The sequence below is a fragment of the Podarcis muralis genome, chromosome 5 (genome assembly GCF_964188315.1).
Source record: "Podarcis muralis chromosome 5, rPodMur119.hap1.1, whole genome shotgun sequence".
Classification (NCBI taxonomy): domain Eukaryota; kingdom Metazoa; phylum Chordata; class Lepidosauria; order Squamata; family Lacertidae; genus Podarcis; species Podarcis muralis.
This window is the reverse complement of record NC_135659.1, coordinates 78,981,873-79,126,051: the sequence shown is the minus strand read 5'-3', so window position 1 is coordinate 79,126,051 and position 144,179 is coordinate 78,981,873. Positions and strand designations below refer to the sequence as shown.

The window sequence follows — 144,179 nt, the reverse complement described above, 5'->3', positions numbered from 1 at the left end:
TATATATACTCTTGCATTTGGTAACTATGAGCCTCTGACCTACAGTAGTTCAATCTGGAATTGGGCAGTTATTACTGAGTGCAATGAGTACAGGCTCAGGAAAGGGGAAATCCTACGTGCTTCTTGGAGCAGGAATTGGCTGCTTTCTGGATGTGCTACCTCCCAAATCTTCCTGGTCATGGTCAGAGTGATTCACTCAGGCAATGGAGGCCAATGTTAGCACAGCCTTCCTTCCTGTAAACAACTTTCATGGGGGGTAATATGGATTGAGAAGTCATCTGAAACCTCATTCAACCTTCTGCGTGGTTTGCATAATGTGCAAATTAGGCTACCTAAATTTGGGGGACAGAAACCAGGCAACCCTAAGCCAGAAACTATAAGCTTTTAATTGAGAAATGTTTTTGGATGTATAGTCATCACTTAAAATGGGTGTGTGCGTGCCAGCCTGCTGCCTATGAAGACCTTCATTGGCACTCACAGACTCTGAGCTCCCATTTTTTAATGGGGAGTAAAGTTATGAACCAAAATGTGCTGGCACCCTTCTAAGCTTTCTGTGAAGTGACCTAGCCTAGATGTTTCCTCCTGCCCATGTTTTTAGCCAATGAGTGAATGCAGAGCTATGACAAGTGGATGTCCTAAAGAACATCTGTTCTCCTTTCCTCTTTAGTTCACTTTCCCTGCTTCCCCCTCATTTTATAGTAGTACCTGCAATCTGTGTAGTTTGCCACCACAGAGCCTAGGACTTGCCGATCAGAAGGTCGGCGGTTCAAATCCCCACAACAGGGTGAGCTCCCGTTGCTCGGTCCCTGCTCCTGCCAACCTAGCAGTTCGAAAGCACGTCAAAGTGCAAGTAGATAAATAGGTATCACTCTGGCGGGAAGGTAAACGGTGTTTCTGTGCGCTGCTCTGGTTCGCCAGAAGTGGCTTAGTCTTGCTGGCCACATGACCCAGAAGCTGTATGCCGGCTCCCTGGGCCAATAAAGCGAGATGAGCGCTGCAACCCCAGAGTCGGTCACGACTGGACTTAATGGTCAGGGGTCCCTTTACCTTTACTTTCCCTCGCAACCAGGATGGATCTTTCATGTGGTGGATTGGTCTGAGATCAGGTACTCTCAAGAAGCTATTTTCTGCAATGAACGCTACACAACAAGTGGGTACAGAATAGTAGCTTAGTCTTTGGTTTTGAGATTGGGACAGGGGAAATCAGGATTCTTGTGTCTTTAACAACTGTACCTCCACAATCAGAATTAGCAGGACATAGTTGACTTTCCATTGTAAGCATGAGATAGTCCGGGGGTTGGGGAGCAGCAAGGACTGTGTTCTCTTTAATTTTATGTTATGTCATGCCTCACATGGTAGTCACTTTGTGACTGGCGCCCGCCCTACTCCCTCAAAATTTGATATGGTCTACTCTTGAGTGACATAACCTTGGTATTCTCTTGCAAAGAAAAGCTACTTCCCAATACCTGCTGTTATCAAAACTCAAAAAACTGTTTCTCAGAGCACTTGCAGAAAGGTGGTGACACCTCCCTTCTTTGGATATTCATCCAGGAACATAAGAAGCTGCCTTATAATTAGTCTTCTCATTACTCCACCTGACCTAATATTACTGACCTCACTGACAACGACTTTCCAGAGTATCAGGAAGAAGACTTTTACCACCGAGACCATATAACACCGGTCTTGAAAGATCTTCATTGGCTCCCAGTACGTTTCCGAGCACAATTCAAAGTGTTGGTGCTGACCTTTAAAGCCCTAAATGGCCTTGGCCCAGTATACCTGAAAGAGCATCTCCACCCCCATCGTTCTGCCCAGGCACTGAGGTCCAGCGCTGTGGGCCTTCTGGTGGTTCCCTTGCTGTGAAAAGCGAGGTTACAGGGAACCAGGAAGAAGGCCTTCTCAGTAGTGGCACCTGCCCTGTGGAACGCCCTCCCAGAAATAAACAACTATTTTACTTTTACAGGACAACTGAAGGCGGCCCTGTTTAGGGAAGTTTTTTTATGTCTGATGCTGTCTTGTTTTTAATATTCAGTTGGAAGCCACCCAGAGTGGCTGGGGAAACCCAGCCAGATGGGTGGGGTATAAATAATAAATTATTATTATTATTAGCAGTATATACCAGCCTGCATCCAGACAGGAGCACCTGGTGTTCTCAGGCACCTGCCACAGTCCAAACCTTGGCCTTCCCACTTGCCTGATCCCTAGCTGTGGGCTAATTTGGTGTCTGCGGCTAGGTCTGGGAAGCTGCCCACCATTTCAAATTTCCCACAATGCCTCGGGATGTCTGATGTAACATCCCTTCAGGTGGCTTTTCAGAACCAGCCAGTCTCTCCAGGTATACAAGGAATTTAACAAGGTTTTATTGTGCCCTCCCCCCTTGACTGAGGTTGAATGGACTTTATTTAAAATTATCTTAGGATTGGACCAGGAGTGTGAGGGAGTAATGCAGAGCAAGAAGAATGAACGGATGCTGAATAGATCTGGCAAGAGGCCAAATTTTGGGGGGAAAGATTGTGTCTTTAACTGTGTGCTGATCAAGAACTCCAGAGTGGAATTTTAATGGCAAAGATTGTACATGTACCCTGTGAGTTATTTATGGCCGCAGCCTGTATGCTAGTTGGTGAACAGCGGAAGGAATGGAATATGACCTAGTACCAGCCAGATAAACACTGCAAAGAACTGAACAATGGAAGATAGTAATTAATTCTCCCAGCACACCAGGTCTGAAACAACAATGTATATGGATTTTATATTTATAAGATGTAACAGAGGCGCTGTTTGTAAGGGGGGTGGGGAGGATGTCAGCTGCAAGAATGACCGCTCCCCACATTAAATGGGGGGCGCCCTTTGCGTGGTCGCGTGCAGCCCCCTGGACCCTATGCGGTACCATTAGCACAGGCTTGGCTTCACCTCCCCCAGGTGGGATACCTGGAGGTCTCCGCCTACCTCAGTCAGTTGCCCAATCCTACCTGGGGAGGCGTTGCCAAGGTGTTCAAGCCAGGTGGGGGGAGGAACTACCTGCCCACACAATAGGAGGAGGATCTTACCTGGGAATCCTCAGTTGGCTCCAAGTGATGGATCAACTGGACATTAAATAAGAGTTGATGCGGCTACAGGAGGAAATGACTGACATATGTTTGCAACAGGAGTGGGAAACCTGTTTTTTATCAAAATTGTATTAAATTAAAGTAATTTGGTTTGATGGGGGGGGGGGGGGAAATGAAAGAATGCTGCACCTGCCCTTTGAAGGTTCTTGCCTCATTCAGATCCCATGATACCAAAAGTAGTTGTTGTGGTACCTTCCATCTGTTGCTGGACTCCAGCTCTCAACAGCCCCAGCTAATGGTATAGCTAATGGACAGGGATGATGGGAGTTGTGGTTCAGCAACATCTAGAACAGGGGTCAGCAACCTTTTTCAGCAGGGGGCCGGTCCACTGGCCCTCAGACCATGTGGTGGGCCGGACTATATTTTGAAAAAAATAATGAACGAATTCCTATGCCCCACAAATACCCCAGAGATGCATTTTAAATAAAAGCACACATTCTACCCATGTAAAAACAACAGGCAGGCCCCACAAATAACCCAGAGATGCATTTTAAATAAAAGGACACATTCTACTCATGTAAAAACACACTGATTCCCAGACCGTCTGCGGGCCAGATTGAGAAGGCGATTGGGCCGCATCCGGCCCACAGGCCTTAGGTTGCCTACCCCTGATCTAGAAGGTACCACATTTGCTTCCCCTACGTTACTCAATGAAACATTTTGCCATTTCAAAACTGCTGGATTTCAATCCAAAACCAAAATGGTAAAGCATTTCAAAGGCATCCCTAGCAAAAGGCAAAAAATTAGAAGCTGCAGTAGCTTTCACTCAGCCCTATCCAGGGTATTTGACTTGTGTTGCTTATCCAAATCAGCCTCCCCCAACCTGGTTCCCCTCAAATGTTTGAGACTCTGGTGAAGCTTTAGTCCCATCATTGGTAATGAGTTGGCAAGTGCTGTTCTATATGGGACATCAGCAGCAGTTTATCTGAAGAGTTAGCTTGACAGGAGATGTGAAGCTGAAGACATGAATGGAGAATTTATTATTTTCCTTTCCAAATCACAACCATCACATACTTAAGAGACCACGTCTTCAAACACTGAGCACTTCTTCCTGATTTACTACTTCCAAAGAGAAAATCGATGAATCATTCAGCTGGATTTTCCTTCTATACTTGACGGCTGACTTTTAACCTCAGGAATGACTATGGGTGAAACAGCTTAATTCACGCTGGTGCTGGGTTCTGAGAAAGAGAAAGAAAGATCTACTGAATTAAATACACCCATCACAAACTATAGCTATAGCATGAATGTTATTCACATTCTGAATGTTCAATGTTGATTAACAATTCTGATGCCACATCTGAAGGCTATAGAAGAATAATTGTTGGCCCTGGCTGTCCTAGTGCACATGATAACTCTAATTCTTGTGACATGTTATAGCTCTGATGGAAGACTCAGGACCTAATGGACACTGAAAGCCCGGCAATAATTCAATAGGTTCTAGATATAGAACTAGGTTGTGGTTATTCAGGATTGGATTTACAGTAATATACAACTGCAATATAACTTGTTATGTACCATGAATAATAATGGATTGCCTGTAAGAAGAAGGTGACCCTATCATGTCTGGTATTATTTACAATAAGACTTGATTCTTCTCCTAAACATCAGCATTTACTTTGCATATCTAGCATATCTAATGTGTTTACTTGCTTTCGTTTGCCTCTTCTGCTTAGCCAACAGTCCCAACAAAAATTGTCCTGGTTCTTTCTTTGATATGGGATTGCTTTTACCGGCACTGAAATGTCGAAATAAGATCAGGTTCCAAATCTAAGTATAGCTGCATATGCATAAAGTAAGGAGACATAGCAATATGCTAAAGTACTAAAACGCTTGGATTGTCAGTGTCAATTGCCTGGGCACTGCTGCTGGTATTGTTCTCATTCCAGGTCATTTCCCTTTACTCTGCTGATCATGGTAGGGCAGTGTTAAGGAACCACTTCTTTAACAAATAATAATAATAATAATAATAATAATAATAATAATAAATTTTATTTATACCCCGCCCTCCCCAGCCAAAGCTGGGCTCAGGGCGGCTAACAACAATCAAAATAATCCAAGGGCTGGATTAGAACGTGGCAAACCCTCCACTGGCCATGCTCCAATGCAAAAAGGGACTACTTTGGGCAAGCATCGTCCACCTGTCCATCACCTGATGTCATTTGTCAGGAGTGCAATGCAACAATTGGAAATGCCCTCTAAGTGGTGTTTGCCAAGTACAATACTATGCTTCTTCTTGGAAGGCTAGCCCAACCTTCAGAATTTTGGGGGGCATCCCAGAACACAAGCAGCAATGTTTCCTGTTTCTGAAATCACTTTCCTTGGAGGAATAGTCCCTATCACTTCCCAGCTGTTAAATGGAACAAACATGACCCGCCTCCTATTAGTGTTGTTTACAGTGCCAAAAATTGCCGGGTAGCAGTCTCTGCCACATATCCCCTCACAACACTTCTTATTATTAGGGCAGTCATAGTCAACATCACATTTATTAGGGGGGTCCAGCATGAAGCAATTATGACTGGACAGCTTCCAGGCTTCTCTCCTACAGAGAAATAAAGTGTAGTATGAAAGATAAATTCAGAAAAGCAATGTTTCCATCTCTGATTGCAGCTCACCACATTCTTTATTCTCTTCTAGCCTGAAAACATCCCTAAAGAATATTCCCAGATATTACAGCATTGTGTGAAATGTAGTCAAATTATTGACTACCAGTCATATAGTGTGGAAGAGGCAGGGGACCCTGAATCCAATGCTGAGATCTTCTTGAGGAGCCCTCTGGGATGACACCTGCTGACTAACTCCTGGAGCTGTCAGAAGAGAAGGTTGGGCAATCCCCCAGTCCTCCAGAGCACCAGCAACCAAAAATTTGAGCCCAAGTTCATAGAGTTGGAAGGGACCACTAGGGTCATCTAGCTCACCCCCTGCAATGCAGGAATCTTTTGCCCAATGTGGGGCTCAAATCCATTACTCTGAGAGTGAGAATCTCAGGTTCTACCAACTCAGCTTTATTAAAGCGATGGGAATTGGGCACCTTCTGCTCTGGACCTTGGATTGCTTCCTGACCTTGTTTCTAGATCATGCATGTATTTAGCCTGATTCTTGAGAGCATGGTGCACCTTGAACTTTGCACTCTTGGGTAGGTGCTTTAGTAAAAGGCTTTGCCCTCTGTGGTCTGAGCTTAACTGGGCCACCCTGGCCAGTCCCTGTCTCTCAACCTGACCTACCCCACAGGGTTGTCATGAGGATCAAATGGGAGAACAATGTGCACAACCTTCACCTCCTTGGAGGAAATAGAATAAATGAATAAAACATAATACAACAACTTGCTATTTATTGTACCGAAAAGTGGTTGGAAGCAGTCTCTCCCGCAAGGCCCTACACAGCACTTCAAATTGCTAGGGCAGTCATTGTCAAAAATGCATTTGTTAGGGGGATTCACCATTAAGCATCTCATGAGAAACAGTGGACAGACACCAGGTTTTCCTGAAACAGAAACAGTAACATAATGAGTGGTTCTGAGTCAAATTCAAGTTATTAGTGAGAATTTTAAAAGCCCTGCAAGAACTAAGAGAAAGCACACCTGAGCTGGCCAATGTGGAAAGGTATCTTACATGGCAACTAGAGTTGGGATTACACTCCATTTCTAGAGCACCCTTCCTTCAGGTGTGTGATAGGTGCCAACACTTGACTCTTTTTGGCACTGACTGAGCCCTTTCAAATTCTTTAATTCTATTCACTTAGTGGAAGACAGGCGTGCCTGGCGTGCTCTAGTCCATGGGGTCAAGAAGAGTCGGACACGGCTAAACGACTAAACAACAACAACAAATTGTTGCTTGTTCCGCTGATGCAGAGATTGTCCTCTTAAATACGTTTTAGTGATCTCACTGCATCAGTGGCGTAGCGTGGGTTGTCAGCACCCGGGGCAAGGCAAGTAATTTGTGCCCCCTAACCCGTGGATTTGCGCCCCCTAACCCGTGGATTTGCGCCCCCTAACCTGTGGATTTGCCCTAACCCCAGATGTTGTGCCCGGTGCGGCCGGCCCCCCCTGCACCCCCCACGCTACGCCACTGCACTGCATCCTTAAAAGTTTTATTATTGCATTTTTATGTTTTGTGGTTTTTATAGATGTAACACCCTGGCAATCGTTTTTATGAACAGCAGGCTAAAAATGTTTCACATAAAAACAAATGCATAAAGAAAATATTGTGTGGCAAACAGTTCTGAAGTGGGAGCAGGTCCAGAACAGCATTGCAAAATGATTAGCTGGGACTGGGTATTTTGTCCATATGCATTTGCTTGTCACATACTCTCCACTTTTGGGCCCAATTTCAAAGCCCCCTCTGTCTTGGAACCAGGTTACCTGCAAGAGTGCCTTCCTTATGTCTATCCCAACCTTAATCATCATTTCAGACGGGGCACCCTGACCAAATGGAAGGAGGCAGATAACCACTAGGAAATGGGCCTTTTCAATAGTAGCACCCCAGTTATGGAAAAGCCTTCAGAAAGGGGTTCATCTGGCACAGTCTTTATGGTTCATGGTCAGGGAAGATGGAGCTCATTGGGTGACCCAATGCAAAAATCCTGAGGATCCATGTGGATCCGTGCTTTGTAACCATGTTTTTGCGCCATTGCGGCCCCACGAAACAGTGGGTGTGTGATTTTTTTTGGTGCAGGCTGTAGCCATGGACATGCTATGTGATCTGATGGTGAATTTGGGGTCACCCGGTGCAAAAATCCTGAAGATCCATGGGCTTTTACCTCCCCCCTCCCAGGCAGCCTCCGCTAGCCTCCCTTATCTCTCTTCCGATCCCACCTATCAGCTGTTTCCTTTCAACACTCCCTTCCCTCTTGTTTGCCTTAGTGTCTTTTCCTTAGCTGGAGCAGTTTCTTGCTCCTCCTTTTCTTCTAATTTCTCTCCTTATTGCTTTAGTCTTCCTGTTTCCCCCCTTTGCAAGTTTGCTGTCTTTACCTCCCCCCTCCCAGGCAGCCTCCTTTATCTCTAGCATCCTTTATCTCTCTCCCCAATCGGCAAACGATCAGCGGCTTTGTTTCAACACCCACTTCCCTCTTTCAAAAAAAAAGGGGGGGGGAGCATGACCTGCTTTTTGCCCCTGGGCAATTCAGCTCCAGGGACCATGCATTCGCTCCATTAGACGCACAGACATTTCCCCTTACTTTTTAGGAAGAAAAAAGTGTGTCTTATGGAGCGAAAAATACTGTATATGGAGGGCCACAGGTCCCCCACCTAAGACAATACCCATCCTTAGCAGAAGCAAAAGGATCTTTCTCACCTGTATCTCTGTATCTCTGGATACCATTTGCTCCAGAAGGTGCCTTTGGAACTTACCTCTGAAGAATATTGTACCCGATACGGACATCCCTGACCAAAGGACTAGGAGACCCACAAGCAAGAAAGCACTCAGTGTCTTCATGGTGCTGGCAGGAACCAAATATGGATGCCTAGGACCAAAACAGGCAGATATTTATACTGGCAGAGCTGGGCTAAGAGATGATAGTATCTTTTCACATCCTCATACTTAGCATAATTTCTCTTTACTGAGAATATTTTACCAGCATTTTCAGCCCACTATAAAAAAAACCTGATGTTAATTTACAGTACGTACTTAACCTTCTCTCTTCTGTTATGCTTGTGAAATCAGTTGATGCTGGGATATGGCCATTTACCCCACAGATTACTCTGTCCCACTGCCAGCCACTAAGGGAAGGGTGTAAGCCTTTGATACCCCAGATGATGTTGGAGTTCATCCCCAGCTGGCATGGCCAATACTCTGAGATGGTGGGTGTTGTGGTCCGGCCACATTTGAAGGACCACAGATTCCCCATCCTTGGTTTACACAGGGCTGTTCCAGATGTTCTTATGATTATAGAATCATGATTACACAATCCCATTTTCAATACTGTTTGTGACTGCTATGATGTCAGATCAGACATACTGGGTAATACCCAATTATTGGTTTTCAACAGTAGCACCATAAATAACATAACATAAAAACAAAAACACGCACAGAGTACACATTATTGGGTTGTCAGTTACAAAAAGTAACTGTAAGGTACATACTGCCCAATCCTCTTTTAAAACCATCTGTTCAGATGACCATCACCGCCTCCTCATTGCCAAGAATGAACACAGATGAAGCTACACACAACAAAGTTTAAAATATACAATATATGAATCAACCAATCAACATTAACAAGAATTGATCACTGAACATCAACACTTGTTAGACGGATAGCCTCAAGCACACTCATCCTTTGCACCCTGATATTCAATCTGTTGAAGAACACTGATCTAGAACACTATAATGAATGATAATCTCTTGTCTGTTGTTTTGTTAATGATGCTCAGGGACAATGGCTCTTTAATTCTTTCATATATGGCAGCCCTCACCATGTGGTGCCTCCAGGGATTTTGGACCACAACTCTCAACTAACATGCCCAGTGGTCAAGGCTGATGGGAAATGTAGTCCAAAGCATATGGAAAGCATTGGGGAAGGGTTAGCCTAAAAGATGTCAAATGGGGGACCAAGGAAATGAAGGAGAAGGAAAGAGAGAAAGGCATTTGCTTAAATAGTAAAATCCTAGCAGAGAGCTACAGAGGTCATTTAACAATTGACTTCACGGTATTTACAAAGAAGGAAGTAGATTTCCCCAATACCACAAGCTGACCTGTGGGTCAGTGCAGACAGGAGAAATCTGAGAAATGCATATTATTCTAGTCTTGTGATGTATGTACAGTGGTACCTCGGGTTAAGTACTTAATTCATTCCGGAGGTCCGTTCTTAACCTGAAACTGTTCTTAACCTGAAGCGCCACTTTAGCTAATGGGGCCTCCTGCTGCCGCCACACCGCTGGAGCACGTACATTTCTGTTCTCATCCTGAAGCAAAGTTCTTAACCCGAAGTACTATTTCTGGGTTAGCGGAGTCTGTAACCTGAAGCATATGTAACCTGAAGCATATGTAACCTGAGGTACCACTGTACTTCATTTGCCTATAGATACCTGCACACATCTCTCTGCAAACAAATGTTTGGTTCAGTCAAACCCTTCTGTTGGTCAACCTTCCCAAGGTGAGCAGTTTTAGTGAGGTTCTGGGAAAGAGTAGTACCTACTCTACAAGACCCCTGACAGCACCTCTGTAGGACAAGTTCCAACAGCTCCCACTTGGGGAGAATTTTTATTCTGTCTGCATTTTAATTTTGTGATGCAAGTGTACAGTCAAAAATGAGTACAAAATGGGGGGTGTTTTCACAAAAATGCGCATGGTGATAATAGCATACAAAACTGCATTACATTGAGGGAAATTGCTTGCAAAAAATATGTATATTAGGCAAAATTGAATACAAAAAATGGGTAAGTTTGGTGAAATATAATCGAAACTGCTTAAATGCCTTTACAGTGGTACCTCAGGTTAAGTACTTAATTCATTCCGGAGGTCCGCTCTTAACCTGAAACTGTTCTTAACCTGAAGCACCACTTTAGCTAATGGGGCCTCCTGCTGCCGCCGCGCCGCCGAAGCACGATTTCTGTTCTCATCCTGAAGCATAGTTCTTAACCTGAAGCACTATTTCTGGGTTAGCGGAGTCTGTAACCTGAAGCGTATGTAACCTGAGGTACCACTGTATCTTCCACAATCTCAAGGTGGTGTACATGGTTCTCCTCCTCCCCATTTCATCCTCACAACAACCCTGTGAGGTAGGTTAGGCCAAGAGATGGTGACTGGCCCAAGGTCACCGCATGAGCTTCATGGCTGAGTGGGGATTATGAACCCTGGTGCCCCAGGCCCTAGCTCAGCACTGTAAGTCTAACCATTACACCACACTGAATTTAATATTGGAAAAATGAGAAAGTGAGGGAAACTGAAAACTTCAAGCTGTTTTACAAATGTTTTTGGACTCAAAAAAGGTAAAAGGTAAAGGACCCCGGACAGTTAAGTCCAGTCAAAGGTGACTATGGGGTTGCGGTGCTCATCTCACTTTTCAGGCTGAGGGAACCGGCATTTGTCCGCAGACAGCTTTCCGGGTCATGTGGCCAGCATAACTAAACCGCTTCTGGTGCAACAGAACACCGTGACGGAAATTAGAGTGCACGGAAATGCCATTTACCTTTCCGCCACAGCGGTACCTATTTATCTGCTTGCACGGGCATGCTTTCAAACTGCTAGGTTGGCAGGAGCTGGGACAGAGCCATGGGAGCTCACTCCGTCATGGGGATTTGAACTGCCAACCTATTGATTGGGCAAGCCCAAGAGGCTCAGTGGTTTAGACCACAGTGCCACCCACATCCTGTGTTTTTGGACTACAGCTTGCTTAATCAGGAATTTTGGAGTCACATGTTAATGAAGTGCCCATAATCTCTAACTACTCCCTTGTTGCATGTAAAATTTATGCACCTCTGACCTCAGGCATTGTTTGTGTAGCTTCATCTGTGTTCTTTCCTGCCAATGCTAGACTATAATGAAATGTTGGCAACTGTCATATTAGACAGGCAGACATATATGGTTTTGAAATGTTGGTCTGAGTGGAAACTTTGAACACAAAGACTTCTGCACTGTTGTCATGCACCTGCAGAGCTGCATTTTCTTGTTTATCACATTTCTCAATCAAGAGCATTCGTGTGGCCAATAGCAGAGCATCCAATTTGACTTGGCTGGTTGCCACAAAACAAATATTACTGAATAGCTAAGATTAGCAGATATCAAGTTCCGGGTTCAGAAGTAATTGCTTCTGACTTTGGCAAACAAATCTTGTTAGAGCAACAACGAGGCTTGAGGCATCTTAAAGACAAATAGATTTATTAAGGTTTATTGCAGCACAAGCTTTCATGGACTAAAGCCTACTTCACTGGATGCATGAAGTGAATTCTTAGTTGGCAGGTATTTAAGGGAGAAAGATATAAAGCAAAAACTGAATGGTAATGAGATACAATCAGAGTAGTAATTAGAATGTATATGTAAGTTAAATAGGCACACCCTTTACAGCTGCAGTTTGATGATAACTGACTCATCGGTTTTGAGATGACTCTATCAACACACACAGTGAGGCAGGGAACCATTCGTAAGAAAGCCATTGATGGCACAGATATCCTGGCATTGATTGGTAATTTGATTTTTAAAAATACGCTGCTCTATCACCATAATAAAGTGCTTTATTAAAATCCTTTCTCTTCATTTGACCCACAAGTGATGGCAATGAACTTCTTGACAAATTGTAACTCAGTTGTTTCACATTGTATTTATTCGTTCGAAGTCCCTTTGTTGTGAAATATGTACGTTGAGGTCAGTTACAGAGAGTCTTGGGAGGCCGAAATGTTCTGCTACTGGTTTGGGGGTATTGCCATTGTGAGGTCAGGTTTGTATCCATATATTTTTCAGGTGTAGAGACTGGCCTGTCAATTCTATGTTGAATACAGAAGGATATTTTGGGCAGGTGATGGTAGAAATCAAAGTGGAAAATGGGCAGGGGGATGCACCCCTGTGGGAGACAGTATTAGGTCCTGTTCTAGTGTTGCTAGACATGGAGACTGAGTTGGCATCTGGCACTGCCATAAGGTATAGTCCCTGTGCCCCTTACTCTATCATGTGGGTTGTTGCTGCTCATAAGTAACTGTTTTAGGTGGAGGCCAGTGGAGGCTGTTTGTAAGTAGGCACAAGTCTGCCATCCAACACCACAGAATAGAGATAGAAAGGTACAGAGTTAATTCTTCCTGGGGCTATGGTTGAATATGTTGCTCCTAAGGGCATAACATATTAGGCACCAGAAGTGCATGCTATCACGTCCGCACATAATTTCAGTGAAGACTTGTGCAATTCAAAATGAACGAGACTTTTGAGAGCAACTCCAATAAGAGGCAAAAAAGAGGGAAGCTGTTATTATGAAAGGCCAACATGAAAAGCAGAAAGCAGCTTCAGCTCAGTTCTGTCTCGGATATTACTGTTTGTCTACAGTAAATCAGAAGAATGATATCTTAAGAGTTAGCTTTGCAACGAATGGGCCTTTCTTTGGGAGCTGAAGACATAAATGGAGAGATTATCATTTCCCTCTCCAAATCAAGGGCTTCAAATACTTTAGAGACCCAAAGATCCAAATCAATGAATCATTCAGCTAAATTTTCCTCCTGCAAATGAGGCAAGTAGTTGGCTGGTGACTACCAATCAGAATAATGTCCATGGATGGAACAGGTGTTTTTGTTGCAATGTTGTAGTTGTAGTTGTAGTTGGTGGTGGTGGTGTTGCTGTTGCTGTTGCTGTTGTTGTTGTTGTTGCTGCTGCTGCTGGGTGTCCATCAGTGAAACAAGAATTTATGCTACAGGAAAGAGGAGAGGAAGATCTATTTGATTAAATTCTACCATCACAGATAGTTGCAGTGTGATAATGACTCACATTCTGCATGGATTAGTGCAGGTTACACAATTCTCATGCCCTGTCTGAACTATATGAAGGAGGAGTTGTTGACCTTGGCTTCTCTAGTACACATAATATCTTCTCTTGCTGTAACATGACATATGTCTGACGAAAGTCTCTGAATCTAATAAGCACCAAGAGCCTAAATACTTCAGTAATTTATATTTAGATTTATAATTAGGTTATGATTATCCACGATTGGATCTGCAACAATATAGAGCTGCAGTGTAATATGCATGAGTCATGAATAATAATTGGACTAGATCAGCCTCAGGGTCCCTTCCAACTCTACAATTTTATGATTCTGTAATGAATTGCCCTGTAAGAATAAGAGAAAGGAGACCAGGACAATATCAGGATGCTCCCTCCATCTATTCCACCTGGGATTACATTCTCCCATACCAAAACCAACAGTTATACTACAGTTAGAAGAGAGTTAAGATGCCACCATCATGCCTGATGTCACTTCCAGTGAAGGGGAACACAGATTTTGCATATCATGGGTTGCTTCTAATGTTGGCCACACTCAGAGTTGACCTATTGGAATTAATGGACATAACTAACACAGGCCCGTTATTCCCAACGGATAAATTCTCAGTGTCCTTCCACTCTCGATCTCCAGCAACTGTTGGATCCAGGTAGCAAAAATGTCACTGGGCACAAACAGAGTGGCTTTGGAGAAAAGTCACTCTGATCCATAGAGATGCCCTGCAGTTGGTGAAGGAGGGTAGGGAGCCCTTCTGCATTGCTGAGAGATCTCAGTCTTCACTTAAAATGAAAAGAACCCCACCTTTCTCCACCATTGCTGCATCCCGTCAGGGGTGGTGCTTCCAGTCTCGCCACTTGAGGAAAGGGGAAAGTGCCACCTTGCCACGCCACTGCTGCTGCTACCACCACTACCTGTCTGCTCCTTCCACCGCCACCTGCTTAGCCATGCGCCCTGCTGCATCTGCCAATGGCGCAGAAGCAGCACCACCATTTGTGCCAATTTCCAACAAGATCATACCAATTTTGGGTGAGACCACTCCACCACTGGTGAAGGGGATGGAGCAGGTGGCGTAGCTGCAGAGATGCTGCCTGGGGGTCTTCTACTGCCTGAGGCAGCAGCCTCAGCTTGCCTAATGGGTGAGCCAGATCTGCATCCCATAATACAGACGTAGCCAATGTGGTGTCCTTTGAACATTGTGAACTGCATCCTCCACCATCCCTAACCATTGGCCATGCTAGTTAGGGCTGATGGGTTTTGTAGTTGGATAAATCTGGAATGCACCATGTTGGCTAGCCCTGCCATAATAGAATGCTAAGCCTCTTCTTCTCCAGCCATCCATGCTTGGGACATTTTCACCATCCTTCCTGAGATGCAAGCAATACAACTTTCAATTTCCCGATTTGTTCTCCTCAAAGGAATCATAACCCATATTACCACCCACAAGGGAAATGCTAAAATCGTTGGCAAAAAACTTGAATCAACACAATACAATTATCTTGTTGCATACAGTACCAAATACTGGGTCGATGCAGTCTTTTCCACATATCCCTTGGCAACACTTCATGGACCCTGTACAGTCAAAGTCATTATTGCAATGGTTGGGGGGATTCATCATCCGACATCTTACAGTAACCACTGGGCACTGTCCTGGTTTCTCTGCAACAGAAAGAGCAAACGTGGAATGAAAGAAAAGGGCAGAATTGTTATGCTTCTTGGACTTGCCAGATAATTACTCTTAAGGACATAAGACGGGCCTGCTGGATCAGGCCAGTGACCCATCTAGTCCAGAATCCTGTTCTCACAGTGGCCAACCAGATGCCTGTGGGAAACCCCCAGACATGACCCAAGGGCTCTCTCCCCTCCTGTAGTTTCCAGCAACTGGTATTCAGAAGAATTATTGCCTCTAGCCATGGAGGCAGAACATAGCCAATGTGACTAGTATCCATTTATAGACTTATCCTTTCAGAAGAAAAGTTCCATAGGTTAAGTCTGATTCCAGATTGAAAGAACAGGGGAGAATTCCTCAGCAATCTTTATGGAAACTGGTTTCCCTGCTCTGAGAAAAGCAGGAGGAGTTTGCTAGACAAGACGAGCTACAGAAGACTGCAGGAGGGCTATCCTGAAACATTGCCAGTATTAAAAGCATGCTCCTCAGCATAGCTAGAATTGCTATTTGTCAAGTGTTTGCCTGCTCATCCATTATTCTGCCCTTGACTTCAATATCAGATATGCTATTGAACACGCAAAGTAATTGAAACGGAGACAGCAAGTAGTTGGTTTGTTTTTTAATCTTTCTACTCTGGCACCAGTTAGACACACCCCATTCCCACTCCAGGACCTGCCAAAGTCTCAGGCTGCCCCCTCTCCATAACCACCAGTCCCCACCCTCTCACCTGCCAGAACCACACCAGGCTCTACCATGGACCAGCCCATAGTTGAATGGATGTTTGGCTTAGTGGGTCACCAACAGCGCAAGCATCCCTTAAGATCAATGTTACTAGCATGATGTCCTCCAGACATTGTTAGATTCCAACTGTCTTGATCTCTGTTCATTGGCTATGCTGGCATATGGGAGTTGGAGCCCACCAACATTCAAAGGGTACCATGTTGGCTAACCCTGCACTGATCTGATTTCAAAGGATGAAATGGTGGCAGGGGGGAAATGCCCATCTTTATCAGAAGCAAAAATACCCCTTATAGCATATGGTTGTCTTGGGACTTACCTTTTGGTCTTCCTGCACCAGATGCAGGTGGCATCTGTGAAGAAAGGACTAGGATGCTGAGAAGGAGGAAGGCACCTAAAGTCTTCATGATGTTAGTCAGATATCAATGCCCAAGACTGAGCTAAGTCAGTATTTATATTGGTAGGGGTGGGTCAGGAGATGATGCCATCTTTTCACGCCCTCATTCTTAGCTGGTGCATCTTGCTAATTCTGTTGGGTTGTATATAGTTTCCATCTATGTCACACCTTGCAACAGTAGACATTGGAATTAACAGATTATAATCTGCAATGAGCTTCCCCAGCTTGGTGCTGTCCAGATGTTTGGAGTGACAACTCCCATCATCCCCAGCCAATACAATGAATGGAGCTGGTGGGAATTGTCGTCCAAAACATCTGGACAGCACCAAGTTAAGAAAGGTTGGTCTACCATGTGTCAAAAGTTGCCAATAATTAACCTTTTCTGCCATTCCATGCAACTTGGTTCTTTTGAAAGGTGTAATCAAGCAGCTCAGTTGAACTGGAACTCTGTGCATGCCCCAAGACTATGCAGTAAGTAAATACAGTAAAGTTTCATTGTACTTGTACCCAAGACTATGTGTGTAATTTCACTGATTTCAATTAGCAAAGAATCCGGTGACTGTACTTGAGATCAGAGGAAGCTCAAATCAAGTATCGTTTTGTTAAGCAGTTTCATCCAAAATTCTTCACCAGGGTGGCTGCTATTTGCAAGGAATTCCCTGCAGTGACCTAGAAATGGACTTCCCCTTGGATCACAACAGTTAGTGCATGTCTAATTTATCCCACCAGAATTGGTGACACAGCTAATGCAGCCAGCATCTGTAATGTGGCCCTTAATTATCCCTTGCAAGTCATGGATTTCCTCCCAGCAAGCATATTCCACCCTGATTAAACACATTTGTTTCCATTCCCTGTGTAGCACAAGCTTAATCCTTGGAGTGTACACACTGATACCTATTAAATAAAGCATGCTCTGATTGATTAAGAGACACCCTTTGAGACTGTGCTGCATGGGAAAAATTAAGTCCTATAAGTAATGACAGATTACCTGTCCTTTGTCATGGAATGTCCACCCTACCAAGCCCTGTTCTTCACAAGATAATCCTCTGCATCAGAGCCCAGCCTTCTGTATAATCGAGAACACCTTAATACTCAGTTTGTTTGTTCTCGTGGGACTGACACTTGAGAGGCTACTACACATTGCTCTTTCCTCCATTTTGCTCTGACTCTGGATTGCTCCAGGAACAAGGCCTTTTCTTTTGTCAGCTAGACCTCCTTGGCCTCTTCTCTCATCCCATTGCTTCTAAATCATGTTTGTGGTTGTTTTCCTTGTAGGAAAGGATCCTCATGGGAAAGCACAAGCCACTGCCTCACCACAAATAAGCTTTCCCCATTAAGGGATATTATTGGAATTAGACATGACTGCTCAGGCCTGAGTGCTCACTGGCAGGACAGATCCTGAAGCTGAGACTCCAATACTTTGGCCACCTCATGAGAAGAGAAGACTCCCTGGAAAAGACCCTGATGCTGGGAAAGATGGAGGGCACAAGGAGAAGGGGACAACAGAGGATGAGATGGTTGGACAGTGTTCTCGAAGCTACCAGCATGAGTTTGACAAAACTGTGGGAGGCAGTGGAAGACAGGAGTGCCTGGCGTGCACTGGTCCATGGGGTCACGAAGAGTCGGACACGACTAAACAACAACAAAGCTCAGACCTGAGCCTTGTCAGGGCGTGGACCAATTGGAGGTTCTTGAGGAGTGCGACTAACTGACTCTCTGTTCTGAAAGGACTCCATTCCCTCTCCAAATCCACAGCCAAGTCTCTTTGGAGATCCCCAAGTCCACCCACCAGCAGGCCAAGGTGAAATCGCAAGGAACCAGCATTGTCCCTGCTCATTCATCCACGGGACAGGTAACCATTGTGTGTCACCTCTCACATTTCTCTACCATTCGTGTTCCACAGGTCTCACCCACCTACAGTTTATGCACGACCCAAACTCCACATTTTGCATGTGAAAACATCCTGGTCTGTTTATTTACTTAGTCCCCTTGGACAACCTTCTGCAGGCTGCATGCCAAAGGTAGATGGTCCAAAGCAGAAAAGCAAGTGAGGCAAGGGATGTGATTCTGACATTTGTAAGAAGCTGCAGTAGCTACATTCCAGGCGACATTCCAGCAAAATAAGGTCAGAGGTTTCTGCAGAGATGTTGCTGCTCTTTACCAAGAGCGGGAAGGGAAAGGCAGCGGGGAGCTTGGCTTGGCATAGAATCAGGAACATCAGGTTGGCTCCATCACTATGCTCAGACAGTGCTGTTCTCGCCGCTGCCTTGCTTATTCTCTGTCTGTCTTTTATTACCTAGCAGCAATCTGCAGTGTCAGGACTTGAAAGAGCCCTGCTAGCCACTGCTACCGGTAAGTGGACTGTTTGACCCAACCAAACAAATGTATTTCCCCCGCTCAGAACAACCTATCGGCAAGAATTGCTGCTTGCAATTTCACAGCCTTGGTGACTGAACTGTCAATTGCTACCTTGCAGAGATGTTATGAAGATGGGGGGGGGGGGGAGACGACAACAATCTCTTGAGCTCTAGTGGGGGGAGGAAGAGAAGCAAGACACAAATATGTAAGAAGCAGGAAATGTTCGGTTTCCCCAACTCTAAGCAAAACACACACACACACAACGTTTTGCCAACCTTGAATATCCTTGTGTTAAAATGCAGTCTATAGGAATTTTAACTTTCTGCTGCTGTGAAATGTTTTGATGGTTTTATTTCCTGATTCATTTTGTATCTTGCTTTTATGGTTGCTGTATATTGCTGTATATCAGCCCAGTGATGGCAAGCATGCCAGGAACAGCTGTGCAGGGAAAACAGAAAATCAGAAAGAGGGAGTGCAATGTGACTTTTCTTCTCAGTAGGAAGGAAGCATCATTTCTTTCAAGAGAGCTACTTTTGTGTAAAACATACCTGATCCAGCCAATTGTGTTTTATCCTGCAAAGAACACTTGGTGAGTGGATTAAATAATGTGGACTTGGAGTAAAGTGTTCAAACAAATGCACCTGTGTAAAGTACCCAGGCAGGTTAACCTCCTGCTCCTTCAGCCCCAGCAGCAACAACAAGGTTCTCCTATTTTTTCTGCTGCTCTGGGAGGCCCAAGTCCAGAGTAGGGCTGCTCAGCTGGCCAAAGGTAATGAGCCCCTATAAGTGCATATGTCAATTACTCTGCTCTACTCTCCCCCATTCCTCATTAATTCCCACATCATTCACTTTGCATCTCATTGCAAGCTGTTTTTGTTGGAGGAGAGTGAATCTCTTCAGCAGGAAAGATACTGGAAATGCCTCATTTAATTATCTTCTGATTGCTTAGCAATTGTAATTAAGTGATTAACTGTCTTTACAGTGTTGTTGCCTGCTGCAGCCTTAGAATGTTGCCTCCACAGTTTGCTTTCTAACTTACTTTGAAAAGAAAGAAAGAAAAAGAAAGAAAGAAAGAAAGAAAATAGTGTGTGTCCACACCACCACCACCACTAATTCTGGAGAAGAAAGCAACATTTACCTTTGCATTGGGGCACTGAGACATCACCACCACCCTTCAGATCTCTTATTCCTGTTTGTCTTCCAAGAAAACCCTACATGTTCCTAATTCCTCCTGTTGTTCTGTGTAACATTAATGCCCCAGACTCAGAAATTGTTCTCAGTCTGCTCCAGTCACTCCCTAGAAGAAAATACTAAATGCCTTACAGGCTTCTCCAGCTGTACATTAACCTAGAAGTCACCATATGCTCTGGATAGTCTTTTAACTGCTTACATGTTGTGCAACTACGACTAATCCAGAATGCGACAGCTAGACTGGTGACTGGGAATGACCACCAAGACCATATCACACCGGTCCTGAGAGACCTGCATTGGCTCCCAGTACATTTTCGAGCACAATTCAAAGTGTTGGTGTTGACCTTAAAAGCCCTAAACGGCCTTGGCCCAGTATACCTGAAGGTGCAGCTCCACTCCCATTGTTCTGTCCAGACAGTGAGCTCTAGTGCTGAGGGCCTTCTGGCGGTTCCCTCATTGCAAGAAGCAAAGTTACAGGAAACCAGGCAGAGGGCCTTCTTGGTAGTGGCGCCCATCCTGTGGAATGCCCTCCCATCAGATGTCAAGGAAATAAACATCTATCTGGCTTTTAGAAGACTTCTGAAGGCAACCCTGTTTGGGGAAGTTTTTAATGTTTATCGTGTTTTTAATATTCTGTTGGGAGCCGCCCAGAGTGGCTGAGGAAACCCAACCAGATGGGCGGGGTATAAGTAAAAAATTCTTCTTCTTCTTCTTCTTCTTCTTCTTCTTCTTCTTCTTCTTCTTCTTCTTCTTCTTCTTCTTCTTCTCATCATCATCATCATCATCATCATCATCTAAACATTCTCAGTGATCAGGCTGGGATAGAAGAGCTCAGTCAGTTGTTTACTTATTATTCCATCTATATCCTACCTAAGCTTCTAAGAAGCTTATTGGGTGAGGATTCGAAACCTGGTCTCCCAACTCCTAGTCGGACACTTTAACTTCTAAACCCATACTGCCTCTCCTTTAGACTGTAAACCTACAGAGATGAGCAGCAGCAGCACATGCAATTCAAGAAAAAGAAAAGAGAGAATCATCACAAGTGACCAAGCTTTCTTTTTTTTAATGTTTATTAGCAGGGAAATAGAAAAAATGATGAAAAAGAAGCCCGGTTCCCACTCAAGCATTTTGCTTCTCTCCCAATCTTCATAAGCATGATGAGCCGCCAACACCTGTGGTCTTCAGCCATCTTAGGATGAAGGGGAAACATCCTGGAAGGAAATCAAAACATTGAGAACGTTACTTTCTAGCAGTTGTTAGGACACAAGAGATCTGGTTTGCAAAGAGCCCTTCTTGGCCACTAATGTGAATTTTGTTGCAGAGTACGTTTCTCTCTCACAAAGTGGAAGACAGACACGGCTATAATATGTAAACTGGCTCCTTACGTAGAATCACCAGTCATTACTTGTTACTGCAGAAGCAAGGAAGAAGGTGGAAAGAGAAACTCAACGCACAGTCCAGGAAGGCCACTTTGATCTCTGAGCCAAGATACATTAACTGTTTAGTGGCTTTTCACTCTCATTGTAGTGGTGCTAATTAAAGACCGTTGTCAGAGGAGGAGGTGTTAGCTGGGAAGAGTCCTACGGGTCAGACAGAGAGACCTGGGTCTCCCCATCCCTGGTGTACATCTCTCTCTCTCTCTCTCTCTCTCTCTCTCTCTCTCTCTCTCTCCTCTGTGTGTGTGTATGTGTGTGTTTAACTTACTTACATACTTATTTATTTATAATAGAAAGGGCAAACGGCTGATTGTTCAGACTCAGGATGTTTTGTTTTTAAATAGGTGAGCTGGTCCTGCCTGGAGTTTGCACAAGGGCAAGTTTGTTATGGGGTGCACATGAAGTGCAGAGCAAAGATATTGCACAATGTCAACATAAATGGGTTTGGAATGAGAGAAACTGTTACATAAGGTAAACATGAATCAATCAATCAATCAACAATAACCTGATTCAAATAACAATTATTCCTGAACAATAGGCTTAGTCACACACCTCGCCTTTGCAGGTGGCTATTTAATCTGCAAAGCACACAGTGAAAGGTCATCATTGTTTGTAGTGATGGTTAAATCTAGAATATCTGGCAATGAATTCCAAATCAGTGGCACCATGTCCTTTATCTGTCCTCTCCCTTGAATCCCTATGTACTGTACATAGAAACTAAAGTGATTCCTCTAAGACTGCTTACACACAGTACATTTAAAGCGGACATGTTGTTTACACTTACACACACACACACACACACACACACACACACAGTCACAACTCCAGCAACCGTAAACTACAGTTCGGAAGCCATGTACTATATGTACTATATATCCATGAGTGCTAGTTAGTGCATGAAGGGGTTAAGATCAGAGAATTCTCTTCCTAGAATTCTCAGCTGGATCACCCTCTTCTCCATGAGGGAAGAAGTAAAGCTGCTTCTCTTCCAGTTCCCTCTCTCTCCACTCCATGCAACTGATCATGGATGCCATATCTAAGCTTTGCTCCAAGCTTAGAACATGTGTTTGAAGCTATCTTCCTGTATTTTCTACCCAATAGTATTCTGCCTGTGCACTCATTGCTGCTGCTTGGATAAATGCATTAATCTGACCTTTAGAATATTCTGTAAGCGGTGTGTTTATTGCAAGAGGGGTGGAAAGAAAGGAGCACTGTTTACAAGCAGACTAAATGGGATAGAAAGGTCTAACAGCCTATATTCCTAACACTATACTGCTGCCTGACCTTTGGGTGTTTAAACTCTACTGCTGGAGAGTGTGCAAGGCCCAGTGTTTTGAATCCAGGCATCCAGTGAATTCTTTTATTAATTACCCCCCCCCACACACACACACACAGACATTGGCAACAGGGATTCCTATTTTCCTCCCATACTTTGAGTTAGACATAATTTATTAAACCACCCATCCCCAAAGGTGTGTAGATTAATTTCCAATGTGAGTGGCCTGAAAAGGCTGTTTTGGACCTGGTGTGTGTGTGCATGTGTGTGTGCCTCTCTTCTCCTCTGCAAAGCTATATGGGAGACAGCAACTGCCCCTACCGAGCTGAATAGATGAATGGTGAGGGGAAGGTGATGCTCAGACTGCCTCAACAGTTTGAAAAGGAAGCAGAGAGAGCAAGAGAGAATATAGGGACTGAATCTACTGTATTCACTTGAAACAAATTATTATTATTTTATATCCCACCCATCTGGCTGGGTTTTCCCAGAAACAAAGGACATAGAGGCATAGGACTGTGCTGATGAATATTCGAAGGGGAGAAAGAGGTAAAATGGGGCATCAGAATTACACCCACAGACTCAGGAATCCACAGTCCCACTTACATTCCACATTCCGGAATTCTGGATCCACACAGCGCATGGCGCAACAGGAATAGCAACACTTTTTCCGTCCTAGGCAAATATAGTCATCTCTGCACTCATCAGGTTGAGGGCCAGTGCATCTGCAACGATCTATCGGGCAGATTCCAGGTTTGCCTGCAGCAGGAAAAGGTCAGAGCACAGCCCCATGCAAGGTAGTCACACAAGCAGATATTTGGAAGTCTTTTGAATCAGCACAGTAGGTTTTGTATCTTGGTGCATTATTTAAACATTTGTGCTCCAGCTCATTGTTCAAGGCAACTTACAAAACCATAAGCAAACTACAAGATGTATTGTTGAACTACCAAAGACCGCTTTCAAATACAACCAGTGAACTAATCTTATCCAATTTAAGGTGCTTTGTAAGCACACCCAACAAGAAGACATGGGGCTTCCTTTAGACTTCAGAAATACTGTTGCGGGCCCCACCAATCTTTGAGTGGTACACGATTCAGTGGGGCTTGCTCCCAAGTCAATGGATATAGGATTGCTGCCTACCTCCTAACAACACCTGGCTTTCCTGTTTCCTGCTCCAGCTGATTATGCCGGATTCAGAACTCCTTCCATTAACTGACCACGTGGAAGGAAGTGCTTTAGCTACTTTCAGTGGGTTTTCCCTATCTAATTCCCTTTCCAAGCAGCAGCTGGTTTTATGCCTCACCTTTTGGAGTCTTCTGACAAGCTGTGAAAGGTAGCCAAAGGGCTAGAAGTCCCACAAGGGCAAAAGTCACCAGTGTCTTCATGGCTCTCTCAGCAATCAAGCACTACTGCTCAGAACTGAGCAAGGCTGGTATTTAAGGAGTTGCAAGGCTACAGTTGAGTTGGGAAATCAGATTTGCTAATCTTCCTTTAGCGACACCTGCCTTGCAGGAAAAGTGAAAAAGAAAAGCAACAACAGAAAACTCTAAGCAATTTCTTTGCATCGTCACCACATACTGTTAACAACTCCTAATATTCCAGTACAATCTGGACAACAAAGAGCAAGCCAATCTGGAATTTGCTGGCACTCTTAATGCTGACAGTTGTTAAGCAAAGACAAAATGGTTGGGGCGACACAGAGAGAGAACTTGCTGGATGTTGCAGCCACAAAGTCTGCATTTGATTGCTGTGACAGAAATGGATGATGCCCCCAGGAGGATACCACCATGTTTGTGAAGTTAATGGCCAATTGGCTTTAGTCATTGCTGATTGACGCATCAGAAGGTGCCTTAGTATAAGTCAGATGACTGATTCGTATAGCTCAATATGTCTGCACCAGCCTTTCTCAACCTTGGGTCCCCAGATGTTGTTGGACTACAACTCCCATCATCCCTAAGCTAGCAGTGAGCAGGGGTGATGGGAGTTGTAGTCCAACAACAACATGTGTGGACCCACGATTGGGAGAGGTATTCCCATAATATTCCGGGGCTTGCTGGTTGGAACTCTGAACAGGAGCATTCCAGTTACAAGGTAAGAATACATTGTAACCTTTGGTTTCAGAATCTTCTTGACATGTTTGAATAAAAACCAATGAACATATGCCTATCTCACAAGAACTATACCCGGGATAAAATTCTTTCAAGGTCTGGACCCAGCCAGGACACTAAAACATAATCAAAGTAGCCAAAAGGCTCTGTCATGTGTATCCTTGCAGAAACCAACTTCAGACCTTGCCATATTGAAAAGTAGACAGCACTACTCTAGTAGGAGGAAGTGAAAAAAGTCAGACACAAATCAGTACCTTCTAATAGAGGAGCTTCTTCAATAAAGTTGGACCCATGGCTCGTCATGCTCTAATGAGGTATATTAGAATATAGGTAAACAAGGGTTCATTTTAGTCACTTTTTCTTGAAAAGTATCTTGCAGTCAATTTCTGGCTATTATTTTTTATGACTATTTTGGAAAATTGCTTAGCAGGACCACCCTATAAGAAATCGGAATGAATGCTCAATAAACAGGTTGTCTGGAAGAGACCTTTAACAGTCATAGAGAGCTGAAGGTTTGGTTTTTTTAAAAGAGAATTGGGTAACTTTCACAAATCTAGCCAATAGTTCCTGTCTGCCCTCTGGTGGTGGTAATTATGGACTGAAGTTTTATCCACACTTCCTTTTGTGCTTTGTTTTCTTCCGCTTGTCAAGATGCAGATTAGTTTTGTCCTGGGCCATCCACAAATTTTTCCCAGGACTCTAGGTCCTCATGCCAAACCTTAGTGCTCACTGTTTCAAGGAGGCATCCCTGAAAACATGGGATACTCTGTCCATCGCTTCTGTTTTTCTTCCTTCTTGCCCTACCCTTTCTCTGCTCCCTCTGCTCCCTCACACAACTGTGGAGCTGCACATGTTCTCCTTTTCTCTTACTCTTTTTCGGGGGTTCTTGTGGTCCATTGTGGTCCTGCACACAAGCACACAATGTCACGTTGTCGCTTCTCCAGACTCGCCCCTTCCCAAGGTCAAACAGGCACAGGTTAAAAACGGACCGTGATTTAATTGCCATTAAAGGACGCGGGTGGCGCTGTGGGTAAAACCTCAGTGCCTACGACTTGCCGATCGTATGGTCGGTGGTTCGAATCCCCGCGGCGGGGTGCGCTCCCGTTGCTCGGTCCCAGCACCTGCCAACCTAGCAGTTCGAAAGCACCCTCGGGTGCAAGTAGATAAATAGGGACCGCTTACTAGCGGGAAGGTAAACGGCGTTTCCGTGTGCGGCTCTGGCTTGCCAGAGTAGCTTTGTCACGCTGGCCATGTGACCCGGAAGTGTCTCCGGACAGCGCTGGCCCCCGGCCTCTTGAGTGAGATGGGCGCACAACCCTAGAGTCTGTCAAGACTGGCCCGTACGGGCAGGGGTACCTTTACCTTTACCTTTTTAAAGGAAGGCCATCCACACAGCCCAGAATGTAGAATTTTTGAGGTGGCTGCAGCATGAGCACCTTAAAGTCAAAAGCGAGGATGCCTGCTGAATGAGGGTTTCATAGAGTTCATAAAATCATACCATTGGAAGGGACCACGAGGGCCATCTTGTTCAACTCCCTGCAAGGCAGGAATCTTTTGCCCAATGTGGGACCCATGCTCTACCAACTTGTTTCAAAGTATGCGACCAACAACACTAAATGCCTGGCTTCTGGTAGAGGCCATGTGGCCCTTTGTAACACAGGGGACAACTAACAGAGCTCATCCAGGTCAGTTCTGTGCCCAGGGCAGCTGTCTACCAGCTCCATCTGGCACACAGGCTGATACTCTACCTTCCAGCAGACTGCCTTGCCAGAGTGGTGCATGCTCTAGTTATCTCACACTTGGGCTACTGCAATGCACTTTACATGGAGCTATCTTTGAAGGTGACCTGGAAACTTCAACTAATCCAGAATGTGACAGCTAGACTGGTGACTGGGAGTGACCGCCAAGACCATATCACACCGGTCCTGAGAGACCTGCATTAGCTCCCAGTATGTTTCCGAGCACAATTCAATTGGTATTGACCTTAAAAGCCCCAAATGGCCTTGACCCAGTATACCTGAAGGAGCATTTCCACCCCCAATATTCTGCCCAGACACTGAGCTCTAGCGCCGAGGGCCTTCTGACAGATCCCTTACTGCGAGAAGCGAAGTTACAGGAAACCTGGCAGAAGGACTTCTCGGTAGTGGCGCCCACCCTGTGGAATGGCCTCCATCAGATGTCAAGGAAATAAACATCTATCTGGCTTTTAGAAGACATCTGAAGGCAACCCTGTTTGGGGAAGTTTTTAATGTTTATCGTGTTTTTAATATTCTGTTGGGAGCCGCCCAGAGTGGCTAGGGAAACCCAGCCAGATGGGCGGGGTATGAGTAAAAAAGTATTATTATTATTATTATTATTATTATTATTATTATTATTATTATTATTATTATTTTCCAAACAATCTCAGTGATCAGGATGGGATAGAAGAGCTTAGTCAGTTGTTTACTTATTATTCCATCTATAGCCTACCTAAGCTTCTGAGAAGCTTATTGGGTGAGGATTCGAAACCTGGTCTCCCAACTCCTAGTCGGACACTTTAACTTCTAAACCCGTGTTGCCTCTCCTTTGGACTGTAAACCTACAGGGAGCAGCAGCAGCACGTGCAATTCAAGAAAAAGAAAAGAGAGAATCATCACAAGTGACCAAGCTTTCTTTTTTTTTAATGTTTATTAGCAGGGAAATAGAAAAAATAATGAAAAAGAAGCCCGGTTCCCACTCAAGCATTTTGCTTCTCTCCCAATCTTCATAAGCATGATGAGCCGCCAACACCTGTGGTCTTCAGCCATTTTAGGATAAAGGGGAAACATCCTGGGAAGAAATCAAAACATTGGGAACATTACTTTCTAGCAGTTGTTAGAACACAGGCAATCTGGTATTCAAAGAACCCTTCTTGGCCACTAATGTGAATTTTGTTGCAGAGTACGTTTCTCTCTCACTAAGTGGAAGACAGACACGGCTATAATATGTAAACTGGCTCCTTACGTAGAATCACCAGTCATTACTTGTTACTGCAGAAGCAAGGAGGAGGGTGGAAAGAGAAACTCAATGTATGGTCCAGGAAAGCCACCTTGATTTCTGGACCGAGATACATTAACTGTTCAGTGGCTTTTCCCTCTCATTGCTGTGCTGCTAATTAAAGACTGTTGTCAGAGGCGGTGGTGTTAGCTGGGGAGAGTCCTACGGGTCAGACAGAGAGACCTGGCTCTCCCCATCCCTTTTGTACATATTTGCAGCAACTCTCTCTCTCTCTCTCTCTCTCTCTCTCTCTCTCTCTCTGTGTGTGTGTGTGTGTGTGTGTGCCTGTCTTCTCTTCTTCAGAGCTATATGGGAGACAGCAGTTGCCCCTACCCAGCAAACAGATGAATGGTGAGGGGAAGGTGATGCTCAAACTGCCTCAACAGTTTAAAAAGGAAGCAGAGAGCACAAGAGAGAATATAGGGACTGGATCTACTATATTTGCAGAAACAAAATTATTATTATTATTATTATTATTCCCTGGATCTACTATATTCACTAGAAACAAATTATTATTATTTTATATCCCACCCATCTGGCTGGGTTTTCCCAGAAACAAAGGACATAGAGGCATACGACTGTGCTGATGAATATTCGAAGGGGAGAAAGAGGTAAAATGGGGCATCAGAATTACACCCACAGTCTCAGGAATCCACAGTCCCACTTACATTCCACATTCCGGAATCTTGGATCCACACAGCGCATTGCGCAGCAGGAATAGCAACACTTTTCCCGTCCTAGGCAAGTATAGTCATCTATGCACTCATCTGGTTGAGGGCCAGTGCATAAGCAAGGAGTTGGCGGGCAGGTTCCAGGTTTGCCTGCAATAGGAAAAGGTTGGAAATCTTTTGAATCAGCACAGTAGGTTTTGTATCTTGGTGCATTATTTTAATATTTGTGCCCCAGCTCATTGTTCAAGGCAAGTGACAAAACCATAAGCAAACTACAAAATATATTGTTGAACTACCAAAGACTGCTTTCAAATACAACCAGTGGACTTATCCAATTTAAGAGGCTTTGTGAGCACACCCAGCAAGAAGAAATGGGGCTTCCTTTAAACTTCAAATATATAGTTGTGGGCCCCACCAATCTTTGAGTGGTACAAGATTCAGTGGGGCTTGCTCCCAAGTCAATGGATATAGGATTGCTGCTGGTTTTATGCCTCACCTTTTGGAGTCTTCTGACAAGCTGTGAAAGGTAGCCAAAGGGCTAGAAGTCCCACAAGGGCAAAAGTCACCAGTGTCTTCATGGTTCTTCCAGCAATCAAGCACTACTGCTCTGAACCGAGCAAGGCTGGTATCTAAGGAGTTGCAAGGCTACAGTTGAGTTGGGAAATCAGATTTGCTAATCTTCCTCTAGCGTAACCTGCTTTGCAGGAAAATTAATAAAGAAAAGCAACAACAGAAAACTGTAAGCAATTTCTTTGCAAAGTCATCACAGACCGCAACAACTGCACGTACTGGAACCAGTGTGTGTTAACAACTCTTAATATTCCAGTATAATCTGGACAATAAAAAGCAAGCAAATCTGGAATTCGGTGGCACTCTTAATGCTGATGGAGGTTCAGGAAAGACAAAAGGGTTGGGGCGACAGAGAGAGAGAACTTGCTGGATGTTGTAACCACAAAGTCTGCATTTGATTGCTGTGACAGAAATGGATAGAATCATAGAATCATAGAGTTAGAAGAGACCACAAGGGCCATCGAGTCCAACCCCCTGCCAAGCAGGAAACACCATCAGAGCACTCCTGACATATGGTTGTCAAGCCTCTGCTTAAAGACCTCCAAAGAGGGAGACTCCACCACACTCCTTGGCAGCAAATTCCACTGTTGAACAGCTCTTACTGTCAGGAAGTTCTTCCTAATGTTTAGGTGGAATCTTCATTCTTGTAGTTTGGATCCATTGCTCCGTGTCCGCTTCTCTGGAGCAGCAGAAAACAACCTTTCTCCCTCCTCTATGTGACATCCTTTTATATATTTGAACATGGCTATCATATCACCCCTTAACCTCCTCTTCTCCAGGCTAAACATGCCCAGCTCCCTTAGCCGTTCCTCATAGGGCATCGTTTCCAGGCCTTTGACCATTTTGGTTGCCCTCCTCTGGACACGTTCCAGTTTGTCAGTGTCCTTCTTGAACTGTGGTGCCCAGAACTGGACACAGTACTCCAGGTGAGGTCTGACCAGAGCAGAATACAGTGGCACTATTACTTCCCTTGATCTAGATGCTATACTCCTATTGATGCAGCCCAGAACTGCATTGGCTTTTTTAGCTGCCGCATCACACTGTTGGCTCATGTCAAGTTTGTGGTCAACCAAGACTCCTAGATCCTTTTCACATGTACTGCTCTCAAGCCAGATGTCCCCCATCTTGTATTTCTGCCTCTCATTTTTTTTGCCCAAGTGCAATGCTTTACATTTCTCCCTGTTAAAATTCATCTTGTTTGTTTTGGCCCAGTTCTCTAATCTGTCAAGGTCGTTTTGAAGTGTGATCCTGTCCTCTGGGGTGTTAGCCACCCCTCCCAGTTTGGTGTCATCTGCAAATTTGATCAGGATGCCCTTGAGTCCATCATCCAAGTCGTTGATAAAGATGTTGAGTAAGACCGGGCCCAAGACAGAACCCTGTGGCACCCCACTAGTCACTCTTCTCCAGGATGAAGAGGAACCATTGATGAGCACCCTTTGGGATGATGCCCCCAGGAGGAGACCACCATATTTCCTGCTTGGCAGGGGGTTGGACTCGATGGCCCTTGTGGTCTCTTCCAACTCTATGATTCTATGATTCTATGATTCTATGATTCTATGTTTGTGAAGTTAATGGCCAATAGGATTTAGTCATTGCTGATTGAAGCATCAGAAGGTGCCTTATACTGAGTCAGATGACTGATTCACATAGCTCAATATGTCTGCACCAGCCTTTCTCAACCTTGGGTCCCCAGATGTTGTTGGACTACAACTCCCATCATCCCTAAGCTAGCAGTGACCAGGGATGATGGGAGTTGTGGTCCAACAACATGTGTGGACCCATGATTGGGAGAAGTATTCCCATAATATTCTGGGGCTGGCTGGTTGGAACCCTGAACAGGAGCATTCCAGTTACAAGGTAAGAACACATTGCAACATTTTGTTTCAGATTCCATCTCAGAAGAACTATACCCGGGATAAAATTCTTTCAAGGTCTGGACCCAGCCAGGACACTAAAATATAATCAAAGAAGCCAAAAGGGTCTTTCATGTGTATCTTTGCACAAACCAACTTCAGATCTTGCCATGTTGAAAAGTAGACAGCACTACTATAATAGGAGGAAATGAAAAAAGTCAGACACAAACCAGGGCCTTCTAATAGAGGAGTTTCTTCAATAAAGTTGGACGCATGGCTCCCTATAGAGCCTTGTCATGCTCTAATGAGGTATATTAGAATATAGGTAAACAAGGGTTCATTTTAGTCACTTTTTCTTGAAAAGTATCTTGAAATCAATTTCTGGCTAATATTTTTGATGGTTATTTTGTTTAAAGGGTAAAAAAAAAAAAAATCTAAATCTGGCTCTGTAGTTTGTTCTGTTTTTCCAGAAATCAGTTCCATGTTTGCCAAATAAAGCAGGGGAGAGGAGACCAACTCAGTACAGTGGTACCTCGGGTTAAGTACTAAATTTGTTCCGAAGGTCTGTACTTAACCTGAAACTGTTCTTAACCTGAAGCACCACTTTAGCTAATGGGGCCTCCTGCTGCCGCCGTGCTATTGTTTTTTTTTTTAACAATATTTTTATTGGTTTTTCCAGATACAAGTTATAGAAAAAGGAAAAAAAGAAAAGAAAAAGAAGATAACAGAAGAAAAAAGAAGCCAACTTTCCAAAATATTTTTCTCAAAACCAACTGGACTTCCCCACATCTCCCTCACCCTGCATTCTTTACAATAAAGATATCAGCAAATTATTACCTTGTTTCATGCATTCCTTTGTACTTTCCAATAAGTATACTCTATGTTTAAAACTTATTATCTAATTACATTACCTTCAAAAATCATGTTACTTTAAACATTGGTCCTTTCATAATTATAAACTTAATTTCCATATCACCGAATCTTATTACTGAAGCTAAATTTTCTGAATCATGCAAACTCTTAACATTCATATAACTTAAAGTATTTTTGTAAATAGTCTTTAAATTTTCTCCAATCCTCTTCAATTGTTTCTTCTCCCAAATCTCGGATTCTGCCAGTCATTTCGGCCAGTTGCATGTAGTCCATCAATTGCGTCTGCCACTCTTCCAGTGTGGGCAAATCTTGTGTCTTCCAATATTTTGCAATTAATATTCTTGCTGCTGTTGTTGCATACATATAAAAGGTTCTGTCGTTCTTTAACACCTTCTGGCCGTCAATGCCCAGAAGAAAGGCCTCTGGTTTCTTAGGAAAGGTGTATTTAAGCACCTTTTTTAGCTCGTTATGAATCATTTCCCAGAAGACCTTCACTTTTGGGCAAGTCCACCAGAGGTGAAAGAATGTCCCTTCAGCCTCCTTACATTTCCAACATTTATTATCAGACAGATGATATATCTTAGCAAGTTTGACTGGGGTCATGTACCACCTGTATATCATTTTCATAATGTTCTCCTTCAAGGCATTACATGCCGTGAATTTCATACCAGTGGTCCATAACCTTTCCCAGTCTTCAAACATAATGTTATACCCAATGTCCTGAGCCCATTTTATCATTGCTGATTTGACTGTCTCATCCTGAGTGTTCCATTTAAGCAGCAAGTTATACATTCTCGAAAGTACTTTAGTCTTTGGTTCTAACAATTCAGTTTCTAATTTCGATTTTTCCACCTGGAAGCCTACTTTTTTATCCAATTTAAAAACCTCTTGTATTTGGGCATAATGGAACCAATTTTGCACCTTATTTTTTAATTTTTCATAGCTCTGCAACCTCCAATTTTCTCCAACTTTTTCTAAAATTTCCCCATATTTCGGCCAACCGACCTCCATATTAGGTTTTTTCCAGGCTTTGGCCTCTGCTGGTGATAGCCACCTCGGGGTCTTATCTTCTAGCAAGTCCTTGTATTTTGTCCAGACCATGAATATTGCTTTTCTGACAATATGATTTTTAAACATTTTATGAGCCTTTACCTTGTCGTACCACAAATATGCATGCCAACCAAAAGCGTTATCAAACCCTTCCAGATCCAGAACATCAGTGTTCTCAAGAAGTAACCAATCTTTCATCCAGCAGAAGGCTGCAGCTTCATAATACAACCTTAAGTCTGATGCTGCCGCCGTGCTATTGAAGCACTATTTCTGTTCTCATCCTGAAGCAAAGTTCTTAACCCGAGGTACTATTTCTGGGTTAACGGAGTCTGTAACCTGAAGCGTATGTAACCTGAAGCGACTGTAACCTGAGGTACCACTGTACTGGAATTGGTTGTACTGTCCTGACTGTACTCACACAAATGGTGGGATTTAAACTCCTCCTGGCAAATGCAGGTTGAACAGTTAAAGTGGATTTGGCAGGGGGGGAAACCCACTTTCAACAAAAATCCGACTGTTTGTAGAGAGGTAGGTGATGGAGAAATGTGCAGGAAAATTGCTTAGCAGGACCACCCTATAAGAAATCGGAATGATTTAGAAGAGTGACTAGTGGGGTGCCACAGGGTTCTGTCTTGGGCCCGGTCTTATTCAACATCTTTATCAACGACTTGGATGATGGACTCAAGAGCATCCTGATCAAATTTGCAGATGACACCAAACTGGGAGGGGTGGCTAACACCCCAGAGGACAGGATCACACTTCAAAACGACCTTGACAGATTAGAGAACTGGGCCAAAACAAACAAGATGAACTTTAACAGGGAGAAATGTAAAGTATTGCACTTGGGCAAAAAAAAAAAAAAATGAGAGGCAGAAATACAAGATGGGGGACACCTGGCTTGAGAGCAGTACATGTGAAAAGGATCTAGGAGTCTTGGTTGACCACAAACTTGACATGAGCCAACAGTGTGACGCGGCAGCTAAAAAAGCCTATGCAATTCTGGGCTGCATCAATAGGAGTATAGCATCTAGATCAAGGGAAGTAATAGTGCCACTGTATTCTGCTCTGGTCAGACCTCACCTGGTGTACTGTGTCCAGTTCTGGGCACCACAGTTCAAGAAGCAACACTGACAAACTGGAACGTGTCCAGAGGAGGGCAACCAAAATGGTCAAAGGCCTGGAAACGATGCCTTATGAGGAACGGCTAAGGGAGCTGGGCATGTTTAGCCTGGAGAAGAGGAGGTTAAGGGGTGATATGATAGCCATGTTCAAATATATAAAAGGATGCCACATAGAGGAGGGAGAAAGGTTGTTTTCTGCTGCTCCAGAGAAGCGGACACGGAGCAATGGATCCAAACTACAAGAAAGAAGATTCCACCTAAACATTAGGAAGAACTTCCTGACAGTAAGAGCTGTTCAACAGTGGAATTTGCTGCCAAGGAGTGTGGTGGAGTCTCCTTCTTTGGAGGTCTTTAAGCAGAGGCTTGACAACCATATGTCAGGAGTGCTCTGATGGTGTTACCTGCTTGGCAGGGGGTTGGACTCGATGGCCCTTGTGGTCTATTCCAACTCTATGATTCTATGATTCTATTCTATGATTCTATGAATGCTCAATAAACAGGTTGTCTGGAAGAGACCTTTAAACAGTCATAGAGAGCTGAAGGTTGTTTAGTTTGTTGTTTTTTAAGAGAATTGGGTAACTTCCACAAATCTAGCCAATAGTTCCTGTCTGCCCTCTGGTGGTGGTAATTATGGACTGAAGTTTTATCCACACTTCCATTTGTGCTTTGTTTTCTTCCGCTTGTGAAGCTGCAGATTAGTTTTATCCTGGGCCGTTTTGTCCTGGGCCATCCACAAATTTTGTCCAGGACTCTAGGTCCTCATGTCACACCTTAGTGCTCACTATTTCAAGGAGGCATCCCTGAAAACATGGGATACTCTGTCCATCACTTCTGTTTTTCTTCCTTCTTGCCCTACCCTTCCTCTGCTCTCTCTGTTTTCGCTCCTCCGGATTCCGCCCCCCCCCCCCCAAGGTCAAACAGGCACAGGTTAAAAATGGACCATGATTTAATTGCCATTAAAGGAAGACCATCCACACAGCCCAGAATATATAATTTTTGAGGTGGCAGAGGCATGAGCTGCTGACCACCCCAATTCAAACACAGGCGTCTCCCAAAAACCCACCCCAAAATTCCCATGGTGATCAGCAAATGGAAACAGGGGCAGGACTGTGAACTCTGGAAGCCCCTAGTCATGAACCGGCACATGGGCGGTGGATACAGATTCAGTGGCTCTGACTCAAGGAATGAGGCAGTTGAGCAGCTCGGCAGCTATATCCATGACTGAGCAGTCCTATTTAGGATCCACTCTCCTCACCCTGAAAAGGGGGAGGGGCTAGAAAAGGTGCCCTAAGCATAGTCTGCCTCCCTTTCCCCCTGACTGGATTACCATGCCCAGTGGGGCCACCACCCAGCGGTCGTAAAAGACATTGAACTTTGCAACATGGAATATATAAACATTGACAACTGGGAAACACTGGCCTGCGAGCGCTCAAGTTGGAGAACAGCCTTTACCAAAGGTGTTGTGGGCTTTGAAGACACTCAAACTCCGGACGAAAGAGAGAAATGTGCTAAAAGAAAGGCAGGGTTGGCAAACCCTCACTGTGATCAACTCCTGCCCAGAAACCTATGTCCCCACTGTGGAAGGACGTGTGGATCCAGAATTGGTCTCCACAGTCACTTACAGACTCACTTTTAAGACCCTGTTCATGAAAGACAATCTTACTCGGCTACGAGTGATCAGAGGAGGAGGAGGAGGAGGAGGAGGAGGAGGAGAAGAAGAAGGAGGAGGAGGAGGAGGAGGAGGAGGAGGAGGAGGAGGAAGAAGCCAAGGAAGGGGGGCAATCTGGATGGTGTACGTTCCCCAGTCTTTCCCAACTTTTGCATTGTGGTCACACAGCTGACACACATTGGCACTGGAAAGGAAAACTGCTTATGCTCACATATATGTAGTTGTTTGCAGTTCCCATAAGAGTGCAAGAGGTGGACACATTTTTAAAATAAAGAAAATAGTGTTGGGTCGAGACCAGCACAGCTCCAGGCTTCAGAGACAACTGGTAAAAAAAGGATCAGATCAGGAGGGGAACAAATTTCTATTTGGGTTTTAAGGAGTTTTTCATTTGTTGTGATACAGTGGTTTTTTCTATTTCTGTGTCACGATATACAGTAATAACTCCGCAAACGTCGGCCCGTTGACTGTCCATTTCTGCCAACGTCCGTGGCAACCCCGATGTACTGGAATGGGTTACTTCCAGGTTTGCCGCTTGCACATGCACAGAAGCACAAACCGCTCCGCCTGTGTGCGTAGAGTGGCGCTTTGTTGAGCGTCCCTTTCGTTGAGCGTCCAGGGCTCCAGAACAGATCTCAGATTCAAAACAAGGTACCACTGTAAATAAAACTTTCGGGCCAGTGCTATTGATCTGATGCAAATCCTAGGGAAGTGAAAGTGAATGAAAGTGTGTACAGGCAGAAATGAAATCCATTGAGATCTAGCAACTTGCAAGGTCAGGCTACCTGGAATTTTCACCTTTCAGAACTGGTTGTGTAGTTCCCGTTCTGCAACAGATGTGCTGCTATTTTGGGGAAATCTCCAATTGAAATGGAGCAATATAAAATAATATAGACTGCAGCTCTTCCACACTGGAATAACAATTTGCATATACAATTTGAACCATATACATTTATTTCTTTTGCAAGTGTAATTGTATGACTTTTTCATTTATAGTTTCAAAGAGAGAGAGAGAGATAAATGAGTCCTGGATCCACAGGAGGAAAGCTTCCTATTTTGTGATGACGGTGTTTGTAAATGCTGGTGTTGCAAGGTAATTTCTTGTTGCATAAACATTTCCCAGATTGATGCAGGAACTGGAAAGAAGCTGTCAGAGTTATAACCACATGGAGTTTCTCACCCACTGGGATGAATCTGGAAGCTTGCTCTGTGTTACAAGTTGTATATTCAATTTAAATAACCAATAGCCCATAACCTACTATGTAACACATTTTGCTGCAGATTATGACTCCTTCACCGTCAATCACAAGAGCAAGGTCTATTTTTTTAGTCCAATAGATGAATGTACAGAAATGCTCCTGTTTCATCTGAGCTTCTTGGTCAATATGTGGCCCATTCAAGAAAATCTCTAAGGAGACGTTATAGCTGACCACCAATATTTTAAGTAACGAGTAAAAACATGTTCCTTCACTTCTGTTCTCCTTCCACATGATGTCCTGAGACTCAGATGAGAAATGCCAACAACGAAAACAAAAGACTATTGGTGGTATCCAACTAAGTCATACTCAGAACGGCCCCACAAAAATAATTTGATTTACAAACAAAAGTCAATTGGTTTCAATGGATCTACTCTGGCTCAGTCAGATAAACCCTTTATTTGCATTCAGTTGGGTAGAAAGTGGTTTCCTTGCATGATGAAAAGATGAATAATTGGGAGAATTTCAGGCACAGGTGTTGCATTTCAGGCGCGCCAACAGGATGTTATTCTGGATGGGAAAAGGAGACGGAAAACAACAAGGTTGGTGACAGAGAACAAAATAATCCTAGTCAATTGTACCTCCTCACTCCCAGCCTTGGAGAAAATTCCTAAAATGTTCCCGCCTGTTGTTGTCCTTACCTCCCTGGAAGAGAGAACTCAGAGTAGGTCCCTCCTTCTAAATCCTTATAATTGGGAATCTTAGCATTTTGAATATCTTACCATGTTATGTCCTCATTTGTCAGACATATAAATGTCCCTTTAAAGCACAGAGCTTAGCCCTTTCTGGTGTCCTAGAGAGAAGTGCCCTGCACTGGCGCTCAGTAGCCAAATTCTGATAAATTTGTCAGGTCAAAATAAAATCCAAACTGACAGGGCGATATCTCTTGAGTGGACCAATTACTGTTGGTATATAGGGATAACCCGTGGCTCCCAGCTTCCCCGATTGCACCAGGCCCATCATAAGACTTTGAACACAGGAAAAGACAAAGAGCCTGCGGGATCAGGACAGCGGCCCATCTAGTTCTGCATCCTGCTCTCACGGTGGCCACCCAGATGCCTGTGGGGAACCAACAAGCAAGGCTAGAGCATCTACCGTATTTTTCGCTCCATAAGGCGCACCTGACCATAAGGCACACCTACTTTTTTTGGGGGGGGGAATTCAAGAAAGAAATATTCTTTAAAGGGAGCACTGAGCAGAGCCTCTCTGCATCCCAGACTCTGCTCAGCGCTCCCTTTCATGAGCCACGTGGAGCGTGTGTGCGGCGCTTGCAGGCTTTTCCCCGAGGAAACAGACATGCTGCCCTTCTCCCTCCTCGGGGAAAAGCCCCCAAGAGCCACACACACACTCCGCGCAGCTCTTTAAAGGGAGTGCGGCTCTTGGGGGCTTTTGTGGGAGGTGGGGGAAGTGAGAGAGCCTAGCTTTGTCCCTTCCTCCATCTCCCGCAAAAGCCAGGGATAGCCGCGCGAAGCCTCCCCAGGGCAGCAGGATGAAGGCTCCCCGCTGCCCTGTGGAGGCTTCACAGGCTACCCCAGAGCTGTTCAGGAGCTTGTTGGGGCTGGGGGGGAGCCCGGGCCCCCCCCCAGCCCCAAAAAGCAGCTCAGGAAGCTGCTCCCAGAGCTTGTCAGGGCTGGCGGGGGAAGCCCGGGTTTCCTCCCCCCCCAGCCCCAGGGACCACACATTCACTCCATAAGACGCACAGACATTTCCCCTTAGATTTTAAGAGGAAAAAAGTGTGTGTTATGGAGCAAAAAATATGGTATCTTATTCAGGCTCTCTCTCCCTCTCCTGTGGTTTCCAGCAACTTGCATTCAGAAGCATACTGCCTCTGTGGAGACAGAGCATTGCCCTCCATGAATTTGCCCACTCCTCTTTCAAAGCCAACCAAGTTGGCAGAGGTGCCAGCTTGCGGGGGCATCATTGGGCCCAGCGTTGTCCACGTGATGCCAGGACGTCGGGAGGAGCCAGGGGCAGAGCTGAATGCAGTGGCCGTGTTGCTTCAATGGCCAGCGGCGGCTGCTCCTCCTGGCACAGCCACAGGTGGGAGGCTGCTTTGACCCTCCTTCCCCCCACAGCAGGGGAGAAAGGGAAACAGCCGGCCACTGGAGCTGTGCCATGCTTGGACCCACACTCGACCTCCTCTGCCCCCTCAACATTGGGAGCCCTCCGGCCCCTTCCCAAGAGATTTTGAGGGGCCCCAAAACAGGTCGGCCCCCAGGAACTGGCACCCCTGCAAGTTGGTGGCCATCGCTGCCCCTTGTGGGAGTGGGTTGCATAGTTCAACAATTCACTGCTTTTAACTGTCCCAAATCTTCCAATATTCAGCTTTTATGGATGTGAAAAAAGTTCTCATGTTGTTAGAAAGGGAGAAAATCTTTCTCCATGCCGTGCAGAATTTTATAAACTTCTACCGTGTTGCCTCTTACTGATCTTTTCTCTAAACTAAAACGTTCCAAATGCTGGAACCGCTCCTCAGGTGCTCCATCCCCTTGGTCATTTGGCCTGCCTGCATCTATCAAGATGATGTCCAAGGGATGTTCTTAGCCCTCGATGGGGATACCTTATCTGCAGGACCTGGCACAATTGTAGTAGCAACACCTTTGTCTTCCTGGGCAGTCATAGTCAGTTCTGCAACGATCAATTCCTGGGACAGTGCACCTAAATGGATTGCGTGGGCAATACCAAGATATCACTGGGGGAAAGAACAAAAGGAGCATCGTTAACCAATGTTCAGACACTAATGAATGCATTCTAGTATTTCTTTTGACTATTGTGCAGCCCTATTGGCGGTACCAAAAGCCACATTTGAATGAGTAATCAGCGAGTTCGCAGCCTGAGCCTGCAAGACCTGACAATCTGGTTCAGCTTTCTATGTATACTTTACAGACTCAGCGTCTCTCCAAATATGAGGTAGTACCATTGCTCTGAAGCGAACCAGAGTCAGAGCAGTAATGCACCTCCACCTCTGGGTGGGCAGATGGGTGGGGGAAATGGTGGCTGTTCTTCTTTTGTACTTCCTTGAAATGGCCATCCAGTTGCCATCCTACAAATGTGTTATGTACTGAGTTGAATAGGATCCAAAATGCAGCAGTCTGATTGGTCCTAGAACAATAGGATCCAAAATGCAGCAGTCTGATTGGTCCTAGAACAATAGGATCCAAAATGCAGCAGTCTGATTGGTCTGCAGGAGCCACCCAATCAAGCTCCAGTTGGAAGTGAATCCACAACCTGATTGGCCTACAGGAGAATTCTGGAAATAGCCAATCACGTGCAGCCCATTGTGTAAATAATATATATAAAGCAGATACTCTGGGGGAACTTTCATTCCTCCTCCCACTATGAGCTCAATAAAGAGCATGAAATCCACTCTCGATTCCGAGTATATTTCAAAATGGGTGGTGAAATATTGACTGTCCATCTAGGCACAAGTGTCCACAGGAAAATCAAGAGGTAAGAGATGACTGGTGCTGCCTATCTCCTTGCTCTTATCATTGCATGCATGGTAAGAGAGGGCATCTGTTTGAGTGAGCAGCGAGGAGCTGCCCGAGTGGCAGCGACAGTAAGGAGTAGGGGGAGCAGAGTAAGGGGTCTCCAGGGGTTGGCAATGTGCCCCCTGCAAGGGGTGGGCGTTGGCAGGTGCCCAGCAATGCCAGCTCCAGCATTACACATCTCTCAGAGGGCTAAAAGGAAGGTGAATTGATGCAGTTCATTACTGAAAAGACACACACAGCTTGTTCCTATTCACAGCCAAACACATCTGCTTCACAGAGAGGACTCTGAGTAGGTCCCTCCCGCCTGGCCCATAGAAAAGGGCTGGATGCAGAGGAATGGTGGGAGGCATCAGCTGGGGAACTCCCCGAGGAAGAAGGTTCAGAGCCAGGGGATTGATGGTGGAACGCCGATATGTGGTCAGAGGGACAAGGAGCAGGCTGGGAGGATGGGGTATTGGGAGCAGAAGAGGGAACATGCCTTAGTGAGCAGGAAGAGGGTGGGGCAGAGAGCAGTCTAGACTGAGAGGCGGGAGAGGAGGGGGGCCAGGAGACAGAGATGAGAAGGCTGCTGAAGAAGCCCAGGGCTTTCTTAAGCATATGCAGCACGGGGGGCAAAGATCCGCCCAGAGCTGCCCCCCTCCCAGGTTGTCCAGTCCCAGGCGCACAGGAGGTCAGAGCCAGCCAGTTGCCTCAGCGTCTTGCTGGCTCAGTCGCAGAAGAGCCCACTGCGGCGCTCCGACCGATGGGCAGGCTCTTTCTCAGATTCAACTCTCGGGCCCCAGACTCTCAGCCTGGCGCCCCTGAGAGCCCGACTCCCAGGTGCCCCGCACCCCTAGCGCCTATAGGTAAGACGGCCCTGAAGAAGCCACAGAGTTTTCCCCTTCTGCTACGACCAGCTCCCCTTCCTCCTAGTCTCCCAGAACACCCAGAGGAATGAAGAAGGCAGAACAGAGACAAGGCGAAGGCTTAGGCTGCTGGGGAAGGAACTGGGGGAGGAATCTTAGAGAGGAGTGGGGCGGCAGGGACCTCCAGTCCTTGCAACTGCCTCCTTGGGGAAAGACCTACTGGGAAGAGTTCCTGCAATCACTAGGCCTGTTTGGGTTTCTTTGAATAAAGAGTCAACTTCACTGACACTGGATGTTTTATTACTGACCCACTCCTGGCACCGGTTCATATTTTATGGAATATATTGTTGAACCTATATATATATATATATACACCCATTAATATCCTTTCGAATGGCAGAGCTTAGCCACTTAGGCTGCCCCAGAGAATAAGGTGTGCAATGGCGGCACATCTTGCACAAACTGGTTTCCCCCTTCCCTGTTTCCAATAATATGCATGCTCTAAGAATTTGTACCTTGAAATGTCAGTCATTGATGAATATACCTGGTGCTGGAGCTCTGCAGACCCTGGCACATCTGTAGTTGCAGCACTGGAGGTTACGTGGGCAGTCATAGTTACTCCTGCAACGACTAATTCCTGGCATGGAGCACCGAAATGGATTTCCTGGGCACATCCCTGAAATATTATTATTATTATTATTATTATTATTATTATTATTATTATTATTATTACTACTGCTACTACTACTACCCACCTTTTTCTCTGACAGGGAAAAGCATGGGAGAGGGGAAGCAGTCATTAAAAACAGTTAAACATTAATAGAATTACAATTTTATATGTGTTTGTGTGTATGAATATGATCCATCAAAACATACTAATAATTACAATAAAAAGAGCACAAAAATAAAAAAGAACAGCATCTGAACATCGAAATATGAACTTTTACACATTTTTAAATTCTGTTGACTATAGTGCAGCCATGTTGTCCGTAGCAAAATTTGCATTTGAATTTATAATCATGAAGCTCACATTTTAGACATGCAAGGGCCCACTATCCTGCATTCTTTCCACATGTATTTTATAGGTTCCCCATCTATCCAAATCTTATGTAGGCCAGAAACCCTGGGAAATACTGCTAAATGATAACTTTCCAGTGGAATTTTCCAACACGTTTCTTCCCTCCATTTTTTGCTGTTAGAAAAGTGATGGGACGCCAGCCAAATAATAAACAGCACGTCTGAAAGTGCCCAATTTCTCAGAGTCTGTAACTAACTCTGTAAGACAGGGGAATCTTTCAACTCACTATGATTTTGTGAAGATAAATGAGACACACAAAGGAATTTACAATTTAAGTAAACCATTGAATGGTTCGTTTTAAGATGTTTCCAGCTAAACATTTCATTTGTAAGAAAAGGAAATTACAGTTGTCATTGTGATCACCTGATTCTCCCAAGATGTGAGAATCAAAAAATTGTTGCCTATCTCTAAAGATGAAAAGTTGCCAGCAGGCATGGTAAGCTATGGTAGAAAGAAAGAAAGAAAGAAAGAAAGAAAGAAAGAAAGAAAGAAAGAAAGAAAGAAAGAAAGAAAGAAAGAAAGATGATGATAGATAGATAGATAGATAGATAGATGATAGATAGATAGATAGATGATAGATAGATAGATAGATAGATAGATAGATAGATAGATAGATAGATAGATGATAGATAGATAGATGATAGATAGATGATAGATAGATAGATGATAGATGATAGATAGATAGATAGATAGATAGATAGATAGATAGATGATAGTTGATAGATAGATAGATAGATAGATAGATAGATAGATAGATAGATAGATAGATAGATAGATGATAGAGATATTGATACTGTATGTGGTTTGTTCAGCACTTCTATTTGTTTAAAGCATATGTCAAAGCAGTCTAAAAATACTAAAATTAAAAAATATAAAAATAAACAACATAAACAATTATTTCACATTAAAAAACAATCCATCACTTTTGGTGACTTGAGTCTTTGTCACATGTGCTCTGCTACACTGCTACCTTTTTCACAACATTCCAATCTGTATTGTATACTTAAATAAATGGAATTCAATCATGTCCTCACAAAAAAACAACAACAACAAAAAACAGTATAGCTTTGGAAAGAATTAAGAATTGCTCTTGGCTTTCTGTATCCCTTATGCAAACTACAAAACTCTGTCCATGCCCACTGGCAACCTTCTCCAGAGTGCCTAAGAGTGACCCCCATACCACCAGCTCTGTTTAATTGAAGGCAGCCTGAATTTATTTATTTATATTATTAGTAGTAGTATTAATACTATTAGTATTATCAGTATTGCAATGCTGTCCTATATACATACTTGCTCTTACTCCCACTATGCTCAATGCAACTTACTACTCAGGCTACAATTTTTCACACTCTCTCTTGGGAATTAGTCTCATTCAACTCAGCTTCTGGGTATAGACAAACATATGTTTGCCCTAAAAAGGCTGCAGCTCTATGCACATTTACTACCTGGAAATAAGTCCCATTGAACTCACAGAGTTCAGGAACATATAGCTGCAAAGCAAACATGTGAAGAATTATACCAGGGGCTGCTGTCTCTGTTAATGTTGCCTGCCATTCCTGCTCTGCTTGCTCATGCTGCAGCTCACATTGCCCCCTACTGGCAGCCACACAAACTACAGCGTGACAACTTTTTCCCTTACAAAAATATTATATAGCAAGACAACGTGAATTCCGTTTCTCTCTGCTGCAGGACAAAGTCCTGTTTATCTCAGGACAAAATTGCTTGCCCTGAAATGGCTTTGTGGATATAAGTACCGATAACCCAGCTTTAGCTACTCCAAATGTTTTTCCCCCTGTCCTGTATTCCAGAATCGCCTTTCAACTTTTCCGCATCTTACCTACCTATTCTGTAACAAGTTGTAGAGGGTAATTCTGTCCAAAGGGCCAGAAGCCCGACAAGGAGAAGGACAGTCAGTGTCTTCATGGTGCCTTCAGGAATCGGGTGTGAACGCTTAGAATAGAACAAGACTTGTATTTAAACAGATGCGTGGGTAGGGTTAAGATTATATGTCTCCCCATCTACCTCATACTTAATATCAGCAGCATCAAACTTTTCAGGCCCTCAAAAATAATTGCATTGCACCATCTTTATAGATTGCATGTGTTGTTGTAGCCGGGCTTGAAACCTGTGGGTGTTGACACCTGTAATGCACCTGTATAAACACCCAAACTTCAAAGAATTCTCCTGAGTCACACCCTGATTATAGCTCCTTCCAGCACGTGAGGAAAACTCACTCACCCCTGAGAATGGTACCAGGGCAGGGCTCATGTTGTAAAAGAACCAGGACTTCCTATATTCAAGTTAATACCTGGTGATTGTGATGTTTTCAAAAAGACAGAGAGTGAGTGAGAGAGAGAGAACTAAACAGCCATAAGCTGGGATAGGCTATAGCTCAATAGCACAGCACATGCCTTTTTTCCCCCTGAAGAAGCATGTGAATCACTACATGGCATGTCTAATTAAAATGATCCTCAGATATAGAGTGAAATGGTCAGCTCATTGCTACGTGGTGCACAGTGTTCATTGGGGTTTGCTGAGAGACCCCTTGGGAGTCCAAGGCCCTCAGACCTGAAGAAAAGCCCTGTTTGTGTTCTAAAAGTGGATAGTGGGAGTGAGTGGTTGTCTGAATACTGTAGTGTGTTTTATTTTGTACATTCTGCTGCATTGCAATGCTCTTTGCCTTCCTGGTGGTATTGTCAATATGAATATTGCTTATGTATCTTTAATTTTTTTAATGTAAATTATTTGACATTGGTTTTATTTTATTTTGTGTGTGTGTGTGTGTGTGTGTGTGTCATCATCATCAATAATATTTATATACTGTTCAAAATCCATAAGCAATTTACATAAAACATGGTAAGATAATTTAATTTTAAAAAGTAAAAAATGCATACACAACATTTAAAACCAAAAAAATCAAAGAAACATATCAGCAAAACCACAGAAGCCATAAATAAAAAGTCAGTTAAGTACCAATAAATAATAAAACAGAACGATGTGGTGAATCTTAGGAGGCTGGGAATGCCTGCTTACAGGAGTGCCAACTTGAATAAGATATGGGGGGGGGGGAGGTGAGCCCTGCCCCATATAATCAATCACATGACATGGCACACGCACAGGCACACCATTTGAATGGCAATGCCCATCAACTCTGGGGGGGGGGCATGCTCCCCTCAAATATTGTATTGGGGAGACCAAAGGGACCTTGGCCCTTACAAGTTGGCTCCTATGCCTGCTTAAATAAAGGGGTTTGGTGTTTAAAGCTTGTTTCTGCCTCATGAACAGCATATGGAAGGGTGTTTGACACTGGCCATGTTGACGGAGGCAGATGAGAGTCCAACAATAGCTGGCCACAGGTTCCTCATCCTTGTGGGGGGCCAGACTATATTTTGAAGAAGAAAAAGAACGAATTCCTATGCCCCACAAATAACCCAGAGATGCATTTTAAATAAAAGTACAAATTCGAATCATATAAAAACAAGCTGCTTCCTGGACCGTCCGCAGGCCAGATTTAGAAGGCAAGTGGGCTGGATCCGGCCCCCGGACCTTAATTTGCCTACCCATGATACACACACACTCTACTGTAAAGTGCTTTGAGATCTACAGATAGTAAGCTATCTATAAATGGAATTCATAAGAACAACAATTGCAGGACCATCACACACCCACCCACCCAACACAAAATCCACTTGCAGTGTCCTGGGTTTCTTTGAAGACAGGCTTCTATAGTCCCTAGTCATGTGGTCTTGCCAGGAATGTCTGCATGCTGGAATCCTTTCTTCATTGAGTGCTGCAGTACTGCAAGTGCAAGCAGGATGCTGTAAACCTGCCTTAAAAGGATGAGTGGAGTCCCACAGTCACCTCATTACTTACATCAGGTAGTCACAAGCACATGCACATTGGCCCCTCAAAAATTCTCTTGAAAAATATTTACTTTGTTCCCAACCTTTCTCAAACGGTCCAAAGGAAGACCATTTGAAAGTTGAAACAGTGAGAATTTGTTGGAAAAGATGGACCACATGGTCTTTTCAGGGTCCACCAAGAAATTTCCACTCAGCCCCCATGAAGGGCCACCAGCCATAGCCTCCACCACTAACTCAAGGTGGTAGAGCACGTGACTACACTGAGGGAAATAAGGCCAGTTCCAGGTGGTAGAAGCCCCATCTCCCTGCAAACCATCCCAGCTGAAGACTCAATACATTCCCTCTTCACATTCCATCCAAATGTGGGAAGCAAATTCCTCCTCATTTGTGCCAGTAGCCATGGGGCTTGAGCAAACAGCCCTCTGGACCAAGCGCTGATTACCTATTCCCAGGGATACTGATGGTGTAGATGCCTACACAGTTTGAGGCAGAACAATAGCAGCCTAGAATCTTCATGACCCAAGGAATCAGGCAGTCCCTGAGCACCAATCACATGCCACTGCTACTATAATGCCCCCATATTTGCTGCACTCTTTCAGTATTGTTAGGGGCAGGCACCAGGCCGGTGGGCCTCAGTACTTTCTGTAACACACTGGGTGACTACGTGACAGCCAAGCCAGGCCAGCAACAAGCCAGCATCAGCACCACCAGGACACTAGCTCAGGTGGGTGTGAATGCCCTGGGCTGAAGGGCAACAGCTAGGGAAGTGCAAATACTGCCTCCCAAGTATCTGCCACCTGGGGCAGCTGCCTCACTTTACCTAATGGTAGAGCCGGTCTTGGAAATAATTAGTTTTTTTAAAAAAATATTTGAAGCACATAACGTGCATGGCCCTAAATATGGAAGTTGTTCATCTTCATCTGCATAGATGACAGGCCTGTTTGGTACCTCCTTTAACAGAGTCAAGCAACAGGAAGACGCCAGGCTTGGATTAAAAGTTTCCTGTCGCTAATGAAAACAGAGATGGCATTCTGACTGTGTTCCTGCTAATGCTCTGATCTTCCAGAATCACCCAATTATTATACGTATCTCTCAATCTGGACCTCGTGTCATTTCTGTTGCTTTCACGAGACCTTTACATTGGTCATAGAGTTTGTGCTCTTAATTAAACGCTGGGCATTCCCCATGTTGCTCAATGATAGCCTTGCTGGCGTGCCATGTTTTCGTTCTTTTGAATGCACTTAAAAGCCACAGTCACATCAGCGTCTGTGAGAAAATACTTCGGGTGTGCTCTTATAGATGTGCTCATATATATATGTATTTATGCACTCACACAGAGAGACACACATTGGTATTTATCTATTGTAAAATGCTTTGAGATATTTCAGATGGTAAGTGGTCTATAAATATAAACAATGAGCAAACAAATGAACAAATGAATAAATAAATAGCGGTTTGCTGCATACAGATCCATGGTATCTACAAGTCTCAGAAACCTGGAAACCACCATGTGAGAAGCTGGCCATGGGTCCCACCTGATGTCATGTCTCAGGTGGCTCCAAAATGCCTCAAATTGGTTTTAATGAGTGTGGTTTGCCTTTGTGCCAGCTCTGATGCTGATTGCATCAGCTGGATTTTGGGAGTCAGGAAGCAGCTCGTCAACTTGGATCTGCTGCTGAGAAGTGGAGCGTTTGTTGTCTTCCCCAAAGTGCCCTGCCCTTCCTTGACACACCTATGTAATACTTCCGTTTCCCTCCGCCTTCCCAGGGAATACAAGAGATGTTTTTTTGATACTCCCAGTGTTATCACTCTAGGTTGTTCGGAGCCCCAAAAGAATGTGAATTGGCACTGTCAGGTGTGCTTGATTTGTACTGATATTAATTTTATTTTTAAATGCTTGCACATTAACAATATTAATTTAAATACAGTGGTACCTCGGAACTCAAACAGAATCCATTCCGGAAGTCCGGTGGCCCCAAAGTAAAAGAAAGTAGAGAAATCAAGTGCTACCGGCAGATTCACTAGGTGGCTGGCGAGACATTAAATAAAACAGAGGTTGGTTCACATTTGTAAGCTAGTGGTTCACCGTTCTTACCACTCTTTATGGAGAATGAGACGATCAGTGACTACTAGCTATTATGGCTATGCTCTGCTTCCATAGTGAGTGGTTGTAATGCTTCTGAATACCAGTTTCTGGAAACCACAGGTGGATAGGATAGTCTTGTGCTTAGGTCCAGCCTGCAAGTTTCCAGCAGGCATTTGACTGGCCTCTGTGAGTGCAGGATGCTGGACTAGAGGGCCATTGGCCTGATCCAGCAAACTGTTCTCATTTTATTATGCCATAAGTCATGGATTGCCAATCTGGTGCCCACACAAGCACAGGCAACCCACAGAGACCTTTGCTGGCACCCACAGACTCCTTCCCCACTCTTCCCTCCAGCCTGTGTTGAAATCGGGCTTGAAAGATTTATTTTATTTTATTTATTTATTTATTTATTTATTTATTTATTTATTTATTTATTTGTTCATTTGTTCTTGTAGCCAATGAAGCAACATGCTCTCAATTGCAGTGCATCTTCAGATTGCAGACGTGTCCATGGGCCCAAAAAGTTCGATGACTCCTATGATCGGTGTTGGAAAAAACAAAGTCATTCGAAAGAAAGAGCCTCAGGTAAGCTGGCTGGTTGGTTTGGGAGAAGGGGAGGGGCACATCAGGGGAGGGAGAGTTGGTGACAGTGGTGGTAGGTAAACATCAATGCAAGCCCAGAACATACGACTCTTCATATCTCAAGGGCTCTCACATGGAAGATGGAGCAAGCTTGTTTTCTCTTGCTCCAGAGGATAGGACTTGAACCAGTGGCTTCAAGTTACAAGAAAGGAGATTTCTGCGTAACATCAGGAAGAACTTTCTGATGCCCATAGCTGTCCAACAGTGCAATAGACCCTCTAGAAGGTGGTGGACTCTCCTTCCTTGGAGGATTTTAAAGCAGAAGTTGGACGGCCATCTGTCATGGATGCCTGAGATTCTTGCATTACAGGGGTTGCACTGGATGACCCTCCAGATCCCAACTCTACAGTTCTTCCTGCCATGGTACGTAAGTCTGTACTAATATGTTCATAGCAGAGTAGGAGAATCAATGCCAGGTTCAGAATAAAGCGTGTATTGTTGCAAAATAAGCAAATACCGTATTTTTCGCTCTATAACACGCAGATTTTTTCTCCTAAAAAGGAAGGGGAAATGTCTGTGCGTGTTATAGAGCGAATGTGTGGTCCCTGGAGCCAAAAAATCAAGCAAAAGTCAAACCGCGAGTCACGAGAAGGGAAACCTGAAAAGAGGAAGTGGCAGCTTTCCTGCATTCTGCCTCAGGGTCTTACTGCCCACCCTCCTCTGTTTCGTTGCTGTGATTGCTGAAACGGAACAAAGAGCAGGGAAAGCCCCTCCCCTCCAGGCAAGCAGAGTGCCGTTCTTTCTAATTCCTCTCTGTGCTCCGTTGCTGCTGGGGGAGAGGGAGAGAGAGTGGGGGAGGGAGAGGGAGAGGGGGGGAGGGTGAGGGAGAGAGGGGGGGAGGGAGAGAGGGGGGGAGGGAGAGGGTGAGGGTGAGGGAGAGAGGGGGGTGAGGGAGAGAGGGGGGAGGAGGGAGAGAGAGAGAGAGAGAGATGGCTGGCTTGGGGGGGAACTTTTGCCTTTCTTTCCTCCCACCCCTAATCCCTCTCCAGCATTCTTAGCCAGCTGCTTCTCTGCACACCCCTCTCATGTCCCTTCTTTGTTTTTCCTTCGCTCCCCACTTAAAATGTGGTTACAAAGCATAGATCAACATGGATCCTCAGGATCTTTGCATTGGGTCACCCCAAATTCACCATCAGATCACATAGCATGTCCATGGCTACAGCCTGCACCAAAAAAATCACGCACCCACTGTTGCCTGGGGCTGCAATGGTGCAAAAATGTGGTTAAAAAGCATGGATCCACAGGGATTCTCAGGATCTTTGCATTGGGTCACCCCAAATTCACCATCAGATCACATAGCATGTCCATGGCTACAGCCTGCACCCAAAAAAAGCACGCACCCACTGTTGCCTGGGGCTGCAATGGTGCAAAAATGTGGTTACAAAGCATGGATCCACAGGGATTCTCAGGATCTTTGCATTGGGTCACCCCAAATTCACCATCAGATCACATAGCATGTCCATGGCTACAGCCTGCACCAAAAAAATCACGCACCCACTGTTGCCTGGGGCTGCAATGGTGCAAAAACATGGTTAAAAAGCATGGATCCACATGGATCCTCAGGATCTTTGCATTGGGTCACCCCAAATTCACCATCAGATCACATAGCATGTCCATGGCTACAGCCTGCACCCAAAAAATCACGCACCCACTGTTGCCTGGGGCTGCAATGGTGCAAAAACGTGGTTACAAAGCATGGATCCACAGGGATTCTCAGGATCTTTGCATTGGGTCACCCCAAATTCACCATCAGATCACATAGCATGTCCATGGCTACAGCCTGCACCAAAAAAATCACGCACCCACTGTTGCCTGGGGCTGCAATGGTGCAAAAACGTGGTTACAAAGCATGGATCCACAGGAATTCTCAGGATTTTTGCATTGGGTCACCCCAAATTCACCATCAGATCACATGTCTGTGGCCACAGCATGAAGCACAAAAATGATACATCCACTGTTTCATTCAGAATGTTTTTTCCCTTGTTTTCCTCCTCTAAAAATGATGTGCGTGTTATGGTCAGGTGCGTGTTATAGAGCGAAAAATACGGTATCCACAAACGTTTATTTATATGATCCGTTCTAGGTTTAGATTTCATTTCATTTCTTTTCTTTTTTAAAGTGCAATGCCTCATTTTTTAAAATTTTCATTATGTGCAATGTATGAATTGCTTGATTCAGAGCTAAGCTACCAAAGATAAATCTACACAGCTTTGATTCACTGGATTCCTTCTCTGCTTTCCCCCGAGTGCAGCTGTCAGCAATGTGTGTGGTACGATCAACCATTGCAATCCACCCCATTGGGAAGGCTTGGCGAGTTAATGCTCCATTCAGTGTTTCACCTGTGAAAACAAGGATTGTTCTGGGTGTGGGTGAAAAAAAGTCTATGCCTCAAGCTTCCTGCTTGGGGGGGCGGCGGTGTCTGCCTCCCTTCACAGGCTCCCATTCATTAGCATAGTCAAACACTCCAGTTGTCCGTTCCCTCCATCCGTAAGAATAAAGGCTGGGTTAGGGGAAAGAGTTTATTTCTTGCCATTTCCCAAGAGAGGAGATTTCAGGATAAATGTATAAAGTTGCCTTCTCATTGCTGCTTGGAATACTTTGCTTAGGAACAAGCTGCTTTGGGAGGGAGCAGGGTGTTGAGCTATTTCGTACATATATGAATGGTGCCTGTTGGGTTTCCACCTGTCCTGAATAATACAGGATTGTCCCGTATTCCAGTGTAAAATGTGAGGTCCTGTATTGATAGTTTTGTCCTGTATTGCCCCCCCCCTCTCTCTGACAAATTCCAGAGAGGCCATCCTGCTGTAGTTTGCAATGTATTGCTTTGAAGTCACTTCAGCACCAGATTGGGGGGCGGGGTTGCTCCCAAACTGCCCCACCCTGTATTTTGCCAGAACAAAGATGGCGACCCTAGTGTATGTGTGAATTTTTAACAATACAAGTGGGACTGCATAAAAATGTTGCAGTGAGATCTCCGTTTGAGATTCCAGCCACTCTGTTCTATCCCCTTCCCTCCCGTCCACTTTTCTGCTTCATCAGAGAGACCGAGACAAAGAGGAAGCAGAAAAGATTAAGATCCTTTGTCCTATTTCCCGCCACAGGAATAGGGGATATGACATCAAACAGTCCTGTCTTCTCTAAAAATAGAGGAACTCTCTGAGCCTTAACCCCTTCATATGCTTATTTAGTAAACGTAATTGCCATTTTGGTGGCAGATTTCCCCACAAACCCTTTGCTCTGCCAAAACATCAGGAAAAACTTTCTGACAGTAAGAGATGTTTGACAGTGGAATGGTCTTCCTTGGGAAGTTGTGGACGCTCCTTCCTTGAAGGTTTTTAAGCAGAGGTTAATGACCATCTGTCATGGATGCTTTAGCTGAGATTCTTGCATTGCAGGGGGTGTTTCCCAACCTTGTGCCTCCAGCTGTTTTTTGACTACAATTCCCATCATCCCTTGCCACTGGTCTTGCTAGTCAGGGATGATGGGAGTTGTAGTTCAAAAACAGCTGGAGGCACAAGGTTGGGAAACACTGGACTAGACGACTACTGTATTGGGTCCCTTCAACTCTACAATTCTATGAACCACCGAGTGAGTGCACAATCCTCATTGGGCTGTTTGTAGGGGAGATTCCCCATTCTACTTCTGTAAGTCATGGGCTTCTCCCACCAGCATGACTGCCAATGACTCCCTCTTAAGCATGGGCATTTTGGTTACCTAAGAGGCAACATTCACAGCCTAGCATCAGAAATTGATGGAATGATTATAGTAGCAGCTACTTTGAAGTAAGCCCCACTAAATTCACTATGTCTTACTTCTAGGAGTAGTTTTCAGTTTACTGTACAGTGGTACCTCGGGTTAAGTACTTAATTCGTTCCAGAGGTCTGTTCTTAACCTGAAACTGTTCTTAACCTGAAGCACCACTTTAGCTAATGGGGCCTCCCGCTGCCGCCGCACCACCGGAACACGATTTCTGTTCTCATCCTGAAGCAAAGTTCTTAACCCGAGGTACCATTTCTGGGTTAGCGGAATCTGTAACCTGAAGCGTATGTAACCTGAAATGTATGTAACCCAAGGTACCACTGTATTCACTTTACTACCAAGTTTGCACAACTGGTGAGATAAGGATTTAGCAAAAGCAGTTAAGAGACTTTCTCCTTTAAGGGGTAAATGGGGAATCGTGACTTAGCAAGAGGCTAAAGGACATCATCCATCAGCTATTGCAATAGAATTTAGACTGATGTGAGTTGGAATCCAGCAAAATCTGGAAGATCTCATGTTCCTCTTTCCCTTGCTGTAGGTACCGGCTTGCTTATTATTTTCCAAGGGTCCACACTTGAAAAAACAACAGAAGCCAATTAGAAATCTTCAGCAAGTTTATTGGGTCCGTTTATTAAAAATTTACATATAAAAAAGATAGTTTAAAAATAAGACTACCCTGCCCTGCTTTTCAGAAAGAAAGATATATATATATACACACACACATATTTATATATATAACTTTTTTTAAAAAAAACTGTTTCTTTTTTTAAAGAGGAGGGAAAACAACAAATTCTCCATCAATACTGTCAAAGTCCAGTTGTGGGGTGGGAGCAGAGTATTCCAATCAGAAATGCTCCAATTTGGTGGTGGTGGGGGTTTTGGAGCATCTTATTCTAACTTACATATTTTAAAATAATATTTCCTTCTTTTTTTTTTTGAAAAGCAGGTATTTGTGTGCAACTGAAGCAGAAAGCTGTAGACAAAGGAGCTGCTGGCGCTGCTTTTCACAGTGGAGGATAACAAGGGAGAAAACAGCACAGTCTTCAGCTTGGAAATGTGAGAAGCTGCCAATGTCTCTCCCTCCATAAGCAAGCCTTTCTTAAAAAAATGAAAATGAAATTTAGCAAGGAAGGGGATTTCTTTTTTCAACCAGGCGTGTTGATGTCCGAGGCTCTTGAGTGCTCCGCAAAGCCCCAGGAAAGACTTCACTGGCTGCCAACTAACCCTGCGGTCGCTCTTGAAGATAATGTCTGCCTCACTTCCTGCGTCTTCTCTGAGCCATCCACCTGTTGCGGCTCAACCAGTTTCGACAAATGGCTCAGCCCAACCATCCATTTCAAGCCAAGGGAGGGAAAGTGTTCCAACATAGGGTTTCTTTGTTTTTTTAAAAAGTTTTCTGTTTTTCCTTTTTTATCTAGGCAAGTAGGGAGCAGTTTCAGCTTCCCCCTCAGGCTCGTGTTATATGAAAACCAACAACCATTTACAACAGGAACGCCAACGATGAGTTAACAGGATGTGTCTGCGCCCGTAAGGTGAGGTGTCTCTCAGCCCCCATCATTTTCTGCCAACCTGGTTTTCCAGCTGGTCAATTCTGGCAGTCATCTGAGCAAGTGGTTGCGTTAAGGAAAGCAGCACATGCAAGATTGCGAGAACAGTCATTCACAACTTAAGGCAGGGGCAACTAACCCCCCAGTTTGGTGCCGGAGGGACGCGGGTGGCACTGTGGGTTAAACCACAGAGCCTAGGGCTTGCTGATCAGAAGGTTGGCGGTTCGAATCCCCGCGACGGGGTGAGCTCCCGTTGCTCGGTCCTAGCTCCTGCCCACCTAGCAGTTCGAAAGCATGCCAGTGCAAGTAGATAAATAGGTACCGCTCTGGCGGGAAGGTAAACGGCGTTTCCGTGCACTGCTCTGGTTTGCCAGAAGCGGCTTAGTCATGCTGGCCACATGACCCGGAAGCTGTACGCCCGCTCCCTTGGCCAATAAAGCGAGATGAGCGCTGCAACCCCACAGTCGGTCACGACTGGACCTAATGGTCAGGGGTCACTTTACTTTACCTTACACACACACACACACACACACACACACACACACACACACCCCCACACACACACCAATTCTTTTCTGTCTCCCAATTATTATTTATTTATTTGCTGGCTGCATTTCTACCTGACCTTTTTTCTCCAAGGAAGGAACTCAAGTTGAGTTACTGTCAGGGGCTGGACTGATGAGGAATGGTGGGGATCACCCCACCCCCTTCTCCTGAACCTCCCCGAGAACAGGAGGATAGTACAGATTTAGAACAGTGGTTTGCAGAAGGACATAGTTCAGAGTCTGCAGAGGGCAGAAGCTGGGAAATACTGGAAGAGGAACAGCAGGAAGAAGCAGCACCAGGGGAGAGACAGATGACATTTTCCTTGGAAAGCATTCCTGACCCCCCTCCCAGGACCAGGCGTGCACTGCGGGTAGTAGAACAGAGAGCTCAGAGGCAGAATGCTCAGATTAACTGATGCAGGGGTGACGTAGAATAGGAAAGACGTGGGCAGGGGTGGGACTTTAATTGGAGCAATGTCATTATTTAGGGAAGACTACATTCCTTCGTCACTCTCTGTGAATTATTGAATAAATTGCTTGGTTAGAACTTGAAGCAGAGAAACGATAAAAGTTCTAACCAAGCAATTTATTCAGTAATTCACAGAGAGTGACGAAGGAACGTAGTGACACCCTGGCACTTACATGGTTATCTCACCCTCTTCATTTAATCCCCACAACCTCCCTGTGCACAGCAGGTTAGGCTGAAAGGCAGCAACCAAAGTCACCCAGTGAACTTAATGGCCAAGTGGGGATTTGAACCCTGGTTAGACACAACACGCTGATGGGTATGCAAATCCCCCCTTCTCTCTGGGTAATCAGCTAATTTATATGATGAATGGAGAGGCACAACCCCCCTCCCCTCCCTTTCTCAGCTCAGCTAAAGAATGGGGTCCGTGTACCTGTGTACATGTACCTGCCTGAGTGTGCATGCAGGCGTGTGAAAGTGTGCCCATGAGTGTGGCATGGCCACACCCACCACTGACATGTAAACCCTGCAGGGTTGGCCAAGGGTGAATGTTTACCCTGCAGGGGCTTTTTCCCTTCACGGTAGTGTCTTCGCCGTTTCAGCTGGCTTTGGGATAAACCCTGAAGACAATTCAAAATCTCATTAGGATAGAGTGCAGAAATGCATTACCGTATTTTTCGCACCATAGGACGCACTTTTTCCCTCCTAAAAAGCAAGGGAAAATGTGTGTGCGTCCTATGGAGCGAATGCAGGCTTTCGCTGAAGCCTGGAGAGTGAGAGGGGTCGGTGCGCACGGACCCCTCTCGCTCTCCAGGCTTCAGGAAGCTATCCGCTAGCCGTGGGAGACCCAGTTAGCGGAGACCTTGCCGGCACCCAGAAGCTTGGGGCGCGCTGAGCTCTGCACGCCCCAAGCTTCGGGATTAGCGCTCCGCTAGCCGTGTCTAGGCTGCGGATAGCAGCCTGCTTCCCCGAGCGTCGGGCACCCTGAAAGCAGAGCGCCCGGCGCTTCGGGAACACACCCGCAGCGTGGAGAGCCTTGCAGGAGTTCCCCGCAAGGCTCCCCACGCTGCGGATAGCAGCCTGCTTCCCGGAGCGTCGGGCGCCCTGAAAGCAGAGCGCCCGCGCTTCGGGAACACACCCGCAGCGTGGAGAGCCTTGCAGGAGTTCCCCGCAAGGCTCCCCACGCTGCGGATAGCAGCCTGCTTCCCGGAGCGTCGGGCGCCCTGAAAGCAGAGCGCCCGGTGCTTCGGGAACACATCCGCTGCATGGAGAGCCTTGCAGGAGTTCCCCGCAAGGCTCCCCACGCTGCGGATAGCAGCCTGCTTCCCGGAGCGTCGGGCGCCCTGAAAGCAGAGCGCCCGCGCTTCGGGAACACACCCACAGCGTGGAGCGCCTTGCAGGAGTTCCCCGCAAGGCTCCCCACGCTGCGGATAGCAGCCTGCCGCCCGGCGCAAGGGGCGCCCTGAAGCAGAGCGCCCCTCGCACCAGGCATACATCCGCAGCGTGGAGAGCCCTGCAGCAGTTCCCCGCAAGGCTCCCCAAGCTGCGGACAGCAGCCTGCTTCCCGGAGCGTCGGGCGCCCTGAAATCAGAGCGCCCGGCGCTTCGGGAACACATCCGCTGCGTGGAGAGCCTTGCAGGAGTTCCCCGCAAGGCTCCCCACGCTGCGGATAGCAGCCTGCCGCCAGGCGCGAGGGGTGCCCTGAAGTAGAGCGCCCCTCGCGCCAGGCATACATCCGCAGCGTGGGGAGCCCTGCAGCAGTTCCCCGCAAGGCTCCCCAAGCTGCGGATAGCAGCCTGCCGCCCGGCGGGTGGGGCGCCCTGAAGCAGAGCGCCCCACGCGCTAGGCAGACATCAGCCAGCCCCACAAGCTCGGGGGACAGCAGGGAGGCGCAGCGCCACTATCCCGCTGTTCCTCGACCTGGTTCGGTTTCCCTGACCTGCTTTTGGGGGGGAAATAAAGGGAAAAATTTTTTCCTTTATTTCTCCCCAAAAAAACTAGGTGCGTCCTATGGTCCGGTACGTCCAATCGTGCGAAAAATACGGTACCTTATGGAAAACTGCTTGCAAAAAAAAAGTGTCTATATTGGAAGAAATTCACACAGAAATGCTGGCAAATTTTCATGCCTTTTTCCTTAAGAATCCACAAAATGATGCAAAAATGCGGGGACCTGCATATAAGGTTATAAAAATGAGAAAACTGAAAGTAACAGATTCACTCATCCCTAGTTCCACCCCAAGAGCACGATTTTAGCCAGAAATCATCAGAATGAGTGACAATGACTTGCATAGGCCATCGAGTAAGCTTCATTGCTGGATGGGGCTTTGGGTTTGGCTTTCCCCACACCCAAACTCATCCATTCTAGCCGCTGGACCACATTCCCACCCCTGAAGTTACTGCTTGTCACAAAGGTGGCATCAAAAGCACTGAACTTCAGCAGACACTTTGCACATGAGTTCTGCTGCACCTGGTGAGCACTTCCCCCAAGACTCTGCCCTTTTAGGTACAATTTGCCCTCTGAAACCCTGGAGAATGGGATGCTTAAAATGAGAATCTAAATCCTTCCAAGAAAGGGGGGGAAAGGCAACATAACAAATGTTCCTGCCCGCTTTCACTTTTCGCAAAGGTTATACCAAAAAGGATATTTTTATCAGTGAGGTCTTCCAGGATTGCAAGACTGTTTGTCTGGAACTGTACCAGGGCCTCACATTCACACGGGTTGCGGAATTCAGTTTCTCCCTTGCCTTCCTCTGAAATAACATAAAATATATTAGAAACATATTCAGTTCAGCACTATCGACACTTAATAGCACCAGAGGCCCCTGATTCCATAAAAAACCTTTGATCTGATGTGACCATCACCTTGCCACTGACTCCTGCACTCTGGGCTAAGTTGGTTAAGTGGAGGCAACCAAAATGTGAAATGCAGTTAGCTTTCTGTGATAAAAAATTGCCCAAGGGCTGCAATGAAGAACTGAAAGGGGTCAGGGGAAAAATTCTCAAATTTCCACAGGCTCCTGTTGTGACCTTAATTGACATACTGCATACGATATATGCAATGCTCTAACTTTCTGATAGGGAAAAGCCTTATTTATATTTATTATTATTGAAAGTCTACCCCTTACCATCTCCAAGTCTCTGTGCTATGAGACTTATTCACACATGCACTGAACAGATATATAAGCTGCCTCTGCAGGTGTAGAATTGTTAATGTGACCAAGTGTGTGCTTGTTGATTTGTACAGCTCAATTGTTGTGCTCAATTGTTGTGCACATGGCCACACAGATTCCACACCTGTGGAGCTCCACAAGTGAAGAACTGTACCACAGCTCAACTACTAGACCTGTTCACACGATACACACTGAACACAGGTTCAGGATGTCTCTACACAGCTTCCCCCTTTCTTTTAGGGGGATACTAAATTTAGCGTTAAATGACCTGGAAAGTGATGTAATGTGAGGCAAGACACAGAATCATGTGCAGAATGACCTATTTGCTTACAGGATTTACTGGAACATGGCATTCAAATATCTGACGGTAGAAGCATAGCGGTAAAGGTTGTTGCCTAGATTCCGCCATCGCTTACCAGGACAGATGTTGACTTTGAGATTGTCCACAATGTTCGTCATGGTGTTGAAATCTGCAGAGTATGAGAAGTGCTGATCTACTGGCTCAGAAGCAATCGCTCTCAGTTCCTCTTCAACAGCTTTGCCGACTCCGACCGCAAACATGGTAATTCCTGCAGAACAGGCAACATGTATAGGATACAAGGGTTTCAGTTTTTGGGAACTCAGGCAATTTGTCTGAATCTCAATAGCCAGTGCTATGGGATGCCATTCATACACAGTGCATGAAGATAGAACCAATAATTTCTGAGACTGAGGGAGGAGTTCCAGAGCTGGGTACCACCACCAAGAAGGCTCTCCTTTGAATAGCAAGCCTAGGCTGATGATGCAGCAGCCATGAGAGCCTTTCTGACCAGTCTTCATAGTTGGTGAGGTCTGCATGGAAGTAGGTCTCTCAGGTATTAGTAGTCACTATTATTATCACTATAATTTGTGGATTTCTATACTGCTTAATGCCAAACTAGGCTTCTACACAGTTTAGAGGTACAGAAACCAAAGGCTCAAACATTAAAACGCAAAGATCCATAATTAAAATACACAATAAAACCATCCCATTAAAATATGAACATCCATCGCTGAAATATGCAATAAAACAATTCCATTAAAGCAACACAGCAATTAAAACAGGAGACTCAGGTCAAGAGACCAAGGGGATGACTGGGCAATGAGGTGCATCATCGATAGCTGGTGGAAAGTCAATACAGATGAGGCCTCTCTTGTTTCCGTAGGACATGTGCTCTATAACACCAGTGCTACCAGTAAACAAACCTGCCTCTGCATCACCACAAGCTGGTCATAATTAGGATGGGACAAATAATAACCCCCTTCCCCTTCTTCTCCCAGAGTAGTTTTAACCTCAGGTCTTGCGCCAACCACAGAGAGCTCTTCCAAAACTTCTGCCCACAACGTGAGGGAAGGGTTCATGACAGAAAACAACTGAAGTGGGAGAGAATCATGGGAGTTCTATGGGACTGGGTCAATAGTGGAGTCCAGATTAGGAGCCCTTGAGGTCCCAGGATACAAAATGGCTGATCCCTGTCATGTAGACAATGAAGTGGGATATCATGCAAGAAGAGAGAGTTATAGACAGGAGAACACAGGATTAAATAATACTGTGTGTTCAATTTTATCTGCCCTGCTCTGTCCCATCATGTCCGTGCTCTTATGCACCTATGGGAAAAGAACAAGTCTTGAAAAGCTGGAACAGAAAAAGACACAACTTTCAATGAGAAGTAAGCTGCAGCTTCCAGGCATAACATTGGCAAAGGATGAAAACTTCTTTTTCCTCCATTTCTTGTTTTGGGTTTAGGCTGCCTGTCCTCTTCTGGGCAGGGATAAGAAAGGCTGCTGTACCTTCCCTTTTCCTCATCTCTTGGGAGTTCAGCAACTGACTAGAAAGCAGCATAACCGCCTCACTTTTTCTAGGCCCTGTAATTTGACACTCCTCTGCATTTTCCTTTTGGCAATAACAGGAGGAAACAAGAGAATTTGCTAATTAGCCACAAATTCCTGACACTGCCCAGAAACACAGAGGCAGAACAAACTGGCTGGAATGCTTCAGCAAACCTCTGGCCGCCCTGGTGCCAAGAGCAAAGGAGTTATTTGGCTCAAGCCCTTAGAATGCAGGCATTGCCATCCCAGACAGTCTGCCTACAGAGTGGCTCAGCCCCTGTCTGCACTGCAGCTTTCAAACCGGTTTAAAATAAATAAGCATTCCCTCTCCCCATGAGATCCTGAGAACTGTAGTTCTGTGATGAAGGGGTCTCTAGCAGAGTCCTCAGCAAGCCCAACTGGCTACAATTCCCAGCATCCTTTCAGGGAAACCATGGCAGCTCATGAAAGAAACCGAATAGAATTTGTAGGTGCTAGAAGAAGGAGAGAGAAGGGAGCATCTCTTGGTGGTACAGCATGTCTGCATGCAGAAACTCCAGGTTCAATCCCTAGCACACGAGTCAGGAATCCTTTCCTGCCAACTGGATGGTTCCCACACTCCTCTACCCTTGATGCCACATGGGAGAGGGGCTGCTCATCTGTCAATCACCGGGCTTCACAAGGACATCAGGTGACAACTTCTAAGGGTCTAGCTGGGGGGGAAATATTATCTCCAGCAGCTTCAAAATTTCCAGAAATCTTATATCTCTCCTGGCAGTGGCTTTCCATGGTTCCTTTCAGACAGTCCTATCTGGAGATAATGGAGACCTGGGACCTTCTGCAAGCAAAGCAAGTGTCCTACCACTGAGACACAGCGGCAATTCATAGTCCAACCTCTATGGTCAGAACATACCTAGAGAAAAGAGTTGTATGGCAAAATGTGTACAGTTACAGATCAAGTGCTTTAACTGATTGGAGAAATTCAGAAGCAACCTCCTTTCAGCTCCTCATCCATGAATAAAAGCTCCACAGTACCTATAGACAGATCCCAGTTACACATCCCTGCTGCATCCTCACCTGACTCCTTTGCTCTTCTCGCCCACTCGGAGATGTCGTCTTGAGAACGGCCGTCCGTGAAGACCAGGCCTACTCTGGGCACATTCTGGGAAAGGGGCCGGGCGCCTTCTGCCTCCGAGAAGCTGTGCTCCAGCATGTGCTTGAGGGCCAGGCCTGTCATGGTGCCCTTCTCCATGTACTGCACCCTCTGCACTGCTTTCTTGACGTCAGCCACTGTCGTGTACTTGTTGAGAGGGAACTCCGTGCGCACACGGCTCGAGTACTGGACCAGCCCCACACGCGTGCCGTGAGGGGACACGTCCAGGAAGTCCACAATCTGGTTCACAAACTGCTTCACCAGCTCGAAGTTCTGAGGCCGGACGCTCTTGGAGCCATCGATCACCAGCACCAAGTCGATGTGCCCAGCTTTGCACTCTATAGCCCAAGGAGAAAAGGGGAGGCGAACGGAGATGAGCGTTAGCCTTGTCTTCTGAAATAGCAGCAAAGTGAGATATATGATGGATATTGGGCCATCACCCTCAAGTGGCTGCAAAGTCCAGACTGGGCACCTCCAAGCTATGAGGATCCCAGCTTCACACAGTTGGAGAATTCCCTCACAATCCTGTAGCTCTTTTGCTACACTTTACAAGACCTTTGGAAACCCAATCCCAGTACTGTTTCTAGACAACTACAATGTACCTCTCACACACATGATTTTCTGTAGGCAATCTCTTGTGCCTTGCCTCTTTTGCATCACCAGCATTCTGGTTCCTCAGCAAACCACACAGACAAACTGTGGGGCAACAGTGCCCTCTTGCTACCAACTGACACCACAGCCTAATTAGGACATGCAAATCCCTCTGTAAGATTGGGTTGCAACCTGACATCCCGGATATTGTTGTTATAATTATTATTCCTTTTAAAGTTACTTTTAACAACATCATTAAAAAAAAAACTTGAAAATGAACATGAAGCAAATTTCATACAAATACAATACTGTTCCTCTCTACATTTTATCCAATGTTTTTCAGTAAGAGGTTACGGTAAGCACAACTTTAGAAAGTTAAAGCTAACCTGAGGTCCCGGAAGGTGGCAGAATTGTATGAAAGGAGACCAGCCCCCCCGGAATTTGCTCCTATAATCATCAGGTACTCTTGCTCTTAGACAAGATGTTAATTTCGTCTTTATAGCAAAATGCTAAACTTTGATAAACTGCTCTTTCCAACGAGGGAGTACTATGTCTTTTCATCTTGGGCAAATAATTTTTGTGCCGCTGTTAAAATATGAGAAGCAAGTACTGTGTGTTCCGTCTATATAGGAAGTGGTGTGTGTGTGTGTGTGTGTGTGTGTGTGTGTGTGTGAGAGAGAGAGAGAGAGAGAGAGAGAGAGAGAGAGAGAGAGAGAGAGAGAGAGAGAGAGAATATACAACAGTACCAATGCAAGAACTAGTGGAACATCATGATTCAGGATTCTGCTTAGTATTTTAATGATCTCACTATTCTGAACACCTCGTATTAACTTCTTTTATTTAATCTTTTGCTTCCTGTCACATATTTTTGCAAATAATACACAAACTCCTCTGTTGTAGCCTTAGATCCCATGATACAGGAGGCATTCTGTCTTCTCTGAGGCCGTTGCTACCCAACTCGGAAAATCCAGTCTAATAACACACAGCAACCAATGCACCCCTCAGCTCCTCCTAACCAATCATGCATTTCTGTTATGTGCCAACTGGGACACTTTTTGTTGTATTTTCAAAAGCAGAAACAGTATCTCTGAATGTGTGTCCATCTAAGAGATATCAGGAATAGTGATCAGTCAGGATCAAGACATTGCCACTTCCCTGCCTGCCATCTATTTGAAATACTCTGTGTCACGTGAGATGTCATGGCTAGGAATCTCTTTCAGGTATCAAAGAGGAGCCATGCATGAAGAACATTCCATAGCAGGGAAAACCCCTAATACTCACTGTTGCATGTCTTCTTGTCTGCCTGGAGCTGCTGACCCTCTGGGCAAAGACAGTGGTAAGAGCCTGCAGTGCTGACGCACTTAAATTCACATCCATGCTCTACGCTATTGCAGAGGTCGCTGGCTGAAACACAAATCATGGGGATAATTTCATCAGGCTACGGAGTTCAGCATGTTGCACCAGGCGGAGAACCATTAGGACCATATGGTGAAGAAACTATAAACTATGTTTTCTGCTGTTCCAGAGGGGAGGACCCGAAACAACGGAATCAAATGGCAAGAAAGGCAATTCCAACTAAATATTAGGATTTACTTTCTGACAGTAAAAGCTGTTCAAAGGGGGAATAGGCCAGCATGGAAGGTGGTTGACTCTCCTTCATTGGAGGTTTTTTAACTGGTTGGGTGGATTCTTTAGTTGTAATTCCTCCATTGCAGGGGGCTGGACTAAATGGCCCTTGTGGTCCCTTCCAATTCCACAATTCTATGGTTCTAAGGCAAATTAGAAAGGCAATATTGCCTTTGGTTATGTTGGTCACCAGGATTCTCCAGCACTCTAAGGAACATGTTTTATACTGAAGTCACAGCCCATAAATCCAGTGCATCACAGTCCCTTCCACCGACTCTATGGGTGTCTTCTTTTGAGACATCCCACCTCATTTTCAAAACAGACATTTGGCAAACCTGGCAATGAATCATAGCCAGATGTTGCACTCTATGTTTTAGCTCACTTGTTTGCTTTTCTTTCTTGCTCCCCCCTCCCCCGCACCAATGCATATGGTGTCCTCTGCCACAGCAACACAACGCAACACTTACCCTGGCATGACTTGCCATCCGCCTGCAGGGTGTAACCATCGCGGCAGCGACAATAGTACCCGTTGAGGATATTCACACAATCATGCTGGCAGCTGTGGTTGCCGAAGTTGCAGAAATTGATCACTGGAAGAAATAGAGGGGGGTGGGGAATGCTTTTGAGGTGATCAGGACCCATTGCTCTTCCCTCCTGCAAAATGCCTCCATTCCTCCTAGATCCCAGTTCCCATTTAATAGCTACAAACCCACCCACCCATTTCCTAATATTATGAAATACAGAGGCAGAAAAGGGCAGCCAAAATTAACAGGGGGGTGGAGAAACTCCCCTATCAGGAACGACCACAGTGTTGGGGGCTTTTTCGTTTACTTTTTCGTTTAGAGAAAAAGAGAGTAAGAGGTGATGTGATCTATCATGATGCTTGGGGGCCGACAGTGGGGAGAGTCTTGCTTGTGGGGAACCTGATCAGCCACTGTGCAAAAGAAGATCCAGATCTAGAGAGGTTTCTTATCTGATCCAGCAGGACTCGTCTTATGCCCTTAGATGGGGATTACTCACTGCTACATGTCTTCTTGTCTTGGTTGAGCTGATAGCCTGTCCGGCAGCGGCAAGTGTAGGAGCCGAGAGAGCTGACGCATTGATGCTCGCAGCCGTGTCTCCCATCAGCACAGGCATCGATGACTGCAGAGGTTTAAAAAAAAAAGGACATGTCATGGACTGGGCAAACAAAAGCCATAGGTAAGGCTTGTCCACTCTTGCGTACTTGGGCACTGGAAGTACCAGCAGAGGTTATCAGGTACAGCGATTCATGTTGACAAGAAGCTAGGGGGTAGGCAGATCTGTTGGTTTTTGGCTTCTCATTTTTCTAGTTCAGTCCTCCACATTTCCTCTTCGTTTTGCAATTCATTTATTTTTGAAGTCTTTGTGAAAATTCATCAGCATTTTTGTTAGGATTTCTCCTAATACAGTGGAACCTCGGGTTGTGGACGTGATCCATGACGGAGGCACGTCCGCAACCCGCAGTGTTCGCATCCTGAAGGCACCTCCGCAGGCACGATTTAGCGCTTCTGAACATGTGCGAGTGGCAAAACCCAGAAGTAACCCATCCCAGTACTTCCGCAACCCAAAAACACATAACCTGAAGCATCCATAACATGAGGATGACTGTATATACACTTTCTTATGCAAATTTTGCCCAAAATATGCATTTCTGCAAAGCAATTTACCCAAATCCAATGCACATTCGTATACTACTTCCCCTTATACTCCAGGATATGCGTTTTTCTACACATTGCTTAGCCAGAAAGCTAAATTTCAAAATCCAGAGAAGGGCAAACGTTGAAAGATGGCTGTGTTTTCATTTATACGTTGCTTTGGAAACTGCAGATTAGGTAGGTTCCTCCTTAAATGTTAACTGAATCCAATTTCTCTCTCATCCTTATAAGAGGTCACAGGCACAGCCACATTCTCACTTTCACAGAATCGCAAAATTGTAGGGTGGGATGGGAACCCAAGTGTCATCAGGAATCTTTAACATTTTCAGACTCAGGACCCACTTTTAACCAAAACATGCATTTGGGAAAACACTTCTCAGGCTTTTACCATATATTTGCATGTTGGTAGTGCTGCTGTTGCAACCCGCCTGGGACCAGCCAGTGATCCATGAGGGTCCCAACCCACCAGCTGAAGTCCAGTGATCCAGCTGTTTCTCTTATTTCTTTCCTGCACAAGATGTTAAAGAGTCTGGAATCCAAGCCTTGTGAGGAACGGTTGAGGGAGTTGGGAATGTGTAGCCTGGAGAAGACTGAGAGTGGTATGATAGCAATCTCATCTTAAGGGCTGTCGCATGCAAGATAAGAGCAAGCTTGTTTTCTGCTGCTCCAGGGACACGATCCAGATCAATGGATTCAAGTTACAAGAAAGGAGGCTCCAACTAAACATGAGGAAGAACTTCTTGACAGTAAGAACTGTTCTACTGTCCACCTTAGAAGGTGGTGAACTTTCCTTCGTTGGAGGTTTTTAAACAGAGGTTGGATGGTCATCTGTCAAAGATTCTTTAGCTGTGATTCCAGTATTTCAGGAGGTTGGATTAGACGACCCTTGGGATCCGCTCCACCTCTACAATTCTATTATCTATGCAGAATCTATTATCTACAGATCCATTTCTGAGTCTCCTTCCCACCCAGCACTGCTTGTTTTACAAGGGATTCTTACACAGAATAAACAGTGTTGGCTAATGAACGCCACATTTTTTCCATATCGGCACATGTTCAGCTTGCATCCGCATTATGCAGATGGTTCATTGTCGAACCTTATTACTCGTTGGCAGATCAGCAATGACACGGTTGCAAAATAAAATTCATCCAATGTGCAAGTTGCATTGTAATCTAGGCTTAGGAACTGGGGGAATTACTGTCCATCTTATCAGCCCTAGTAACTGTCTGACTGAACGTACTGATCTTACTTACTGGAGCACGTCTTTCCATCAGCATTGAGCTTGTATCCTGGGTTACACTGACAATAGAAGGAGCCTGGGACACTGACACAAGTGTGCTGGCAGCCGTGATCCAGTTCTGTGCACATATCAACACCTGGAAGATGCAAGATGACACAAGGTAAATAAGGGTTCGCCCACTTACATTACACATGAGAACGGATATACCAGCGTGAAGACAGTGTAATGTTTTTAGTTAGTGGGGCCAATTTGGAAGTTTGGAAGCATATCTCTCTCCGGGCTAAACACTGCATTGCGGGTGAGGGATGGTATTACAGGTAGCAGAAGCTGGCTGTGCACAACACTGATTGGCTGGTGCCAGTGATGCAACCAGTTTTGTCTCTCGCTCCCTTGTACGTGCAGCAATCCCCAGAGCATTATGTACACTTCAACATGTTTTAAAAACTTAATAAGAAAATGGATGGAGGGACAAACCCTCGCAATTGCTTTAAATTCACATTTATAAAAGGGGCAGGCAGATTGTCCAAAACTCGCAGAGAGCGGCCCAGACTGATGGACAAACCAGCATTTGATTAACTGTGAATCAATTCACGGGCTCACATCCACCGCATCTCCACCTCCATTACAGGTTGCAGGCAACACAAGAAGCAAGAACACATGTACAACGCTTGAGCTATCTTCTATCCTGGCAACCTCGAAGGGGGAACATGCCACCTTTCCCCTCATGTTCTGATCTCTCACTGAATCGCTTTTGAATGTCAACAATGGCCACGGGAGGTGGCTTGACTGCCCTGCCACTGCCGCCATCACTCACCGCACAGCTTGTCCTGGAATTGCTTGCCGAACTGTTGGATGAGGTCAAAGGACTCCACCAAGAACACATGCTCCTCCAGTGGGGGAGAAGCCATGGCCCGGAGGGAGTTCATGTCTGCCCGCTGCACGCCCACGGCATAGATTTCAATGCCGGCTGCTCGTGCCTGAGCTGCCACATCCGTCACACGGTCCTGGGGCCGCCCGTCAGTGACGATCACTGCCACACGAGGGATCTTCTTGTGCAGCGGCCGTGCCCCCTCCTGGGTGGTAAAGGCCACGTTCATGGCATACTGGATTGCCAGCCCCGTCATGGTGCCTTGAGCCAAGGGGACAATGGCGTTGATGGCCTTCTCCATGTCCGCCCGGGTGAAGAAGGACTTGAGGGAGAAGACGTTCTGGACCTGGCTGGAATACTGGATCACCCCTACCCGGGTGGCGTTGGGCCCTATATCCAGGTTGTGAATGATGTCAATCATGAAGCGCCGCATGGTCTCGAACTCAAAGGGGCGGACGCTGCGTGAGCTGTCAATCACAAAGACAATGTCCAGGGGGCCAGTCTTACACTTTGTTGTCCCTGGAGGAGGGAAATAAGAGAGATCTCATTTCACAACTTTCTCTACCAAGGTGGGGGAAACATCTGGCCCTCCAAGTATTTGCTGGACTCCAGCTCCCATCATCCCTGACTATTGGCCATGCTGGCTGAGACTGATTTACTATTTACTTATCACATTTGTATGCCACCTTCTTCCTCTAAGGAGCTCTGGGTGGCGTACATGGTTTGCCCCCCTCCTCATTTAATCCCCCAAAAAACCCTGCGAGGTAGGTTAGGCTAAGGGGCAGTGACTGGCCCAAGGGCACCCAGTGAGCTTCATGGTCCCCCATGTGTGCATGGTCCAGTGTAAATCCAACACTCGTGCACTCAAGGACACGCTGCAGAATACCCCTCAAAAAACCCAGAAGTAATCATGTTCCTTTCGTGAGAATAAATTCACTGGCTACTCCTTGCTATGCTTAATATAGCTCTGATTCAATTGGTATTTGCGGTATATATATCTTTTTGACTGGCAGCTTACCTAAGATTTTCGGTCGGGCTTCCAATGCTGTAAAGGCAAGGAGGAGGAGAGGGGCAGCGTACAGCAGCTTCATCATTCAGTTTTGAGACTGCAGAATCCCAGGAAGAAGTCTAGAGGATTTTCTGGGGAGAAAGAGAGAACATCCAATAAGATTCTGCAGTGTTTCCTTCACTTTTTCTGCACTCTGTGCTGTTTTAGGCTGCAGTCCTTACCACGTCTACTCAGAAGTGAATCCTATGCAAGTCAATGGAGCTTGCTCCCAGGTAAGTGGGAGATTAAGGACTGCAGCCCAACTCCCAAATCAGAATTTTGAAGGTAAGCATTCCGACTTGCTATGTGAAATAGTGAACTGGGCAAGTACAAACAACAGCACAACCCTAAGGATGTTTTTCTCAGAAGTAAGCCCCACGGAGTTCAGCAGGCCTTACTTCCTGGTGAGTGTGTGTTTAGGATTGAGACCACCACCATCATCTGCTTTTGATCTGTGCTGGGAAAAACAAGCGGACACAGATCCAGTGCTTGGATCCATTTTGGAACACAATGTAAGTCTCCACGTCCTTTCAGCAACTTTGCAAATTTCAGCATGTTGAGCTCCAAGTTACTGAACAAAGTACTCTTAATGCAAGGGCATTTCACCACCACCATCACCGCCCCCAAATTTTGTGGTTTAGTAGCATTGCTGCAGAAATACTGTGTTACAGTTCCACATCCATAAGGCACTGTGAAACTGCAGTCTGCCTTTCAGACACAGAGCTATCCTGGCAGCTGGACAAACCTTGTTTCAGCATATAAACCGGGAACAATTTATTGAGGACAGGCACTCTTTTCAGCCTCCTTTGAGCCAAGCATCTTGCTTAGGCCTCTGAAGGGCAGAAGAAGACTGTGCAAAAAGGAAAAGCCCAACTGTCAGCCCTATACTCAAGATGCTGTTCTATGGAAGGCAGTTACCACCCTTGAGTATCGGAGCCAAACTGCACATAATGTTGGTCATGTACATAGCTGTGCTCTTAAGTGCGGGGGCTGTTGGTGCTTTGGCAAATAGCTAGCATGGGTTACCTGATCCCAGCAATGGGGAGTACAGTGATTTAACCCATCCTTTGCGCTCCCCTCCCTCAGCTAACATTGTGCGATGCCAGGCAGATATGACCCTGGCCAAAGCCATGTGGCTTGCATTTGGCACCAAACTTAAATGGCACTGAACACAAGCTGGGAGCACACTTTGCCTGCCCCATACCAGATGTCGTATTAACCCTGGCAGGCCTAATTTGGTCCATGGGCTGGTGATCCTTCCCCATGCTGTAAATCAAGCCACAGAGCAACCCAAAGCAAGGAACAGGATCAGCATCAGACCCTACCAAGAACAGGAACTTTCAGTGGGAAAAGAAGGGCTAGCAAGGGGAGCGATTTGAGACATACCGAGGTGAGGACAATGCAAGGATTGGCACCATGCCCAGCTTGACAAGAGTAGATAGGTTATCTGATCTGGAGCAGCAGAAAGCAAATAATGAGCAGAGCTCTGGAGATGAAATGTGACAGAGATAAAAGAGAAATTGGATGGCCCCAGCTCTTTGCTTTCATGGATACAACTCTACCGATTGTTAAGATCATGCCCCTGGGCCAAGAATCACACTCTCCCCACCACAGAGGCATAGCTCTCCTGTGATCAAATTCAGGATAAGCTTCTAAGTATCTTGCTAGATGACCTTGGATGGTTTTCATGGAAGCATATTCAGGGTGCTGTTCTTAATGGACTCACAGACAGCAACCAAGGATTTCAGGCTTTTTTGGGGATAGAAACAGAGAGATAGCCATTCTAAGGCCCAGTTTGTGGGACCAAGAATGAGCTATGTGCCTGCATGTAGCAGCTGAATCCTACTAGGCTTTACCTACCTAAATTGCAGAGTTGGGGAAGGTTCAGAAAAGGACAACCAAAAGATCAAGGGATGGAGCTACTCTCCTATGAGGAAAGGTTGTAGCGTTTGGAACTTGGAAGGTTAACTACAGGCATCTGGCCACCGTGAGAACAAAGTGCTGGAGTAGATGGACCATTGGCCTGATCCAGGAGGCTCTTCTTATGTTCTTATGTAACTGTTCCGCAGCATGGTGAACAAATTCATTTGGGTTGTTTTATTAGCTCTTCCTGCTAAATAAATTTACCAAAGAATTGTGCAACACAGCATTGTGCAATACTCACGAAACCACAATTCACATAGCAATGGTAGCTGCAGCTTGGGGGGGAAGCACTGCATTTTCACCAGAAACAACTTTTGATATCTTAAGAGCAGGGGGAAATGCCATTTTGCTACAACAGAAGCATCTGGAGAAATGACTCCAGATTGCTCCCCACAAAAGCTGCTAATCTTTAGGATAACTGCAAACTGTCCCCAGAAGACTCCCAAAGTTTAATGACATTATGGAAATAGTGGCTTTGGCCAAAAATCATGCCTGAAATTGCTTGCAAACCCATGAGGTTGGGAAACGGTTTTCTAGCTTTCTAATAAGAGGGATAAGCTTTGAATTCTAAAAAAGCAAAAAAGATGTGGTGTTTTGATATATCCACCAGGGGCCACTGCAATGCAAAGCAGCTTAGCCTGCTGGTTTCTTTGCTGGCTCTAGGGAGGATTTGTGAATGGGGAAAGAAGAGTAACACCTTGGCAAAAGGCAGTCAAAGGGAGCTTCTGCTTTTCCCCATGAGGAGATAGTTAGGAAGGGAAGGTTTAAAACACTCCTCCTGGTGCAATCTTGAAACCCCTCCCCATGATGCATTACCATCAAAACAGTTATGGGCCCCGAATCCTGGAAAGCACCGCAGGTTGAGAGATGGGATGAAACTAGCTATCCATGCCACCCAAATGTTATTGTTGGCATCGGCCTGTCTCAGAAGGTAAACTGATGGGAATGAGCTGTGCATCAAGGGCACAAGTGGAGCATAGAATCATAGAATCATAGAATCATAGAGTTGGAAGAGACCACAAGGGCCATCGAGTCCAACCCCCTGCCAAGCAGGAAACACCATCAGAGCACTCCTGACATATGGTTGTCAAGCCTCTGCTTAAAGACCTCCAAAGAAGGAGACTCCACCACACTCCTTGGCAGCAAATTCCACTGTCGAACAGCTCTTACTGTCAGGAAGTTCTTCCTAATGTTTAGGTGGAATCTTCTTTCTTGTAGTTTGGATCCATTGCTCCGTGTCCGCTTCTCTGGAGCAGCAGAAAACAACCTTTCTCCCTCCTCTATGTGACATCCTTTTATATATTTGAACATGGCTATCATATCACCCCTTAACCTCCTCTTCTCCAGGCTAAACATGCCCAGCTCCCTTAGCCGTTCCTCATAAGGCCTCGTTTCCAGGCCTTTGACCATTTTGGTTGCAGGGAGAGAGAACAAGAGAAAGGAGACAGCCCCTGTTCCTTTCCCTTCTGGAAAGGAAAATAATGAAGAAAAGCAAACTTTCTTTGTATTTGCTTGGAAATGGGGGTGTAGGGTGGCTATCTGGCAGGCCTGGGCAACCTTCTGCACTATACATTTAAAGTAGCATCATACTACTTTAAACAGTCATGGCTTCCCCCCAAAGAATCCTGGGATCTGTTGTTTTATTAAGGGTGCTGAAGAGTTGTTAGGAGATACCTCCCTGCCCTCTTTCCGCTCAGTGAGCTACAGTTTCCAGAGTGGTTTTACAATCAATCCCTCTTTTCTCAGGGAACTCTTGTGAACTGTAGCTCCATGAGGGAAATAAGGGTCTCCTAACAACTCTCTAACAACAAACGAAGCTCCCAGGATCCTTTGGGGCGAAGCAAATGCAATGAAGCTGTCCTCTGTGCACTTGCAATGGCAATCTGAACTGTACACGCCTCACTTTTAATTGCAGCTTTTGGATGGAAAACGCTGGAGCATTTCTCAAGAAACTGCAGAATTGTAGCCTAACAGATTGTGGCTAACACCATGTCTTTACAGCTTCCAACACTAGTGATGGGAGCAGACTGAAGCCAAAGTAAATAGTAATGTGTGCTCAGCCTGAGAGAAACCAGAACTAACAAAAATTTGTCCATCCCTACACTGGTCACCTGAAAAGGGGGAGCGACCAATTCTTTAGACTGCAATCTAAACGTATTTACTGGGATATAAGCACCACTGAGCACAATGGTGCCTACTCCTGAGTAAATATACATAGATTTGCTCCGCTAATCTTTCTCAATGTTCAAACGCTGCCTGGTCACCAAGAGGTGAATTTTATCCTCCACAGGCAACTAGGCTATTAACTCTGAACAGTGGCCCATTCTACAGATTTTCCCCATCATTCATAAAACAGCATTCAAAATTACCCTTCAAATGACCGCAAGCTAAACAAGATTTTGTTCACTGCTCCTAATCATTTTACACCTTGTCACTTCATGCCGCCATTTCCTCATTTCTAAGAACTTGTATTGAGCACCTACAGTTAATCTAAAGGCTCTCTTTGTACACATACAATATTCTCTCTTTGCACCAGAAAGCTTTCCTCCTTCATGCGTCTTCAAAGTTTGACACAAATTTGTCTCTGAGCCAAAAAGCAAACCCAAACACCTCCATTCATACAGCTGTCAGTTAAGAAAATTGGCAATTTTTCATTCATTGGGAACTGAATGCTCCCCAAGGGGATGCCAGGTGATCCCGGTTCCTTCTGAGCATCAAAAGATTCTAGTCAAATGGGGTTAAAAATGCAAATATATGCTAAGGAAAACATGCCAAAAAAGCAATTAAGGAAATCACATCTGAACTATTCTAACCAGTAAGACTTTACTCAGGCAAGCCATTTCTGAGAAGTAGAAAAACTGCCTTTGCAAAAAAGAAGGGTTTTTTTTTGGAAATCTTGAGGTCTCACAGACACAAAAAGAATCAGACAAGTTTGCTTACATTCATGATCTGGCCCCCTATCCATTAGCGGATCCAGTGACATTTATCAGGACTCTTGAACTACAAGCATGAAGACTAAAACAGACATTCACAAACCAATCCTACCCATGTTTACTTAAGAATAAGTCTTGTCGGCTAATTAAATACTTATGCTTAGAACTGTGTTTTTATTCCTCTACGAATGAAGCTGCAATCCAAAACATCTTATCCCATTCTTCAATAGAGTTTACTTCTAAGTTAGTGTATACAATTGCAATATTAACCCTTCTTACCTGGGAGTAAGTACGTTTGCATTCAATAGGACTCATTCCTGAGTGGACATAGTCAAGATTGTGCTATCTTAGTCTGTGATCCTAAGTAGGGCCCTATGCATGTCTGCTCAAAAGTAAGCCCCAGTGACTTATTATTGGAGCTTATTACCATGTAATTTTTTATAAGATTGCAACCTAAGTCCCTTTGAAATCAGTGTGTTGAGTAAGTCTCTTAGAACCAAGAAGTTCACAAAATATATTGTCCAGTAATCAAGAATACTCTAAGTCTACAGTTACTTCTATTATTTAGGTAAAGGTAAAGGACCCCTGACAGTTAAGTCCAGTCGCAAACGACTCTGTGGTTGCGGTGCTCATCTTGCTTTACTGGCCGAGGGAGCCGGCATTTGTCCGCAGACAGTTTTTCTGGCGAAACCAGAGCCGTACATGGAAACGCCATTTACCTTCCTGCCGGAGCGGTACCTATTTATCTACGTGCACTTTGACGTGCTTTCAAACTACTGGGTTGGCAGGAGCTGGGACCGAGCAACGGGAGCTCACCCTGTCGCGGGGATTTGAACCGCCGACCTTCCGATCGGCAAGCCCTAGGCTCAGTGGTTTAGACCACGGCGCCACCGATGCAAGGTACAAATTATATATATTAAGTGCAAATCATTAGATTTCCTCACCCCCCTTGGGGCCTCATTTACTATTGATACTAGCACCATCCATGGAGGAAAAGTCTCCCGCCTGTCTTGATTCTTCCTATCTCTTTCCTTCCCCATATCTGATCTGACTGGTCATCAGGTGTGGTGCTTAGAGTATTAAACTAGGACCAGAGGAGCCTGACTTGTTTGTAACTGAGGAGGGGGAGAATTAGGAACACCACTTGAGCTCCTTGGAAGAAAGGTGGGACGTAACATAATAATAAATTTTAAATGTATAACGTCACTTGACTCCACAGAACACGGCAAAAACCTATCTCCTTGCTCTCTGCCCCTTCAGTTAAAAAACCCTGGAATATACTCTAGTTCCGCCCGGAAGTCAGCAACTCTTAAACAGCTCCATCCACTAGACCTGCTGCCCTTCGTGCCTGGAATTTCCTCCTGGAATACCAACTTGGTGCCACAGCTCTTTTCTTTCTTTTGTCCAGGTGTCCCCAGGTTTTTCCCCTCGGAGATTAGTCCAGGTATCCCCAGGTTTTTCCCCTCAGAGATTAGTCCAGGTATCCCCAGGTTTTTCCCCTTCGGAGATCCCCAGGTTTTTCCCCTCGGAGTTTTGTCCAGGTATCCCCAGGTTTTTATCCCCAGGTTTTTCCCCTCGGAGTTTTGTCCAGGTATCCCCAGGTTTTTCCCCCTCGGAGTTTTGTCCAGATTTCCCCTTTTCCGGACCCTTCGGAGTTTTGCCCAGGTCCAAACCCCTTTTAATTGAAAATGGGTGCACCTCAATCAAAAGAAAAATAGTCCTCAGACCCCTGGCGTGAAAGAAGCCCAATTGGTGCTTACTTCCCGCCTGGACTCTGACAGAAACGTTTTTCCTGTGTTTAAATTTTACTTAGGTAACATCCAGCAGCTGCTTATCTTAAATGTGCCATCTAAAATAAAAATGCAAGCTTGCTCCAAGTTCTAAATCTAAGAAAGCCATGTTGAACCTTATCAATCTTAAACAAGACAAAAATTGAGAATGAAGTGTGCAAATGTTTGTTGTTTGAGAGAGGCTCTAGAGGAGAGTTTTTCTCCCAAGTGGTGGAGTCCTGTGTGCGTGCTGCTTGTGTTCTGGAGGGAGGATTGCCCCACCTCCTTCCTCTAGTTTAAGTGAGGAGAGTGATTTTAAGTCTAATGGTAAATGATGTTGTGTTGTAACTTGAGTTTGTGAGTACACCTGTGTTCCAGTCTATTTTGGAATGTGAAGTTAACCTAATGTTTCTGCTGCAAAAGCCTAGTTGAGCAAAATTGCTGTCTCAAGCTAAAATGCAGTGTATGTATTTCATTAAGCACATGCCTATGAAAGTATGGTGTTCTTTCTAAGAAAATTGTTATTAAATGTAGAGGCTTCCATGGCCAGCAAAATTCTATGAGTCCAGTCCAGATATCAGTCTCTATAAGACTTCCTGGCCTCTTTTCTTAGAAAATGCCCCCCCCCCATTTCATTCTGTCTCTTTCAGGTTTTTTTTTCCCTTCTTACTTCTGTGCCAGGTAAATTTACTCCCGAGTAAGCTTCCTTTCAAGGAAACTGCAAGGGGGGGGGCATAGATTAGGCTTACTACTCCTCTGCAAGCTCAGGAGAAATTGTTCACTTTTGTATTCCTTTTAAATCAAATCTATGGCTGTTTTAATTATTTGTGAGTGGTTATATCAATTGAATTAACTTTGCTTTATAAGAGATCCTCTCCCTATCTTAGGAAAATGTTCACTTCAATCTTCCTTTAAAGATAACTTCTCTAGGAACTTGCACTCTTTAGTCTAAGGAAGTAAACTCTCACTCAAACTAGCTTCAAGATCTGCTAAAAGGGTGTTCTGTATAAAGTTGGGTACTTTTATTTTCCTCTTCCTTAGTACATGATATGCGCATGGCTTGTGATAGGTGCATGGCTTGTGGTCTCTTCCCCAGTTGTGTCTGTACATAAGAATGTGTGTTTCTGGTAGTACAAATCTTGCTATGAACCCTGTATTTTAGGGTTGGACTAGATGACCCCAGGTCCCTTTCAACTTTCCCAATTTATGGCTGATGAGTTGAAATTCAGCCCAGATTTGCTCTTTGTTTTTAAAAGGTGAGGGGTGAAAGCCGTGATGTTTTTGAAGCACAACTGGTGATATCAAGCATTTGAGTGATTACAGTATTTATCATTTTGTCTATTATTTACAAAAATCAAACTTAAAAGTCTATTCAAAGTTTAAGCACATAAAAATTCATATAGTCAAGTAGAATGAGCCTTAACCATCCAACCTGTAAATAAAGGACAGAAAAATTTGTCTGCAAATGGTGAGGCTGGAATGACTGAGAATATTTAAAATAATAATAATAATAATAATAATAATAATAATAATAATAATAATAATATCCTATGAATTCTGACTCTGGCCATTTCCCCCATATATAAGGGCGTGGCATTGTTCCGCGAATAGCCAGAGGGATATTAGCCCTTTCCTGTACATAAAGGAAGCAGTCCTTTGCTTGGGCTGCAATTGCTAGCTTTGGTGAATACTTGAATTGCTGAGTTTCTCCTTTTTGTTTTAAAATCTAACCCTATTTTTAAAATCTACTCCTTACCCTTCCCTTCCCTTCTTCAAATTCTAATTTAGCCAAAAGATGCAACATTTTCAATAGTATAAAAGGTTTGCTGAGACATGAACTCTGCACATGCACAGAGGCTAGATCAGCTTAAAAGAGAGAGAGAGAGGAAGGAGGGGGGAGAGGAGGTTTGGAGAGTGTGCTGCGGGGAGAAACCTATTCAAATTTCCTTGTGTGGAACTTGGAACCATTGGGGGAGATCATCCTTGATGTGTCTTTTGCTCCAGGGGCTAATTAAGACAAAGGGGTTGGGTACTGGACCATCAAGGGTCAAGAGGTTGCCAGGTTTCAGGTCTTGACATGCCGATTTCTTTTCACAGGTAAATATCAAAGCACTCCCACTGTGAGTTCCTCTCTTGAGTAGTTTGCCTCCCCAATGGGATTTAAATTTTATAACAGTTTTTTTTTTGTGTGTGTGTATGTCTATGCATTTTAGGAACAGCATTTCCTGGCAGACTTCTCACATGAAATAATTTTCTCTTTTAACAGGATATGTGAACCCCATTAACAAAGTGTTTGTCCCTTCTTTTCTCCCACAGCACAAATGATAATGAGGGGATGCAAACAGTGATTTAAATACTCTATAAAAAGTAATTGCATTTGTATTTCTTTTGTCTTTTTTCCCTTAAAGCCAAACAGTCACTTTCTTTCTGTTCAGCAAAACAAGTCTGAATCCCTGCTATATTAGTTGATTTTCCTCTATCTCTGACACTTTTTTAGGTTACAAATAATCTGTTTTTCATTTATTAATCAGTTTTTCATTGGGTTGTTAGAATGCCAAAACAAGTTACTTCAGGTGACTTCAGGTTAAAAAAAAACAACAAATTGTGTGTCTTAGCATTTATTTATTTTTGGTTCCTCATAGGTCATTGTGTGCATGTGCGTGTGCGTGTTACTTTTGGGACATGTCCATCACATGTTGAAAGTCATTTTTATCAAGTTCTACTTATCAGACAGCACATGCTGAATTTTAAGCCTTTTTCCATTGTTTTCCCATTTTTTAGTCCAGTAGTAATCTGTGTGGTTTAGATAATATCTTTGTATTATTTAATAATAATTCTTTTCTGAATCTGATGTCTTTCTTGTATTGTTTACAGTTTTCTTACTATACATGTGGAGTAATTTTTTATTTAATAATTTGGAAAAAACCCCAACAAAAACTAAATGAAGGAAAGCAAACAAACTTAGCAGATAATAACAGTAATTATCTGGAAATGTGATAATAATATTAAAATGAGTAAAATGCTTAACATGCTAAGATTTTATTATTTGCAGCTAATAACTCAAGGAGATTTTCTTGGGGAGGGGGCTTCTTGGGGAGGGGGCTTTTGCTCCTTCCTTTTCCTAACTCTGTCTTTTAAGTCCCCCCAAAACCCTGCCCCCTTACAGGATATCACTTCTACAGATGTGCGATGATGAAAAAGCAGCAACAACCCCTCAACTCAGAGTTCTTCACCATCACAAGACCTGCAACAAAGTGCCCACAGCTATCTCTTTCAAAGGATACAGACTGACGGGGAAGTGGGGCTGACAAAGGGGGGAGGAGTTGAATTGCAAAGACATTTTCTCACTTTTGAGATACATACGTAAAAGATCACAATTGTCTCAAGATATGTATCTGATATGTAATTAGTTTGTTGTGTATTATGTGTTATTACGTAGGAATGTTGAAATGTGTCTGACAGTGTGTTATTTCCACAAAGTGGGGGGGATATTTTTGTGTGTATTTGTTTTTATGTGAATCTCTTCTATGACTTCTGTATCTCTTGCAGATTCAGTACTGTCTTTAAGTAGCAATTGTTCTGTATTAATCTTGGATTTCCCGTATACCTGTGAAATTAATCTAACCACAACCAAGTATTATTCTTGGAACCATATTTTATCAGGTAGTTTTGAAACAACACACTTTATTATTATTTGGGATGTTTTGATTAGAATGCCAAATGGAAATGAGTGTAGATCATGTCTCAAATTTTATTTATTTGAGGACACGTCCACCATACATGGAATAAGGTTCCTACACTTTGTTTATATCTCCAACACATTATTTATTTTATTTTATTTTATTTTGCTAACATCTGCATATCATTTTCATAGTTTTTTTCCCAGATTGCACACAGTGAATCTGAAGGTTTTTCCCCATAATTGCTCTCATTTTTTTATCTCAATTGGACAACCAAATTGTGTGCTTGCTCTTCTCTGCTGAATTTTGATTTTACCAAGGAGAAGCTTCAAGATCCATAAAAGCCTAGATAACAAGAAAAGTGCATATGCCTTGATTTAGCAGGAATGATCCCTTATAGAATTAAATTGACTTATTTGGACAAGTGCCCTTCTTAAGAATGGTTTTCTTTTAACAGTTTGTTTTGATAAGTTGAGAACCATGGGCATATATAAATTATAATTGGACTCAGTTTGAATTGGGCAAGTGTATCCAGGCTGCAATTAGCTTTTTGGTCCTTTAAGTGCAAGTGAGCAACTTCCTATGAGTGCAAGACCACAGCCTATAATAAAATCCCATAGAAAGGCCAAGGCCAAGGCATCTCCCTCATGAGATGTCCAAACCTGTGCCAGCTATGGTGAATGCCAGGCGACATGGTTAAATGAAAGCCCCGAGGGGATTCAACAGACAGGATGTGTTGCTGTAGCACTATGTCAGTGTGAGACCACAGAAGAGCTAGCTTGACACCTGAGAAACACACAAAAATGGCGAAGGACAAAACACCAACTGCATTTTTCAGTCATTAGTGGACCTTCCTGCTAGGTGTAAAGCATAGAACACTATTGAGTAAATAGTCTCTCCCAAAGTGTTAGAATGCCACAAGTAATTTAGTAGCATAACGCAACATGTGTTATTTTTATATGATATATTTATACAAAGACATCCATTTACAACATACGATGTTATTATTTGTGGGGCAAAAATTTTTAAGAAAAATTCTAGCCCCAAAGGGGGGATAATGTGATAGGAATTTTATGGTCTTAGATATATGGCAACGTTCATAACCACACGTACATAGATCAGCACAGGAAAGCCAACCTGGAACCATTTTGATTCCTAAACTGAGCAAATGTTTCTCTGCAAGGTTAAACTGGAAAAGCCTCCCCATTGTCTCTTTCCTCACAAATTCTGTCTCAAGGATACTGTCCCTTTCCTCACAAATTCTGTCTCAAGGATACGTCTGTTTGAATAAGGTGTGAGCCTGTGACCTGGCCCAGGAAATAAGTATTTTACCACTACAAAAGAATGGCCAGGCTCCCCAGGCAATCCAATCAAGTAACTTGCCAGACAGGAGATAAACTGTGACAAGAGAAAAACAACATTTAAATTTCTGTGATGTAGGTGGGATGTATCTGAGGGGTGGTCTTAGATTACACCCCTTCTGTGATGTATGCATAATGTTTCTGGGGGTGGTCTTGATCTAGATAATGGGAATTTCAAAAGTCTTTATAAGCTCTTGCACACCATCTTTCTGGGTCCTCCTCCTCTCCTGCGTGTGAGGGAGTACCCTGTTGCAACAGATCAATAAAGATCAGGCTTACTAGCTGCTTTGCTTCTCAATATTCTCTGGTTGGCCTCTGTTATTTTCTCCTACCAATAGGGAACCTATGTAAGGACTCTATATGGGCTCTTGGATACCCCATAAGGGAAAAGGGCAATATTTTTATTTACAACACTGTTCAAAGCCTTCTTCCAAGCTCCCCTCTTACATGAGGCCCTTTCTTACTCCTGACTCCATGTTTCTTTTCTATCCCTTTGTTATCTCTCCCCCTGCCCCAATCACCTAAATTCACACTCTTTGAGCCAGATTCTTGGTATGAGGAAAATAACGGCCCAACAGATCGTCTGGACTGTGTGGCGATGTTTCTAGGCATCCTTGTTCAAATTAACACATGTGGAAGCTTCCCCCGTTGCAAGCCGCATCAAAGCACATCCACATCTGCTTTGTGTAAGTACCTCAGAGCTGAACTAAAGCGCTATTTGGGCATTTGTCTTCTGGGTTAAATCAACATGCAGGCAGGGAAGAGCATTCTAGATTCCCCCATCACCACCATCCCTCGGAACATCTGCTGTGGAGAGCCCGGTTTACTCATGGAGGGACCCTGATTTTCAGGATTCGATCTCGTGCAAAGACTCTACATAAGAACAGCAGGTTCCCTGCTGCAGTCACCCTCCACCTCAGAGGGTAGAGGGGGCAGCGATGAAGGGGGACAGAGCTAGCACAAGCCATATTGAGTCTTCCTCTCAAAGAATCATAGAATTGGAGGGGACTCTGAGGATCATCTAGTCCAACCCCCTGCAATGCAGGAATATGAATGAATGCAGGGGCAAAGGCATTGTTGGCATCCCCTGGAGAAAGTACCATGAAGGCAGCTTTGCTGCTTGCACCTCGAAAGGAGTTGTGCCCAGCCTCCAGCGCCACCCTGGAATATTTATTTACTCATTTGTTTGCTGCCTTTCCCTCCAAGCAGGGCAGGGCAGTATGCATGATTCTCCCCTCTTCTTATCTGCCCAACAACCCTGTGAGGTAGGTTAGACGGAGAGGCAGGGAGTGGTCCAAGGTTGCCCTGCGAACTTCACGGCTTGTGGGGATTTGAACCCGGGTCTCCCATTTCCTAGTCTGACACTCTAACCACTAGACTGTGCTGACTCACTGAACAGCAACAGGAGCAGGACTCTTAATCCTGCTCTTATGTGAGTGGTGCGGGGCAGATATATGCCAGTCCTCTTCATGTCATACAACTAAAGCTGTTCTCAGAGAGAAACCGCTGCTAAGCAGAGGAAGAGGGATATGAGGCTGAAGGTTAAAATCCCATTGAAATGTCACAAAATAGCAAGCAAGTTTCCAAATCCAGCAGAACTCTTTGTCAGACTGGATGTCAAGGAAAGCCAGGGACTGTAGGGACATGAGAAAAATCTTCACTTCCTGTTGAAGCCATAATATCTCCGCATGAACAGCACCTTCACAATTTACCACTACCCCTCTCTCCCAGACACTCCAGGGATGGAGTGATGAGCCACAGAGCCAGTCAAAAAGTCATGTGGATTAGCTTAATTTTGGAATCACACATGGTGAGAGAAAACCTCAGCTTCTACAAAAGCCATTTGCACGGAACACTTTCTACTTTAAAAAAAACCCTGCACTGTTTTTACCACTTCTTAAATTATTATTATTTCTCTCTCTCTCCCTTTGGCAATGCAGCAATAACCACAAAAATTGTTTTGGGCAGCTGTGCCATGCATAACATTTCTTGCATTCTACCATGTCCAAACCTTGCTTCAATGACAGGGTGGCAAGCAGCCTGATTCTGTCTGGGTCCAGGTCATTTTGAAAGCTCAACTAGAGAAAGAAAAACTTGAGAAAAATCGAGAAGTGAGATGTTTATTTAAAAAATGAGGAGAGAACCAATTTATTTTAACCAGAGAGGAATCACATGGTAATACTGCTGACCATCCCTACAGGATTATAGTAAGCATTACTGTGAGTGTGTGTGTGTGTGGGTAATGAACCTGAATACAGACAAGACAGAGGTGCTGTGTATTGCAGGCTCTCAAGTGTGCAAAGTGAGTGAACAACCTGTTATGAATGGAGGTGGCACTCCCCTGGACAGATTAGGTCAGTAGGCTGGGCATGCTTCTTGGCCAACTAATGTTGCTTGAGGGTCAGGTGGCTTCAGTGGCTACGAGTGACTGTCTCAAACTATGGGCCTTCCTTGGCAGAGAAAGCTTGGCTGTAGTGCTCCATGCTCAGGTAACCTCAAGAATGGACTACTGCAATGCACTCCACGTGGGTCTGCCCCTTGAAGAGAGTTCGAAAGCTGCAAATGGTGCAGAATGCAGTAGCCGGGATTCTGGCAGACAGGACTGGTCCAAAATATCTCAAGGAGTGCCTCCTCCCATACAAACCTGTCCCAGAATCAAGATCTGCAGGGGAGGCCCTATGAGTTTTCCTGTGACAAGGTCAAGATGCAGCTTTTTCAGCAGGCCTTGGCGGGGGTGAGGGATGAGGTCCCTCCCATTTACATGCAACCCAATCTAGGACCCCATTACGAAGTGTGAGCTATAGATGCTTATGAATGAATGAGTAAATAAATCCATTTGACCGCTCAGATGCACCATACTATAGTTGGGGAAGGGCCATAGCTCAGTGCTACAACATTTCCTGGCAGGCAGAAGGTCCAGGTTCAATCCCCAGCGTCTCCAGGTAGGATTAGGAAACTCCTTCCTGAAACCTTGGACCACAAGTTGGCGTAGACAATGGGGATGGGGGAGAAACTTGATCCAATTTGCGTTAGAAGATCAATTTATTCAATTCGCACTTTTGAAAAGATGTGGGACTTGAAACACAGCCATCCTTTAGCCCAAGGGACACATCCCTTGCAGGTGATGGTGAGGGTCAGATGCAAAAATGGGAGGCATTTCAGACATGGCTCTGAACTTTGCAATGGGCTACCTTCCAGCCATGAAAAGACCAGAGGTTTCTGAACATATTCGTTTGTACATGCTCTATATACACCAGAGGTATCTCTCAGTCCTGGCAAACAAAGGACTCCACAGTTCAAGGACACACTCAAGCCAGGAAAAAAGCATGCAGGAAGGGAGGAATAGGGGGATAGCCCAAGGACAGTCCCAAGGGCCAAACTGGAAGTCCTGGAGAGCCACATTCAGTCCCCAGGGCTCTCCACCCCTTGTCCTAAGCAGCAGGGGGATTTGGGCCCAGAGGAAGAGGGAGTGGGCAACAGCAAGAAGGGGAACAAGGAGGAGACCCGCTTACTGCCCACAAACCTGCTCCAGAAAAATCCCAAACAAAACCTGGAACCAGCACCGCCCTCAACTCCCCGCCCCCAATGCTGCAGCCGTTGTTCGGTGGTAGTGGAAGGTTTGTGAGAAGCCAGGAGCAGGAAAGCAGCTGGGGAAAGGATGTGCAAATATTGAGCAGCAGTGGAAGCATTTGAGCAGCAGGCCTTGGAGATTGTGGGCTGTTTTTTTTTATTATTAAAAAAAAGAGCTCTGCTGCAAAGCCAAGGATATTCCAATGGGTTGTCTAAAGCAAAGACCTTCACAACCTGTGCCGAGGGGATAAGGGTATTTGTGTTTGGGCAAAGCCGGTCAAGAGATAAGTGGCTCCACTGGAAAGGCAGCCTACGATTCCTAATTTTAAAAAGGCATGATGCGTGGGGAGAAGGGGACTCCACAGAACTTGGGAGCAGCCAAAAAGCTTATCTCGGCCAGCAGTCCCCTTGCCAGTGCATAAAAAGAAGCCAAGCCAGAGAAAGCCAAAGGGCGAATGGAGGCTGCAGGTGGTGCATTTCAGTTCCTGGAATGATCAAAAGCTAGAAGAAGGGGTCCCTGATCACATAATGGAGCCAGGTATGTCAATGTGAAACCCAATAGGAGTCCTGGCTCTCTCCCTCTCACTGCTCTACCCAGCAATGTCTTGCCCTGTTCCCATTTCGTACTGTCTGGACTAACAGCCAAATCCTGAGTTTCAAGAAAAGCAGCCGCTTTGGGTTTCAGTGTAGCCTGCCTGGTCAATTCTTTAATCTTTTTTCTCCCCTTTGCTGGATAGCAATGCTTTGAATATTCCAATTGTGAATCACACGGGTGAACACACTGTCTGCCCCAGAGCTGAGCAGAATAACACACAGCAAAGTTTCTGGGCAGGATTCTCTTCCAGGTCTACCTGGAGATGCCAAGGATCAAACCTGGGCACATCAGTTTACATGGCAGCTGCTCTGCCACTGAGCTATGGCTCTCACTTCTTTGGTAAAGAAAGTTACAATCATAAAATCATAGAGTTCACAGAATCATCTAGCCCAGGTTTCTTCAACCTTGGCCCTCCAGATGTTTTTGGCCTACAACTCCCATGATCCCTAGCTAGCAGGACCAGTGGTCAGGGATGATGGGAATTGTAGTCTCAAAACATCTGGAGGGCCAAGGTTGAGGAAGCCTGATCTAGTCCAACTCCCTGCAATGCAGGAATCTTTTGCCCAACGTCAAACCCACGACCCAGAGCATGAGAGTAAGAGTCTCATGCTCTACTGTCTAGGCTATCCTCAGTTAAAACATTCCACAGTATATTTTGCATGGGATATACTTGGACAGTGTCTTGGACAGTGATTCTGATGCAGAAGAATCATTTACTGTGGTGGCACCCCAATTATAAACACCTCCACACATGCTTTTTTCCAGTGCCAGCTCAAAATTCATTCATCAGTTTACTAAAGGCATTTTTAGGATGCTAGCTGTGAAATTATTTTGAAGTATGAAGCCGCTTCAGTGCTTTTGGAGAGTGCTGTTATTTACTGAGTTTTCAATTCCTGGTGGCATTTATGGTCATTTCTGGAATTTAATGCATTTATGGTTTTATGTTCTGTATTTTACTCTGCTTTGTAGCCAGCTCTGGTATAGTTTTGGATGGAAGACTAGGTTAGAAATAGTTTAGCTACACAAATAAATACATAAAACCCTCAACGCACATGCAACAGAAGGAAAAGGGGTGGCCCAGATTGAATGCCCAATGACTCAGTGGGAGGGGTCCCTGCATTCTCCCAAGAAGAGCCAGCACTGCTCAGGCATAGCTGCATGTGTGAAGGCTTCCGAAGGTAAAGGTAAAGGACCCCTGACAGTTAAGTCCAGTCACGAACGACTCTGGGGTTGCGTCGCTCACCTCGCTTTACTGGCCAAGGGAGCAAACGTTTGTCCACAGAGTGTTTTTCCGGATCATGTGGCCAGCATGACTAAGCTGCTTCTGGCAAAACCAGAGCAGCACATGGAAACGCCGTTTACCTTCCCGCTGGAGTGGTACCTATTTATCTACTTGCACTTTGACGTGCTTTCAAACTGCTAGGTTGGCAGGAGCAGGGACCGAGCGACTGGAGCTCACCCCGTCGCGGGGATTCGAACCGCCGACCTTCCAATCGGCAAGCCCTAGGCTCAGTGGTTGAAACCACAGCGCCACCCATTTGTAGCTAGCCAATTAATACAGAGCAACTAGGAGGGAAGGGGGCAGTGGGGGCACACAGTGATGGAGGTGGGGCTAGCCAGCAGGTCCCGCCCATGGATTTCATCAATGTGTAAGCTCCGGCTTCTGAAAAGGGCTTGATGAGCTCTACCCAGAGGGTTGACTCCAGCAAAGTCAATGCCTTTGTGCATTGAAATTGTTCTGCAAACTCAATGACTTCACTGCATACAACCCAGAATCACCCGCTGCAGGTCACCCAACTCCTGCTTGGTGGCTGTGCCGGTTCCGAGTCCCTATTCTGAGCGTTGAGCACCAGGCACACCGGGCTGGCTCACCTAGACGAGTCGCTTCTGGACACAGGACAGCTGCATTCCTAAGTATCTCCTGCCTCATGTTAGGTAGTGCGGTTATACCTTCTTCTGAGTGTTACTGTGCTTTAACAAGGTTAGAATGTTTCAGGAAAAGCTGGCCAGGGGCTGTGCTGGGCGCACAGCTTGAGATGTTATGTAAACAAAGAGAAAGGAACAAGTGCCGTGAGGATGGCCAGCAACAGCTTTGCCTCTCGACCTCTAAAAGTGCCACAGTGGGGAATGACAACTAGCTTAGCCCAACACACGGCACTGAATGCTTCCCACCAGGCATGGTAATTATTTTTCCATACCTCTTTGCTCTTTGCCCCGTCCCCAGCCTGGCAAACCCACTGCAAACGGCTGAAACATGAACCTGCCTTTGCCTTCCTGACACAGTGACAAATTGTTTCCCACGTGGAAAGCCTGAGTTAGGCTCCCCGGCTCAGCTCCCTCGCAGCCCGAATCGGCAGCGAGCGAGAGAGCTGAACAAAAAGCTCTTTATTAAAACAGAGAGATCGTTTTACCTTTTATGTTCTGCAGAGCAGGAGCTGATTTCTTCTGATTTCGAGCCAACCTGTTTTAACTTGTGCCAAATTATTACCCTAGTGAAGGATTAAAAACGGTACTCTGTAACCGGCATGCATGTGACACCAATGTTGAGGGACCCAGGTCACATCCACAGCATTCATTTAATGCATATGGTTCTTCCCCACCCAAAGAACCCTGGGAACTGTAGTTTGTGGGGGGGGCTCCAGAGGGCCTGGAAATGCTCTGCTACTGTAGCTGTTCAGTGCTGTTTCGTGTGAGTTTCCCATCAACCTTCTTCCTACCCACAATGATATAATCACACAAGCAATCAGCATGTAGCTAAGTTGGCCTTCCCCGTCCTGGTGCTATCTAGACACAGTTGGGTTCCAGCTCTCATCAGCCCCAATGGTCACGGATGCTGGGGGTTGCAGCCCCATACCATCTGGAGAGCATCCTGTTGGAGAAGGTTGGGCTATGTGATGCCCATCACTGTGGGCAAATAGAAATCCTTCAGAATGATTGTATGCTGGTTGGAAATGCAGCAGGGAGAGAATATTGCGAAAGTAGCAATCAACAGGGGCTTCAAAGAGGATCTGGAGGACCCACATAATGCCAGGCACCTGAGAATGCTGAAGGTGTTAGGGGTGCAGAAAAATGGAGACTTCTGCAACTTGTCATACACGCCCCTAGAAATTGGGTGAAATTAGGAAGTAGGTATTTCAAGAGGTGTTCACAATATGCACACATGCCTGCTTCAGCTCAGAGCTCAGCACTGACTTGAACTGTCTTCAGGACTCCCAATATGCAGGAAGATGTCTAAAATGCTTCTCGCATGTGTGAAGGTTTCACTCTCCATGACACACAGCCAGGAACTCCAGTCTAATCCTCTCTTCTCTTGCCATTATTACAAGCATTGTGTTCATTCAAGGTCTGCTTGTGGGTTTTCGCACAGGCATCAGCTTGGCTACTGTAACAACAAAACACTGAACTTGATGGGCCTTTGGTCTGATTCAGCAGGGCTCTTTTTGTGTTCTTACAACGTTCAACAAGGCAGCAATCCTAATCCCAATTACTTGGGAGTAAGACCTACCAAATTTAATGGGGTTTGCTTCTGAGGAGACATAGTTAGGATTGCAGCCTTAGGCCCAGATGTGCGGAGGAGACACATAACAGTAATGTAGTTCAGAAAAGCACCCTCATGTGTTCTATCAGCTACCGTAAACTGTCAACACCACTATCCTGTCATCAAATCTTTATCATTCCCACGATCACTTCATACTCGTAGCTCTGTGAAGGGTAAAACAGAGTTCCCAAGATTATCTTGGGTAAACCATGTGCTTTAATACTTGGGAGTAAGCCCCAATATACACAGTAAGACTTACTTAAGAGTAAACATAGAATTGAACTGCTTGCTCACAATCTTTAGTAAGGCATTCAGGTTTTAGACGGGTATCTTTCTTAGTCCTACCATAGGTCTACAAAGTCATGGTTCAACACTCTAAATTACTACACCAAAGCAGCTCTAGAGAAGCATTAAGGAGAGATGCTTCTCAACAGTGAGAACTCTGGGCAATATGGTTTGATGCTTACCAAAAACCCACCCTAACTTGCACATTTCGATGGACACTGGCCTCATTAATTTTCTGTTCTGGGGTGTCACTAGAACTGGCTGCTTTGATCTTCCCACGAACATTTGGATTTTCCATTTGTGTACACATCTCTGCTGGTTACAGGGATCAAAAGCGTGGCGCAGGGACCCTGTGCAGTAAGCTGGTAGGAATGCAGGCATCTTGTCCAAGTTCCTTTGCAGACTGAGAGGAGTATCTAAATCACAGTCTCAGGCCAGCTTTGTGAGTGAATTTACTGTACTCTGTGCCCTTTAGCTTTTAAGTAAAGGGTGAAGTTTGCAGTACTTCTGGAAAAGGGAATGAATCTCAGCAGTGAAACTCTGAGTGGGTTTCCTCTTCTTCTGAGCTTTTGCGGGTTTTGCCTAAGATAAAGTTGCTTCCCTATCAAATATCTGCCTGTGACCAACCTAAGCTGCAGCATGACTCTTGTCTAACCCGTGCAATTTTGGAAACACACATGCGCAGCAACTGAAAGCCTAAATTCTCTTCTAAGCATTTCTGAGGTTTTGAACAGTTTGAACAAATAGGATTTAACTCTGCAAATGCTATACGCTGCTAGACATCAGATTGTCAATTCCCTTGGGAACAAACTTTGGAGATCAAGAGGTGATCCTGCACAAAGCACTGCATCCCCAGGAGAGCTCTTGCACCAGGAGCCACAATGGGTACCAGCAAATGGCCTGCTTGGGCAGCCCCATAAGGTCTCACTGCTGATGTCTGTCCTGAGGGACCCTTTAGCTGGTGCTCAAATCTGAGTGCCTGGCAGCTGAATCTAGAATCATTTTAATTTCTCACAATGCCCTGATGTAATGTTGCTCTGGGGCCTTGCAGAAAATGTAAATGGCAAACCCACTGGAGCACTGCTGCTGTCACCAAGTAAGCCCACTGGCATAAGAGAGGGCCAACCGGAAAGCACTTTGCTAAGAGCCCCCTCACACCCGGATCTGGCCCTATCAGTGGCTGCACAGTTTTCATTCTCCATCTTTGCCTTACATAACGGAGAGAGGCCCTGGTCAAGATTTCTCTCCCACCTGCCTCCACTAAATTCCTGAAGATGTAATGGAGCTCCATGAGAAAGCCCTGCAAGCTTGAGGCATTTTTCTATACTCCAGTGCCAATGCATTAGATATCTGGTATGGAGGAAAGGGAGAAGAAGTTAGGCAATGCCAGGTTTACACTGAGAGAGCTGTCAAATCAATTGGAACTAGAGCCGAGTCAAATGTTCTCAGAGGAAGTTTTTTTAATGAGAAAATTTCTGTTTTGTTTTTCTCCCTACCCTTCCCCAGAAAAAGAAGGCCACTTTAAAAGAATTTGTGTGTGTGTGTGTGGTTCCCCACCACACACACAATATGCACAGCCTTAGAATAACAACAGGTCCAGGGCACTGTGGGAGCATTTGCCGGGGTGGGGGTGTTACAAAATGGCAGCCAGGTTGCCAACACCATTGTCGCTACTGTCTCTTGCAACAGCAGGCAGGCAGGCAGAAAGTTGTAGTAGGGAAAGAGAGCTGGGCAGCTACCACTGCTAATTAGAGTGGCCAGTTATGCATTGATGATTTACATGCACGGATGCAAATTTAGAAATAATTACTATTATTTAAAAAGAAGCACAACAGACAATATGCCACTCTGCCACTTCCTTGCAGAGAAGCTGTCTGGACTGGCAGCAGCTGAATCTTACCTCTCTCATAGCACTAGGACTTGGGCAGAATTCAGGACAGACAAAAGAAAGTACTCCTTCACGCAGTGCATACTTACGGTAAATGATGGAATGTGCTCCCACAAGAGGCAGTGATGTCCACCACCTTGGATGCCTTTAAAACAGGACTGGGTGCTTCTTGCCCATTTAGCTCAGTTGGTTAGAGCATGGTGCTGATGGTGCTACAGGTTCGATCCCAGTATGGGACAGCTGCATATTTTATCATTGCAAGGGGTCGAACTAGATTGTCCTCAGGGTCCCCTTCCAACTCTACAATTTTATGATTCTATGAAATTCATGGAGGACGGCAGTACTCTGCCTCCACTGTCAGAGGGAGTATGCCTCTATGAGTACTAGTTGCTGAGAATTATCAGTAGAGAAAGAGAACTGTTACGTTCAGGTCCTTCTTGTATGCTTCCCATCCCGTGAGAATAGGATGCCTGACTAGATGGGCCATTGGCCTGATCCAGCAAGCTCTTCTTATTTTCTTTCAATCCTAGCAGCATGATGCTGTCCTTCAGCACATCTGAGGACAGCAGAGTAGCTTAGAAGGCATGGGGCTGTGTGGCACACACATCTGCCCTCCCGCAGGCTCCCACCACCCCACACACCCTTCAGCATCTGCTGTCTGAGGCAGCCGCCTTGCTTTGCCTAATAGTAGGGCTGGCCCCAGGAGAATCTAATTTTGGGCGGGAGTACTTAATGCTCTTCTTGCCCACCGATTTTCCCCTTCCAACGTCCCCTAGGAAAACAACCTAGGAGGGAAACAAGACTGGGGTTGGAGAGAAGGATGTGTGGCATTTCTCCCCTGCAAATCTACCTCCTGACTTGTGCATTATCTTGGCAAAAGCAGGTCTGGAAGCAGCCATTTGCCAGGTAGCATGCAGTTCTGTTCTTAGAATAACTGTTGTGCCATGTTCGCTTGCTAAAAGAAAGGGGGGGGCATGAAGCTCTTGGTATATATGTAACACCTCCTACACCCATTTCTATTCCAAGCCCTGTTTTAACAAGGCTATTTCAAAACAATCTGCCCATTTTGCCAAGATGCATGAAGGCGGGGAGTGGGGAGACGACTTCCAACTGCTTTTAAAATATAAAATGTTATATGATACTTAAAGCTATGTCTGTGTTGCAAAAACCCACAGAAGACTAATTCTTCCACCTCACAAGCGGGTAACATAGAAGTGTGAAGGGCGAGTCGTAGGGGCAAGCCTCTGAATGAAACCTTTATGAAGTCCCTGATCCAAATCTGGTGACAGACATTCAGTGGACTGAACCCACATAGTCAAAGCTCCTTCTGTCTGGAGGAAGCTGGAAGAAGGCTGAGGGACAAGCAGGGAAAACTTAATTGCTCTACAATAATTATAGATCTATATCTGGGGGAACCCTATGTTTCCACAAAAGCTCATCCAGGAATTGGGGAGGGTTCCTCAGTGAGATGATAACACATAGCAGATACAACTTTCCTGAAAACCATTACCAATATTCTTCCCCTGCAATGTACAACTGCAGGAGGGTACTGGGCTCATGGTCTGCCTTTCTCCAGATAAATCATGACCTGTAACCAAGGTCTGTTCATGGTTTTCATCTCACGGTTTGTCTGGGGAAGACAAAGCATGAGTTTGAATTCAGACACAATGCTAATCCAAACCATGGTTTAGCTCACAGCAGTGTGGCAGCAGCAAGATCAGAGGAATAGGAGCAAAGCTGCCACAGGCAATCTCTCAGTTAATCTGAATGTTTAGCATTATGGGTAAATGATGTCAGTGAGGGCCACCAAGCTTTGCAAGTGCCTCTCCTAAGAGTATGCCCTCGCCAGAATATGCCTACATAATCCTCTGCAACACAAAACACCAGGGGTTCTAGAGCAGAGATGTAAAGCAGACCCACAGGCAGAAACTTTGCAAGGAGGAAACCTAAGGCAACAGTAGTTCAGGAAGGGAGAATCAATGCAGAGCAACTGGAACCTAAATACTGGCATTGTCTGCACTTCACATTAAATCATGGTTTGGCATTATGGGAGGAGCACAGAAAAGCCTTACGCTTGCATGATTCCCACCCCCACCCCACTCTTCCTGTACAACCACAAGGAGATTGGAAGCTTCCATTCATTTTAATTAGCTACAGGGAAGTTTTAATGTCTGGTCCGTGAGATTTTTGAAATATTGAGCAATATACGAATGCTTTTTAAACAAAAAAACTGTGGTCAGTCTCAACTATGGTTTGTGGAAACAAGGCACATTCTTATTTTTGGTATGGTATCTTTGTAAACCTCTTAGGAACAACTGTTTCTTCGCAGTAGGGCTGTAGCTCAGTGGTACAGCATCCTGTTTTACATGCAGGAGCCCCTGGGTTCAATTCCCATCATCTCCAGGCAGGGCTGAAAGAGACCCTTGTCTAAAAACCCTGGAGAGCCACTGCCAGCCAGTGCAAACAAAACTGCACTAGTCTGACTTGTAGTCTCACTCAGTGTTAGAAGCTTAAATATATGAGCTAATCACCAAATGGAACCTTAAACCGAGGTTACAGTCACCGCAACAGAATGTCTAGGCATCTTTTCTTTGCAGTGAAATTTATTATTACTATTACAGTGGTACCTCGGGTTACAGGAGCTTCACGTTACGCGATTTCGGGTTGCACACCGCACCGATCCCGGAAGTACCGGAATGGGTTACTTCCGGGTTTCGGCACTCGCACATGCGCAGAAGCGCTAAATCACGCTTTGCACATGTGCAGAAGCGGCGAGTCATGACCCGCGCGTGCGCAGACGCGGCGCTGCGGGTTGCGAACATGCTTCCCGCACGGATCATGTTCGCAACCCGAGGTTTCACTGTATTATTATTATATCATCATCATTTCCCCAGCACTTTATATTTTAAATAAGAAAATCTCAAAGCGGTTTACAACACATTAAAACATCAAATAAAACAAACCAGAATAAAACACATTCAAGCTTCAAGTAAACTATTTCAGATCCTTCTCTAAGTGATAGTTTGCTTTTCCCATATTTAGTTGCCTAGTTAATTTATACAGCAGAAGCACTCTAGGAAACCAGTGTGGCATAGTGGCTAGAGCAGGCATAGGCAAACTCGGCCCTCCAGGTGTTTTGGGACTACAACTCCCATCATCCCTGACCACTGGTCCTGTTAGCTAGGAATGATGGGAGTTGTAGTCCCAAAACAGCTGGAGGGCCACGTTTGCCTGCCTGGGCTAGAGTGTTGGACTAGGACCTGGGAGATGAGGGTCCAACTCTCCATCCGTCATGAAGCTCACTGGGTGACCTTGGGCCAGTCACAGTCTCTTAACCTACCTAACAAGGTCGCTGCAGGGATTAACTTTTTTTAGGTGGGGTGTAAACCATGTACTCCTTGGAGGAAAAGGTGGAGTATAAATGCAATGACTAAGCTCTTCTTCTTACCTGCTTAAGGGGCCAGCCAGGTAGAGATGTCAGCTGCCAACCTGGAATCCAGAGATCTCCATGTGGTTGCAATTGGGCCTGTGCCAGTTGCAAACTGTGCCTGGGGGATTGCTATCACTGGTCTGACTCAGTATAAGACAGCTCCCCATTTCCCAGCCGTATTCTGCACCCACTTCAAGTGCTTTTGCCTAACTGCAACATGTGCTTGAAAAGTGGTCATCCCTCTTGCTTGTCTAGATGGAAGTTGGAGAGGGGCGTATGCCACCCACTTTTGCAATAGGTCTTGGAATGCCAGCAGTGGGTCAGAGGAAAAGAAGAGGGTCATAGGAAGTTGTCTTATTGCAAATCAGACTGTGCCACTGGCATTTAAAAGATGGAACAGAAGCCTGAGACTGCTATTCTATGTGCACTTACCTGGGAGTAAAGGTAAAGGGACCCCTGACCATTCGGTCCAGTCGTGACCAACTCTGGGGTTGAAGCACTCATCTCGCTTTATTGGCCGAGGGAGTTGGCGTACAGCTTCTGGGTCATGTGGCCAGCATGACTAAGCCGCTTCTGGCAAACCAGAGCAGTGCAAGGAAACGCCGTTTACCTTCCCGCCTGAGCGGTACCTATTTATCTACTTGCACTTTGACGTGCTTTCGAACTGCTAGGTTGGCAGGAGCAGGGACTGAGCAACGGGAGCTCACCCCGTCACAGGGATTCAAACCGCCGACCTTCTGATCGGCAAGTCCTAGGCTCTGTGGTTTAACCCACAGCACCACCCGCGTCCCTTTGCCTGGGAGTATGAACCACCAAATATGATGAGACTTATTCCCAAGTCAATATACATAAGCTTTGCACCATTAACTCACCCTAAATCAGAGCACTCCAGCCTAAGCACTTAGCAGATCAAGTATCTCTTATTTGTTCTCCCAGCAGCGGCAGACTATAACTCATCTATGCCAGCTACTTTCTTCAGATGTTGTAGCCACACACTTGAGAGCAGAGCAATCCCCCCTCCCACCTCTCAAAATGAGGTTAGATGCATACCTAGGAAATTTTAGCAAAGGGCCCCTGTTGGAGACACTGAGGAATGTTTTAAGCTTTGCTTGAGAAGCCTTGCAGGAAACCTCAGGAGACGTATTGAGTTCTGAGCAACCGAAGGACACATTCACACGGAATTCTATTTTAAAGAAATACCATTGTCTGGTGAAAAAGGAATCCAAAAGAAAAGAAAAGACTCTCTCACCATATGGCGCCTGATGAAATAATAATTATTTTTTAAAGGAGGGAAAGATATCTTTCTTTTTTCTTCCTTTTTTTTTTTTTTTTTTGGTTATGAAAGATTTGAACAACAGTTCTTCCAGATGGCTTCAGTAAAAGCCTATTAGTTTAGGTAGATAGTGTCATTTTACTTTTTTTTGGGGGGGACGAAACACCAAACTCTCCTGCCCACATTCCAGACAGGAATTCATATTTCATGCGGGGCCAATTCCATCTCCGAAGCAAATCCACTTACTGTACAGAGCCACCCTCTGAGAGGCAAATACCAAAGCTGAGCTCTGCAAGCGAACCATAAAGATTCGCTTCAGAAAAGTTTTCTTTGCTGCCAGGTCCTAAACACCATCCTCAAGGCAGCTTATTCCCCTGGCTTTTACAAGATTTCATTCTTGGAGGTTTGGCAATTCCAGTGTGAGATGCCGGCAAGGTTTTTCGAAGGATAATTTATTGTGCCGCTTTTAACCACCGGGTTTATGGGACAAAAGTCCCATTGACTCCAGCAATATGGAGCCATGCCTTTCCTGTCTGCCTTCTCGGCACTAAAACCACTAGACTTTTTCTGGTAAGCAAGGCCCCTATAGAACATGCTTCTACCTCTTACATAGGAGCTCTTTCTGTGCTGCCATTATACATGCAACGGTTTACTTCCAGGAACAAGTTTGCCCAATTACAGAGAATTCTTTTATAGGTCCTAACCTCGTCAAAATGTTTCAGGTCTGCAACATTTATAGCCTTGGACACTGCACACTGACTTGTAAGGAAATCCCACTGTGTTCAAGTGTAAATAGCAACACTCCATTACTTGATTGATTGATTGATTGATTGATTGGTTATTAATAAGCAATTTTTATGATGGTGAGCCTATTAACAGGAATAATACGATTTTAAATATAAGTACATACAAAAATCACAGGTGCTAGGTATTGTCTAGATAGGTATATTAGAAGATACAACCCTTTGTCCCCCCCCATACAACAGAATGCAACTGAGTACGCCATTTTCAGATCTGTTTATACATATGCAAATGTATGCAGATTTATTGGCCCAAATCCAGAGGTTAGTTGTGCTTAAATCCCATTGCAATAAACTAATTTGCAATTGTAAAAGTTCTGTCCCATCAATTCCAATGGGTCTAAAACACGATTAACTTACCCTGGGTTTGGGTTGCTGCAATAATTGATTAGTTAAACCCCACATTATGAACTGGCATGTTTTGTGTAACAGGGTAGGAGCCATACTACACAATCCTATACATGTCTTCTCAAAAGTCATGTGTGCATTAGATTGCAGCCCTAGTCATTCGTGGCTGATTCCACAGCTAAATATCCCACTGTATCTGCTACAGAGGAAATAAATAGTGTAGGGCACACGACCCCCTACCAACAACTGCTTTGGTCACAATGCTACACATCAGAACAAGAAACTGCGGTGACATATGAGCCGGATACAGCAAACAATCCCCTACTCACAGCTGCTGAATTGATTTCGCCTGCTCACATACCTAGGCAGCAAGTGACTGCCTGTGCAAACTTGCCTACCATGTGCAGTGTACCTTGATTGCAGGTACAATTTCAGCCAATGCAGAGCAGATGTAAAAGCTAAACATGTAAAAGGCATGGAAGAAGACATGATAGCCTTGGACAGATCTTGTCATGCTCAGAGCACTGCAGTGAAGCATGTATCAGTCCCAGACAAGTTCGGTTACCTTCAAGATTAAGAGCAGATTGCTAACCACTGCTGTAAGCAGCTCTAGATAATCAGGACCGTACTAAGAAGTAGGTACCATTTCTTACTTGAACTCCAACAAGGAGATGTTAGGAAATTCCTCACCAGCACCACTGGGCCTGGGGTGATAAGGAAAACTTTCCAGATTGCAACAGGAAAAATGGCTGGAGAAAACAAAGGTGGCTCAAAAATCTTAATGCTTTTTTATACAGTTACCATTTCTGGGGGAAAGTTTGTACATTGCATGTGCACCACCGTGTGCAATGCACAGGTATGCATTTATGTATTTTACAGAAGGCGTGTGTGCGTTCATGGCATGTGATGGGGCACACATTTCCTATTCAGGCGTCATACCTGTGCAAGAAAATTACCGTGCATGAAGCATCCCTGAGCCAAGCACCTGCATTTCCAAATCTACCCCCAACAACCCTTGGGATGTTGCTTGAAGATCTGAAATGTCCAAGGCCAGAGGGAGCTTAGAAGAAGTGAAGGGAGGTCTGTGCTCTGTAAGGAGCCACAGTTCTTAGAAACCAATCCCCTGGTTCTGTGTGAGGAACAGGAGTGGTCAAAGGGAGCTTTATTTATTGGCAGGATCTGTATGCTTTATCGCAAGGCTGTAGCTGAGCGATGTATGCACATGCTTTGCATATAAAAAGTCCCAGCTTCAGTTTCTGGCATCTCCAGGTAGATTTAGAAAAGCCTTCAAGTACAGCATACTAGACTAGATGGACCAGCCAACTGACCCCATTCTTATTCATAGCAGTGAGCAGCACATCCGGCTCTAGGTTTGCTCCTCTGAGCAGATTATGGCATAGCACTGGAAGGGACCACAAGGGTCATCTAGTCCAACCCCCTGCAATGCAGGAATCTTTTGCCCAATGTCAGACTCAAACCCACGATCCTAAGATTAAGAATCTCACATGAATTCGTAGACAGGTGAGAATAGGGAGTGAGAGGATGGCATAATAAGAAGGCAGTAGGCTCTTCTATCCCAATACTGCCATCCATTTCCTGGCAAACATTGCCCTATACAAAAACTCAGAATGGGGCTACAGATTTCTGGGTATTATAAATATTTATTGAATTGAATTTCTGCACCGCCCTTCATCCAAAGATCACAGGGCGGTTTACAATACAAAAGCATGAAAAGGGATGCCATAGTAACAAACAAAAACCATACCCCACCCCCCAACACACACACTGCTATTATTATTATTATTATTTATAAAAGGATATGAAAGGCAGGAACTCATTACAAGAACTCTGCAATTCTGATCTTCTACCAGAGAACATGGGGTAGATTTATGAACAGAGGAGCAGAAATTTCCCCAAAAGATATACAAAAAAATCTGAGGAGCAACTGGGATGAAGCTGCATGGAATTGGATAAGGAGGGAAAGACCTGCTCAGAAAAGGTGTGCAATCTCTTTTTATGGAGGTTTAAAAGGCTTGGGTGTTTATCCATATATCCCATTATGGTATTTAAGTCAAGGAAAAGTAGAATGCCTGGAGTAGGGAGAGAGACGATCCCTCGTGTTCTTTCCAAAAACTTCTCTGTCTGTCTGTCTGTCTGACACACACACACCCCTCTTCCTACGCATTAACATGACCTTGGGCCAGTCACCATCTCTCAGCCTAACCTACCTCACAGGGTTGTTATGAGGATAAAATGGGGAGAAGAACCATGTGACCACCTTGAGCTCCTTGGAAGAAATGGTGGCATAGAAATACAATTAATAAATAATACGTGGAAACCCTGCATGGTTTCTGGACCCCCACTTTGGCACGCACACGTCTCTACCCACTCCCTCCAGTCTTCCAGCTGCACTTGATCCGAAGGTCAGGGGTTCAAACCCAGCTTCTGCGAACCTAGCAGTTCGAAAGCACACCGGCGCAAGTAGATAAATAGGTACCGCTGCGGCGGGAAGGTAAACGGCATTTCCGTTGCGCCAGAAGCAGTTTAGTCATGCTGGCCACAGGGCCCAGAAAGCTATCTGTGGACAAACTCTGGCCTGAAAAGCGAGATGAGTGCAGCACCCCATAGTCGCCTTTGACTGGACTTAACCGTCCAGGGGTCCTTTACATTTTGCTTACTGCTATATGCAACAAGCAGAGGAGATGCTCAGCTTGGCTTTGCCTTTTGCCAGGGGAGTGGCGGGGAAACAGTTTCTCGGGGGATGAGGAAGAAAAAACTTTCAGGATTGAGGGGACTCGCCTCCTCACCGTCCTTTCCCCTGCGCCCCGTTATCAGCAGGGTACTCAGCCTGCCCCCTTGCCCGTGGGGAGGGGGGAAGTCATGAATCCTGGTGCCATGCGCTCCCTCAGCCCCGCGCTCTCTCGCCCTCAGGTGCCCGGCTCTCCCCGGAGCCCCTCACTCACCTCGGCCGTCTGGAAGGCGAAGAGGGGCAGCCACGCGACGCCGAGGAGAGCGGCAGCCGGACGACGCCTCCCTGGTCCTGGGGCAGGTAAAGGCGGCGAGGCGGGGCGGGACGCAGAGAAGGGAGACCGCTGCTTGCGCTCTGGCCGCTGGCTCGGGACTGAGAGGAGGCAGAGCGGCGGGCGCCGCATTTAACCGGGGCGGCGTGGGGAGCGGCTGGGGGCCGAGCCCTCCCCCTGGAGGCTGCAGAGAGTGGGGCTGCAGCCCCATGGCGAGTGGCGGGGCTGCGCGGGGCCGGCCCCACCCACGCCCCCGCCGCCTGGCAACGCGCAGGGTGGCGCCGTCTCCTTCCCGCCCTCTCCCACGAAGATCTTCGGGGTGGGCGTGTGTCCCCGAGGCTGTCTCGCAAGGTCAAGGAAGGCGGGAGAGACAGGAGCCCGAGTCTCCAAGGAAGAGACCGGTCCAGTCAGGCTGGCAGTTCATAGAATCGTAGAGCTGGAAGGGACCCTCAGGGATCATCTAGTCCAACCCCCTGCGACGGAGGAATCTCAGCTAAAGCATGCATGGCAGATGGCCATCCAACCTCTGCTTGGAAACCTCCGAGGAAGGAGAGTCTACCACCTTCCCAGGGAGGTTGGCTCTTAACTGTTAGAAAGTTCTTCCTGGTGTTTAATTGAAATCTCCTTCCCTGTAGCTTAAAGCCAGTGGTTTGAGTCTTACCCTCCAGAGGAGGGGAAAACGAGCATGCTCCATCTTCCACGTGATGACAGCCCTTTAGATAATTGAAGATAATTCAAAGGAACGGGAATTTATAATTATTTATTAAAAATTTGCATGCCGCGCTTCACTGGTGCCCAGCATAAAAACACAAGATAAAAACACACAATAAGAAAAGTAAGAAAAGAAAACAGTAACCCCCAACCCCTCTCAGAAACACATTTAAAAGTATGGCATGTAAAGGGAAATGCATGTACAGTGGTACCTCGGTTAAGTACTTAATTCGTTCCGGAGGTCTGTTCTTAACCTGAAACTGTTCTTAACCTGAAGCACCACTTTAGTTATGGGGCCTCCTGCTGCCGCTGCGCCACCAGAGCATGATTTCTGTTCTCATCCTGAAGCAAAGTTCTTAACCCAAGGTACTATTTCTGGATTAGCAGAGTCTGTAACCTGAAGCATATGTAACCCGAGGTACCCTTGTATTCACACAAGTTCTCTGCCTGGGGCAGTCAGCCTGGGGCCCTCTAGATAAGATGGACTACAACTCCCATTCCCATTGGCCAGTAGTTCAGCTGTCTGCGGCTGATGGGAGCTGGCATCTAATAACAACCAGAGGATGCAGTGTTGGTTATCTCTGGTTTCTGCTGTGCCCAACCACATGTCCTCCAGATTTCTAGCTTCCATCATCCCTCACTATTGGGATGTGCTGACAGAAGTAGAGGGCACCAGGTTGGGAAAGGCTTAAAGCAGGCGTCACTATCCTAGCTCCCATCACCAGATACTTGTCTCATCCCACACACCCTATTTTTGCAAATTTGATGGATAGTTTGAACATGGGACCTATCCCTGTCATAGAATATCTTAAATGTGCATACATGGATCTCATCGCCATCACTCTGACACAGGAAGTTTGTTGAATGGGCACTGACATTCTACATTTCCCCACAGATTTTTTTTAAAAAAGCAACAATAGGTACCCTTCCTGCAACACAGACATAACAGCATGACAAACACCTGGATTGCCTGCCCCTAAATTCGACCCTCACACCACCATAGTCTCTGTTGTTGATATCCTTGTTGTTATTGTTGTTGTTATGTGTGGATTTATATTCCACTTGATACCAATATGGTTTCTAAGCGGTTTACAGTTGCACAGCATTTTTAAAATACAGAATAATTGATATTGCACCCTGAAATACTCCTGAATATATGGGAAAATAATATCTGGGATACAACAATGTCTCAGCATCTCACCAGACACAGGAGAGCAATTAAAGACAAAGCATAAAGAGATACCTTTCAAGAAACGTGGACCCCTCTCTTTAACTATATTATTGACCAGAATCAAGATCTTATTATAACCAACTGCTCAGTCTTCTGCGTGGATAGATGACGTTAAGTAATGTGTTTGAATGTTGAATGTGTAAGCCTAAAGTCTAAAGTCAATGGACAGAACGAATAGCATCAGATGTGCTACTGGATAAGTGTTGAATGGTTCTTGTTTTCATATTTATCTGAAACCAATTTTAAAAATGTTTTAAGAACAGTTACACCATACACAATAAAATGATCCCATCCAAACATTAAAATATAAACACCCATTATTAAATCTACCGTAAAACAGCCCCATTAAAGCAGCTCAGCAGTTAAAATAGGACAAGAGGCTAAAGAGTTATTTGCCCAAGTCTTGGCTGATGTTGGACAGAGTCAATGGGTGTTGTCAACATTGCAGGTCCTATTAAAGATTGGGGGTGCCTGCATTAAGCTATCCAATCTGCATTGGCCTTTTAAAGATTTAGGGCCTTCTAGTACACCTTCTGTGCAAAGAATATATGACCCACATTTGGCTCTGGGTGGCTTTAAGCTTCATCACTTAAATTGGGGTAAACAGGAGTAATCGAGTGTAGACGTGTGAAGGAAATCAGACCTGCTGAAGTACGTGTGACTCCTACAAATGTAAACAAGAATCTTGGCACAGATTAGGCTCGTACTGTCCTGAGAGTGCTTGACTGGCCAGCACATGAACTGGACATTAATAGCATTTCATTGCTTTTTATGTTAGTGATGTGTTTAATTGCATGGAATTTCCTTGGCAGGACAGCAATCATGCCTCCATTTAATTTGCCTTGAGCGCTTCATGCTGCTGCCTGTCCAGAAGAGGGTGGTAAGGACAGCTGTGTTCAGGTAGAAATATCAATCATGAAACATGTCCATCAAATTCTGACTTTACATAATTGAAAAATTATTCACACGTTCTGAGGCTTTTTATCCGCAGTCATCAATAGCCAGGGAGGGGTTTTGTTTTTCTCCTTTATTCCGCTGTTGGTATGTGTTTGGAAACATTCTTTCTGTTTGGTGCAGAGCTGGACTGGGGAGGGGGGGACCCAGAGCTTAGCCAAGTTAGTAGAAACTGGCAAGGATGATACTTTCAGATGTCAAATAAACTACCAGGAGATAAGAAGAGTATCTGCTCTAAGGAAGTTGTCTCTTGGACTTGGTACAACCTGATTCTTGGTACAACCAGGCCTCACCTGGAGGTATTATGTACAGTTCTGGGCCCTGAAGTTTAGGAAGGATATCAACAAACGAAGAGGTTCAAAGGAGAGCAACAAAGATAGATGAGATGATAAAGAGGTGATACAATATCCGCTTTCAAATATTTGAAGGACTGGCACGTAGATGATGGAGAAAGTTGTTCTCTGGTGCTCTAGGGGGCAGGCCCTGGACCAATAGGTTCAACTTACAAGATAAGGGATTTGAAGTAAACATGGACTGCCTTGGGAAGTGGCAGATTCTCTTTCGTTAGCTGTTTTTAAGCAGAGACTGGATGGCCAGCTATCAGGGATCTTATAGCAGCAGCTTCCCTACAGTGGCAGAGGGTTAGACTAGAGAACCTTTTGAAATATTTTCCATCTCTACAGTTCTATAGTTAAAATTAGCCGTTTGCGAATACCCTTTAATACTGATAGTGATAATGGCTTGCAGCTGCAGAAATCCCCACTCGTGTGTTAATTATCAGTTGGCATACCATTCACATGGGACCAAAGGGAAGAAAAATGGTGGAGCTGTGCATTTTGATCAAAAGTGGCAGTTCCACATTAAGTTACATTATGAATCAATAAATAGGTCACCAGATTGGTCAATAGATGTATAGATAAATATTGCATAACATCATGTGAATTATAGATTCGTGAAAAGGGCCAAATGGTTCTGAACCCCATGTAGCCACTGGCCAAGATTCTGTGACATGCAATATTCATGGCTGAAAAACAATCGCCTCATCAGGAAGCTACCTGGCTTACATTTTAACACTTGCTGGATCCGGGAGTTAGAAGGGTCTCTACATGCAGCCTACTCCTCCAAACTCATAATATTATATTTCCTAGCACTGCTTTGCAGAGCCATCTGAATCCTGGATGGGAGCTCAAGCACTGGAAGAGAAGTGCTTTAGAGACATTAAAGCTCCATCCCAGCTAACAATGCAACACATTGGTGCAGACATGACCAAGTAATAATATGACACAATACTCAAAGCCTTGTATGGATTCACTATAATCAATGTCAGAAGGAACGAATAATTCCCTGTAATCCTAAACATATACCATGTGCCAGAAAGCCATTGCCCATAGACTTTGACGAATGTAAATTTAAACCAGATGATGGACGTTGGGTGGTCTCCAGTAGATTTGAAATCTGAAGATGGAACATGGAAATAGTTCAGCCAACAAAAATTTTAAGAACAATAGAGTGTTGTGGTGTAAGAACAGGGTAGATGTGGTCCACTGGGCTGAGCATGCCAAGTGACTGGGCTTCCAAACTGCATTTCACAAGGTGAAACAAAGCAGAAAGAGACAAGAGTTTTACAGTGAGGCAAAGGTGGTGTGACAGAGGTACAAGGAATATAGGAAGCTTTCTTCTACTGAGTCAGACCCATGGTCCATCTAGCCTAGTATTGCTTGCATAAGCTGCCAGTGACTGTCAAAGCTTTCAAGCATGAATTTTTCCCAGCCCTACCTGGAGATGCTGGGGATTGAACCTGGGACCTTCTGCATGCAAAGCAGATGCTCTACCAATGAGCTATGGCTCTTCCACTAATACAGCCTTCCCTATCTCTGTCTTATATAATCAACACTGCTTTCGCTGTGGTTATTTTACAGACCTTTAAGCCTGTGGCCCTCCACATGTAGGTGGACTACAGTTCCCACCATTCCTGACAGGAGCTGATGGGAATTGAAGTTTAACAACATCTGGAGGGTCAGTTTCACCATCCCTGATTTAGGCTTTGATGTAATTGTCAGTTTGTAGCTTTTACATTTCATTTCCCTCTAACCTTACTGTTTACAATGTACACACAGAGAGCGCTCTCTCTCTCTCTCTCTCTCTCTCTCTCTCTCTGTGTGTGTGTGTGTGTACCTACACCTGTCATCTTAGAGTAACACTTTATGCCACTCTTGTACACCAAAACCTATTCCACAATTGTTGTTGTTTAGTCGTTTAGTAGTGTCCAACTCTTCATGACCCCACGCCAGGCACTCCTGTCTTCCACTGCCTCCCACAGTTTGGTCAAACTCATGCTGGTAGCTTTGAGAACACTATCCAACCATCTCATCCTCTGTCGTCCCCTTCTCCTTGTGCCCTCCATCTTTCCCAACATCAGGGTCTTTTCCAGGGAGTCTTCTCTTCTCATTTGCTCAAATCTAAGACGCTTTGTTTTCATAAAGCACGGGCTGTTTCTGAATTCTATTCAGTTCTAGGAATGCAGCAAAGAGATAGAGCTAGGATCAAAGCTGTCATTACAGGAGCTAAGATGCTGGGTAATTTGCAAAACATACCAAAAAGAGTTCAGTCAATTTCTGTGCCCTTGCATAATTACCCAGCTGTTGGCCGTTTAGGCTCCTTAGCACTATCAGATCAAAGTGCATGCTTATGAGTACTTGGAAGCAAGTCCCATTGTGTTCAGCAAGGTTTTCTCCCAGGTAAGCATCTACAGGATTGCAGTCTTGTTGCAGGCTTTCTTTTCCCTCCTTCCAGCAATGAACACACATGCATAAAATAGACAGGCAAAAGACACTTCAGTGCTTATAGCTCTGTACCAGAGCGATCTGCAACATGAAGTGTTTTTCCACCACCATGCGTCCCAGTTCCTATATATATCAGCAGAAATGTGATCGATGTTGAGCTTCTACATAACCTGCTACCCTCAAATATACCCACCACACCACACCACGGCTGTCAGTTTTAAAATGCCATACCTGGGCAAATGCAATAGTTTTGCACAAGTGGCATTTTCTTGGAAGGTATCTTGTGCTTTTGCAGTAAATCTCCTGGTATGGATTGTCCAGGAATCGAAAGGTTTCAGCTTCAAGGAGTAGAGAATTGTCAGCATGTTGTCAGTCCGGTTTATGTGAGGGCAAGCATCATTGTCAGCTTTGCTTGGGATAAAGCCTCACACTGACCCAAAGGACAGAAGTGGTTTATGAGGAAGTTGGAGGACTGGAAGTACATCATAGGAGATAGGACAGTTAAGGAGAAGGAAGCCCAGAGGAAAAGATGGCTGAGAAAGGGAGTAGAAAACAGACAAGGAACCTGGAACCTGGGGAAAGGGCAGAGGAGACAGGGGACTGAGCAAAAAGAGAACAATGAGAGGAGATAACAAGCCAGTTGGCCGAAGCCTTCGGGTGGCTTAATAACATTGTTGGATGTTGCAAAGAACAGTGTTCTTTCCTGTTGGATTTATGTTTCCTTAACCAAAGTACATCCTTGGTAGATGAGCCATCTTAAAGGGATTCTCATTTAATAGAGTACAATTCAGCTATTATTCTTCTATTTTTGCCAAGATATGTTATTCAACATGCAATAGGAGGTTTATATAACCACGTCTGGAATTTAAGGGCTGAATCAAAGAAATAATTTCTCCTGGGCTGTTGGACACTATAAGAAATTATTGTGGTATACCACCTTGTTATTTCACACTATGGAAGTACACCTAAAGAAAGAGAGACAGGTATGTTGCTGAACGGCACAATATCACAGGCCAGTGGAGGTATCCAGTAATCAATGTGATGCATGAGGCTGCTGATCATGTGTTCTGGCTTTTCAAATGATACACCTGAGTTCCCTTTACTTATACCTGTGGTTCTACTCTGCTGCCTCCAATGTAGATCCAATCCAGAGCGAGCTGACCCTCTCCGAAATGGAGTGCGCAGGTACCTTCAGCTCCCATCTGACCGGACTGTGCTGATAGTCCATGCAAAAGTTGCTCAGAAATCGTATGGCAGTGAAAAGAGGTAGGAAATCAGCTTGAACTTCCCATTTAAATCAGAATTTTAATGGGGCTCTCCACAGTAGAGAGACTAAACAGGTGGAATGTGTGTGCGTATGTGCTCTACGTGAAATGAATTGTGGGTCTCCAGTAGTTTTTCAAGCACACCCAGCTCTGCTTCTAAGGTATCCGATTCCCTTTCTTAGGTCACATCCACACTATAACATATAAGGCAGCGGTGGCCAAACTTGGCCCTCCAGATGTTTTGGGACTACAATTCCCATCATCCCTGACTACTGGTCCTGTTAGCTAGGGATGATGGGAGTTGTAGTCCAAAAACAGCTGGAGGGCCAAGTCTGGCCACCACTGATATAAGGCATGTGGCTTCGCCCAAAGAATCCTGAAAGTGGTAGTTTACCACAATTCCCATCACCTATAAACTATAGTTCACAGGATTCTTTGGTGGAATCATCATTTCCAGGAAATGCATAGAGCCGGAATTCACTCATGTTGCCAATGTATAACATTTGTGGTAGATTCCCCCACTCGCGTTCTTGCTTAACACTTATTACACTGTGTTGTTGAAACCTGAATTGTTTCCACTAGCAATGGAGGATAAATTATTGTTTTATATGACCTTTCATACACATTTGAAGGCAGCCCTGTTTCAGGAGCCTTTTAATGTTTGATGTTTTGTTTTGTTCCTTTATATTTTGTTGGAAACCACCCAGAGTGGCTGGGGTAACTCAGTCAGATAGGTGGGGTACAAGAAATAAACCATCATTATTATAAATTATTGCTATTATTGCTAATATTACTTTGTTTTGAAATTTAATGCAAAGCTCCCTAATTTACCTCCAGTAACAATACATGAACTGAAACACAGCTATTCTTCAAAAGAACTGGCCCTAAACTTGTTAGGCTAAAGTCTAAATGAGTCAGATTGGACCTTGTTCTGTAATGAACATCCTCAAAAAATACTATTATGGCATCGGAGTATAAAACCACCCATTCTGGTGTGTTTTATTACCAACATTTTTACGCACTACCAGTGCAGCATGAATCCTAGCCATTCACGTGAGTTTAAAGACAGCGGAAACCCAAATAAAACACAGGGAAACACGTTTCCAAACCTTTGGACCTCAATTTATTTGTGTTGGTCTAAGGATCTCGCTGTGAATGTAAACTCTGTTCCCAGCCTGTGAAACTTCCACATTCCAGGCTGAGACAGTCACAGGGACAAGTCCTCCCTCTGCTCAAGGAGAAGTGAAGAAACGAGAGCTTTCCCCTCTATATAATCACCACCACCTTCCACAGTAGGGGGGCATGTCGAGCTTTCTGTGCCTCTGATAGATGTGGCTGCTCCATGTTGATGTCTGGAGCCCAGATCATAACAAGAGACCCCTGTGCCTGTTCAGCACTATGGAAAGTAATTTCGTAAAAACATTTCGTATGTTGGAAACAATTAAAAACAATTCCATATACAATGTAATGACCAGGCTATCCTGCGAATGTTATGGCTCATCAGGAATCGGAATATGTATGTCCCAGATTGAACCATGAAAGCTTAGTCATTTTCCCATGCCATCGCTCTTTAATAGTGGTGATCATTTAGTTATCCAGAAGGTTATAATAGGAATTCTGTGTGCATATTGTACACAAATCCTTGTACAATATACACAGCAATGCTATCTTGGTATTAAATCTTATATAAATTAATTTTTAAAAAAGATTTCTGAAAAGTTTTATTTATCGGTGCCCCTTCATATTTTATTTTATTTAGTTTATTGATTTGGTCTTTCAAATTAACGTCTTAGAGATATATCAAACATAAATCATAAAAACAAGATTCCAAGGAATCTCCTGGACTTCTATCCTCCTTTTGTGGATCCTATTATTAATAATTTCCTCTTGCATCTTTTATGATGATCCAGATCTTTTACATCTCCATTGTGTCCAGAATTCACCTACAAGTGATATTCCAATCCTACTAACAATTTTACCTGTTTAAACAGCCCCTTCATATTTTCTAACCTTGTGGATGTACATAGGAAAGGAATTAATATATGGCCCTCTTTGTTTGCTTTTTGTTGTTGTTGTTGTTCTTATCCCACCCCTGCCCCATTTTGTTGCTTAAAAAAAAAAAAAAATTCCACACTCGCCATTTTTTTCTGTGTGTTGCCTTGTACAAGCCTTCGTTGTATCTTTTTATAAAATAATGGCGATGTATTTTGTATCACAATTTTCCAGGGGGGAAAAACCCACAACTCTTGTCAGTGAAGTGTTCTTAGCTTAATCATTTACTTTTTCTTTTCTTCTCAGGTTTTTCTGCCCCCCGCCTTGCGTTTACCTGACTGGACCAGGCTGGAAGTTGAAGAAGGAAGACATGAAAGGTATTGCCCCACTAGCATATGTCATCTGAAGTCTTCTCCGCTGTTGCCATTAATTCGTCTCTGAGCAATAATGGACTTGGGGGACAGAGTCCCTTGATGGGCAGTTGGGCTGCCCAACCCCAAATATCACTGTATTTCTATTTAAATTATAGTAATTATTTCTAAGTTTGCATCTACTGTATACGTAAAAGTCACCATCATTGGCAAATTGTTGTTCTCTTTTTTGTTGATGTAGCTCCTCCTTTTTTCGGCCGATGAATGAATAAGTGCCTACTTTAGAATCAGTAGGTGCCCAGTTTGGATCTCACCTCTGCCCTGAACTCACTACGTGTCTTTGGCAAGCTCAGCCCCAGTTGCTTCCATCTGCAATAGGGTGTGTGTGTGTAATAATATTTACTCAAGTCACAGGGCTCTTGCAAAGATTGCAGCTAGATAATGCACATGGGGCGCTTTGAATGTTGAAAAGCGCTATATGCTCAATGCCACCCATTCTCAACTGAGCCACCACTATGTTCTCATGCCATGCAACCATGTTTTTCATCTGGAGCCATGAAGAGTCCCTGCTGATACCTCCTTTCTTAGCCTAAGGGTGCCCCTGCTCCTTTTGATCAGTCTTTGCCATAGGACACCGAGGGGAATCAACAGGACATGTGTCTACTTAGGTCAAGGTTTACCTTGGCCTCTGCTACCTAGTAGACTTGACAGATTATTGACTGCAGAGGCTACAGAGAAGCCCACCACCACCCGACTATCAGCCTATAAAAACACCACAAAATATGGAGCAGTTGGGCTGCAGGCTGGGCTGCCAACTGCAGGAAATGTGTCCAGACCACAGGGAGAGTTTTACAGCCTCAGGATTTGCTGACACATCAAGGGGCAGAGGAAGGTGATAACACAAAAACCGGCATTGCTTTGAAAGGGGAGACCTGGGTGCATTTCAACATTATTTACCTGTTAATCCACTTTCCCTTCCTTCAAATTAGACCAGAGCAGTCCACACCTGCAGGTATAATTTGTATATGTGAAGCAACTTCAGTCTTCCCTGTTCTTGCCTGCAGGCTTTCTCTTTTGCGGTCGAGTAATAGAATTATAATGCTTTTTAATTCTTGGTTCAGTTATGTCAGTTAAGTGTGAACAGGTAAAAGGGTAAAGGGACCCCTAACCATTAGGTCCAGTCGTGACCGACTCTGGGGTTGCGGCGCTCATCTCGCTTTATTGGCCGAGGCAGCCGGCGTACAGCTTCCGGGTCATGTGGCCAGCATGACTAAGCCGCTTCTGGCGAACCAGACCAGCGCACGGAAATGCCGTTTACCTTCCCGCAAGAGCGGTACCTATTTATCTACTTGCACTTTGCCGTGCTTTCAAACTGCTAGGTTGGCAGGAGCAGGGACCGAGCAACGGGAGCTCACCCCGTCGTGGGGATTTGAACCGCCGACCTTCTGATCAGCAAGTCCTAGGCTCTGTGGTTTAACCCACAGCGCCACCCGCGTCCCAGGTGTGAACAGGGAATGCACACAAATAGCTGTACGTGCATCTTCGGGGGGGGGGTGTTAATTTTAAGAAAAATCCCCAGGCAAGAAGTGTGCAAAGGCACCCAGTCAAGCAATTGTAAATGTGCTTGTGCAGTTTTCTGGGTTTGTTCAAATCAGAGGGATCAAAAGAAATATATATATCCCTGTGCCCAGGAGCATACTGGAAATAGGCTAGTGCACAACCAGAAGAGAAATGAAAGCATAGAAGGAGGAGGAGCAGAAAGTGACAATTGAGGCACCCACTCAAAAGCACGGGGGGGGGGGCATCTGCGACCCCACATGGGCAGTTTGGAACCCCATTTTCCCCAATTTGTCAGATTTTTCCCATATCAGGCGAACCCGAATTTACAAGGGGGAAAGTAATGAGATTGGTGCTGTTTGAGGTTAATTTCTTGAACACTGTGCAAATTAAATGGGAACACAAACAGCTGCAAGCACACAGTAAACTCCAGTGTGAACAAGCCCTGCTATGCTGGAACATAGGAGCTCCTATGATCTCTTTTCAACACCCTCTTTTTAGATGGAGATAAAAACTGACCACAAAGAATTCTTTGAGAATATCAACAAGCATGTGGACAGGGTTGGTTTTGCATATCAGGTGTAGCTATGTTGCTACTTCCTAGAGATCATGAGATCTCTGCTTCACTTCCTTTCCTTTTCCTGCCAAAGATCCAACAGACTACAGTTCCAAAGTATGTGGCTATATAGGACTCGATGGCACAAGCAGCAGCCACGTGGAGACCCAGAAGCTAAACTTTGAGGAGCAGCTAGATTCCAAGGTAAGCAGCAAATTAAGGCTCAGTGATAGAACATCTGCATTGCACACAGAAGGCCTCAGGTCAATCTCCAACATCTGTAGGTAGGGCTGGGAAAGAGCCTTGTCTGAAACCATAGAGAGCCCCTTGAGGTCACTGTAAACACACCTGAGCTAGATGGACCAATGGCCTGAGCTAGATGGACCACATCTGATCTAGATCTGATTTACATCTGCTCTACATCTCATCTCAGCTAGATCTGAGCTACATGGCCCACATCTTAGCTAGATGGACCATCTGAACTAGAGAGACCAATGGTCTGACTTAGTCTAAGGCAGCTCCCTATATTCCTAAGGTGGATCTGTTCAGGGCGGCTATGATATGTATTGTTAATAAACTCAGCTCACGCTTAAAAAAAATAATGAGGATGATGGATCTCAAAACATAACAACAACAATGCTGTACTGTTTTTAATATTCAGTTGGAAGCCGCCCAGAGTGGCTGGGGAAACCCAGCCAGATGGGCGGGGTATAAATAATAAATTATTACAGTACTATTATTATAATTTGTGCCTTGCATTGAACATATTTATGCTCATTCTTTTTTAAAACTGCTGCTGCTTTTTTTGCAGAGTGGGGATGCTGTTTCCTGATTTTTGCAGTGATTTGAGGCATGGCCCAGTCAAATTCATTGTTTTCAATGGGAGACTTCAGTTTATACTGAATTTAACCCACAAGAAACACTTGCTTAAATCTATTTGGCTTTAAGCCTGCCGTCCTTTACAGTTACCTGAGAATAAGTCCCCTTGAACTCTGAGCTTACTTCTGAGTAGGTATGCATTAGATTGTGCCCTCTTTGCCATTCTTTTTCTCTGTTTGCTTTTACAGTATTTTACAGTGTTTTAAATACTATAGTTTAGAGTGAAATCTTTTACATCTCGCAAGGGCAATTACATATTAGAAATTGTTCCTTATCAACTGATCAGTGCCAAAACAATCCAAATGCAGCCTTGAGACATGCCGAGGAAAAAGATGTGGAGCATGGCTCGAGTTGTAGTGAGAGTTCAAACAAGTCGAAGCCTCATAAACAGTGACATTTTGCAAGAAAACAGAGCTCAAAGGGGATTGTTTGAGCCAAGGACTCAGGTACAGTCATCCAAACCCAGCAGGTGGTGTTATGTGTACAGCCATTCACAGGGTTCCACTGTGCACAGGGAAAAAGGCAAGGTCTATAACTTGTGTAACTTGGCACTATGTCATCATGATGGCCGATGTGCATGAAAGGTATAGATTAGCAGGGATCAGAATCAGAATCATACAACCCAGCCAATGCGATCCTCACTGGGACTGCCAGTGAGTTAGAAGTTGGGTCTTTCCATCTACCATGCAATGGCAGTTAGAATCCATTTATTTGTTGTTTATTTGTGTTTTATAAATTCTACTCCTTGGCCAGATAAGGCTCCCAGATCAGATTTTTTAAAAAAACCCACACACCCAACTCCCTGCCCTGATGCTTACAATTTTAAGAGGCAAGGCACAAAAGGAAAATGAACAGGAAGGGAGGAGGAAATAGGCAAACTCCAGCTCAAGTTTTTAGTTGTAAGTTCTAATGACAAGCTGGGATGGAAAAGAGAGGGGACATCAAAAGTCACTGGTCTCTAATATAACAGCCCTGAATACCTTCCTTTTCCTTCCCTAATGCTGCCAGGTTGTTGGCAGTCTCATTGAACAAGCAAACTTTGTTGGTATTTTTTGGGTTTTTAAAAAGATTTTATTGGATTTTTACAGTTTTGTATTCAATCAAACAACACAATATAACATTTGTCATATAAAAGAAAAAGAACACACACACACACCCATGACTTCCCTCAACTTCCCCTTCTGGTTCTTTAAATATTTACTACTTCTGCTTAATTATTACCTTATTTTTATAATATTATACCTTTATTTTCTTATTTTCTTATCAGTTTTATACCAAATTTTCCTTCATGATCACATCCTATAGTCAATTTCATTCCATGTTATCCTTACTTAACCTTTGATCTTATTTTCTTACTTGTGTTTAATCAAACCCTGCTAATGAGTCCATATCTTTACAGTATTTCTGTAAATACAACATAAAAGGTTCCCACTCTTTTTTAAATTCTTCATTATCATTATCATTGTCTCTGGTTCTTTCCGTAAGTTTTGCCATTTCTGCATATTCCATAACCTTGACTTGCCATTCTTCCTTCATTGGTATCTTCTCATCCTTCCATTTCTGGGCTGGTAGAATCCGAGCCGCCGTTGTAGAATACAAAAACAACTTCTTCCGCTCTTTTGGTAGTTCCTGTCCTATTACACCCAACAGAAAAGCTTCTGGGTTTTTTAACAAAGGTTATTTTAAACATCTTCTTCAGTTCATCTTAGATTATTTCCCAATAACTTTTAATTGTTTTACAATTCCACCACATGTGGTAAAATGTGCCTTCTATCTCTTTACACTTCCAGCACTTATTAGCACGTGTTCTATACATTTTGCCAGTTTGACAGGAGTAAGCTTTGTTTCTTTTTAAAACTGCAAATCCCCTTCTGTGGTTTTGATATAAATCCCTCCTCTGAAGCTGCTGTTTGCATTGGGAGAGAATCCATCATTGGCATTACAGAACAGACGATGCATGCCACAGGGTTATACAGTCCTACAGACTGCCAGGACACAGGCTCACTCCTCCTTCCCCCAAGCCCTGGAAGTGTTTGCCCAGCTTAGGGAAGAAGACACAATGCTCCAGTGGAGTCCAAGAGTCCTCCTACTTCGTCCCCTACCACCCAAAAAAGGTGGCGGTACTGCGTACCATTGCTAGGAAGAAAAAGCAGTGCCACAATCCAATATGAAATCTGAATGCTGTGAAATTTCGACACAGTGCTCGCATTTACCATCCTTCCGAGTTCTGATTCTATATAAGCTGTGGAGCCACTTTGGAGCCGAGCCACCAAAATATAGCCACCAGATTAAAAGGATATGGGGTCCATTCCTAAAAATAAATGTGTGATGTTATTGGAACACCAAGTGATTTCCCATTACCACTCCTTTGCCATTGGATAAACAAGCATTGTGACATCTTAAATATGGCCTCAGCCAAGAGGCGAATGAAATACTGGGCTTGGTGTAGGGGAATTAAGTCTCTAGGGAGACCAGCTAGTGCCTTGAGCAGGAAGAGCCAACACCCATCTTGGATCGTAAAGTCTTGATAGGAGAATGATCCCTCAGGGGACTATTGCTTGAGAGACTAAAAGGCCTTTGGTTTGCTCAAATGTCTTTTGCGTTCCTGTAACGGAAACTTGCAGGAAGCCTTCCCCCGGACAGGCACACTGCCCTTGGATGAAGTCTAGTCTAGCATCATGCTACACGCTGGCATGTGCTGCAAGGGCATATATGTCAGATGACATAGAGACTAGCCTACAAAATGTCAGGGCCCTAGGACAGACCCTCCCACTAGGAGGAAGAGATGGCAATTCACTTCCCACGCAAACCATGGCAGATGCCAACAGCTTAGTTCATTCGATCAATCGCATGAGCTAACAGAGAAAGGGCCTTACTTTTTGTTGTTGTTAATAATTTTTTAATTGAATTTTCAAGAGTTTAACATGTGTACTTCAATGCCTGGCACCTTACATTTTTGCACACTGCTCCCTTCACACGGTTTTGCTGTACGCTGAAGATGCTTTAGGCGCACACCTTAAAATAAGTGTGAATGAGACAACTGTGAGTTCACCAATCATGCAGGTAGAATAATAAAATTGTGGAGTTCAAAGGGACCCCAGGGGCCATCTAGTCTCACCCTCTGCAGTTCAGGAATCTCAGCTAAAGCATTAATTTCAGATGTCCATCCAAATTCTGCTTAATAAACCTCCAATGAAGAAGAGTCTGCAACCTCCCGAAGGATAGCTACAGGTATCCACATAAAAATGCTCAAATGTTGACCATTTTCCAGAGGACTTGATCAAATGTATTGGTTCTCCTATGCCGCCTTCTGCAGCATTCACAGTTTCTTCCTCCATAAAAGTCAGTTTTGTTTACTCCTTCACATCACTATCCTCTTGCATGTGGCCTCCAGAAAGGAGCTTCAAAGAAACCAATCTGCCTTCATCACTGCCTTTGTCCTTCCACAGCTGGTTTTCCGTGGTTGGTGATCTGCCAGGGATTACGCAGCTTGCAAAGCTGTAGGTTTCTGCTGGTGAACATAGATACTGCTCTCTGTCAAGCGAAAGTACCTTCTTTTGTTGGCAGATAAGCAGTGAAAGAAACCCCTAAATGGTCCCAAAAGATCAAGAGCGGGAGCGATAGCTTGGCACCTTTTTATAGAACCAAAATGTCTGTGGCATTATCTCCAGCCTTGGAAGAATGCTGGGACCAGGAGAAGGGCCAAGAAGGCTACAGAAGGGACCTTTGTCTCTGCAATGCTTAACTCATTGTGAAAGCAAAGCCTATCAGAAGAGAGGGAGAGGGAGAGGGAGCGCCAAGATGACTGGGAACTGTAAACCTAGGAGATTCCTTGTGCTGTGCACAGCCAATTGCACGTGAACATTAATTTTCCATTTGGATTTCCCTAACCCCAAAGTAAATAAAGCCTTCCCCATCCCCAAGTTTTTCATCCCACCTGTAATAACATCTCTAATCACATTCCCCTTTAAATGAACCTCAAAGGGTTGTGAATGGTGACCATTATGAGTTCTGCTGAGAGTTGCTTCGTCCCACATTTCATTCTTGCTGGTGACAAGCAGAGCTAATGATAGTTCACGCTGATGCGATTCCCTGAGAAGGCCAGTTTGTTTTCCTGCTCATTGGTCCTGGAGACAAAAACGATGCCTTGCCATCTCATTTCTTTGTATTTCTTGCTTGGAAGGTTCCTTTCCCCCACCATCCCTTCCTTTCATCTTGTTAAAACATTGCTGCTTTTTTCTGTGGGTTGTATAACCTAGTCTCTCTATCAAAGCAAGATGGTTTGTAATCCAATTTACACAGTTGCTGTTAAAGTCTTCCTGTTCTGCACTTTGAAGACGCTAACAGTTCGATCATGTTTGTGCCTACCTGTAAGTAAGACCCTTTGAGTACAATGGGCTTTACACCAAGGCAAGTGTGGTCCTCAAGCTTTTTTTTTCTCTGGGTCCCACTTTCAGGATTTAAAAAAAGTGGATCTTTTTATTGATAAATGCATTGGAAAACAGAAAGAAGCAGCTCCTAGCACTGCTTGATTTATAACACAGAACAGAACTGATTTATAATACGATCATGGGATGTCCAGAAAGTATAAAACAATGCAGCTACATAAGAACATGCATCATTCCCAAAATATAATTATAAACAAGCCTCTTCCACCCTTTGAGAACCACTGGTGTACAGGATTGTAGCCATAACAATCCCCCGCTTTGATGCAGGTGTTCAGCTGTGCCAAAGCTCTGTACATTTCAGACTCAGACAAGAGGAAGCACTTCCGGCTGGTCGTCAATCTCTTCTTCAGCAACGGGCTGGAGATCGGCACGTTCCACAGCAAGCTGATCAAAGTGATCTCCAAGCCTTCCCAGAAAAAGCAATCCCTGAAGAATACGGACTGTAAGTGGACATGGGCTCTTGGGTGCCAGTGAAAGGAGCCTTCCTTGTGTCTTTGGCGGCAGCCACCTTGCTAGGAAGCCACAAGAAAGGATGGTAAACTGGGTGTAGCTGGAGAAGGTACCGCAACAGGCTAGGAGGGAGGCATAGCGTGGGGGTAGAGCACATGCTTAAAAGGAGCAGAGGGGAGAAGCTGGTTCAGACTCTGAATCTGAGATCCCAGATGGCTGCTACCAGTAAGTAAGAGTAGACCAGAGGTGGGGAACCGTTCTCAACTCAAGGGCCACGTCTTCTTCTGGGCAGCCTTCTGAGGGCCACATGCCAGGTAGGAAGGTCAGAGACAAAAGTGAGCAGAGCAACCAATGTATCATGTTCCTTCGTTCAGTAGGCTAGCTTCTACACTTACTCTGTATCCTCCATCTCTGACCCTCCAAGTATTCCTGTTTTCCAGGGACAGTCCCAGATTTACAGAAGCTGACCAGTTTCTGATTTGAACCCAGAATGTCCAGCTTTTCCTTAGGATGTCCCTATTTTCATCAAAGAAATGTTGGAGGGTGTGGAGTTATCTGACCCCCATGCCATCTGAAGGCAAACCTGTACAGTGATACCTCGGGTTAAGAACTTAATTCATTCTGGAGGTCCGTTCTTAACCTGAAACTGTTCTTAACCTGAAGCACCACTTTAGCTAATGGGGCCTCCTGCTGCCGCCGCACCACTGCCACGTGATTTCTGTTCTCATTCTGAAGCAAAGTTCTTAACCCGAGGTACTATTTCTGGGTTAGCAGAGTCTGTAACCTGAAGCGTCTGTAACCCAAGGTACCACTGTATAGGGAAGCATTTTTTAATGTTTAATGTTTTATTATATATGTTGGAGGCCACCCAGAGTGGCTGAGGCAACCCAGTCAGATGAACAGAATAGGGCGTCCCTGTTTTCAGCAGAGAAATGTTGGCTTGTGTGCCATCCAAAAAAGCAAGTGGCATTATCAGAGCTCAAGGACACATTCCAGCCAGGCAAAAACCCTCAAGGAAAGTGTGAAGCAGGGCTGTTGAGGGGTGTGGCCTGGGGAGAGTTCCAAGAGTCAGATGGAGAGGCCTGGAGGGGCCACCATCAGCCATCAAGCCTGAGGTTCCCACCCCTGGAGAAAAGATGGGCAAATATTCTGATCTGGTATTAGGCAGCTTCCTATGTTAAAGCAAGAACGTGTCAGCTTCAGGGAAACGGATCCCTCCCCCAGTGGCAGTAATTCATCAGATCAAATGAAAGGAGTGTTCTTACCAGTTAGCTTCTTTAATAATCACAGCGAGAGACAAAGGAATGCATATCTCACCCCCTCCATCCCCATTAATCTATGTCACTCCTACGTCGGTTAATCTGAGCTTTCTGCCTCTGAGCTCTCTGTTCTATCACCCTCAAAGCCCGTCTAGTCCTAGGCGAAGGGGGGTCAGGAATGCTGTCCAAAGACACTGAATCTGCCAGCTGTCTCTCTCCTGGTGTTTCCTCTTCTAGTTGTTCCTCACCCATTATCTCCCAGCTTTCCCCCTCAGGACTATGCCCCTCTGCAAACCACTGTTCTAAATCAATGCTGTCCTCCTGCCCTTGGGAAGGTTCAGGAGAAAGGGGGGCGGCTCCCACCATTCCTCCTCAGTCCAGCCCCTGACAGAACATCTGGCAAAGGAGGAAAATGCTACTGTAGGACAAAATATCTGGGGTTGCAGAAGTGGAGTCTTCGGCAACAGCTTCCCTGAATTCTGCACATGTTGACTCCTTGCACGAATCTTACTGTGTTCATGGGGCTCATTCCTATGTAAGCGTGTACAGGGCTGCAGCATTAAACCTGGACTTAGCCATTTACATCGCTCTCTTCCCTGATGCTCTCCTTCCTGTCCCCCTGCCACCCCACAGTGTGCATTCCGTCCGGGTCCAAAGTCTCCCTCTTCAACCGCCTGCGCTCCCAGACTGTCAGCACCCGGTATCTTTCGTTTGAGGGTGGCGCCTTCACAGCAAGTGCCAGGCAGTGGGCAGCCTTTACACTTCATCTGGGTGAGGCTTGCTAACAACATGCTCATTTTTAATCACTAATAATGTGGGGACGTTGGTGGTTCTGACCTCCCAGCCAGTGGCATTGCAACATTCGGTGGCGCCGTGCCCAGGAGTGGGTGGCAACCTAGCCCAAAATAAAAGCGGCTAATTAAGGCTCGGCAATTAATCAAACTTGGAAAATTAGCATCTGTTGTAACGTCCCTGTTGAAGTTATAAATATGTTTGGGGCCAGGGTGGACTGCATAAGAGTTAAAATGACCAAGGGATGACAGTTTTGTGTAAGGGATGGATAAAATATGGTTTGGAAGGAGACACTGTTTTGTGATTGCTATCTGGGTACTGCAAGTGAGTCTATATCAATGGGATTGCCTTAAAACAGGGATGGGGAATGTTTTTCATTTCAAGGGCCACATGCCTCAAACGCAGCATTCTGGGGGCCACAGGCCAAAGCTGGGCGGGACCATAAACAAAAGAGGGAGGAGAAACAGGTGGAACTCTTACCATTGTACAATAGGCTACATTCCAGGGACACAAGTGCCAGAGGTTTACACACTCCCACACCCCTCCATCTAGGCAAGCAAAAGGCATTATCACAGCTCAAGGATGCTTTGCAGCCAGGCAATAGTATTCAAGGAGGCCAGTGAGGGGTGGAGCCTTGGAAGAAGGGGCGTGGCCTGGGGGTGTGTGGCCTGGGGGCCAGACAGAAAGGTCTGGATGGCTGCACTCAGCCCCCAAGCCTGAAGTTCCCCACCCATCTTAAAACTTTTTGTCAAATAAGGCACTCCGGTTAAGTCCCTCCTTCTTGCTCTTTGCATTTAGCTTTTCACCTTTTCCTCACTTTTTCTTCTTTTCTTTTCTCCCATCCTTCTTTATATCGAGCGGGTGAGTCCCAGGGTGAGTTCCCCCTGCGAGAAGGATACATTCACTATGGTTCCACCATTCGCCTCATCTGCACAGCCACCGGCATGGCCCTGCCCCCTCTGGTAAGGACCGGCAGTCAACTGGAAGGCAAAAACCAAGAATTCATCTTAACTCTCTCTCTCTCTCTCTCTCTTGCATTATCTGAAATTCAATATAGTATGTCATGCATCCTGTGCCTCACCCAGATTTTGCGATGGTTGCCTCCTCTTCTAGCTCCTCTCCCTCCCCAGGAATTTGGCATGGTTGCTACATTCCACCAATTAGTATATTTTCAGCCCATCATGTCCGTTTCACATCCTATGTAGTCCATGTCCTAAATACATTCCATCCAGGTTCAGCATTCAATCTGTAGTTAAAAAAACAAAAACACCCTTCATGAAAATCCATATTACGTTTAATGTCATATTCCACAAAATATGTGTTGTGCACTAAAGTACAATTTTAATGCACATTTTATGTGTCTTTTGAACTGAGAACCGTACAGCAAAATCTGGAGATAACCTTCTATCCCCATCCTGATAATTCAATAGAGCAGTATGTATTATGTATGATGTATTATAGTATTTTAATATTCTTTTGGAAGCCACCCAGAGTGGCTGGGGAAGCCCAGCCAGATGGGCGGGGTATAAATAATAAATTATTATTATTATTATTATTATTATTATTATTATTATTATTATTATCCTAAGGACAATACCAGAATAAAAAACATGAAGCCCCCGCCAAGCTGCTGTTAATCCAGGCGTATATTCATCTCCCCAGATCATTCGGAAAGTTGCTAAGCAATCAGTGATGTTGGATGTGAACGAACCTGTCTCCCAGCTGCATAAATGTGCGTTCCAGCTGCATGGCACTGACCGGATGTACCTCAGCCTCTCCACAGAGAAAGTGGTCCAGTTCCAGGTAACAGGGATGGGGGGCAGAACTGGGGGGTCAAGTAAGATACCTTCCACCCCAGCTGTATCAAGATATTGCTGCATTATTTAAGTTGGAATCTGTGCCACAGGGCTAGAGCAGAGCTGAAATCATTTCAGAATTTTATTTTTTTTTCGTAGCAAGAAGGGGGAGAAACTTTCGGAATTTTCAAAGGCCCTGAGAAAAAGAAGACAGAATTTTGCAGAATTTTCTGTGGACATTCTCAACCATTTTCCTGGCGGTTGCCATTCCTACATGCAGTGCCCCAAATAATGACAAGTCCCAGACATTGCGGAAGATGCAAAATGGTGGCCTGGCTGCAGCCAGTGCTGGTGGTGTTGCTACTTGCAACAGGGTGGTGGGAAAATGCTTAGAAAATAACCTATGTCACTGCTGTTGCTAATGGTGAGTGAACCCTGGATTGAGAAACTGTTGGAGAATTTCTCTTCCCCTTAGAATTTTTTTTTTTTGAGAAATCCCTATTTCTCTGTCCACAAATATAATGTTGGACAACAACTCCCACAACCCCAGACATGGGACTGATGGGAGTTGGAGTCCAGCAACGTTTGTACGAATGTAGGAACCTGCCTTTCATTGAGCCAGCCCATTGATCCACCTCACTTAGCATTGTATACACCAGAACTGGATCTGGTTGGGAGAACTGGATCCAGAAGCAGCCAACTCTCTATGGGCCACTCTGACAGGTGAGCAGGGTCGCCCACCTGTCCCAACGATCACTTCAGCAGCATCTGAAATTGGAACAGTTTCCAGATGGCTAGTCTTGTTAATCTAATACACTAAACTCAACACGGCACCTTGACAAATAGACTGACAAATAGACTGTGCCATGAGCTCTTGGGAGTGCCACAGACATAAAGCCCCCATATCAGAAATGCACCTCCTGGAGAAGAAGAAGAAGAAGAGTTTGGATTTGATATCCCGCTTTATCACTACCCGAAGGAGTCTCAAAGCGGCTAACATTCTCCTTTCCCTTCCTCCCCCACAACAAACACTCTGTGAGGTGAGTGGAGCTGAGAGACTTCAAAGAAGTGTGACTGGCCCAAGGCCACCCAGCAGCTGCATGTGGAAGAGTGGGGAATCAAACCCGGTTCACCAGATTATGAGTCCACCGCTCTTAACCACTACACCACACTGGCTCTGGAGGGGGGGGTCACCAGCACTGATGTGGGAACTGCCAATGCGATCCTAAATAATTCCAAGTAGAAAGTTGACCACAACCACACTCTTCAGGTAGCATGAACTGGGGCTTAGTTCAACTCCTCTTTTCTAAGTACCCAGTGAGGTTGTTGATGGTTCAAACAGGCATCACCATGTCCGAAGGAAGTTAACCGGGAGCTGCTGAACGACAGCTCTTGCTGGACCATCATTGGGACGGAAACCGCAGAATACACATTCAGTGACTGCCTCACTGGCATTCAGGATCCTGTGAGCCCAGTCCCTCTCATCACAGCTCTGGAGGTGAGTCGAGTTTTTCTGCCTTGTTGCTCTGTGATGGAGAGAGAAAAATCTGGCAGAATTTTTGGCGAAACTGCTTTAATGAAAACGGAAATATCCCCATTTCCTGGGATGCCACTCATGATTACTTGGAGATTAAATCACGAACCCATCTTCCCATGCTCAGGATACTCAGAAGGTGCCCTTCTTTCACTCTTTCAGTACACGCTGATGGGTGCCAGAGGGCTTCTCATCTGGTTTGTCATTCTGACTGTGAAATTGGAAGATAGCACTTCTTCTGGCTGATTTAATGTAGACTACAAGGGTGTAAACTTGGGTATGCAATATGGGAGCCTCTTTGAGAAGGGAAGACAACTTTGAGAAGTTCAAAAAGTAAACTTGTGGTTTATAAATGAACTACAGTTGTGCCTTAGATCCCGAACGCCTTGTGATTTGAACGTTTTGGCTCCTGAATGCCACAAACCTGGGAGTGAGTGTTCTGGTTTGCAAATGTTCTTTGGAACCCAAATGTCTGGAACAGCTTCTGTGGCTTCTGATTGGGTACAGGAAGCTCCTGCAGCCAAGTGGAAGCTGCGCCTTGGTTGTCAAACGTTTTTTGGAAGTCAAACAGACTTCCAGAATGGATTCCATTCGACAACCAAGATACCACTGTATATTGACACCACATGCTCTTCTGCAGCCTCTACGTCACTCAGATCTAACAAATGTTGGGTGGAAGGCTGTTGCCTATTTTCTGTCCTCTAAATATGAAGACCGCTGTTTTATAGGCCCTATGTCAGATAAGAAATGTCCCAGGAATTTACGTTTCAAATGTGAGATAACAAGCTAGTGATGTCAGGTAACCTCCACACCACCTTATCAGGATGAACGCTCAAGGAACAGGCGACATTGCATCGCCGCCACACAATTTTGTCCAAATATATCAGCAGGAATGCTCGATTAAGCAGCCAGTCTGGAATCTCCCGTGCTTGCTTTAATGTCAGAAGGTGGAAGGGGAAGAGGGACGCGAGGCTGTGCTGTAACTTCATGATGAGATGTGTGTAACCTTTTCTCCCTGCGACTGGGTCTGCTTCTCACAGCTGGCAGGTGGAGGGGACGTGGCAATGCTAGAAGTGCAGGGCGAGTACATGCATGCAAACCTGAAGGTTTGGTTTGGAGATGTGGAAGCAGAGACCATGTACAGGTAAAGCAGAGAGACAATCTGTTGTGCAGACAAGGTCTGTTAACCTGGGCAGTTCCGCAACCGCTATTCTTTGGGCATGTTCCAGACAACTGGGGTGTTCACACGTTACATTCAACAAGTGTATACTTGCTATAAACTCACAGGGAGGAATTCAAAATAGCGCTAAGCTAAGCAGATCGCTCCATCAGCGCAATGTGTGCTGTTCCAGGGATTCTCCTGACCGCCACCCAAGCCAATTTGGGGAGAATGGGGCATGCAAGGAGAGGAGGGAGAAAGCCCACTTGTTCTTGCAGAAGTCTTTGCATGGAAGATGTACTGGAAAGTGTGGGGTAATTGCTGGGTGTGGTGTTGTATACCGTATTTTTTGCTCTATAAGACTCACTTTTTCCCTCCTAAAAAGTAAGGGGAAATGTGTGCGCGTCTTATGGAGCGAATGCAGGCTGCACAGCTATCACAGAAGCCAGAACAGCAAGAGGGATTGCTGCTTTCACTGCGCAGCGATCCCTCTTGCTGTTCTGGCTTCTGAGATTCAGAATATTTTTTTTCTTGTTTTCCTCCTCCAAAAACTAGGTGCGTCTTGTGGTCTGGTGCGTCTTATAGAGCGAAAAATACAGTAACTTCCCCACAAACAAATCCAATGTTCAATAAACAATGGGCATCATATAACTTCCCTGCAAATCAGGATGAATGCTCAGTGAAATGGGCTGTCTGGAAGTGACTCCAATGTAAACCTTTGAGTCACTGCGGGGAGGAGGAAGAAACCACATTTTTCTTGTGTTGTGCATTCTTTTCCTCCTTAGGAGTCCCAAGACTTTAGTATGCGTTGTTCCTGATATCTCTGCGTTCAGCCGTGACTGGAGGTGGCTGAGATACCCCATCACTGTCCCTCTCCTACTGTTAAGGAATGACGGCTTGATTTATTCCAGCACTTTCAGTTTCACATACACACCAGAGCAGAGTTTCTTGACTGGGCAGCCAATTCTGCCAAAGGTGATGCAGGATTCCGACACCTTGCTTGATACCATCCATCAGGAGTTCACGAAGACCAACTTTCACCTCTTCATGCAAAGTTAGAGCCGGTGCTCTGAGTGTGCCAGGATTCAACAGGGGTGCAGAGGACAGGGGGATGCACCGAGCAAAAGATTTGGCTTCCTGTGAATCTTAGCTTTAATTCTCATGTCTTATTTAGAGCTGGGCGATATCTGGTTTTCAACATCGTGATATATCACCAGCTAAACATCACAATATACCAGTATATCACGATGGAGCTATGTAGAGGCATTGGCTGGCTTCACAGTTTTTCCTGCATTGTGATTTTTGCATAGCACACACACACAATCATGATTCACAATATATTGCCAGGTCAAAAATTATGAAACAGATATTACAATATGGACTTCAAACAGGTTTTGGACAATATATTGATATATCACTCAGTCCTAATGTATATACCTAAAAGTGAACTATATCACCTGTAAACCGCCAACACCAGAGAGGTGGCTGAATAAGATGGGCCTGTTGTGACTATCAAGGCTGAAAAAATTGTGCAAAATATCATTCTATTATACATTATGAGGAAATCATGAAATATTGTTCAATGTGCATAACTTTTCCAAGTATAGAATCTAGATTTCTTGGACATTACGCATTAAAAATAAATAAATAGCACTTTTTAGACTGCAGTGACAAAAGAACATAGTTGCAGAGCGCCAGCATCTCATATGAATAGACACTTTCATTTGATGGTTACCTGGACTTGAACTGTTTCTTATGGAGATGATAAGCTGCACTATCTGTGGAATGGGGATGCAGGGCTGTATATGTTACGTTGCGTTTATTTGAAGCTAAATTTTTTTAAAAATAGTGGGTTGTACATACAGCAGTTGTTAGATTTTTTTCAGATGACCAGACACCTGCATTTCAAGATAAAATGTTAATTTTAAAAAATTAACATTAAAATTATAGTACTTGTAAGGCGACTTGAGGGCTGCAGTGCTCCCTCTATCCTTTTAACCATTTCTTAGAAAAGCTCCAGCACAGGTCAATCCCAGGGGCCACATGGCTTGTTGCTGCCATGGGGTTTGGATTACAAGAGCAGGATCTGCCTGCATCGAATCAGGTGAGTTTGTTTTGCAGTCCAATTTCAGGCGATTCCTCTCTCATTCCTGGATGCACCCCCCCCAACCTGCCAGCTAAGGTGGGGCCTAACCCTACATCTCCCCTGTCCAGTCCCACTTATAGGCAAACACACACATAGCTGTTTAATTAATGAGTCCCTAGCGGTTTTGGAAGGGCCTCAAGAGGCATCCAAATTCCATGGATGCACAAGATACCCACTGTACACATGTTGCGGGCTTTGAAGATTAATTTAGAACCTTCGGGCGAATGCAGCATCAAAGGGCCAATCATAGATTCTGAAGCATGTTGCTTTAGCATTAGGAGCTTATTTAGAAAGCTGTGCGGTGCCAAAACCACACACTGGCTTTTAACCTGTGTTGAACTCCTGAAGGCCTACAGAGGAGCCCGGTGGAAAGAGACCGCAGCCCAGCGAGCGTCAGCATCCTCAAAGTGCCAGGCGAGTCGTGCCAACAAGAAGCCCTTTCTCTGCTTCCCCCGATCACGACTCCAGGGCTGGAAGAGTCTCTTGTACATCAGTGTGTCTTGTGGGTGCCGCGGAAAGCTGTGGCTGGCGCATTTCGGGTTATTTTGTGCCGGTGGTTTCAGAGAGATGGGCTTCCATGCTGCTTTGTGTCAACGTGGGTGTTGTCAAAGAGTCGTTTGCTCAGAGGAAAAAATGAAATGAAAATCTGACCTTGTTAACACCTGGCCCACCCTTTCAACTCCAAAGAAACCCCAGTGATGCCCCACAGCTATTTTGTTCCCAACTGTTGCCCAGTTCAACAGCAGACCCATGGCCAAAAGAAATAAGGAACCTGACATTTATAGGAGGGGGCTGTCAAAATCTTACTTATTAGAGGTGATATTCAAATAAATAATTGAACTCGCACAGGTTACTGCTAGCAGAATGGTATTCACACACACACACACACACTCTTTGCCTATGTGTAATGCATACCATCCCTAAATATGGTCCAGAAGATTGGGGGAACCCCTAGTACAGATTTCAGAGGGCACACAGAGGGAGGAGAAGGGAGAACATACCACTTCTCAAGGAAAGTTATTGTGCTGCTGGAATGTTCGCCTCAGGTTGAAGGCAACCCTACATTTTTATGTTATACGCTCAGCATAAGGGGCTACGAGAGGCAGATGGGGCTTCGCCAACCTGGGAAGGAAGCCCATCTAGGAGAAGGAAAACTCTGATCCTAGACCTCCGCTGCCTTGCGGGATATCTTCAGGAGAAGAAAAGTCTAAGGAGTAAGCCCTACACAAATCCAGAGAGACGGTTGGATGGCGGCTTGTACACCTCCTTCTGGCAACTCCTGCACTCCAAGCTGGTGCCAAACATATTGCTCTGCTTTCCTTTGGAGCACATCAGCGAGGCAGAGATGGGGGTCTTGTTGTCTGAGCAGCCCAGAACCTCCATATACATTGTTGGGCCCCAGGGAGGTCACTCCACTGCTGCTAACGCGGCAGTTTAACTTCACCCCTGGAGGCTAGCTCCATTGTCTCTTGAGACAGACAGGTGCCAACAACAAATGCTGTCTCTTTGTAGCAGTGGTGGGACATCTCTGGCCCACAGATCTAACTCCCCATTCCTTGGCCAAGCCACCCCCACCGAACTATATGATGTCAAATATTATTTCAGAACACATGAAGGGGGGAAAATAGGTCAACTGATGCCCTTCTGCTGACTGGTGGGTCTGTCCACATGCCAATCTAGCCAGATGTAGGGGCAGGTAAGGATCCAGCCCATCATTTGGATCCACTTCCCCACCTCTGCTTTAAAGTAACTGGTGTCGTAGGATGGGGCCTTGGTGTCAGCTGACTGAAGGTTGACAGGCAGAACACTGGACCTGACAGCTGAAAGCCCTCTCCAAGATCTCACTGCATTACACAGAGACCCACCCAGCAGCTTCTGTGGGCTCGCATTAGTATTTTATTCACTGACCGTGGCTGAAATCCATCCACACCCCTTAGGAAATGATGGGCTATATAAATCAATCTGCAATAAACCTAGGGAATGTTGCCACTCCGGGAGGCTGCTGTTCTGACTCTGAACTCTGTGAATCAGACGAGAGTGTCTCCTGCATTTTGGCAAGGATTGCGGTCCCCCGAGACTAGCTCCCTGTATTCTGCCCTACATCATGGTGTGTTCCATTTTTAGCTTATGAAGTGAAAATAAGGCCACTCTCTGCTCACCAGCTCTCCCAGCCAAAGTTGATTTTGCTTCAGATTCAAGGACAGATATATTGCAGAGCGGAACTCCAGAATATGTTGGCTGTTTGGAGGGCCCCTTGGGCATTAGCCATGAACAGTACCATATAAAGACCTGGCCTGTTTAGTAGGAGCAAATATAATTGCTTGTTTCAGTTGCCGGACAGGGGCAAAAGAGATGAACAAGCAACATGCAGTAATTTAAAGTCCCCTCTGTTTTTTCTTTATGGGTAGTATGTTATGGTACTGGAGGAGACTCTTGAGAGTCCCATGGACTGCAAGAAGATCAAACCTCTCCATTCTGAAGGAAATCAACCCTGAGTGCTCACTGGAAGGACAGAGCCTGAAGCTGAGGCTCCAATACTTTGGCCACCTCCTGAGAAGAGAAGACTCCCTGGAAAAGACCCTGATGTTGGGAAAGATTAAGGGCACAAGAAGGGGACGACAGAGGACGAGATGGTTGGACAGTGTTCTCGAAGCTACCAGCATGAGTTTGACCAAACTGTGGGAGGTAGTGGAAGACAGGAGTGCCTGGCATGCTCTTTGAGAGCCAGTGTGGTGTAGTGGTTAAGAGCTGTAGTCTCGTAATCTGGGGAACCGCTCCTCCACATGCAGCTGCTGGGTGACCTTGGGCCAGTCACACTTCTTTGAAGTCTCTCAGCCCCACTTGCCTCACAGAGTGTTTGTTGTGGGGGAGGAAGGGAAAGGAGAATGTTAGCCGCTTTGTGACTCCTGAAGTGAAAGGCGGGATATCAAATCCAAACTCTTCTTCTTCTTCTTCTCTGGTCCATGGGGTCACAAAGAGTCGGACACGACTAAACGACTAAACAACAAAGTATGTTGGCAGAACAATCTATCTTTCTGTACAATAATGCAAAGTGGTACTTTAGGAACCCGAGTCCACCAGATTTCCATTCTGCTTCCTTCAACCTCCATGTCTATGGGTGGAGACAGATGTAATACTGAAACATGAGTCACGGGGCACCTCCAGAAAGCCATTTTACTGCAAGTTTATTGTGGAATGTTAATGACAACACATTAATGGTGGATTAATTCTGCTTTGGTTTGGTTTGCGATGCTTCCCCAAACCTACCACATTATTGCTGTCCGGAGGGTCTATAGTGCAATAAAGGTGGAACAAAAATCACCCTAAAATGTCCATCTGATGAATATTTTAACCTAAAATAGACCCTATATGGGATGCGGGTGGCGCTGTGGGTTAAACCACAGAGCCTAGGACTTGCCGATCAGAAGCTCGGCGGTTCGAATCCCCAAGACGGGGTGAGCTCCCGTTGCTCGGTCCCAGCTCCTGCCAACCTAGCGGTTCAAAAGCACGTCAAAGTGCAAGTAGATAAATAGGTACCGCTCCAGCGGGAAGGTAAACGGCGTTTCCGTGCACTGCTCTGGTTCGCCAGAAGCGGCTTAGTCATGCTGGCCACACGACCCGGAAGCTGTACGCCGGCTCCCTCGGCCAATAAAGCGAGATGAGTGCTGCAACCCCAGAGTCGGTCACGACTGGACCTAATGGTCAGGGGTCCCTTTACCTTTACCTAGACCCTATATGTGCATTTGGTGATCAGAAATCTGTACTGCAAAATTCAGAGAAGGGTGGAAATGGGAGGATAACTATGTTCCAATCCGTTTATTAGTCCAAAGAGTGGATAACAGAATCTCTCAGAACTTATTATGAAAGAGGAAAAGGTACATTTTCACCGAAAACAGTACAATTGCTTCCAAACAGGCCTCTACCTGTCCCATCTGTGTTCACTCATTATTTCACTTTTTCAAAAGTGCTCTGGAAGAGTTGCCTTCAGTTTAAGGTGGTATCATTTCGTTGTTTCCTTTAAATGTGAACGTGCCAAACAATATACATGTGCAACTTAGACATCCGAAGACAACTGTGAAATACAATAGAGAAAAAACAGAGGCTGGATCTAGACACATCGAAGAAGCGTTTCAGCTTAAAGTGTTGTAAATTTAAACAGGGAAAACAGGTAGAGAAAACCGGGACTCCACGTCGCCATCTGGGGGCACAGTGTTATATCGCACATACAAATCGCTTTTTCTTTACCAGTCTAGCCGAGTCCCAGTAGTCCCAGTATATGATAACTACACATAAAGAGCTACACTGAACGTTGCAACTCCCTGTAGTGAGCTTGGTTTTTGCAACATCCCTAAAATGAGTGCAACTCAGCTACTGGGCACTCTGAAGCCTAGAAGAGGTTCTTTTATTGCCCTGATAATATTTCCAAAGCCCCTAAAAAGCTGCTTTGCTAGCATTTATAGTTAAAAGCTATACATGCTTCAAGAAATTGGCTCAGATGCTGCGGCCAGCTAAATCAATATTTGCCCATTGGGAACATAGACTCCATGTGAAAATTATGTTCGGAGAACTTTTCAAGGCAGTGCCCCCTGGGAACAACTGGTTCAAATCGACAGGGGGAGGCCAAGAACAGCAAAAGGAAGGCTTTGTCTGCACACATACCCCTGTTCATTTCTCCCTTCTTGTCGTTTTGTTTGTTCATCATCGTAGGCAAGCAAGAATGGCAATATTATGTTGGGTCCTCGTACGAATCAGATGAAGCGTTTCAGCTGAAGCAGTTGTACAGATAAACTCCATCTGTACATCCTGCTCCAGAGCATACATCAAAGGATGATCCCAATGACCTGCATCATTTTTTCCGTGTGAAGTTCAGAAAGTACTGTTGTATATTTGTGGAGATGAATTTCTCATCCACAGATCCAGGTATGTTTAAAAAAACAAAATAAGGTAATTCAGAGAACATCTTGTCCTTAGTAGACAGGTCAGAACTCATGTTTAGTTATGTATGCACCAGCAACCCAATCCTATTTATTCAGAGATAACTTTAACTGGCTTCAATATGGCTTACCAGCTACAGTCATACCTCGGGTTGAAGTAGCTTCAGGTTAAGCATTTTCGGGTTGCGTTCCGCGGCAACCAGGAAGTAATGGAGCACGTTACTTCCGGGTTTCACCGCTTGCGCATGTGCAGACACTCCAAATGACATCATGCACGTGTGTGGAAGCAACAAATCGTGACCTGCACACACGCGGACATGGGCTGTGTTCGCTTCAGGATGCGAACGGGGCTCCGGAACGGATCCTGTTCGCATCCAGAGGTACCACTGTACTGTGCAGGATATAGCACAGATGAGATTTCCTTCCTACATTGTTTCCACACGCTACAAGGCATCTTCAGCAGAGGCTACATCTGGGGGAAAGTGACCCTGGTGACCCCTTTGGGCAGTAGACTTTGGAGACACAGACTTCAGAGGAAACATGTCAAGGCCTGTCTACTCAAACACCCAACTGCAATGCCCATCATCCCTGACCATTGTCGATGCTGGCTGGGGCTGATGGGTGTTGGAGTTCAACAACAACAACAACTGGGGGGCAAAGCAGGTTGCCCACCCCTGCTGCAATAGTTTCATAATGGGACAGAAACCAAGAAGTGAACCTTTTTCCAAGCATGAAGATGGAGCAATGAGTAAAATTTCCTTCACTGCCTGTCATGTACCCAATAGCTATTTTAAAAAAGTAACAACCCTAGACACTTGCATGTGCTACAGCTTGTGTCCTCAACACAGGCACGGCTTATGAGTACAGGATCAGGACATTCTTGGTGGGCTGTGTCCACAGGATTGTCTCAGAAGATACCTGCTTTTGTTTGGAAAACTCTCCACATTCTTGGCTCACTGTATGGGGCTAACATTTGAATACATTCCAGGAGTTGAAAATACAGTTGTTGATCCCATGACATGATCCTTTTTTCTAGAGGCAGGTTCCGATACATCTTCCGTACGCATCTCGTCCTCCCCTCTCTTTTGGAAGCACTGCAAGTGGATAAAGGGATAGGGAAATATATCAGTGGGCGCCTGCCTTGCTTCTATGGCATTATCGCAGTCGCAGGCCAAATGGATGGAATGAAAAATTCCATTCTCCGCCCTCCTGAAGAATGCCCAGCTGAACCGTTTGCAATTCTAATTTTACGAATGAAGGCCTCCCTCTTTTTCTTTCCCCCATGTCTCGAAGTTCAAGCGGAGGAGGCAGCATGTCTTTTCCTCCCAGTTCGATCATCTGAAATAAGCAAATGTCTTTTGTTTACTGCAAAAACTATTGGAAGGGAGGCAAAGAGTGCGAGGTCCTTACAGCCTAATGGATTAAGCAAACATCTGCAGTAATTTATATCATATGCTGAAATGGAGTAAAAACAGCAGCTCCTTCTGAGTTGGAAGGAACCTCAAATGGGTCACCGGGTTGTGGCAGGATCGATTTCATTCTTCTCTTAAAACCGGCCGGAAATGCCAGCAGCCTCTGTACATTCTGGCCTCTCATTTGATTCGATTATTGTTCTGCCAGCCCCTACAGATGGGCTGCAAATATAGATCTGCAACTCACAAAGGGATTGACTCGACCCTTGCCGCTTTCTAGATTACGTGCCTGGCCTCTCAACAAAGAGACTGGCACGGCTGGGAGAAAAGTGCAAAGTGTTTATTTGCACAAGGAACGGCCAACACAGGATCCCCCATGGACATCTTCGCGCCAGCCAGAAAACCTCCTCGCTCACAACACGTCGTACTTCAGCAGCCCTCTGTCATTTCCAGCCTGAATGCCAAATCGGCAGCGGGATTCAAGGAACATCAACAAAGATGTGATATCAGAACATCCCGTCCCCTGCCCACATCTATGGGCGTAGCCAGGGGGGGCAGGAAAGGGCAGCTGCCCCTCCGAAATCAATACAAATCAATAAAAATACATAGCTAACTGAGGTTCTGCCCCCTCCTAACAAAAGGCCTGGTTACGTCCATGCCCACATCCACAGGTTGTGAGCACCATTTCTGCTTTTATAGATGAATAAAACAAGCACTGTTTTCCATGGCACATCACACTGGAACAAGTGCAGAAGCTGTAACAGGGATAAGCAATCCAAAGAAAACTTTGCAGCCTGACTTGCACTGAAGAAAATGCCACAAGTTGTCCTGTACTCCATGATCTCCAAGGACTGTGAGAACAAAATTCCTTATTTCGATTCACATCCTCCCATATCCCTATCACGCTGGTTGCAAATCTCTGGCCTGGAACAGTTGTGGGACAAAGGCGCAGGGTCATTGAACTATTTAACCCATGGCATTTCCCAATGAAAATACCTGCTTGCCCGCACACACACAAGAGCACATACAAGCACACAGGCTTTTATTTTGGGGGAGGGCAGGAAGGGGGAATACATTTTCAGGCATCCCCATCACAGTGATCCTTTGTCCCTGGTGTGTGGTTAAGGCTGCAATCCTATACACACTTACCTGAGAGTCAGCTCCATTGAACTCAATGAGTCGTATGTCTCATTAGGCATGCATAGGATTGGGCTGTTAGCCACTGAATCCAGGCCTGAGCTGGAATGAGGCCTTGGAAAGCATCCACTGAGATGATTCCTCCTCGCAGAAGTTTCCTAGGATGAAGAAGAGGAACAACTAGCCAGAAACAAGCTTCCTCCATCTGCTAAGTCTGTGGATGCTTCCTTCCAAAATCCCATATGGGATGCTGAGTCTATTTTGGAATCTGCAGCTGGTGCAAAATGCAAGGCTAGACTACTTTTCTTGAGCCCATGTTACACCTTACTGTCTATCTTAAAAAGGTAAAGGGATCCCTGACCATTAGGTCCAGTCGTGACCAACTCTGGGGTTGTGGCGCTCATCTTGCTTTATTGGCCGAGGGAGCCGGCGTACAGCTTCCGGGTCATGTGGCCAGCATGACTAAGCCGCTTCTGGCGAACCAGAGCAGCGCACGGAAACACCGTTTACCTTCCCGTTGGAGTGGTACCTATTTATCTGCTTGCACTGGCGTGCTTTCGAACTGCTAGGTTGGCAGGAGCAGGGACCGAGCAACGGGAGCTCACCCCGTCATGGGGATTCGAACCGCCAACCTTCTGATCAGCAAGTCCTAGGATCAGTGCCACCCGCGTCCCTACTGTCTATCTTACTCCTTTCTATCTTCTCTGAAACTTGCTACTAGAGCATTGTTGCTTCAGTCTGCACAAATAACAGTAGGTGGATATTCCTGCTGGAGGGGTGGTAGAAGAGGACCTCAATAAGGCATCCCAACATTTCAGTAGACCTTTTCAGCTCAAAGCATTTTGTGGCAGCCATCTCAGTTGCACCAGTCTGTCTGGTTCAAGCTGCCGACATCACACAGTCCTTTCCCGTTTATTCTCCCTCAAGCACTGCTAGGGAAAGGCAGAGTAAGACATACTAACAAGATTTGCAGGCCAGCTTCTCTTTCTGACCAGGGGCTCTTCAAACCATACCAAAAGGCAGCATTGCGGGCAGCTTTGGAAGTAAAATAGGAAGCTGCCTTCTACCAAAGCAGGGCACTGGTCCATCTAACTCAGTTCTGTCTACACTGACTGGCAGCAGTCTCCAGAGTTTCAGGCAGCCGTCTGACTGGATAATGGTAAGGGCAAATTTCAAAGGATGGTTGTGTTTTGGTTCACACATTGTTTCAGAAAGTGTGAATTTGACAGATTTTGGCTTTAAACATGGGTCGGCAAACTAAGGCCTGCAGGCCGGATCGTGCCCAATTGCCTTCTGGATCTGGCTCACAGATTGCCACATGCATCGCCAGTGTGCGTGTTCTTTCCCTCTCCCTCACACGGCGGCAGTGGTGGCGCCTCCTCCCTCCCTCCTCCTGGTTTCTCCCCGCCCTGCCTAGAGGAGGAAGGGGGCAGGGCTTTGTTGGTGCCAGCAGCAGCAGCAGCAGCAGCAGCAGCATTCAAGCGGCCATTTTATGCAGCCCCTCTCAGGAGCCCTTTCGCGTGCCGCTCATTGTCCCTCTGCCGCCAGCCCCTGCCACTTGCAAGACACAAGTAAGCAGCCACTGGGGCTCGTGGCGCTCTTGCATCATTTCCCCCCCAAAAAATATAGTCCAGCCCACCACAAGGTCTGAGGGACAGTAGACCGTCCCCCTGTCAAAAAAGTTTGCTGACCCCTGGCTTCAAAGGTGTACTGAAATTAATTTTAGTGCCATCCCTTACCAGCAGCTACTGGTATATGGCCCCCTGAAGGTTACTCTTGAGGAAATGTGGCCCTCGGGTTCCAAAAAGGTTTCTCACCCCCAAAACTCTTTATAGAATTGTAGAGTTGGAAGGGACCACGAGGATCATCTAGTCCACCCCCCTGCAATGTGGGAATATTTTGCCCATTGCGAGGCTTGAACCTACAAACCCTGCATGATGATGCCCTCCATGTGAGCAATGCAGGGGGCCTGGCTTTGAAAGTGCAACAAGGGTGACACTAGGCCTCCAGGAGAGTTTTCAAAGTGTTGCTGGGCATGTATCTCTGTTTTAAAAAGAAGCATATATACGTTGCCCTGACTGCCCATTCATACAATTTACCAGAACTGCACGGGATCTGTTTTGCCCATTCGGCCCTCATGGTTCATGTTGACGTTGGCAAAGGCCAGCCTAAAGTTACCTCAGGCATAGCCCACAGCTGCTGCTGATCCCAAAGGAATTCAGCAGAAGACAGCACCCCTTGGCAACCGCTGAGGCTTTTTCCATGGAAAATGTCACAGTCGTTTTCTCGGCTGACGGAAAGGAAAGGGATTTTGACTTGCTTGCTTAATTTCTCTGACAAAGAGTGACCGGTTCAAGAACCCAAGCTATTAGTATAGGAGTGTCTTCCTCTCTTCTCTGCTGCATTGCAAGAGTTTTCCCCAGAGGCTAAGAAGGCCCCAGAGAATGAAATTTTGGGACGTTTTGAGCACATACTGTGACAAGTGAAGCATTTCATTTGCCTCCCAAGGAATTTCACATATTGGTCAGTGTTGAGAAAGGAGAAAGGAAATGGCCAGCGTGTAACACACGTGTTTGTCCTAAAGAACATGAAGCCTCAATCAAATTGAATACAACCCCGCTTAGCTTTCATCAGTGGGACATGGCCTTGCCTCCTGCTCTTAAAAACGCCACTCAGGAAATATACCGTATTTTTCGCTCCGTAAGACGCACTTTTTTCTTCCTAAAAAGTAAGGGGAAATGTCTGTGCGTCTTATGGAGCGAATGCGTGGTCCCTGGAGCCAAATTGCCCAGGGGCAAAAAGCAGATCATGCTTTTTTTTTTTTTTAGAAAGAGGGAAGTGGGTGTTGAAAGGAAGCAGCTGATCGGTAAGGGATCGGGAGCGAGATAAGGGACGCTAGTGATAAAGGAGGCTGCCTGGGAGCGGGGAGGTAAAAGCCCATGGATCCTCAGGATTTTTGCATTGGGTCACCCCAAATTTACCATCAGATCACATAGCATGTCCATGTCTATAGCCTGCACCCCAAAAATCACGCACCCACTGTTGCGTGGGGCCGCAATGGCGCAAAAACGTGGTTACAAAGCACGGATCCACATGGATCCTCAGGATTTTTGCATTGGGCTACCCCAAACTCACCATCAAATCACATGTCTGTGGCCACAGCATGAACCACAAAAATCATACATCCACTGTTTCATTCAGAATATTTTTTTCTTGTTTTCCTACTCTAAAAACTAGGTGCGTCTTATGGTCAGGTGTGTCTTATGGAGCGAAAAATAAGGTAGGTCAAATAACCAGATGTCCTCACACATTACAAATATGTATGACAGACTCAGCTCAAGTGAACTGGAAGCAAAACAGCTTTTCCTAGCTCAGCTGAAAAACACGAACAAGGATTCGTGTTACCAGCATGGAAGTGACGCCACCCTCGAAACTGCCAGGTGATCTATCCCAAGGTTAATTTCCCCTCCATCAGTGCCATGGCCCCAATCCAATTCTGCCCGTGTCCCCGTAGCTGCTTCAATCAGTTTAAAAAAGCATGGGGTATTTGGTCACAGAACTCTTGATTTCACATCTCATTTGTCCCTGATTCAGGTAATTTCTGAATATAACTGAGGCAATTCAATTACAGCTTCACTGTCCTGCCCCCAAAAGGGCAGGTAGGTCCAGAGCCCATTCATGTAAACAGAGTAATACATATATAATCACAGGCTTCCCTGGTGTATCATCCCCATACCAATCCATCACTAGTTTGTTTAATAATCTGAGATGGCTACAACCCACTCGACGCAGCTTGCCTACAGAGTGTGCTGGTTTTGTTGTGTAAATAGCTGCTGCCCTCTAGTGTTTGCTCATATGTACTGCGGCGTCTGCCTGCCAATTTGCTGAGCGTCCGACTTGTTTTAATAAGCGCCTGTTTGTTCTTTGTGCCAGATGAGAGCATAAAAGAAAATGGAACCATGCTGAAAACTGGAGCTTTTAGTGGGTTTTTTGTTTGGGTTTTTTGCTTTAAAAAAAATCTCTGTGCAGTGAAAACCTACTATTCATGCTCTAAATTTGTTTGCTGTACACGACAAAACTGTATAGGGGAACCAGCCTCTAATTTTTGTGATTTTCACAGCAGTTTCATCTGCAAACATGAGCAAGTGATAATGTTTGTTTCCATGCTCTAAAAGCTCCACCTGCTGATTTCCTCAGATTGAGCTGCCATCAAAGGCAGGTTAGCTTATTTCTTTTTTGTCCTTTTCCATTGACAAGTCTACTGCAATCCATGCATAGGAAAGTCACTGTGGTGCAGTGCAGATGGGATCTAGACTTGTGAAAGAATCAGCTTGAGGCTGAGGGCTTGTTTTATGGATCTTGGCTAGAATTAAGGCCTGGGCCCTTGTCACTCCCCCCAGGCAACGCCTCCTTGCCAGGTCCCACCCCTTATCACCCTTGCCCCATTCTCTCCTATGCCCTCCAACATTCCTCAGATGAAAATAGGAGCATTGCTCACTCCACCACACAACTGACCCTCCTCAACCTCCCATTTTTGCTTCCCTTTCCCTACAGAGCATTTCCTTTCAGAAGAAGGACACCAACAGGACACAACACATACGCCCTCCACCATCCTGCGAAAACGCCTTGATCCCAATTTTATTATACAGTCGTACCTTGGCTTTCGAACAGCTTAGTTCTCTAACGTTTTGGCTCCCGAATGCTACACACCCAGAAGTGACTGTTCGGGTTTGTGAACTATTTTTGGAAACCGAACATCCAACGGGGCTTCTGCAGCTTCCAACTGGCTGCTGGAGCTTCCTGCAGCTAATCAGACACTGCACTTCGGTTTCCGAACATTTTGGAAGTTGAACAGATTTCCAGAAAACAGATTCTGTTCGACTTCCAAGGGACGACTGTATTTTATTCTTTGGTAGATTTAGAAAAAGAAAAAAACAAACAAACCAATAAATAAATTTTAGAAAGGGGAAAGATTAGACACGTTTGCACTTAAAGAAAAGAAAAATTAAGACCCCTTGTATACCACTCTGCTCCCCCTTTCTGCCCACCCAGGGTCACCATGCCCTCTGCCTGCACCTCTGGTGTACTTGCCTAGAGGCAGAGGCAGCGTCCAAAGTTAGGTCCAGTCCTATGGTTGGACAGACAGCAATCCACATGATCAGACAGTCCAGGGGTCAAGGAATCTGATGATCATGGGGTCAAGGGTCAAGAAAATCAGGAAGATAGGACCAGGAACCACAAATGTTATAACCAGCATCTGACTGCTGCTGGAAGCTCTGCTTAAGAAGGCTGAGGGCAGCTGGTTCTCATTAGCACCTTCTCCTCTATGTCCTTGAAGGCTGATCAGCTGCAGGTGGAGTCACTCTGCCTTCTCCCCTTTCAGGCTGCTGTTCCGCAGGTGAAGCTGACTCCTGGCCCATGACAGTAGTCATGTACATGAAAGCTAAGACCACACTGGTTGAACTACCCAGTGGTGAACCCCAATGCTAAGAGAACGCTCTTGGGTCTAGCAGAGGTTTCTATCAACAGAAAGGGCAAGAGGTGATTTTTGACAATTCTGCTTCCTGAAGCAACCTCTACCTTGCACTCCCAAAATCTGCTGCAGCAGGTTGGGGGACCCTTCGGAAGTGAGTGGGGGGTGGCATGGAGAGCTGCAGAGGGAAGGGGAGACGCTGTGGACATCATCTTTCTTCCTGTTACACTGACAGAAGCCTCTGATGGATCAAAGAGCCTTCCATCGGCGCAATGGAGACAAGCCACCATCTGAATGTCCCATTCATGCTAGCTGACCATTGGCTATTAGCCTGGTTGTGTTTACACTGAAGTAAGTTTAGGTAATGTCACTGCCTGTCCGGCCCAAAGGGATTTCCACCCTCCTTTTTAATATAACAGCTATAATCAGCTTCCCTTGGAAATATACTATTACACAGGCCAAAACAAGCAGGGTTTTGTTGCTTTCGACAATTTCAATTTATCTGATCGGAATAAACTGCCCAAGAACTTTTTAAAAAATAACTGCCAACCAGAATCAAACATAAAAAGCATTAAGCATAAGTCAGGAGGACAGTATACCAAAAGTAGTATTCCAAAAGGGGAGGCTTACACGACCAACCTATGTGGTTGTCTGTGTTGTCTCAATGAAACACCCTTCTGTATAATAACTACAGGAGTCCTGTGAAGAACTACCTTATATGAGGTCAGACAACTAGGTCCATCAAGCCCAAATTATCTGCTCTGTTGCTGCCCTAGATAGATTTACCCAGTTCTGTATTCTGAGATCCCAGTAATTGGAGAAAGCAGGGATTGAACCCAGGACATGGGGGGGGGGGACTTTGGGTTCTCCAGATGTTGTTGAACTACAGTTCACATTATCCCTGCCCCTTGGCCATGAGGACTGAGGTTGATGGAACTTGAAATCCACCAACACCTGGTGAACCAAAGGTTCCATAGCCCTGATTTAAGGCATTCTGCTTGTGAAACATCCACTCTGCCACTAAGTTGCAGACCTTGCCCATTCTCATCCAATACAGGATTTGTCTGCATACATAGGTATGGAGGAGTTGATATGTGGGCCATGGGATACATCTAAATTACGGTAAATCTCACGGAGACATTATTTTTCTCCACTCACAACTTCTTTTGCAACTGCTACATGGAATACAACTGCCTGAATGCCACCTACAAGCACTTATCAGAAGGGCTGTGCTGTGGGAGTGCAGGAAAACCCTGAAGAATCATTCTCGGACAAAGACTTCTGCTTTCTGAGAATCTTATCTTACATTTTGAGGTCACACTCTCTAATAAAGAACTTGGGATGTGAGCGCTGATGAGATTACTGAGAAACAAGAGAGAAGGATCAACATGTAAGTAATTTCCCCTAATATTGTGCATTTTATATGTTGCCTTTCATTTATGCACATTTCCCCACAATAAAAGCGTTTTTTCACACTTTGCTTGGTCGAAGTAAGGTAAAGGTAAAGGGGCCCCTGACCATTAGGTCCAGTCGTGACCGACTCTGGGGTTGCAGCGCTCATCTCGCTTTATTGGCCGAGGGAGCCGGCGTACAGTTTCCAGGTCATGTGGCCAGCATGACTAAGCCGCTTCTGGCGAACCAGAGCAGCGCACGGAAACGCCGTTTACCTTCCCGCCTATTTATCTACTTGCACTTTGACGTGCTTTTGAACTGCTAGGTTGGCAGAAGCAGGGACCGAGCAACGGGAGCTCACCACGTTGCGGGGATTTGAACCACTGACCTTCTGATCGGCAAGCCCTAGGCTCTGTGGTTTAACCCCTTGCTTCATCGCAAAATTCAGAAAGCGTGAATTTTGAAGGACAGCTGTGCTTGTTTGCTTATTGGTTCAAGAAGTGTGAATTAAGCAGTTTCTCATTAATATGCAAACAAAAATTAATTTCTTCCTCATCCCTAGCCAGGAATAATAGAATATTCTGTGTGAGTCATAAAGGGGAAATGAAGAAAGGGGAGGAGCATGACTGATTCACTGGAACTCTGAAGAAAAGTTTTGTTAGGAGATTAGGATCCACTGCCATGTTTTGTTGCAGATTTCAAATGTAGAATAAAGAAATCTGAGCCAATGAGTACACAACAATGTGTTTCCATACTGTTGTTTCCAATATTATGGGATCGTTCCAAAGCTATTTAGCATTGCCTGTATTGAGGGAAATCTCACATGCACTTTTCACTCACATAAATGGTTCATCCACCATCTGACAAAAGGAGTTGTCTCTAAGGTACCCAGGTACTGAAGGCCTAAGCCATATGTGACTTTAAAGCTCATGACCAGCTCTTAGAACAATGGTTTTCAACCACTGTGCCTTGGCACCCTGGGGTGCCTTGATTGATGGTCAGGGGTGCCATGGGCAACACTGACCTCTGTCCCTCTTTCCCTCCTCTGATGCCCTCTCGCATCTCTGCCTCCCCAAGGCTTGTACAGCTGTTTGTTGCAGCAGCCCTGGCTACAAGCTCCCCAGGTGAATGATGCCTCTGGGGCTGGCCAGGGAGTGATTCCCAGGCCCCTGTGGGGCAGTGTGAGGAGGCACCTCTCTTTGGGGTGGGGGGAGCAGCTCAGAGCTCAGGGGCAACAGCTGGTGCTGCACAGTGGACTCCCAAGGAGAGGGGTGAGGAGAGGAGGCTGAAGGAACACTCCACAAGGGAGGATGTTTGAAAAGGGGTGAGGGGCTGCCGGCTCTGCAGGCAAGGGGTGACACAACTGGGCTCCTGAGCACCACAGGGGTGCCGCAGAAAGAATGTAGCTGGTCAAGGGAGCAGTGGACTCAAAAAGGTTGAAAACCTCTGTCTTAGAATCATGTTCTGAAATCCACTCATCTGTTTTTCCATTTTAAGATACACATAATTTTCCGAGCTTTTTGATCATGAAAGGGCAGCTCTTTTTTTTCTTTTTAGCCAACCTTCAAAATCTGTTTTCATTTCCAGGGTTCAGTCCTGGAATATCAGTGTCCCTGAACTTGTGCAGAGTGCCTTTCCTCCGCATTTCCACATCAGTTTGCAGTATCTGTGTTAAAGTGAATCTGCAAATTTCTCCCAATGTTTATCTGTGCTGTATCTATTTTATTTATTTTTATTGGATTTATAGAATGCCTTCCTGCCTAGGCACCCAAGGCTGCTGACCATTTTAAAACACTAAACCAGATCATTATATAAAGTGAAGAGTGACGCAGTCCTCTCAGGCCAACCAGGAGCTCCCTGGCCTGAGTTCCCTTCACCTCTGCCTTCTTTCAGGACATGCAGGTAGTCAACAGCCCCAGGGAAGTTGCGGGAGAGGCTGCCCCTCTATCGAGCCGCTGATGGTCCTGTCAGGGCCTGATGGCTTGAGTGCTCCCTTTACCACACTTTAACTTCAGTGTGTGCATTTTTGTACACATCTCTTGGCTGGGGAACCGCTCTGCAAAATTCAGAGAAGTGCAAATTGCACATTTCCATCTTCACATTTATTTATTTTTTGGAACCTTGCAAATGAAGTAGGTTCGCCTTTAAATGCAAACGGATTCCAATTTCTCCCCTGCTTCAGCGTGAGCTCAGTTATAACGGCTTTTTCACTCCATCCCCACACTGAGCAGCGGCACTAAATATGCCTTCAGAGTAAACACTGGCAGGCAGGCGTTGCCAGCTCTGCTCGCCAGCAGCCTCTCTTTGGCCTCATTCACAACAGAGATTTCGCCGGCACTCTGATGGCGCCTTGGTTCCATTGCATACCTGTCTGCTAAGGCGGCAATGGGCAACTCACTTACCAGGTCAGTCATTGGGCTGGTCAAAAAGAGGTTTGGGCAGATGATCCCTTTCCACAATCTGACTGTGTGTTCATCTCCATGCCTGGCATTCAATAGCCACTGTTTTGCTACGAACACACTGCCCTCTAGGACAGCAACGGATTCAAGCAACCCCAGGGACACAGTTGATGTCCAATTTATTCCAGCGGTTTTCTATTAACTGCCAGCTTTGGAATGTGGAATGCCATGGGGGGGGGGACGTAAAACAGAGGCTACATCCTCTGTCACGCCATAAGCTCTTATGATAGTCACCTTAAATGGCCAGCCTCAGTCAGCAATGACAGAAACCATCTGTGATGGACTTGGGATTTGGAATCGAAGACTGAACCTGAGGAATCCCAGCCTGCACAGGAGTCCCCGCCTCCAGAACCAGCTGAGCCGGGGCTGGGGCTTGAGCCTGAAGGGTCCTCACCTGTCCTGGATCCTCAGGTGCAGGCACCAGCTGAATCTGCTCTGGCTCCTGAGGTGATGGAGGACCTATTGCCTGCAGGAGCTCCACTCTCAGCCCCGTCAGAGGAAGCTGAGGTTGCCACTCAGGTAACCCTCCAGCCTCTCCTGAGCTGCAGAGGCTTAGGGCAGAGAGGCGGACGGAACTAAGTTCCTGCAGGAGGAGTGCTCGCCTCCAGACCAGGAGAGGTGAGTCACCTGTGGACCGGGGCCGCCCTATGCCTCGGGGCAGATAAAAGCCAGCCAGCCCCAGTCTCAGGTTGCAGGAGCAACATTGTTGGTAGCTTGTCCCTGCCTGTACTTCTGCCAGAGTTCCTGACCTCACCCGACTCCCTGCCTTGGACCCCGCTTCAGCTTTGATGGACAGCCTCCATACCGCACCCTTGACCTTGGACTGGACTTGGACCTTGCCGCACGGTTAACCCTCGGGACCAGCACACCATCTTAGCATGAGATCTCTGTGCACAATACGGGCAAAGGGAGGGTCAACTTAATTTTCTAGAGCTGCTAGAGAAGTGTTTGGTCAATGGATGAGCAGCCAATGAAATGGCTTTCTTGCCTCAGAAAGATGCTGCGAACCTGCTCAGTCGGCAAAGCGTGAGACTCTTAATCTCAGGGTCATAGGTTTGGACTAGATAACCCCTTCCAACTCTACAATTCAATGATTCTGCTAATTCTAATTCACCTCAGAAAGCGTGAGGAGTGTGTGGGGACCCACTAGAAGTGCTCCCACACTGATGCCCCTGTTGGGCAAGTCCTTCACAGACTACATGTTCGGCATTAAAAAGAAAGAGCCTGAAGTGTATATTGCAACATACACATGAAACCCTTTGGTATATAAATGTATTACATAAATATAATATCTATTTTTGAGACCCAGATGTTGTGGAAAGTAGGTTGTAATTTAAAAAAATAAACAAATGTTACATTTAAAAATCAGCTTGCGGATGGCTTGCCTCTCCCTTCCTTCTGTTGCTTTACTGTTTTCGATGCTCCCCCTCCTCCTGCCTTCATTCTCCCTCTTGAGACCACACCCACCCAATATCCATGTAATTAGCACAACCCTGCCATACAGATGTATGTGCAGAGGCATATATAGTCCCTGCTCACGTGTGTCACACCCAGAGCCCTCTGTAAACTGTACCGAAGCCAAACGTTTAGATGCTTCAGAGAAACCCTTTCAGTAGATGCGTCATTGAGGTGGATGTACACAAAGAGGTGAAATCTCTGAAACACCCACATTTATAAGTAGCAGTGGCCAAGTTAAATACAGTTAGATCTAGCTGAGTCTTCCTTCTTGGCTCAGAAACGATTATGCCTCGCAGCGCTTGGGGAGTAAATAATTAGCCCTAATTTGGCTATATTTAACCACACAAACCGCAAACCTGTCTCTAATGTGGCTGCCTTGATATGTGATACAGCTTGAATGGGAACATTTTGTACAAGGCACTGTTCAGAAAGTAGCTTCTCCGGTTTTCAGGTGTTATGTCACACAAGACCTCTCCGTTAGTCTATTTTGACAGATTTCGGTGGTCTTAAAATGGGGTGGTCTTTATGCATCCAACAGGAGGAACGGGAAAGGACCCCATCATTTGTTTGTTGATTTTTGTACACTGTTGCGATCACACAATTTCTATAATAAATAAATTAAGTGAAATGAATCAAGAAACAGAGCAGTGGGGTTACTAGGGCTGCAGAAAGGAAGCAATTAATTAAAAGGAAATACCTGGAAATGGCGAATTAAAGGGACAGTAGCTATGACCAATTGCTGAACTGAACTTACTGCAGAGTAAGCATATTCAGTGGTCTTTTTTATTTTTATTTTTATTATTATTATTATTATAAAAAAAGTGAAGTGCTGGTACTCTTGTATTGATAAAAGTGCTGTGGGTGCCAGCACAAAATGGCCGCTGTGGGCAGCAAAAAAAATAGGTGAGTACAAAAAAGAGTTGCAAGTATATTGAGGCCTTTCCTGTGCAGGCAGGAATTTCGGGGATCATTATCCCCTCATGGTAAATGAAGGGCTCGTCCACACCAGAGTGGAGGAATCGGGATACAAATTACTTGTTCCAGTTTGTTGTGGTGGGTTGGCCAATTGTCACTTTCTTTCACTCCCCTTTCCACACACATTACTTCCTCAGTACTTTAGTTTCTTCACCAGTCTTGCTCATAACTATTTCCTGAATAAAGAAATGTAGATCCACCACCACCCGCTTTGGATCCCTCTGATTTGCACAAAACCAGAAAACCACAGTCAAACCACACTAAAAATTTCCACACCAGATACCCAAACAGTGTGTGTGCTGAGAATTTACAATTGCTTTAATCATTTATAATTGCCTCACGGCTGTCTGTACACATGCCCT

The 144,179-nt window shown here is 45.2% G+C and overlaps 3 protein-coding genes and 1 long non-coding RNA gene across 6 annotated transcripts; 1 reads left to right on the top strand and 3 right to left on the bottom strand.

The window, feature by feature from the left end:
• Positions 1 to 14,424: 14,424 nt before the first annotated feature.
• On the bottom strand, positions 14,425 to 23,997 carry LOC114599936 (antileukoproteinase). The gene is made up of 5 exons (XM_077929514.1): positions 23,880 to 23,997; positions 23,183 to 23,335; positions 16,241 to 16,336; positions 15,030 to 15,173; positions 14,425 to 14,477 (listed from the first exon to the last, which is right to left on the bottom strand). The coding sequence occupies exons 1-5, from the start codon at positions 23,959 to 23,961 to the stop codon at positions 14,425 to 14,427; spliced, it is 528 nt and encodes a 175-aa protein (XP_077785640.1). The 5' UTR covers positions 23,962 to 23,997.
• Positions 23,998 to 53,119: 29,122 nt separating this feature from the next.
• On the bottom strand, positions 53,120 to 98,776 carry MATN4 (matrilin 4). Of its 2 annotated transcripts, none has more exons than XM_028735042.2 (11): positions 98,638 to 98,776; positions 68,252 to 68,373; positions 67,180 to 67,752; positions 66,379 to 66,501; positions 64,469 to 64,591; positions 63,916 to 64,038; positions 63,104 to 63,226; positions 61,156 to 61,569; positions 58,668 to 58,820; positions 57,727 to 57,831; positions 53,120 to 54,133 (listed from the first exon to the last, which is right to left on the bottom strand). In XM_028735042.2, the coding sequence occupies exons 2-11, from the start codon at positions 68,325 to 68,327 to the stop codon at positions 54,078 to 54,080; spliced, it is 1,869 nt and encodes a 622-aa protein (XP_028590875.2). In that variant the 5' UTR covers positions 68,328 to 68,373; positions 98,638 to 98,776; the 3' UTR covers positions 53,120 to 54,077. The 2 variants fall into 2 exon arrangements, with proteins under 2 accessions (XP_028590875.2, XP_028590876.2); XM_028735043.2 differs by having other exon boundaries at positions 68,252 to 68,361; positions 98,638 to 98,727.
• Positions 96,715 to 123,687, top strand: RBPJL (recombination signal binding protein for immunoglobulin kappa J region like). Its single transcript, XM_077929513.1, has 12 exons — positions 96,715 to 96,754; positions 98,513 to 98,723; positions 105,514 to 105,639; positions 107,937 to 108,007; positions 110,209 to 110,318; positions 115,709 to 115,883; positions 117,784 to 117,921; positions 118,801 to 118,904; positions 119,605 to 119,745; positions 121,081 to 121,236; positions 122,313 to 122,416; positions 123,217 to 123,687. Exons 1-12 carry the CDS (start codon positions 96,715 to 96,717, stop codon positions 123,488 to 123,490), a joined length of 1,650 nt encoding a protein of 549 aa, XP_077785639.1. The 3' UTR covers positions 123,491 to 123,687.
• A 757-nt stretch (positions 123,688 to 124,444) lies between these two features.
• On the bottom strand, positions 124,445 to 133,667 carry LOC144327843 (uncharacterized). 2 transcript variants are annotated; one of them, XR_013393009.1, is made up of 3 exons: positions 132,073 to 133,667; positions 128,501 to 130,605; positions 124,445 to 125,157 (listed from the first exon to the last, which is right to left on the bottom strand). It is a non-coding gene; the product is annotated as an uncharacterized LOC144327843 (long non-coding RNA). The 2 variants fall into 2 exon arrangements; XR_013393008.1 differs by lacking the exon at positions 124,445 to 125,157 and having other exon boundaries at positions 128,379 to 130,605.
• Positions 133,668 to 144,179: the final 10,512 nt, after the last annotated feature.

Bases quoted from the DNA above. Each gene is read 5' to 3' on its own strand.
- LOC114599936 (XM_077929514.1), bottom strand. From the start codon at position 23,961: ATGAAGACACTGGTGACTTTTGCCCTTGTGGGACTTCTAGCCCTTTGG. The intron at 23,336-23,879 runs GTGAGGCATAAA...TTCCTGCTGCAG, and splicing joins TTGTCAGAAGACTCCAAAAG to GCAAACCTGGAATCTGCCCG. The intron at 16,337-23,182 runs GTAAGTGGGACT...ATTGATATCTGA, and splicing joins AGAATTCCGGAATGTGGAAT to CTAACATCATGAAGACTTTA.
- MATN4 (XM_028735042.2), bottom strand. From the start codon at position 68,327: ATGATGAAGCTGCTGTACGCTGCCCCTCTCCTCCTCCTTGCCTTTACA. The intron at 58,821-61,155 runs GTGAGGATGCAG...CCTGTTCTGCAG, and splicing joins GAGAAGAGCAAAGGAGTCAG to GAATTACCATGTTTGCGGTC. The intron at 57,832-58,667 runs GTAAGCGATGGC...ATGTTATTTCAG, and splicing joins CAAAGTCAACATCTGTCCTG to AGGAAGGCAAGGGAGAAACT.
- RBPJL (XM_077929513.1), top strand. From the start codon at position 96,715: ATGTCCAAGGCCAGAGGGAGCTTAGAAGAAGTGAAGGGAG. The intron at 105,640-107,936 runs GTAGGAAATCAG...TTTTCTTCTCAG, and splicing joins TCGTATGGCAGTGAAAAGAG to GTTTTTCTGCCCCCCGCCTT. The intron at 117,922-118,800 runs GTGAGGCTTGCT...CTTTATATCGAG, and splicing joins AGCCTTTACACTTCATCTGG to CGGGTGAGTCCCAGGGTGAG.